This window comes from Rattus norvegicus, chromosome 8 (genome assembly GCF_036323735.1).
Source record: "Rattus norvegicus strain BN/NHsdMcwi chromosome 8, GRCr8, whole genome shotgun sequence".
NCBI lineage: Eukaryota > Metazoa > Chordata > Mammalia > Rodentia > Muridae > Rattus > Rattus norvegicus.
The window spans coordinates 20,171,659-20,315,837 of record NC_086026.1 but is presented as its reverse complement, the minus strand read 5'-3'; the positions used below and the strand labels follow the sequence as shown (position 1 = coordinate 20,315,837).

The window sequence follows — 144,179 nt, the reverse complement described above, 5'->3', positions numbered from 1 at the left end:
TTGGTAATCCTGGCATATAGGAGGCTGCGACAGGAGGATTTGAGTTCTAAACCAGGCAGAGGTATAAAGAAATCTTACCTCAAGAAAAAAAAATCAAAACAACCAGGAAGGCTAATTTAGCTTGTCAACTTTATTGTCAGGATATGTCTGGGCGGGTCTGCAGGGAAGAGTGACAAGGTGGGTGGTGCCTTCCTGTAAGTAGCACTGGGAAGGAAGAGCAGGAACTCCCCAGGAATCTTGGAGGCTTTCATCACCAAATTAGTGCTGCTGAGGCCTCTAGCTTTGTGGACTTAATGGCTATGGGCCCTCAAGCTCTTTAGCATGAAGACAGCCATTGTCAGAGTACTGAGGCCTGAGTGTGAGCCACCATAGTAAAGTCTCCTTATAATACCTACATTCTATTGGCCTTTTGCCTCTGAGAAACTGGCTAATAAACCAACTGAGCCTGCTGGATTGTCTTCAGAACAATGGAGACAATACAACGATGGAGAAGCAAGACTTCACGAATAGCCGTTCTTTTGTTTGAGATTTCAAGCACAGATTACACACCTGCTTTTCATGAGCTGTGCAGTCAAGTAGGACATGAAGACTGTGACTTCATAAGGACAGAGGGACAGTTCTCTCCAGCTTGCCCATGAGCCTTTTGTCTACTTTCTTCCTGCTGGGACTAAGCTGGGTACGTTGTGTAGAGGAATCTGATGGTCAAGTGCGTTAGGGCTAGACGAGCAGTTCTTCCGACTCCAGGGTGCCAGGGCCTTAATGCTTCTTTGTAACTCAGCTGCTCTTCTGGATCGGGTATGAAGATTACATCACCTCAGCCTTTCTAACAAGGGCTCTGAAGTCACATGTCCACTGGATGTAAACTTTATTTTCAGGTTGGGAAATGACTCAACTGATAATGGAGAGCTGGGTTCAATTTCTTGGGCAAATGCTTTTTGCTTTAAAGGATGGGGATGGTGTGTACTGATAATCCCAGGACTGGGGAGGAGGAGCCAAGAGAACAGCTGATGCTCAAGGACCTAGCCTAGCCTAACTGGTGAGGTGCAGCCCAGTGACCGCTCCTGCTTCAAGAAAGATGGTTGCTTCCTAAAGAGACTCCAGAGGTTGTCCTTTGATCTTCATGTGCACACCTGCCACACACATGAACATGTGCATGAGCACATACATGCATGGACGTATACACACACACACACACACACACACACACACACACACACACACACACTTTAATTTGTCTTCTTTTCCAAAGATAGAGAGGAATTTGAATGCTCATTGCCTTTTTAAGCTCTGGTTTCCACAAAGTAAAAGGAGTATGGTCTGAGAGGTTCTGTCCTGTTAGGTGGACCCCACCAGACTTCTAGGTAGTTATAAGGAATGCATTCACAACCAAATATGACCATTAGAGGGAGCCTGGGTCTTGTGCAAACCATGGAAAGCCAGGGGTAGGGGTGGAGCAGAGCAACAGAGTACAGATTCTTACTTAATTGAAAATTTTGCTAATGATAGCCATGTCTGGGAAACTCCATTTCTCTTTCCAGAGAGCTCACGGTTGAATCCACTACCTTGCAGGGGTTCTTAAGAAACTATTACTACAGTTTAGACTCAGCTTGGGCATAGGAATTATACTTATCACTAATAATAATACCAATCAAACATGTCTAGGCATGTATAGAGGAATGTGTAACAGTCTGGGGAGACCCAGAGAGTTTGGATATGCCTTGAAGTGTTGATGTATGTATAGAAAGCCAATTCTGGGATGAGTCGCTGGTCTACAAGGCAGTGGTAGCTCTGGAATGAGTGGCTCCAGCATGGAGAAAGGAGTCTGTTTGCACACCAGCCGGCCCTCAGCAGGACCCAGGGTTGCTGCACTGATGATGGATTTCCCAGCTCTCACACCAGCCCCGCACAGGCTAGGTGAGCGCTGCACTCCACAGATCCCCCAGGTCAAGTGAGCTCTGGTCCCTGCATGCTTCTTAAAGTGTTGGTTTTATTGAGCTAAATCAGGAGTATTTAGCTGGGTGTTGTACTTGGAGGAGGAAAAATACATGGGGAGGAAAAATAAAAGAAGGCTCTCTCCCAAACATCCTTCTGATCACAGAAAAAGATGCTTGGTGTTTATGAGCCCTCCATGTGCCAGGATGCAGAGATTTGTGTCTGGAGCTGGCCCTTTAGTTCCGGTTCATGGTAAGGGCTTCCAGCTCTGTTTGTGGTGCAATGGGACTTGTTCGGGAGGCATCTAGCATGCTCACATCCTGCTAGAGCAAAGATGAAAGAAATTGTAAGAAGCCTCAAACCAAAGAGCAAGCAAATCAACAACCCCCAGAATGACGGCTAATGCATGGCCGGATGCAGCACGAAGACGACACTGAAACCCAGGACAGCGGAACTGTGTAAGACAGAAACAGGACAAAAAGCAGGAGACTTGCTGAGCTGAGGGAGGAAATAGTGTGATTCTGATGACCCTCGCTGGTCAGATAACTGCAGACACACCTATGGTTCCTGGCTCTAACAGAATGCCACCCTTCTCTTGTTTAGATCTTACATAATGGAAGAGCTCTCCCGAACTGCAACTGCCAACTGGAGCAGGCCTGCTCCTGACCATCGCCACTCAGTCGCACTGGATTGCAGCCCTAGTCAGTGCCTCCTGATTAGGATCACAGGACCCTGACTGTCATTTTTGTTTTGTTAAAGTCCAGGAAAATAAATAGCAGTCTTTAGAATTCTCAGGGATGAAGATTATTTGCTCTTCCTACAATAACATGACTTGTTTATTTTATCACTATGATTTATTTATCGTTTGCATTTTAACTGGCCTCAAGATGTAGTATGTAGCCAGTGAGAACCACAAACTCCCGATTCTTCTGCTACCTCATGGCTAGTGTTAGTCACTGGGTTTGACTCAACTTATGTTTAGTTTTTAAGTTGGATTTTAAAACTCCGGGAGCCTCTCAGCAAACAGTTGAGGCACTTCTTATGAGCACATTGTGGTTTTATAGTTTTTAATTGAAATTTAGTACTTTCTATTTCATTTACAGTTAAGTTTTTATCTTCCAGTGCAAACTCTTTTTCTTAACGTTCAGTGCCACTTGCCTCATTTGTACTCAAGTATTTTAGAAGTGACAGAGAAGCATTAATTCCTTTATGAGTGATAGAGATACTGTCTTAGTCAGGGTTTCTATTCCTTCACAAACATCACGACCAAAAAGCAAGTTGGAGAGGAAAGTTTTAATTCAGTTCACACTTCCACTTCACTGTTCATCACTAAAAGAAGCCAGGACTGGAACTCAAGCAGGTCAGGAAGCAGGAGCTAATGCAGAGGCCATGGAGGGATGCTACTTACTGGCTTGTTTTCCCTGGCTTGCTCAGCTTACTTTCTTATAGAATTCAAGACTACAAGCCCAGGAATGGCACCACCCACAATGGGCTGGGCCCTCCCCCTTGATCACTAATTGGGAAAATGTCTTTTTTTTTTCTGGAGCTCGGGACCGAACCCAGGGCCTTGTGCTTGCTAGGCAAGCGCTCTACCACTGAGCTAAATCCCCAACCCCTGGGAAAATGTCTTACAGCTGGATCTCATGGAGGCATTTCCTCAAGGGAGGCTCCTTAATCTGTGATAACTAGCCAATACAATTGACCCCTTGTCAACCTGACACACAAATACATTATTATTAAACCTCAACTCTTGTTGGGACAGGACACTACCAGTCTCCATCTGCAGCCAGAGCTAAGGCTGTCGTACAGTCCTCTGGACTCTGAGCTTGTCCTGACAGAGCTGGTCTCCCAGGAGTGCTCTCACTCCTAAGATCACAGGCCCACAGAACCACAGAAGGGACAAGGTCTAGTCAGAGACAGCAAGACCAAATAACATTAGAGATAACCAGATGGAGACAGGCAAGTGCAAAAACCCAAGCTACAGAAACAAAGACTACTTGACATCATCAGAACCCAGATCCTGGATGCCCTACCACACCAGAAAAGCAAGACTTGGATTTAAAAGCACATCTCATGATGATGATAGAGGACATCAAGAGGGATATAAGTAACTCATTTAAGAAATATAGGAGGACACAGGTAAACAAGTAGAAGCCCTTAAAGAGCAAATAGAAAAATTCCTTAAAGAATTAGGAAAACACAACCAAACAGGTGAAGGAATTGAAAAAAACCTGGAGATCCTGTTAGATCCTGGAGATCTAAAAACAAATATAGAAACAATAAAGAAATTGCAAAGGGAAACAACATTGGAGATAGAAGACCTAGGAAAGAGATCAGGAGTCATAGATTTAAGCATCACCAACAGAATACAAGAGATAGAAGAGAGAATCTCAGGGGCAGAAGATACCTTAGAAAACATTGACACAGCCATCAAAGAAAATGCAAAAATGAAAAAAACTCATAACTCAAAACATCTAGGAAATCCAGAACACAGGTTTGAGAAGACTGAACTTAAGGATAATAGGTATAGAAGAGAGCAAAGATTCCCAACTTAAAGAGCCAGTAAAGATCTTCACAAAATTATAGAAGAAAACATCCTTAACCTAAAGAAAGAGATGCCCAAAAACATTCAAGAAGTCTACAGAACTCCAAATAGATTGGACCAGAAAAGAAATTCCTCCAATCACATAATAGTCAAAACACCAATGCACAAAACAAAGAAAGAATATTAAAAGCACTAAGGGAAAAAAGGTTAAGTAACATATAAAGGCAGACCTATCAGAATTACAAGAGACTTCTTAACAGAGACTATGAAAGCCAGAAGATCCTGGGCAGATGCCATACAGACTCTAAGAGAACCCAAATGCCAGCCCAGGGCTACTATATCCAGCAAAACTCTCAATTACCATAGATGGAGAAACCAAGATATTTCATGATAAAACCAAATTTACATACTATCTTTCCACAAATCCAGCCCTAAAAAGGATAATAGATGGAAAATTCCAACACACCCTAGAAAAAGCAAGAAAGTAATCTTTTTTCAACAATCCCAAAGGAAGATAGCTACACAGACATAATTCCACCTTTAACAACAAAAATAATAGGAAACAATCACTATTTCTTATATCTCTTAACACCAATGAACTCAATTCCCCAATAAGAAGACACAGACTAACAGAGGAATTTGCAAAGAGGACCCAGCATTTTGCTGCATACAGGAAACTCACCACTGTGGCAAAGACAAACACTACCTCAGAGTAAAAGGCTGGAAAAAAATTTCCAAAGCAAATGGTCCCAAGCCAGAGTAGCAATTCTAATATCAAATAAAATTGACTTTCAACCAAAACTTATCAAAAAAAAAAAAATAAGGAAGGACACTTCATACTCATCCAAGGAAAAATCTACCAAGATAAAAATCTCAGTTCTGAACACTTATATTCCAAATGCAAGGGCACCCAGATTCATAAAAGAAATTTACTAAAGCTCAAAGCATATATTCTACCTCACACAATAGTGGGAGACTTCAACACCCCACTCTTAGCAATGGACAGATCATGGAAACAGAAACTAAACAGAGACACAGTGAAACTAACAGAAGTTATGAACCAAATGGATTTAACAGATATGTATAGAACACTTCATCCTAAAACAAAAGAATATACCTTCTTCTCAGCATCTCATGGTACCTTCTTCAAATTGACCATATAAATGTGTTGGGAGCGATGTCCTTGAAGCCCTCCATTGTTGATGTTATTATTATGGTTAGAATTAGGTATGACTGGGTTCATGGAAAATCCCCAGACAGCTGCAGAAGACTAATACAAATCTGGTAGTCGGGATGAATGATATGATAAAGTTGTCCTGCTGACTAATAATATGACAAACCTGTGACCTTACTAACAACCTGTCAACATCAGCCTACTCCCTGACCACACGAATATTGTGTCCTTGGCCTGCGTAAATGTTTCTTACTTCCCCCCTCCCTCTGTTATCCATGTTATGGTATAAATTCAGCCTTGGGGAAAAATAAAGTTGTCACCTTGATCAGCCTCTTGTCTTGGTGTCCTTCTTCGTGTCTCTTGTCCCCCATTCTCTTCCAGGTAACCTTCAGACCCTTCGCTTACATAGATGGTCACAAAACAGGCATCAACAGATACAAGAAGATTGAAATAATCCCATGCATCCTATCAAATCACCATAGACTAAGGCTGGTCTTCAATAATGACAAAAACAAGAGAAAGCCCACATACACATGGACGTTGAACAACACTTTACTCAATGATAACCTGGTCAAGGAAGAAATAAAGAAAGAAATTAAAGACTTTTTAGAATTTAATGAAAATAAAGTCACAACATACTCAAACTTATGGGACACAATGGAAGCTGTGCTAAGAGGAAAACTCATAGCTCTGAGTGCCTCCAAAAAGAAACTGGAGAGAGCACACACTAGCAGCTTGACAGCACATCTGAAAGCTGTAGAACAAAAAGAAGCAAATACACCCAAGAAGAGTAAACTGCAGAAAATAATCCAACCCAGGGATGAATTCAACCAAGTAGGAAAAAAAAAGGACTCTACAAAGAATCAACAAAACCAGGAGCTGGTTCTTTGAGAAAAATCAACAAGATAGATAAACCCTGAGCCAGACTAACCAGAGGACACAGAGACAGTATCCAAATTAACAAAATCAGAAATGAAAAGGGAGACATAACAACAGAATCTGAGAAAATTCAAAAAATTCTCAGATTTTATTACAAAAGCCTATACTTAACAAAACTGGAAAGTCTGTATGAAATTGACAATTTTATAGACAGATACCAGGTACCAAAGTTAAATCAGGATTACATAAACCTTCTAAACAGTCCCATAACCCCTAAAAAAATAGAAGCAGTCATTAAATGTTTCTCACCCCCAAAAAAAGCCCAGGACCAGATGAGTTTAGTGCAGAATTCTATTACACCTCAAAGAAGATGTAATATCAATACTCAAACTATTCCTCAAAATAGAAACAGAAGGAACACTACTCATTTCATTCTTTGAAGTCACAATTATGCTTATACCTGAACCACACAAAGACCCTACAAAGAAAGAGAATTTCAGATCAATTTCTCTCATGAATATCGATGCCAAAATACTCAATAAAATTCTCACAAACAGAATCCAAGAACACATCAAAGTGATTATTCACCATGATCAAGTAGGCTTCATCCCAGGGAAATCCATCAATGTTGTCTACTATATAAACAAACTCAAGCAAAGAAACCACATGATCATCTCATTAGATGCTGAGATAGCACTTGACAAAATTCAGCACCCCTTCATGTTAAAAGTCCTGGAAAGATCAGGAATTCAAGGCTCATATTTAAACATAGTAAAAGCAATATACAACAAACCAGTAGCCAACATCAAACTAAATATCGAGAAACTTGAAGCAATCCCACTAAAATCAGGGACTAGAGAAGGCTGTCCACTTTCTCCTTACCTGTTCAATATAGTACTTGAAGTCCTAGCCAGAGCAGTTAGACAACAAAAGTAGGTCAAAGGGATACAAATTGGAAAGGAAGAATCAAAATATCACTATTTCCAGATAATATGATTGTATGTTTAAATAGCCCCAAAATTCTACCAGAGAACTCCTAAGCCTGATAAACAATGTCAGCAAAATGGTTGGATATAAAATTAATTCAAACAAATCAGTAGCCTTCCTCTACTCACAGGATAAACAGGCTGAGAAAGAAATTAGGGAAAAGACACCCTTCACAATAGTCATAAATAATATAAAATACCTTGGTGTGATTCTAAACAAGTAAGTGAAAGATCTGTATGGCAAGAACTTCAAGTCTCTGAAGAAAGAAATGGAAGATCTCAGAAAGTGGAAAGATCTCACATGTTCATGGATTGGCAGGATTGATGTAGTGAAAATGGTCATTTTGCCGAAAGCAACCTACAGATTCAATGCAATCCCCATCAAAATTCCAACTCAGTTTTTCATAGAGTTAGAAAGAGCAATTTGCAAATTCATTTGGAATAACAAAAAACCTGATAGAGGGCTAATATCTTATATATACAAAGAACTCAAGACGTTAGACTTCAGAAAACCAAATAATCCTATTACAAAACGGGGCACAGAGCAAAACAAAGAATTCTCAATTGAGGACTATCAAATGGCCAAGAAGCACCTAAAGAAATATTCAACATCCTTAGGCATCAGGGAAGTGCAAATCAAAACAACTCTGAGATTCTACCTCAAACCAGTCAGAATGGCTAAGATAAAAAACTCAGGTGACAGCAGATGCTGGTGAGGATGTGAAGAAAGAGGAACACTCCTCCATTGTTGGTGGGATTGCAGACTGGTACAACCATTCTGGAAATCAGTCTGGTGGTTCCTTAGAGAATTGGACATAGTACTACCTGAGGACCCAGCTATACCACTCCTGGGAATACACCCAGAAGACGCTCCAACATATAACAAGGACACATGCTCCATATGTTCATAGTAGCCTTATTTATAATAGCCAGAAGTTGTCCTTCAACAGAGGAATGGATACAGAAAATGTGGTACATTTATACAATCCAGTAGTATTCAGGTATTAAAAACAACGACTTCATGAAGTTCTTAGGCAAATGGATGGAACTAGAAATATCATCGTGAGGGAGGCAATGCTGTCACAAAAGAACAACATGGTATGCACTCACTGATAAGTGGATATTAGCCCCAAAGCTTGGAATACCCAAGAAACAATTCACAGACCATATGAAGCTCAAGAAGAAGGAAGACAAAAATGTGGATGCTTCATTCCTTCTTAGAAGTGGGAACAAAATTCTCACAGGTAGAAATTCAGGGACAAAGAGTGGAGCAGGGACTGAAGGAAAGGTCATCCACAGGCTGCCCCACCTGGGGATCCATCCCATATGTAGCCACCAATCCCAGTCATTATTGATGATGCCAAGAAGTTCTTGCTGACAGGAACCTGATATGGACGTCTCCTGAGAGGCTCTGCCAGAACCTAACTGATACAGATGAGGATGCTTGCACCTAACCATCCGACTGAGCTTAGGGACCCCAATGGAGGAGTTAGAGAAAGGACTAAAGGAGCTGAAGAGCTCTGCAATTCCACAGGAAGAACAACAATATCAACCAACCAGATCCCCCAGAGTTCCTGGGGACTAAACTACCAACCAAAGAGTACACATGGTGAGACCCATGGCTCCAATCGCATATGTAGCAGTGTATCTGTCATGGAAGGAGAAGCCCTTGGTCCTGTGAAGGCTCATTTCCCCAGTGTAGGGGAATGCCAGGGTGTTGAGGTGGGAGTGGGTGGGTGCAAGTGGGAGCATCTTCACAGAAGCAGGTGGAGGGGGGAGGAGTGATAGGAGAGGGGGAAGGGGATTACATTTGTATTGTAAATACATAAAATATCCAATAAAAAATGAATCTTATCAGGAGACCACCAAAAAAAAGCCTTAACCCTTACTTTCTTATTCACCCTCAAGATTTAAATAACTTTAAAGTTCCACAGTCTGTACAAGTTCCTACATATTAAAAATTCAATCCCTTTAGAATATATGATCTCTTTTAAATTCGACGTCTTTTTACAATTCAAAGTCTATTAACTCTGGGCTCCACTAAAATACTTTCTTCCTTCAAGAGGGAAAATTATCAGGGTATCAAAAAGCACTATCAAACTCTAACTGTCCTATGTCTGTGATCCACTCATGATATTCTGGACTCCTCCCAGGGCTTGGGTCACTTCTCCAGCTCTGCCCTTTGTAGCACACACCTTGTCTTCTAGGCTCCAGCTGCCTGTACCCACTGTTGCTACTGTTCTTGGTGGTCATCTCATGGTACTGGCATCTTCAAAACATTGCTGTCTTCCACCGGAACTAGGCTTCACCAATAGCCTCTCACAGGCTCTCTTCATGGTGCCAAGCCTCTACTCCTTTGCATGACCCCTTCAGTCTTGGGCCATCAATTGCAACTGAGACTGCACCTTCACCAGTGGCCTTCTATGGCCTCTTATGGTGCCAAGCTTCAGTTGCTGTTCATGACCCCTTCATTCCTTCAAAATCAGTACCACCTGGGTGACTCTTACACATTACCAAGTCCAGCTGCATAAGGTACAGCCTTGGCTATCTCTGGAACACAGCCTCTTTGTGCTCTTAGAAAACACTTCGCAGAAGATTTAACCTCAGTGATGCTGGTCTCTTCTTAATCACTGCTAATTTCTTAGCTCCAGCTGAACAACATCAATAGACCCAGTAATACAAAGTTCTGCTATCTGGTTAATTACAACTGATTCTTCAGCCCTAGCTAACCAAAACCACAGATTCTTCACAATCAAAACAGCAATGGTCCTGATAAGAGTCTTTAATCTTCCCTCTGAAATTTCACAAGCCAGGCCTCTATCGTTTGCACTGTTCTCAACGTTATCTTCCAAACTCCTACAGAACATTCCACAGAACTCTTAATACCCAATGGCTCTTCTAGCTCAAAGTTCCAAAGTCCTTCCACCAGTCCTACCCAAAACATGGTCAAGTTGTCACAGGAATACCCCACTCCTGGTACCACTTTGTCTTAGTCAGAGTTTCTATTCCTGTACAAACATCATGACCAAGAAGCAAGTTGGGAAGGAAAGGGTTTATTCAGTTTTCATTTTCCACATTGCTGTTCATCACCAAAGAACATCAGGACTGGAACTTAAGCAGGTCAGGAAGCAGAAGCTGACGCAGAGGCCATGGAAGGATGTTATTTACTGGCTTGCTCTGCTTGCTTTCTTATAGAACCCAAGACTACCAGCCCAGGGACAGCACCACCCACAATGGGTTGGACCCTCCCCCTTGATCATTAATTGAGAAAATGCCTTCCCGCTGGATCTCATGGAGGCATTTTCTCAAGGGAGGCTCCTTTCTCTGTGATAACTCCAGCTTGTGTCAAGTTGACACAAAACCAGCCAGTACAGACATATTAACTCTATGCTTCATGAATTCTCCTTGACATGGAGCACAGGCCTGCAAAATCCAAAGAAGACTGTGGTGGTTTGAATCTGCGTGACCCAGGGAGTAGCACTATTAGGAAGTGTGGCTTTGTTGGAGTAGGTTTGTCCTTGTTGGAGGAAGTGTGAGCATGGGCAATGAGACCCTCCTTCTAATACATCAGAGCCAGTCTTCTCTTAGCTGCCTTTGGAACAAGATATTGAACTCTCAGCTTCTACTGCACCCTGCCTGCCTGGATGCTGCCATGCTTCCAGCCATAAAAATAATGGACTGAACCTCTGAACCTGTAAGCCAGCCCCAATTAAATGCTGTCCTTTATAAGAGTTGCCTTGGTCATGGTGTCTGTTCACAGCAATGAAACTCTAATTAGACAAAGGCTTTCCAAACACTTACTTTTTTTTTTTTTTTTTTTTTTTCGGAACTGGGGACCGAACCCAGGGCCTTGCGCTTCCTAGGTAAGCGCTCTACCACTGAGCTAAATCCCCAGCCCCCAAACACTTACTTTTTAACGTGTTATATATATATATCACATAAGTGTACACACTGTGCGGAGGTCTGAAAACAATTTGCAAAAGTCTGCTCTCTATTTCCACTACGTGGGTTTTGGGATTGTACATGGGTCATCAGGTCTTTAGGCTTGAGTGACAAACACCTTCACCCATGAGCCATTCCTCAGCTCCCACTTTCTGATCTAATTAGTAAAGGGACCTTAGTGAGTGGGCTAACCACTACCCACAACTATTGTGACATTCTTTCTCCTCCCTGACCCCACCTTCCCTCTGTGACCATCCTCTTCTCATCTTGGATTCTGGGCCACTCAATAGAAGAGGAGGAAGACCGATGTTCACTCCATGTCTGAAGAAAGAGGTCCTTTTCAGGAAGCAAACAAGGTTAACTCTCCCAGGAGCCCTCAGAAGGTTCATGAGGCTGCAGTTGCATCTTCAGTCTGAGTGACAGAACCAACTTAACAGGTTGGTTGTAAGAGCTCCTGGCCTCAGTTTCCCCATGTGTGCAATGGGGTTAATAGCATCTGCCTCCCACAGGAACAAGGTGGAGTGATGTTGGGGCATGTACCAGGTCTTCAGATGAAAGCTTCCATATAAACATTAGTTGTTACTGTAGACTGTGACCTGTGAGGACCATGGAAGCCATGGTGTTGAGACATACAAGGGTATCCCAGGGACTTCTTGGCATCAGAACCTGAAAACAATCCATGAGAATTAAGATCTGTGCTCAAAACAAAGGACTTTTAAAAAAGAAAATTGGCAGTGGCCCCAGTGAAAACGTTAGAATCCTTTGAAAAATTAAAAATAAATGTATAGCAACTTTCCTTGATTTTTGTGTTTTGTCTTTTTTTTTTTTAGTTTTTGTTTTTCAGTTAAAATAGTACAGAACTCTTGAGATCAAATGCCAGGTTTCTTACCTCACCATGTCCTAATTCCTGTCCCACCCTCAAGGCAGGCACTTTCAAACTTGTATCCTTTGATGCTAATTGCCATGCCTCTACAGACACGTTTCTGTGGGTACTTTCTTGAATGATCCATTTTAGATAGTAGCTGTTGAATCTCTGCCCTTGTTTAGTAAGCATTTTAACCCTGTTTTTTAACCTGTCCTCTCAGCTGTTTACTTTGATTAGATAACTTCCACTATTTTTTATTGGATATTTTTATTTACATTTCAAATGTTACCCCTTTCCCATCCATAAAACCCCTAACCCATCCTCCCTCCCCCTTCTTCTATGAGAGTGTTCCCTCACCCGTCCACCCACCCCTTCCCATCCTCGCTGCTCTGAAATTCCCCTACACTGGGGGTTACAGCCCTGGCAGGACAAAGGGCTTCTCCACCCACGGGTGTCCAACAATGCCATCCTCTGCTACATATGCAGCTGGAACCATGGGTCTGTCCATGTGTACTCTTTGGGTAGTGGTTTAGTCCCTGGGAGCTCTGGTTTGTTGGTATTGTTGTTCTTAGGGATTGCAGATCCCTTCAGCTCCTTCAATCCTTTCTCTAACTCCTCCAATGAGGACCCCATTCTTTGTTCAATGGTTGACTGCCACCATCCACCTCTGTATTTGTCATGCTCTGGCAGAGCCTCTCAGGAGACAGCTATATCAGGCTTCTGTAAGCAAGCACTTCCTGGCATCAGCAATATTGTCTGGATTTGGTGGCTGTATGTATATGGGCTGGATCCCCAGATGGGGCAGTCTCTGGATGGCCATTCCTTCAGTCTGTGCTCCAAACTTGGTCTCCATATCTCCTCCTACGGATACTTTTGTTCCTCCTTCTAAGAAGGACTGAAGAATCTGCACTTTGGTCATCCTTCTTCTTGAGCTTCATGTAGTCTATGGATTGTATCTTGGGTAATCCAAGATTTTGGGCTAATATCCACTTAACAGTGAAAGCACACCATGTGTGGGTTTTTTCTTTTTTCTTTTTTTTCTTTTGAGATTGAGTTATCTTACTCAAGATGATATTTTCTATTACCATCCATTTGCCTAAGAATTTTATGAAGTCAATGTTTTTGATAGCTGAATAGTACTCCACTGTGTAGATATATCACATTTTTTGAATCCATTCCTCTGTTGAGGGCATCTAGGTTCTTTCCAGCTTCTGGCTATTATAAATAAGGCTGCTATAAACATAGTGGAGCATGTGTCCTTGTTATATGTTGGAGCATCTTTTGGGTATATGCCCAGGAGGGGTATTGCTGGGTCCTCAGGTAGTGCAATGTCCAATTTCTGAGGAACCTCCAGACTGATTTCCAGAATCCACCAACAATGGAGGAGTGTTCCTCTTTCTCCACATCCTTGCCAGCATCTGCTGTCACCTGAGTTTTTTATCTTAGCCATTCTGACTGGTGTGAGGTAGAATCTCAGGGTTGTTTTGATTTGCATTTCCCTAATGATTAAGGATGTGGAACATTTCTTTAGGTGCTTCTCAGCCATTCGATATTCCTCAGCTGAGAATTCTGTGTTTAGCACAGTGCCCCATTTTTTAATAGGGTTATTTGATTCTCTGGAGTCTAACTTCTTGAGTTCTTTGTATAGATTGGATATTAGCCTTCTATCAGATGCAGGATTGGTAAAGATCTCTTTCCAATCTGTTGGTTGTTTTGTCCTAACAACAGTGTCCTTTGCCTTACAGAAGCTTTGCAATTTTATGAGCTCCCATTTGTTGATTCTTGATCTTAGAGCATAAGCCATTGGTGCCCTGTCCAGTGCCCATGTGTTTGAGGCTCTTCCCCACTTTTTCTTCTATTAGTTTGAATTTAGTTGAATTAGTTTGGTTTTCTGTGGAGGTCCTTGATTCATTTGGACTTGGGTTTTGTACAGGGATATAAGGATGGATTGATTTGCATTATTCTACATGCTGACCACTAGTTGAACCAGCACCATTTGTTGAAAATGCTATCTTTTTTCCACTGGAAGGTTTTAGTTCCTTTGTCAAAGATCAAGTGACCATAAGTATATAGGTTCATTTATGGGTCTTCAATTCTTCTTTTTTCAAGGTCTGATTATTTATTTGTTACTCTTAAAGACTTATTTTTGACTGGACTCAGATTTAGAAGTAGAAGCTCTCAGCGAGGACAGCCTATGTCTCTTGGCAATCTGTTCCTGGCACTTTCTTTGGCTTCCTTCATTCTCTTGGCCAAAAGTTTAGCGTATTCTGCAGCCTCCTCCTTGTTTTTCTTAGTGCGTTGCTTCTTCAGAGCAATATGTCAGCGTTTGTGTTGCAGGACACGGGGAGTAACAAGATGCTGAATCTTGGGCGCTTTGGTCCTGGGCTTCTTACCTTGTTTAAGGGCTTTCTGACAACATACTGGCGGACATCATCTTCTTTGGAGAGATTAAAAAGCTTTCGGATTCTACTAGCTCTTTTAGGCCCCAACCGACGAGGCACAGTAGTATCTGTCAGTCTTAGAATATTCTTCTCTCCTTTATTTGATTTTATTATTTTATTTTACAATAACCAAGTTGAGAACACTCAGGTTGGCACCCACAATGCACTCACAAACAGACTTGCGCTTCCTCTCTCCAGTTCTCCTTGGTCTATAACAAGAATGCCCTTTACTCAACAGCAGGCGCACTCTGCCATGGGTCAAAAAGCCTTGCTTCATGGGAAAACCTTGTTTGTCATTCACACCACTGATCGGGACCACAAAACCCTTCCCTCTTCACCAGGCGTATCAGCAGCCACTTCTGTGGCCATGCGCTTCTCATAGAACACACGAAGCTTGTGTTCGTCATCCACTTCTCTGAGTTTCTGACAGCCAGTGGCAGGGAAGGAAATGTTCAGCTTCGTCTTGACACCAGGGTCTTCAATTCTACTCCACTGATCTACCTGCCTCTCCCTGTACCAATGCAATATTGTTTTTATCACTATTGCTCTGTAACACAGCTTGAGGTCAAGAATGGTGATTCCCTCAGAAGTTCTTTTTTGTTGAGTATAGTTTCCATTATCTGGGTTTTTTGTTATTCCAAATAAATTTGCAAATTTCTCTTTCTAACTCTATGAAGAACTGAGTTGGAATTTTGATGGGAATCACATTGAATCTGTAGATTGCTTTTGGCAAGATGGCCATTTTTACTATATTAATGCTGCCAATCCATGAGCATGGGAGATCTTTCCATCTTCTGAGATCTTCAATTTCTTTCTTCAGAGACTTGAAGTTCTTGACATACAGACCTTTCATTTGCTTGGTTAAGTCAATATAGAGGTATTTTATATTGTTCATGACTATTATGAAGGGTGTCATTTCCCTAATTTCTTTCTCAGCCTGTTTAGGCTTTGAGTAGAGGAAGGCTACTGATTTGTTTGAGTTAATTTTACACCCAGCCACTTTGCTGAAGTTGTTTATCAGGCTTAGGAGTTCTTTGGTGAAACTTTTGGAGTCGCTTATGTATACTATCATATCATCTACACATAGTTAGATTTTGACTTCTTCCTTTCTAATTTGTATCCCTTTGACCTCCTTTTATTGTCTGATTGCTCTGGCTAGGACTTCAAGTACTATATTGAATAAGTAGGGAGAAAGTGGGCAGACTTCTCTAGTCCCTGATTTTAGTGGGATTGCTTCAAGTTTCTTGACATTTAGTTTGATGTTGGCTAGTGGTTTGCTATATATTGTTTTCACTATATTTAGGTACGGGCCTTGAATTCCTGATCTTTCCAAGACAGTTAACATGAAGGGATATTGAATATTGTCAAATGCTTTCTCAGCATCTAATGAGATGATCACATGGATTTTTTTCTTTGAGTATGTTTAGTAGTGGATTGCGTTGATGGATTTCCATATATTGAACCATCCCTGTATCCCTGGGATGCAGCCTTCTTGATCATAGTGAATGATTACTTTGATGTGTTCTTGGATTCAGTTTGTGAGAATTTTATTGAGTATTTTTGCATTGATATTCATAAGGGAAATTGGTCTGAAGTTCTCTTTTTTTGTTTGGTCTTTGTGTGGTTTAGGTATAAGTTTAGTTGTGGCTTCATAGGAGGAATTGGGTAGTGTTCCTTCTCTTTCTATTTTGTGGAATAGTTTGGACAGTATTGGTATGAGGTCTTCTATGAAGGTCTGATAGAATTCTGCACTAAACCCATCTGATCCTGGGGTTTTTTTTTTTTTTTTTTGGTTGGGAGACTTTTAATAACTGCTTCTATTTCTTTAGGAGTTATGGGAGTCTTTAGATGGCTTATCTGATCCTGATTTAACTTTGGTACCTGGTATCTGTCTAGAAAATTGTCTGTTTCCTCCAGATTTTCCAGTTTTGTTGAATATGGACTTTTGTAGTAGAATCTGATAATTTTTGAATATCCTCAGATTCTGTTGTTATGTCTCCATTTTCATTTCTGATTTTGTTAATTTGAATACTCTCTCTATGCTTTCTGGTTAGTTTGGCTAAGAGTTTTTCTAGCTTGTTGATTTTCTCAAAGAACCAGTTCCTTATTTTGCTGATTCTTTGTTTAGTTCTTTTTGTTTCTACTTGGTTGATTTCAGTCCCGAGTTTGATTATTTTTTGCAGTCTACTCCTCTTGGGTGTATTTGCTTCTTTTTGTTCTAGAGCTTTTAGGTGTGCTGTCAAGCTGCTAGTGTGTGCTCTCTCCAGTTTCCTTTTGGAGGCACTCAGAGCTATGAGTTTTCCTCTTAGCACTGTTTCCTTGTGTCCCATAAGTTTGGGTATGTTGTGCCTTCATCTTCATTAAATTCTAAAAAGTCTTTAATTTGTTTCTTTATTTCTTCCTTGACTGAATTATTATTGTGTAGAATGTTGTTCAATTTCCATGTGTATGCATGCTTTCTGTTGTTTTTGTTGTTATTAAAGACCAGTCTGTAGTATTCTGATAGGATGCAAGGGATTATTTCAATGTTCTTTAATCTGTTGAGGCCTGTTTTGAGACCCATTATATGGTCAGTTTTGGAGAAGGTACCATGAGGTGCTGAGAAGAATGTATATCCTTTTGTTTTAGGATGGAATGTCTATAAATATCTGTTAAATTCATTTGGTTCATAACTTCTGTTAGTTTCTCTATGTCTCTGTTTAGTTTCTGTTTCCATGATCTGTCCATTGATGAGAGTGGGGTGTTGAAGTCTCTCATTATTATTGTGTGAGATGCAATGTGTCCTTTGAGATTTGATGTTTCTTTTATGATTGTAGTTTTTTCCCCCTTATATTTGGAGCATAGAAATTCAGAATTGAGAGTTCAACTTGATGGATTTTTCCTTTGATGAATGTGAAATGCCCTTCCTTATCTTTTTTGATAATTTTTAGTTGAAAGTTTATTTTATTTGATATTAGAATGGCTACTGCGGCTTGTTTCTTGGGACCATTTGCTTGGAAAATGTTTTCCAGCCTTTTATTCTGAGGTAGTGTCTGTCTTTGTCACTGAGGTGTGGTTCCTGTGTGTAGCAAAATGCTGGGTCCTGTTTACTTATGCAGTCTTTCAGTCTATGTCTTTTTTTTTTTTTGGTTCTTTTTTTTTGGAGCTGGGGACCGAACCCAGGGCCTTGCGCTTACTAGGCAAGCGTTCTACTAGTCTATGTCTTTTCATTGGAGAATTGAGTCCATTGATGTTAAGAGGTATAAAGGAATAGCAATCTTTTTCCTGTTATTTTTTGTTTTTAGAGGTGGAATTATGTCTGTGTGGCTATCTTATTTTGGGATTGTTGAAAGAAGATTACTTTCTTGCTTTTTTCTAGGGTGTAGTTTCCCTCCTTGTGTTGGAATTTTCCATCTGTTATCCTTCATAGGGCTGGATTTGTTTGAAGATATTGTGTCAATTTGGTCTTATCATGGACTATCTTGGAATCTCCACATACAGTGATTGAGAGTTTTGCTGGATATAGTAGCCTGGGCTGGCATTTGTGTTCTCTTAGGGTCTGTATGACATCTCCCCAGGATCTTCTGGCTTTCATAGTCTCTGTTAAGAAGTCTGGTGTAATTCTGATAGGTCTGCCTTCATATGTTATTTGATATTTCCCCCTTACTGCTTTTAATCTTCTTTTTTTGATTTTTGCATTTGGTGTTTTGACTATTATGTGATGGCAGAAATTTCTTTTCTGGTCCAATCTATTTGGAGTTCTGTAGGTTCTTATATGTTTATGGGCATCTCTTTCTTTAGATTAGGGAAGATTTCTTCTATAATTTTGTTGAAGGTATTTACTGACTCTTTAAGTTGGGAATCTCTGCTCTCCTCTATAGCTATTATTGTTAGATTTGATCTTCTCATTGATTCCTAGATATTTTGGATTAGGAGCTTTTTCTGTTTTACATTTTCTTTGATGGTTGTGTCAATGTTATCTTCTGCCCCTGAAATTCTCTCTTCTATCTCTTGTAATCTGTTGGTGATGCTTGCATCTATGATTCCTGATCTCTTTCCTAGGTTTTCTATCTCCAGGGTTGTCTCCCTTTGTGATTTCTTTATTGTTCCTATTGCCATTTTTAGATCCTAGATAGTTTTTTCAATTCCTTTGATTGTGTTTTCCTGTAATTCTTGAGGTGATTTTTGTGTTTGCTCTTTAAGGGCTTCTACTTGTTTAACTGTGCTGTTCTGTTCTTTCCTCAGGGAGTTATTTATGTCCTTCTTAAAGTCCTCTATCATCATTGTAAGATGTGATTTTAGATCCAAGTCTTGCTTTTCCAGTGTGTTGGGATATACACTATTAACTTTGGTCTGAGAACTGGGCTCTGATGATGCCAAGTAGTCTTGTTTTCTGTTCTTTGGTTTCCTGTGCTTGCCTCTCGACATGTGGTTATCTCTGGTGTTAGCTGGTCTTGCTCTCTCTGACAGTGGCTTGAGCCTCCTGTAAGCCTGTGTGTCAGCACTCCTAGAGACTGGCTTTCTCCCACTGGGATTGGGTACAAAGAGCTGTGTCACAGGTTCAGCTCCGGGCACAAGTGGAAACCAGAAAGGTCTAGTCTCAGACTGCTCCTGGTTCCTGTGTCCTGATGACTCCAGGCAGGTCCCTTGGAGTATAATTGGTGGTCTTACCTCTGCTTTCAGGTGTGTCAGAGCTCCTGGAGACTCAGCTCTGGGGGCAGGCAGAGACAGGAAAGATCCTGTCCCTGAGTGCTCCTAGGTTCCTGTGTTCAGAGGGCTCCAGGCAGGTTCCTCTTGGGCCAGGAATGTGAGCAGAAGTGGTGGCCTCCCTGAGTTCTCAGGATACTCCACACTTGTCAACTTTCACTTTTTTAATCAACTTCTTTGAAGTTTTAAGTCGTTTCTTGTTTGACAGTCAGCAGTTGTTTTGACCTCTGGGTGGAATAATTTTGACTTATGGGAGGAGAGCATGTTGATCCAGACTTGCTCTCAGCACTCCTAGCTCTCTGCCTCCAGTCATCTTTCACTTGGACTGCTATATTGTCAAGGCTCTTGACATTCACAGTCTGTTTTTCTGCCCTTTGACTAGGGGATTGAACATTTTTTTCCATCTTGGACGTTTTTTCTTTTCATTTATTCTTTACTCATACAATGCATCTTGACCATAGCCTCTCCCCCTCCACTCCTCCCATTTCTGTTCCACAAAGTTCCCTCTCCCCCAGATCCACTCCTACTCTTTTCTCTTCATAAAAATGCAGGCTACAGAAGGACAATTCTTTTTCTTGGATTCTTTTTTTAATTTACACTTCAAATGTTATTCCCTTTCCCAGTTTCCCATCCATAACCCCCCTATCCCATCCCCCTTTCCCCTTCTTCTGTGACAGCATTCCCCCTCCCCAACCACCTTCCTGCCTCCCCAACCTGACATTTCCCTACACTGGGAGATCTAGCCTTGGCAAGACCAAGGGCTTCTTCTCCCATTGATGCCCAACAGGGCCATCCTCTGCTGCATATGCAGCTGGAGTCATGGGTCTGACTGTCCATGTGTCCTCTTTGGGTAGTGCTTTAGTCTCTGGGAGTTCTGGTCTGTTGGTATTGTTGTTCTTATGAGGTTGCAAGCTCCCAGAAGGACATTTTTAAGAATTGAGCCAGTGGTAGAGCGCTTACCTAGGAAGCGCAAGGCCCTGGGTTCGGTCCCCAGCTCCGAAAAAAAGAACCAAAAAAAAAAAAAAAAAGAATTGAGCAAGGTCTGGCTTTGTCCCATAATCATTTTTTTCATTTTTGCAGTTTTCCCACAGTCTCAAATTTCCTTTTAATTCTGGCACTCAAATTGATGATGATGTGATGGTGATGATGATGGTGATGGTGACGGTGGTGATGGTTGTGTGGGGCATAGATGTTCATACACAATAATGTATGTGTAGACATCAGAGGATGATTTAAGGAGTTGATTATCTCCTTCTGTCTCACGTGGGCTCCAGGAATTGTACCCAGTTTCTTATCAGGGCTGGCTCAGCAAGTGCCTTCTCTAGGCATTCTGTTAGGGCCTGGCGTTGGTTGTTTTTATTATAACCTTAGCTATTTTGAAGGCTAGGGCTAGATAGGCTTTCTCTAAATGGTCTTCATTTTCTCTGATGGTGTGGCAGAAGCTGTAGTCATCTGGAATTTTCTCACCACTTCAGTATTTTAGAATCTATACTTTTCTCATTCTTGGTTTGTTTCCTCTTCCGTGGCTTAAAAAGTTTATAGTAAAGAACATTCTGAGTTTTGAATCTTTAAATTTAATGTCCAACTTTTGTGATAATTTGTAAAGGTGAATTCATATTTGTAGAGTCCTCCTCCAGATGCATAAGGCTTTGTAGAACCCCCTCCAGATGTTGAGGCTCTTTTTGTGTGTGAACTTTTTTATTTCTATTTTTGGTACAACATGTTGGCCCCTCATGGCCACTGCATCAGTTCCTGCCTCCAGGCTCCTGCCTTGCTTGAGTTCCTGCCCTGACTTCCTTCAGGGATGAACAGCAATGTGGAAGTGTAAGTCAAATAACAACCCTCCACCCACCCCAACTGTTTTTGTTCATGGTGTTTCAACACAGCAATAGAAACCCTGACTAGGACACCCCTATAACTGAGAGATAAGGGTGGGAAGAGCTGACGCCACAGCTGAAGTTAGTGTCCAGCGTCAACAGGACAGTTTCCTTCCTTAAAGCTCTTGGCTCTGCGGTCCACTTTCCATCCATATTCACAGGATCCAAGTTAGTAACTTTTCTCATTGCTGTGACAAAGTGCCTGACAGAAAAAAACCAGCTCAGGAAGAAAGGGCTTCTTATAGCTCACTGTGTAAGCGGGCACAGCCCATCGAGGCTAGGAAGGCATGGAGACATATGGGCTGTTATCTGCTGCCAGGAGGAGGAAGCAGACTGGAAGTGGGGGTGGGCCATAACACTAAAGTCCCACTCCCAGCATCCAGTTCCAGCAGGACTCCATCTCCTAACAGTTCCACAAGTTTTTGACATAGCCACACCAGCTTTGGACCAAGAAGTCAAACTCAGAGGTTTCATATTGAAATTACAACAGGTTGGTCACGTGCTCCAAAGTCTAGGCTGAGTGGAAAAGAGACTCCAATTCTTCCTTAAATTTAGGAATAATAAAAACAAAAAGGCTCTTTTTTGTTTTGTTTTGTTTTGGTTTGGTTTGGTTTAGTTTGGTTATTTTTGGGGGGTGGGGTACTTCATTTCAGTCAGGTTTGGATCTAGTGACTGAGACAAGAATGTACACTCTGTCGGTCAGTCTTGTGTGCTATTCTCTGTGTGTATAGGGTCAACACCACCCAGACTGGAGTATGAGCGGGAGGAGGAGGAATGTCACCCAAGGGAGTAGCTGCAAAGGTTTACACATGCAAGGTTGAAATTATAATTTTTATTTTTAAACTAACAGGAGCATGGAGGCATTTAATTAACATAAACCCAGGGATAAAGATTTAATCAAATTAGCACTCAATGGGTGCGTACGATCTATGGTAAAGGTCAGTTAGGATGAGGACTGGGCATAAGTTTTGTAATCTTCAGTGAGTGTGAGGTCAGTGACATTGCAGGGTTTCCCTGGATGATCAACTCGATCATCGTACAACCTGTGCCTGTGATCCCTGCCTTTGAGTGTGATGGGGGGCCAGGTGTAACTGTGTACTTCTGTTATTATTGATTACGTGTTCTTGGTGCTAGTGTGGCCTGTACCACTGAAGGCTTGGTTCAACATTCTAAGGCTCACGAAAGTGATTAGGAAGAGAAGTGTGATGCAGGGAATTTACCATCATGACCCTGTCTCTTTCTAGCATGATCTGTGAGCTCACCCAGGTGCCTTTCTTTGCCTGATGCCCTCAATCTGAGGCCGGAGTGCACAAACCAGGATGTTCTCCCATGAGGACACCCCGTGAGGCTTGATGAGATTTGAGTAGCCTCTGGGACTCTCCCTAGAACCTCCATCTCTGGGCTTGCTTCCAGGTGCTTTCACTGACTCACCAGGTGGCCTTTGTTTGGCAATTCCACAGCTCATTGCCTCAGTTTCCCCATTAGAAAACAAGCCCCAGTCAGACCTGCTTTATGTCTTGCTGATTGTGGTCTATGTTTCAAGTTTACTTTTTCTCCTTTCCTGAATATGGTTAACAAAGGTAACAGGAGTCTAAGGACAGCGACTGTGACCTCTGCCCTTGCATGCTTCCTACTCACCCGGAACTCTGCTAAGGGGTCATTTCAACACTACAGCTATGCTCACTGGGATTACCTTTATTTAACATATAAGGAGACTGGAGCCCAGAGAGGTTGGCCTGAGTTGGGTTGACTGGACCGTCATACTCTGAGAACATTTTAGTGTATTTTGGTAATACTTATCCCTCCCTCTTCCCCAACTTCTACCAAATCCAATCCCTACCCATCTAATTTTCTGTCCTCATTAAGATTCCAACACAATTCTTCACGGAAATCGTAAACAATCTTCAACTTCATATGAAGACTCAGAAAGCTCAGGGTATCTAAATAATTCTGAACAATAAGAGAACTGCTGGAGGGATCGCCATCTCCACTTCCGGCTATACAACAGAGCTACAGCAAGGAAAACAGCATGGCATTGGCTGTCAGCCAGACGTGCTGATCAATAGAACTGAATAGAAGACCTAGACATGATTTCACATACCTATGGACACTTGATTTTTGAAAAAAAAAAAGCCAACAATACACACCTCAGAAAAGATGACATCTTTAAGGAATGATGCTGGTCAATCTGGTTAGCTTGCACGTAGAAGAATAAAACTATAGCCACGTTTTCCACCCTGTACAAAACTGTTTTGTTTTAAACCCACCAAGTACAGTTTGTCCTGTGTATTATTTCAGATATATACTCCACTGGGATGCCCTTGGCCTAGCAGGAGCCACACCGTTAAAGAAAACCCACTCTCCCTCTCCCAGCAGTTAATTGCCAACAGTCCCTCAGCTAAGGGTAGGACTTTAGCCTCCCTTCACTTTCCCTGCTGGGATTTGATCTGGCTTGAGCTTGCACAGGTCTGTGCTGTTCCAGCCATGTGTGTTCCTATGTGCAGCCACCTCGCTGTGTCCAGAAAGCACTGTTTCCTTAAAGCCACCCACTGCCTCTGGTGCCCGAAGTCTTCCCTCCCCTTCTTCCACAGTGATCCCTGAGCTTCAGGAGGAAGAGGTGGGTTACAGTTGTCACACTTAGGGGTGAGCATTCTTCAGCCATTTTCTCTGCATCTTGACTACTTGTGGGACTCTGCATCAGTCACCATCTACTGGAACAGAGGCTTCTCTGATGAGGGTTGAGAGGTGCCTTAGTAATGAGTCCTTAGTAATGATTAAATCAGTTTAATATTGTGCTCATATCAAATGTAAGGTTCAACTGTGGTGGTACACTCCTTTAATCTCAGCACTTGGTAGGCTGAAGCAGGTAGATCTCTGAGTTCGCGGCCAGTCTGGTCTACAGAGGGAGTTCTGGGGCAGCCAAGGCTACACAAAGATACCCTGCTTCATCCCCCTCTTCCCTAAAAAAAACTCTAGCAAGAAAGTTGTTAGTTTCTCCTGTGATGCTCATGCCCATCAGCGGACATATTCTGACAGGCCAGTTTGGAGCAAAAAATTTTAATTGCCACGTCCCTGAATAACGTGAAGTCAAGGATGCCATACACTGTCTTTGCCCAGGGCTTCCCAGTTCTGATAGCTGGAAATCTAAACGCTATGGGGAATTAGAAGCACTGTGGTCTCAGGGCCTAATCCTTGGTTCACAGGTAAGAAAACTGAGCTAAGAGTCAGTGCCTTTAAGGTTATGGGTATTTTCCACGTTAAGAACAGATCTCTGGTTAAGTCCCTGCCCTTTGCACACACCGCCCGTCGCTACTACCGATTGGATGGTTTAGTGAGGCCCTTGGATCGCCAGCCGGGTGGTCCCACCTCCCTGGCGGAGCGCTGAGAAGACAGTCAAACTTGACTGACTAGAGGAAGTAAAAGTCCTAACAAGGTTTCCGTAACAAGGTTTCCGTAGTGAACCTGCGGAAGGACCATTAACGGAGAGACCGAGAGGACCGGAGCTCGCTCCGTCCGTCCTCTAGGGTCTGTGTGAGTCCCTCCTCTCCCCCGGAGGTGCGTCCCGCGGGGTGGTACGTGATCCGGTCCGGGGTGGTAGCCGGGGCGCGCTCGCTCTCCCGTGACCTCCCCACCCTCCGCCGCGGCTCTCCGGCTCTGATGGTGCCGGGGTGGCTTTGTCGCGTGCGGGCGGTGTCGGTGCCGCGGTGGGCTCGCGCATCCCGCCCCGCTTTCTGGGCCTCGCGTGTCCGACCCGCTCCTGTCCGGGTACCTAGCTGTCGCGTTCCGGCGCGGAGGTTTAAAGACCCCTGAGGGTGTTGCCCTTCTGCCCCCGGGGTCGCGGGGACGGTGGGGCCCGTAGGGACGTCGGTCGTCCGCCGGAGGGCTTCCCGGTTCCTACCTGCCCGCTCTCCCTCATACTCAGCGGGCCCCTCTGGCGGGGGCGGCGGGGGCGTGTCGCGAGCCCCTTCTGGGCGGGAAAAAAAAAGGAAAAACAAACAAACAAACAAACAAACAAACAAACAAACAAAAGAACAGACATCCGTTCTCTCTTTATCTGCATCCGACCTACCAACAAAGCCTCAGCAGAAATACCTGCACACACGGAAATTCAATTCTTACCGTTCTTAAACGTTACTCAAAGTTTTTCTTAAAAACTTCATCTTCGTTAAATATGATTAGGAAAACCTTATAGATAACGTTTTAGCTGTAACCAGCCTAAGTACTTACAATCATTTATCGTGAGATTTATTCCCTGTAAGCTACATTGGAACTAGATCAAACTCACATAATTCATCTGGATTTGTTTTTGAAACAAAATCCTATACCGTCAGTGCCTCTGACATGATTCATGTTTCTTTTACAAAGTTTTGGGTTGAAGGAAGAAAAAGAAATAGCCTACAATTAGATCCTCTGAGTTTAAGAATCCTTTTTTAAAATTAAATTAATTGTTTTGAGAAAAGGTTTATTGTATAGCTGGATCTTGCTGTGTAGACCAGACTGGCCTTGAGCTTACAAAGATGTGTCTGCATCCTGAGTGCTAGGATGAAAGGCGTGTGTCTCTGAACCCAGACAAGTTCAGGATTCTGATGTTTTCTTTCAAGTGGCCGCTATAAAACTCTTTATAATTTTAGCTCGTGCCCAAACTTGGTGTGGAGCATCATTTAATATTGGCTGGCTATTAATATTCTTATAAACATGTCTATACCCCAGACAAATTATGGGTATTATTTATGGATATGATCCCTGTGTCTTTATTTACAAAGGCAACATATTGGCAGATTTGAAAAGTCTGTTTTCTGTTTTTTTTAACATCCAAATCTTTTCACCTACTGCTATCTGACAATATGCAGATTTGTGTCACTCCAGGAATTATGTGTTTGTATACAAATATATGGAAAACTACGCAAAGAATAAAAAATTTAAAGACATTTACATTGTGTTTCATCTCTCAGGGAGTCACCGCAATGTCTATATATTATGTAATATTATGCAATGTGTATAACACAGGGGTTTGTGGCATTATAATACTTACATGTATTTATAAGTCATAAAATATTTCTTTGTACATTAGAACATAAAATTAAATCTAGTGATTGAATGAGCCTAGAGACTCTAAACTTAATGTATTTTTGTGCATACTAGATTTTTCTTTTATTGGATATTTTCTTTATTTACATTTCAAATGTTATCCCTTTTCCCAGTTTCCCCTCCAGAAACCCCCCATCCCATCTGTCCACCCCCTGCTTCCAGGGGCACCCACCCGCTCCCTCCCTCCCACCTCCCTGCCCTGTCATTCCCCTACACTGGGGCACTGAGCCTTCACAGGGCCAATGGCCTCTCCTTCCACTGATGCCTGACAAGACCCTTCCTCTGCTACATATGCAGATGGAGCCATGGATCTCTCCATGTGTACTCATTGGTTGGTGGTTTAGTCCCGGGGAGCTCTGGGGTATCTGGTTGGTTGATATTGTTGTTCTTTCTATGGGATTACAAACCCCTTCAGTTACCTCAGTCCTTTCTCTAACTCCTCCATTGGGGTCCCCACGCTCAGTCCAACAGTTAGCTGGGAGCATCCTCCTCTGAATTTGTCATGCTCTGGCTGAACCTCTCAGGAGACAGCTATATCAGGCTCCTGTCAGCATGCGCTTCTTGGCATCTGCAGTATTGTCTGGGTTTGGTGTCTGCATATCCGATGGATCCCTCTGCTCCACACTTTGTATTTCCTCCTGTGAATATTTTTGTTTCCCCTTCTAAAGAGGACTGAAGCATCCACACTCTGGTCTTTCTTCTTCTTGAGCTCCATGTGGTCTATAATTGTATCTTGGGTATTCCGAGCTTTTGGGATAATATCCACTTATCAATGAGTACATATCATGGGTGTTCTTTTCTGATTGGGTTACCTCCTCAGAATGGTATTTTCTAGTTCCATCCATTTGCCTAAGAATTTCATGAAGTCATTGTTTTTAATAGCTGACTAGTACTCCATTGTGTAGATGTACCACATTTTCTGTATCCATTCCTCTGTTGAAGGGCATCTGGGTTCTTTCCAGCTTCTGGCTATTATAAATAAGGCTGCTATGAACATAGTGGAGCACGTGTCTTTGTTATATGTTGGAGCATCTTTTGGGTATATGCCCAAGAGAGGTATAGCTGGATCCTCAGGCAGTTCAATGTTCAATTTTCTGAGGAACCTCCAGACTGATTTCCAGAGTGGTTGTACCAGTTTGCAATCCCACCAACGATGGAGGAGTGTTCCTCTTTCTCCGCATCCTCACCAGCATCTGCTGTCATTGGAGTTTTTAATCTTAGCCATTCTCTCTGGTGTGAGGTGGAATCTCAGGGTTGTTTTGATTTGCATTTCCCTTATGACTAAAGATGTTGAACATTTCTTTAGGTGTTTCTCAGCCATTCGATATTCCTCAACTGAGAATTCTTTAGCTTTGTACCCTGTTTTGTTAATAGGGTTATTTGATTCTCTGGAATCTAACTTCTTGAGTTCTTTGTATATATTGGATATTAGCCCTCTATCAGATGTATGGTTGGCAAAGACCTTTTCCCAATCTGTTGGTTGCCGTTTTGTCCTATTGACAGTGTCCTTTGCTTACAATTGCCTTAAAATTTACCTTAAAATTTGCCTTTGCAATTTTATGAGGTCCCATATTCTTGATGTTAGAGCATAAGACATTGGTGTTCTGTTCAGGAAATTTTTCCCCTGTGCCCATGTGTTTGAGGCTCTTCTCCATTTTCTCTTCTGAGTTTGAGTGTATCTGGTTTTCTTTTTCTTTTTCTTTTTTTTTTCATTAATATCTCTTTTTTTTCTCCATCTCTATCAAATTGGGTGTTTCTTATTTACATTTCAATTGTTTTCCTGGTTTCCAGGCAAACACCCCCCTAACCCCCTTCTATATAGATGTTCCCCTCCCCATCCTCCTCCCATTACCGCCCTCCCCCCAACAATCCTGTTCACTGGGGGTTCAGTCTTGGCAGGACCCCTTTCACTGGTGCCCTTACTAGGTTATTCATTGCTACCTATGCAGTTGGAGCCCAGGGTCAGTCCATGTATAGTTTTTGGGTAGTGGCTTAGTCCCTGGAAACTCTGGTTAGTTGGCGTTGTTGTTCATATGGGGTCTCAAGCCCCTTCAAGCTCTTCCAGTCCTTTCTCTGATTCCTTCAACGGGGGTCCCGTTCTCAGTTCAGTGGTTTGCTGCTGGCATTGGCCTATGTATTTGCCATATTCTGGCTGTGTCTCTCAGGAGAGATCTACATCCGGTTCCTGTCAGCTTTCACTTCTTTGTTTTATCCATCTTATCTAGTTTGGTGGCTGTATATGTATGGGCCACATGTGGGGCAGCCTCTGTTCTAAACTTTGCCTCCCTATTCCCTCCCAAGGGTGTTTTTGTTACCCTTTTAAGGAAGGAGTGAAGCATTTGCATTTTGGTCATCCTTCTTGAGTTTCATGTGTTCTGTGCATCTAGGGTAATTCGAGCATTTGGGCTAATATCCACTTATCAATGAGTGCATACCATGGGTGTTTTTCTGTGATTGGGTTACCTCACTCAGGATGATAGTGTATGTGGTTTTCTGTGGGGGTCCTTGATCCACTTGAGTGTGAGCTTTGTACAGGGATATAAGAATGGATTGATCTGCATTCTTCTACATGCTGACCTCCAGTTGAACCAGCACCATTTGTTGAAAATGCTACCTCTTTTCCATTGGATGGTTTTAGCTCCTTTGTTAAAGATCAAATGACCATAGGTATGTGGGTTCATTTCTGGGTCAGTTCTATTCCATTGATCTACCTGCCTGTCTCTGTGCCAATACCATACAGTTTTTATCCCATTGCTCTGTAATACTGCTTGAAGTCAGCAATGGTGATTCCCCCAGAAGTTCTTTTATTGTTGAGGATAGATTTTGCTGTCCTGGGTTTTTGTTATCCAAAATGAATTTGCAAATTGTTCTTTCTAACTCTGTGAAGAATTGACTTGGGATTTTGATGGGGATTGTACCAAATCTGTAGATTGCTTTTGGTACAATGGCCATTTTTACTATATTAATCCTGCCAATTCACAAGCGTGGGAGATCTTTCCATCTTCTGAGGTCTTCCATTTCTTTCTTCAGAGACTTGAAGGGCTTGTCATATAGATCTTTCATTTGCTTGGTTAGAGTCACACCAAGTATTTTATATAATTTGTAACTATTGTAAATGGTGTTGTTTCCCTAATTTCTTTCTCAGCCTCTTTATCCTTTGAGTAGAGGAAAGCTACTGATTTTTTTTTTTTTAGTTAATTTTATATCCAGCCACTTTGGTGAACTTTTTTTAAATCAGGTTTAGGAGTTCTCTGGTGGAATTTTTGGGGTCACTTAAGTTTACTATCATATCATCTGCAAATAGCCATATTTTGACTTCTTTTCCAGTTGTATCCCTTTGATCTCCTTTTGTTGTCTAATTGCTCTGGCTAGGACTTCAAGTACTACATTGTATAGGTAGGGAGAGAGTGGGCAGCCTTGTCTAGTCCCTGATTTTACTGGGATTGCTTCAAGTTTCTCTCCCTTTAGTTTGATGTTGGCTACTGATTGGTTGTATATTGCTTTTAGTATGTTTAGATATGGGCCTTGAATTCCTGATCTTTCCAAGACTTTTACCATGAAGGGGTGTTGAATTTTGTCAAATGCTTTCTCAGCATCTGATAAGAAGATCATGTGTTTTTTTTCTTTGAGTTTGTTTATATATTTGATAATTTTGTTGGATTTCTGTATTTTGAACCATCCCTGCATCCCTGGATTGAAGCCTACTTGATCATAGTCAATGATCATTTTGATGTGTTCTTGGTTTGTGAGAATTTTATTGAGTATTTTTTCATTGATATGCATAAGGGAAATTGGTCTGAAGTTCTCTTTCTTTGTTGGCTCTTTGTGTAGTTCATGTATAATCGTAACTGTGGCTTCATCAAACGAATGGGGTAGAGTTCTTTCTGTTTCTATTTTGTGTAATAGTTTGAAGAGTTGGTTTTAGGTCTTCTTTGAAGTTCTGATAGAATTCTGCACTAAACCTGCCTGGTCCTGGGCTTTTTTTGGTTGGAAGACTTTCAATGACTGCTTTTATTTCTTTAGGGGTTATGGGACTGTTTAGATGGTTTATATGATCCTGATTTAACTTTGGTACCTGGTATCTGTTTAGAAAATTGTCCATTTCCTCCAGATTTTCCAGTTTTGTTGAGTATAGGCTTTTGTAGTAGGGTTTGAGAATTTTTTGAATTTCCTCATTTTCAGTTGTTATGTCTCACTTTTCATTTCTAATTTTTGTTAGTTTGGATACTATGTCTGTGCCATCTGATTAGTCTGGCTCAGGGTTTATCTATCTTGTTGATTTTCTCAAAGAACCAGCTCCTGGTTTTGTTGGTTCTTTATATATATATTCTACTTGGTTGATTTCAGCCCTGAGTTTGATTATTTCCTGCAGTCTACTCCTTCTGGGTGTATTTACTTCTTTTTGTTCTAGAGCTTTCAGGTGTGTTGTCAAGCTGCTAGTGTGTGCTCTTTCCTGTTTCTTTTTGGAGGCACTCAGAGCTAGGAGTTTTCCTCTTAGCACAGATTTCATTGTATCCCATAAATTTGAGTATGTTTCCCTTCATTTTCATTAGTTTCTAAAAAGTCTTTCTTTTTTTCTTTTATTTCTCCCTTGGCCAATTTATCATTGAGTAGAATATTGTTTAGCTTTCATGTGTATGTGGGTTTCTGTTGTTTTTTATCTTATTGCATGCCAGCCTTGGTCCATGGTGATCTGATAGGGTGCAAGGGATTATTTCAATCTTCTTTTATCTGTTGAGGCCTGTTTTGTTGCCAATTATATGGTCAGTTTTGGAGAAGGTACCATGAGGTGCTGAGAAGAAGTTATATCCTTTTGTTTTAGGATGAAATGTTCTATAGATATCTGTTAAATCCGTTTGGTTCATAACTTCTGTTAGTTTCTCTATGTCTCTTTTTAGTTTTCGTTTCCATGATCTATCCACTGATGAGAATGAGATGTTGAAGTCTCCCACTATTATTGTGTGAGGTGCAATGTGTGCTTTGAGCTTTAGTAAGGTTTCTTTTATGAATGTGGGTGCCCTTGCATTTGGAGCATAGATATTCAGAATTGAGAGTTCATCTTGGTGGATTTTTCCTTTGATGAATATGAAATGTCCTTCCTTATCTTTTTAGATAACTTTTGGTTGAAAGTCAATTTTATTCAATATTAGAATTGCTACCCCAGCTGGTTTCTTGGGACCATTTGCTTGGAAACAATTTTTCCAGCCTTTTACTCTGAGGTAGTGTCTGTCTTTGTCACTGAGGTGAGTTTCCTGTATGCAGCCAAATGCTGGGTCCTCTTTATGTATCCAGTCTGTTAGTCTATGTCTCTTTATTGTGGAATTGAGTCCATTGATATTAAGGAAAAGTGATTGTTGATTCCTGTTATTTTTGTTGTTAGAGGTGGGATTATGTTTGTGTGGCTATCCTCTTTTGGGATTGTTGAAAGAAGATTACTTTCTTGCTTTTTCTAGGGTGTAGTTTCCCTCCTTGTGTTGGATTTTTATATCTGTTATTCTTTGTAGGCCTGGATTTGTTTGAAGACATTGTGTAAATTGGTTTTATCATGAATATCTTGGTTTCTCTATCTATGTTAATTGAGACTTTTGCTGGGTATAGTAGCCTGGGCTGGCATTTGTGTTCTCTTAGGGTGTGTATGACATCTGCCCAGGATCTTCTGGCTTTCATAGCCTCTGTTAGGCCATCTGGTGTAATTCTGACAGGTCTGCCTTTATATGTTACTTGACCTTTTTTTCCCTTAGTGCTCTTAATATTCTTTCTTTGTTTTGTGCATTTGGTGTTTTGATTATTATGTGACTGGAGAAATTTCTTTTCTGGTCCAATCTATTTGGAGTTCTGTAGGCTTCTTTTATGGGCATCTCTTTCTTTAGGTTAGGGATGTTTTCTTCTATAATTTTGTTGAAGATATTTACTGGCCCTTTACGTTGGAAATCTTTACTCTCTTCTATACCTACTACCCTTAGCTTTGGTCTTCTCATTGTGCTTTGGATTTCTTGGATGTTTTGAGTTATGAGATTTTTGCATTTTGCATTTTCTTTGACAGTTGTGTCAATGTTTTGTATGGTATCTTCTGCACTTGGATTCTCTCTTCTATCACTTTTACTCTGTTGGTGATGCTTGCATCTATGACTCCTGATCTCTTTCTTAGGTTTTTCTATCTCCAAGGTTGTCTCCCTTTGTGATTTTTCTATTGTTTCTATTTCCATTTTTAGATCCTGGATGGTTTTATTCAATTCCTTCACCTGTTTGGTTGTGTTTTCTTGTAACTCTTCAAGGAATTTTTGTATTTCCTCTTTAAGGGCTTCTACTTGTTTACCTGTGTTGTTCTGTATTTCTTTAAGGGAGTTACTTATGTCCTTCTTGCAGTCCTTCATCATCATGGGATGTGCCCTTGAATCCAAATCTTGCTTTTCTGGTGTGATGGGGAGTATCAGCAAGTATCCAGGACTTGCTGTAGTGGGAGAACTGGGTTTTGAGGATGCCAAGTAGCCTTGGTTTCTGTTGCTTATGTTCTTGTGCTTGCCCCTGCCATGTGGATATCTCTAGTGTTACCTGCCCTTGCTGTCTTTGACTGCAACCTATCTCTCCTGTGGTCCTGGTTGTGTCAGAACTCCTCAGAGTCCAGCTGTCTCTGTGATCCTATGATTCTGGGATCCTGTGATCCTGAGATCCTCATTGTGTTTGATCTCCAGGGAGTCGAGCCTCTGTGATCCAGCGGTCATGTGATCCTGGGCATTTTAGAACACCTGGAAGTCCAACTTCCACTGGGTGTTTTGGTACTTGGTGCAGAACCAGTGCCCAAGGTCTGCTCATGGTACTGGTTCAGACCAGAAGGAACCTGTCCCCTGGCTGGGTGGGGGTTCCTAGGCCCCTGGATCATGGGGGTCCCAGTTATTCTCAGTGTTGGGGCAGTCGTGACCTCCTCACCTCTGATCCTGGGTGTGATAGACAACTGGGAGTTGAACTTCCTCTAGGTGTTATGGGAGTGGTGTTGTGGAGCCAGTGCCCAAGGTCTGCTCAGGGCACTGGTTTAGAGTGCCCCTGGTTGGGCAGTGATTCCTGTGCCCTTGGATCCTGGGGGACCCTGTTCTTCCAGGTGTTGGGGCAGATGTTGTGACCCCCTCACCTCTGATCCTGGGCGTGTTAGAGCCCCTGGGAGTCAGGCTTCCTCTGGGTATTGTGGGACTAGGTGTGGAGCCAGCGCCCAATGTCTGCTCAGGGCACAGGTTTAGACCAGAAGGGTGTGGATACTAGTTTTACCTTAATGATTTATAATAAACATATTTCAAATTAGACATTAAAATGTCTAATGACAAATCATTGTGACAAGCTGTATCAATCTGTCGGCAATGAATTAATAATGACACAGACTGTGTGAAACTAAGCTTCTTACAGGGTAGACTTCCTGGATTAGGTGGATGCCATTGATCTTAGCAAGGTCTGGAACACTCTTTCCAAACTTCTTGACTTGCTATCGCTCTGTCACTTCCTCAGACAGCTCACATGGGTCCCTGACATATCTGTGAAGCCTTACTCTGCATACAGATTTCATGCTCTGTGAGGAGGAGTCCCAGTGGTTTGTACACCAGTTTGTTTTGTAAGGATCCTTAAGCATCTGTCTCCTGGGTGCCTAGTGTCAGGCTCTAGCCAAAGTTAATGCTCAGGGCTTTGTGCCTGTGACTGAGTGTACCAGATGTATTGTCTTTGTGTGACCTTCACATATCTCATCTCTATGCCGAGCAAATACAGGTGATAAGGCTAATTCTTGTTTGCTCATTTAAAATAGTTCTCTCCTGGGCTGTGAGCTTCCTTAGCAGAGAACGGGACACGTGTGTGTGTGTGTGTGTGTGTGTGTGTGTGTGTGTGTGTGTGTGTGTGTGTGTGTGTTCAGCACCTCTTCTTTAAAAATAAATTAATAATAAAGCTCTGTATATGTATTAGAGGCTGAAAATAATATTTCAGAAATTTATCATTCCTGGTTTATGTGGTGGTGGAGATCAATCCCAGGGGTTTATACGTGCCAGGCATGCACTCTACCAACTGAGTTGCACCCCTAGCCCTTGGCCTGAAATTTGTAAGAAACCTCTTTTCAAAGCCACATAAGTTTAACTCTTCCATTAAGAACCAATCTGCAAAAATCTCCTACAGGGCAAAGCAATGATGGTACCCAGTGAAGGGCTGCTTCTGACCTGGATGGATGCTGGTAGCTTTGTCTGGACAAGTGGCTGCTTTCAAACCCAGGGGCCCTTATTATAAAATGCTTGGGTAAATGAAGCCTTTGATGGAAGTGTCTTTCCACAAATGACATGAAAGATGCCAGGCCAGATGTGGTCTCACACCACAAGAAAAGCGTCTGTAGGAAGAAGTATCAGTGTATGGAAACCTCACTCTCCAGCTATGCATCGCTTTCATTAGGGTTTATTGTAGTATCGCTCATTCCAAGCCTTCATGAAGCACAGCAGAGGTGCCAACGGGGGACATAAAACACAGCAGACTCCTGGCTGTGCAGGGGCTGGCTGCATAGATGACCCAAGTCTTGGCACACGGAGACTCAGTAATGCAGGAGCACAGCCATCAGACACATCAGTGTACGCACCAGCAGGGATCTGAGGTTATTATGGGAAGAGCTGGTTTGAATAGACAGGTGGAGGCAGGAGAGTAGAAAAATGGCAAGTTCTAAGGAAGGGAAAGTTTTAGTGAATAAAATCACATGGCACCAAAATGCAATTGGCAAAAATGGTTGGCTAGGGGATTGGGGATTTAGCTCAGTGGTAGAGCGCTTGCCTAGCAAGTGCAAGGCCCTGGGTTTGGTCCCCAGCTCCGAAAAAAAAAAAAATAGTTGGTTAGCACTTGGGCAGGATGGTAGGATGTAAACAAGAGACAACAGAGCTGTGGGCTCTGGGGAGATGCAGGCTGTGTGCGGCTGGAATGGGTGGCGAATCCTGACCATACTGGACAGTTTAGATCAGAAAGGACAGGTCACTTGGGAAACACTGAGTACAAACCTCACGTGGGAAACAGTTTGAGAAGAGACTCTGACAGCAATGGTGGTGATGTGAAATTGCTGACAGTTAAAGACCACCGTGGGAGCCACAGTGATTTCTGAGGAGTATGTCCAATAGAGTAAAACACAAGACATATGTAGTTTTGTAAGTCCTACTAAAAAAAGAAAGAAATTAAGAAATGTATTTATGATTAAATTTCAGTTACATTCAGGTGTATAGACTTATGACAAGCAAGCATTGGATCCATATAGAAATAATTAATAAAATGTTTAATTAACTCTTTGGATTCCAGTGTCTTGATACTTAGGATCCTTATTTATTTATTATTTATTTATTTATTTATTTATTTATTTACTTATTTAGACGGAGTCCAGCCCAAGCTGCCTGGAACTCTATGTAGCCAAAAGTGACCATGAACTGATACTACGACCTCCACCTTTGCGGTGCACCAGCACAGTTGGGTGGTTTGTGTGGACTGGGGAATAAAAGTCAGGGCTGGATGCATGTGAGGCAAGCTGTCTGTCAACTGAGCTACATCCTCAACCTTGATCCTCATTTAAATGTTAAGTTCTCACCGGAAGTACTTTGTGCCTGGATGTTATACCATCCATAGCTGAACAGTCTATCCACACGGTTCACTCTTACTGAACCTTACTGAACTAAAGTGAACTCTTAATCACCCACTAAGTTTAATACCACAATCAAAATGTAGAACTACATCTCCATTATGCCAACCACTCCATAAGAGCTCAAGAGCCTCCCGTGCTGGTGGCAGCCATGTTGGATGGCTCGGGTTTAGAAACTTATCCTGGGGAGATAGCATGGGAAGACGAAGATAAATGACAAGATGTTTTATTTACTTCGTGGGAAAATAGGAAGATGGGGTCTCACTCTGTCACCCCCAAACTCCTGGCAACCTTCCTGCTTCATCCTCCCAAATGCTGCTCTATGAGAGGACAGTGATGAAACCACAGCCTTCAGGAGGTCCCTCCATCCTTTTTAGTACCTACACAGTGTGCCTGGGCACCCTCCACCCCTACTACTTAGGCCATTTCAATCACCATTAGGCCTAATCACATGACCATATTACCTGGATCCTAACTTACTAACTGGCTCCCAAAGCAAGCTTCAGGTTTGGGTTTTACACTATATATATATGCCTGCAGGTGCATCTGTATACCTTTCATATGTTTGATGCCCACAGTGCTAGGAATGGAGTCCAGTTCCTTTGCAAGAGCAACAAGAATTCTTAATTGCAGAGCTGCCTCTCCAGTCTCCATTTTTGTTTGAAACACAGTCTCATTACATAGCTGAAACAAATTCAAACTTGTGATCCTCCAGCCTCAAACTGGGGCAGGGGCATGAATTGCCAACCTAGCTTTTACACTTTCTGAAGACTCATCTTTTAGAGCAGAGCTTTGGATTGACAAGCTAGTTGAGCAGGGTGTGTGCACAGTTGTATGTGCTTACCTCTTCCACACACACCCAGCATTTTCACTGTTAACGTCTTGCATTGGTCTGACACATTTGCTAAAACCAATGCACCGATATTGATCTATTTCTATTTGCTGAAGTCCATAGTTTGTGTTGTTGCTCACTGAGCAGCCCTGAGAGTTTTCTAAGTGTATGTGGTGATGATGACCACTACCCTAGTCTTGTGAGGAACAAGTGAACCACTCCCTATCCCCCACTCCCCATCCATCTCACAAGCTTGATTTAATCAAGAAATTGAAAGACAGTATGCATAAGTACAGTTTTGTTAGAACTTGGTTCCCCTTGTCTGTGGTGGCTATCACTCCAAAACAGAATAGAGTATCGCCATGGGACCCTTTGGTCTGCCAAACAAAAAGCATTTACTATCTAACTCTGCAGGAAAAGTTTGGGGTTCTTTGAAACCCTGGTGCCAGCCGTTTTGTGCTCACTCATACCCAGGATGCCCAGGTCAGCCATGCTTCATACTGGATAGCATAATGGACATCTGTATCACTGCCATGTTGTCTAAGCCTAAAGTGGCCTCGTGGCCTTCTGTTCCTAATGGGGTGACCCATACCTGAATTTCTGACAGTTCTGGACCATCTGTCACCTGCCTGCATTGGGTTGTTAGTTTTACTTTAATCACAGGACATTAGTAACACTATGAGATGCTCTGAAGGAGATCACCTCTGATGTGTAGAAGCATTCTGGATTAACCAGGTGGATTAACTCTTAGCCCTTTCCTAGCTTGACTCAGGGGCATCAGGAGCCCAAGTGGCCTTGGTTTAGTGGTTTCCTGCTTTTGCCTCTTCAGCATAACCTACCAGGGTATGCCACCATCTGGATTAATTGTCTGGATCAGTTGTCAGTCAAGATGACCTATCACAGAGATTTATTTCTTGTTACTTGAAGTCTAATTAAGCACTGTCTACGCTCCCTCCATTCAAGCCAGGGCCTAGGGCTACTCTTCCTTTGGACTCTGCCGTTCTCTTGAACCCCATGCTGGGATTTTCAACAGAAAGAGAATGTCAGAATCGCCTGTGGGAGAACTTCAGGAGCTAATCTCGGGAGTACTGCATAGCACTTCTGCCCACAGGCCATTTGTCAGAGCTTGCATGGGGGCTGATAAATGCAGTGGGAATGAGAAGATACAGATTTCGTGATCGGCTTGTACTGGAGTGCCAAGAAGACTGAGCATCTGGTCACGTTGCCCCGTGTGTGTGGTCTGTTCTCCACTCTTCATCCGGCTCTCTGCATGCCTCGCCTGGCCCTGGTACACAGCTTGTTTGAAAGACACTAATCTCACACAAGGTGACATCTGCTCTCTGTAGGGCCGTGGATATGAAGGTATTCAGAAAACACCATGGGGGGCCAGGACATGCCTCTTGAGGTCAGAAAAGTCGATATCAAGAAATAGTGTGAGCAGTCTGGTGACCCCTAAAGCTTTCTTTGACAGCCTCCACCCCAGAGGGGAAGAATTGCCCTCCTGTGTTAGGGAAGTGCATGCTCGCTCCTTAGCCAAGATCCTGTCACTCACACTAGTAATCCTTGGGCGCTTCTTAGAAATGCAGGATTTCAGGCTTCTTCCTGTGTTGAATCAGAATTTAATGGGATCCTCAGATGATTTGCATGCACACTGAAGTTCAGGAAGCAGAGCTGTACTTCCCTGAGTGAAGACTTACTTCATCTGGAATCACAAGCTTTCTGCATGAAACTTGCGCATGTGAGGCATGCCTTGTCCTCGTGTAGGTATGTGTACCTGGAGGCAAGCGCTTAGGGAGGCCAGAGGTGACCAAGCTCCCTGGAGCTGGAATTATAGGTAGTTGTGAGCCACCCGACATAGTTTCTGGGAACCAAACTTCTCTCCTCTCCAAGTACATGCTTTAATCACAGAGCCATCATTCTAGCCCATCTCTTGACTATTAAACAAACTCAGAAATTGGCCATCTGGTTTTTGACTTTGGTATTTCTAATTACAGCAGATGGAGGGAGGGGAGGAGGAGGGATGGGGAGAGGGAAAGTAGTAGAGATGTGTGTGTGTGTGTGTGTGTGTGTGTGTGTGTGTGTGTGTGTAGAACAGAAGGGAAGAGGCAGGTCAAGCTCCTTCATTTCTAGATCTTCCCAGGCTGTTCTCAGACAGGGGTTACCAGCCCTGTTGAGCATTGGAGGGAAATGTTGCCACATAGCCAGACTACGCTCTGTGCTCTGTGCATCAAATTGCCTGTCTTGGCTATCACATTTAGGATGTGGGCAAAGGATTAATAATTAGTTTCTGAAACGACCAAACTCTGATTTTTAACTGCTTCCCATCACTTTGCCTGTATACAGATTCCTATTTGGCTCAAAAGCAAACTCTCCTTCTTCTCCTTCTCCTCCTTCTCCTTCTTCTTCTCCTCCTCCTCCTCCTCCTTCTTTTCTTTTTGGTGAGAAGCAGTAATGGGGACTGAACCTAGGGCCTGACATATGTCAGGCACTCTGCCACTGAGATTTAAGCCCAGTCCTTTGAATACTTGAGCTCAGAGCTCACCCAGACTTTCTCTTCCACTGTCTGTCGCCCTTGCACCATTTATAACCCAGATTGGCTTCACACCCTCTATGTCCTTCACAGAGAGAAAGGTGCCAACTTGATCAGACTAAATGTGAATGCTGTGGGGATCCTATGCATGTCCAGGGACTGACACCTGAGACCTCTGGGTTCTGATGAGTCCAGGAAGAATCTCATTGCAGAAGTTCTGCTTAGGTAGCGATGTCACATAGCAGGAGGAATGCAGGATGTCATTCCTGATTGCTGGTGGCCATAGTTTCTATGGTGGTTTCAATATTCTTGGCCCAGGGAATGGCACTATTAAGAGGCGTGGCCTTGTTAGAGTAGGTGTGGCCTTGTTGGAGGAAGACCATCACTGTGGGGGTAGGCTTTGAGACCTCCTTCTAGCTACCCGGAAATAGTCTTCTCCTGGCTGCCTTCTGATCAAGATATAAAACTCTCAGCTCCTCTAGTGCCATGTCCGTCTGGGCACAGCCATGCTTTCTGCCTTGATGATAATGGGCTGAACCCCAGAACCTGTAAGCCAGCCTCAGTAAATTGTTGTCCTTTATAGGAGTTGTCTTGGTCTGGGTGTCTCTTCACAGCAGTAAAACCCTAACTAAGACAGAAGGTGGTACCAGGAATGGGGTGTTATGCTGCAGCTGTCTATTTCTGGGCGATGCCTGTATAATGTGCAGAACCATCAGTAAACCAGGTCCTAGTCTTCTTTTCTTCAGTCAACTGATTATAGGGAACGCTTCATGAAGATATAGGTGCATGCTTGGCAGCAGATGGCATTGTAACAGGAATAGAAACCACAGGCATTTGGGCAACTTTTTCATGTAACTTGCCTTCATGTGCCTTCAGGACCTGATCCAGCCAGATCGGGTATATACCACTTCCGTGTGATAATAGACAGTTGGCTGCTGTACATGTCCTACTTTATGACTTGGTGGGTCCAATAGCACCCAGCTCATGATGGGCAGTTCAGGTCCCATGGTAATTGGTGTCCTATTGGCAAACATTCAGTTTCTACTAAGGACCAACAGCAAGCCAAGAGCTGTTTTCCAAAGGGAGAATAGTTGTTTACAGATGATGGTAGAGCTTTGCTCCAAAATTTCAAAGGTCTCTTGTGTGATTCACCTACAGGGGCCTCCAGAGGCTCCAAACAGCATCTCTGTCTGCCACCGACACTTCAAGCATCATGGGGTCTGCTGGATCATATGGTCCAAGTGGTAGAGCAGCTGCACAGCAGCCTGGACCTGATGAAGAGCCTTCTCCTGTTCCAGGCCCCGCACAAAGCTAGCAGCTTTTCAAGTCACTTGGTAAATGGCCTAAGTAACAAACCCAAGTGAGGAATGTGCTGTCTCCAGAATTCAACTAGTTCCACTAAATGTTGTGCTTCTTTCTTGGTAGTGGGAGGGGCCAGGTGCAATAACTTATCTTTCACCTTAAAGGGGTATCTGCATCTTCCGTATCACTGAACTGCTAAGAATTTCACTGATGTAGATGGGTCTTCAGTTTTGGTTGGATTTATTTCCCATCCTCGTTTAGCTGATATACATATGTGTTACCAGTGAGTCCAGAGTGGTTGCTGTCTCCTGCTCACTTGGTCCATTCAGTATAATGTCATCAATACAGTGCACCAATGCGATATTTTGTGGAAGAGACAGATGATCAAGGTCCCTCTCACTAAGTTATGACACAGGCAGGAGAGTTAATATATCCCTGAGGCAAAACTATAAAGGTATCTGCTGGCCATGCCAACTGAAGGCAAATTGCTTCTGGTGGTCCCTATGGACAGGTACTGAGAAGAAGGCATTCACTATATCAATAGCTGCTTACCGGGTACTGGGAGATGTGCTAATCTGCTCAAGCAATGAAACTACATCTGGAACAGCAGCTGCAATCGGAGTCACTACCTGATTTAGTTTTCAATAGTCATTCTCCATGATCCACCTGTCCTCTGCACTGGCCAAATAGGAGAGTTAAAGGGAGATGTGGTGGGAACCACTGTCCCTTCATCTTTCAAGTCCTCGATAGTGGCAGTAATTTCTGCAATTCCTCCAGGGATATGACACTGGTTTTGATTCACCTTTTTCTTTTGTAGAGGCAACTCTAAAGGCTTCCTTTTAGCCTCTCCTAACATAATAGCCCTCCCTCCACAGGTCAGGGAACCAATGTGAAAAATCTGCCAATTTTTAAGTATATCTATCCCAATTATACATTCTGGAACTGGGAAATAACCACAGGTTGAGTTTGAGCTCCTACTGAACCTATGAGTTGGGCATCAGCCAAAACTCCATTAATCCCAACCCCCCATTCCCCAGTCTCCATAAACTGCTACTTTAGCTGGAGGGCCACAATGTTTCTTGGGATCTCCCAGAATCAATGTCAGTTCAGAACCAGTATCCAATAGACCCCAGAAAATCTGATTATTTCCTTTCTCTCAGTGCACAGTTACCTTGTAAAAGGCCGTAGGTCCCTTTGGGGGAAGAACTGGAGAAAGGCTAACAGCAAAACTTTTAGGTGTCTTATCAAGGTCCTTCCTCAGGGGAATCTGGCCACCCCTTCATTCAAAGGGTTCTGGGTCTGCGAACTGGCTCAAGTCTGGAAATGGATTCACTGGCCAAGATTGCCTTTTGCCACGATCCATTGTAGCCTTTCTTTCATTTGTTTGAGAATTTCTGCTTATACAGATCAAACAGAAATGCAGAAGGCTTCTTATCTATTTCATGCCTGGAAACACCATGACTAATTTAGCCAGTACCAAAGGTCCAGACGAGTTATTATACATTATACAATTCACCTTGTCCACGCTGACCATTATGAACTAGGTCATTATGAGTGTTGTTTTGTCTAGGCTTCCCATTATAATAACTATGATCACTCTGGGGATTCAATGCTGCCACCTGACCCCTGCTACCTTGGGACCCAATTAAACTCACTGCATTTAATTCATCCAGTTGAGCAGCAGCAGCTCCCACCCTAAGGTCTGGCACAAGGAAAAGGGCAAGAACAAAACTCTTCAAGTGTGCTGGTGCCCCTCTCACCAATTTGTGTCTTATAGGATTCATGGAGGGCATAGCTTCTGGGCCTTTCCATTGTGGAGGATTAAGTTTTATACATCCTATCCACTCTAGCATTGCAATTTCCCCGAGTCTTAAAATCCCTACATCAACTAAGCCAAGGGATATCAGGCATCTCCAATTCCTTTTCAGTAGGCCATCATTTGATAGACGCTTCAACCAACCATTCAAACAAACGTCTGATACCTTTTTAACTGTGCAAGTTCCCATATTAAACCTAGAATCTCCACTCAGAGGGCCCATGTCAATAAACACAGCCAGATCTAGTTGTATGTTCCTTCCACCATTATCCCACACCCTTAAAATCCATCCCACACATATTCCCCAGACTTCTGCTTGAATGAATCAACAAACTCATTAAACTCCTTAGTAGTATAGTGCATTTCTTCATGGACTACACTTTCTACCTCCCCTCTAGGGGCCTGCTTTGCCTTGAGTCTGGTTATGGGTCTAGAGAAAACTATTGGTGGGCCTCGAGGAGCATTAGTATTGTCTTGCCTGGCATTTTCTTCAGAGAAAGTCACCGGAGGAGCTGAGAGCTTTACATCTTGATCAGAAGGCAGCCAGAAGAAGACTGTTTCCAGGCAGCTAGGAAGAGGGTCTCAAAGCCCTCCCCCACAGTGACACTCTTCCTCCAACAAGGACACACCTACTTCAACAAGGCCACACCTTCTAATAGGGCCACTCTCTGGCTACTCTCTGTGGACCAGTTTTTGTTACATACAAAATCAAATTGGTGGTGGCTTGGGTCTCTCTCAAACATCATAAGTCAATTACCCTATAGTGTCTACATCAACAAGACACCTGAGGATCTGATGAAGTTGGCCGTGTGTAAATTCCACCCCATCTGTCTCTCCCATGTGCCTGTCTTACCTTGCCTTGTTTGTAAAGAGCTCAATTAAAAGTCACTAATTGAAATCTGGTGGCACCTGCTTTCTGGCAGTGGGAGGGAGTGTTGACGTATACAGGAATATTTTCTGAACCATCCAGGGTGGCCAGAAAATGCCTCCCGAGGTCAGAGAAATTGGTACCGGGAAGCGAGCAGTAATGGGTAGGCAATTCCTAAGCCATCCTTTCGAGAACTCCACCCCTGAGAGGAAGAGCCTCTCCCATGGCCTCTGAGCAGTGTGTGTGCTCTGGGCTCACTTCAGCTCTCCACCCAGGGGAAGCAGAGAACATCTGTGTTTGCGTTCACACACATGCATGCATGTGTAGTTGGTGTGTGTGTGTGTGTGTGTGTGTGTGTGTGTGTGTGTGTGTGTGTGTGTGTGTACACAAACTCAGCTCTATGTTCTAAGTCTTCGCAGGAAGACCCATGGCTTATGTAGTTTTGAGAATATTCCTCATTTTGTCTAACTCGCTTGTCTGCTGGGTTAGAATACAACACAGTCAGTTCCGTTTATGTTTTGATCTCTTTATCTCTCACTCAGCTTGCTAAGAGATGGCGACTGCTACACACATCCAGAGGCTGATAAGCAGTCCCTACTTGGTTTACTTCAGGAATTTATAAATTCGTTCCACTCTTGCCTGCCTGGATTCTTTCCTACTCTCACCATAGGAAGGATTGAATCTCATTCCCTTTCAGTTTTTCACTAAACAGAAAGTGGGTAGTGGGTGGATAGGCAGGGGAAGAGCCAACTTCCTGCTAACATTTTCCCATTTTTTAAAAAAAAAAAAATAAAGTGTATCTGTTGCTTCTTCGTTGAAGACTGCCTCCATGTTTACAACATATTTTGATCACATCCATCTCCCATTTCCCTTTCCACTTTCCACCCAAGCCCCTCAACACCTCCCGACCCCCTCAACACTTCCCGACCCCCTCAACACCTCCCGACCCCCTCAACACCTCCCGACCCCCTCCCACCTTTGTGTTGTGCGATTGCATACATGCATGCATGGGTGAGCGGCACACATGCGTACATGTACATACATAAGTCTAATTGGTGCTGCCTACCAGGGAGCTCAGTGATCTTTTTGCCACCTTGAGTTGTGCAATTGTGTGGTGCCTTTATTGCAAGTGATAATATGTCAGGGTAGGTTAGAAACTCACTCAAGTCCAGGGCTCACAGTGGGATTCCCGTGTTCTTGTCCTACATGCAGTGTCCCCAACTCTCATGGGGTTCAAAGACTGCCTCTCTGTCCAGACACTCTATTCAGCCTTCACCTGTTTTGGGGTTCATTTGGTTTTTAAATTGTCATACAAAACAATGGGTTTGCCGTGGCGTTTTCACGTACATGCAGCACTGTACTTTGTGTGTATCCCCCTCTCTTGTTCTTTCTTCTCTCCCCGTTAGTCGTCTCTCTCCCATGTCATGTATACATTTATATCCTAAGTCCGGACTCTGCATCTTAGAGAACACACTGATTGATGCTTAACCTTCAGAATCTTGGGCTTTTTGCTTCAGTTTTATTCATTTTCCTGCAAATCACATAGCTTCGTCACTCGTGGATTACTAAAACAGCATGTTGTGTCTGCACCTCTTCTTTCTTTTAAATCTACTCATCTGTTGACAGGCTCTGAGCTGGCTCTATCTTGGGTGCTGTGAATAGAGCCACAGTTAGCATGGGTGTGCAAACATCTGTTCCAATGCAGGCTGGTCCCACAGCCAGGAGTGGGGCAGCTGTGGCTCTGTCTGTTGTGGGTTTCTCAGGGAGCTATCACAGTCATGTCCTGCTGTTTGGGACTCTACTTCTGCCTCCTAAACCCAGGCAGCACTGAAGTGAGGTCATGTGCACTAGGCTACAGACAAAATGGGGTGGGATTTAGGTTACCACACCCCACCCCTGGCCAATCTATCACCCATACTTGAAATCTATCCTGCCTGTCCTATGGAAAGGGGTTGTGTCTCTAGATCCAGAGTTACAAGGAATTCAGGCCACAGAGCAAGTGGATACCTGACTGAGCTGCCTTAGGGAATTTGTCAAGAAATGCCAGGTTTTAAAAGAGATTTTTCTTTAATGTGTGTGACTCATCCTCTTGGACGAGCCAGAGTTCTTTAATGGAGCATTTTGTGGATATAATTTTAGTAGTGTGACTGTGCACCTAATGAAGTGATAATTTATGGATGCACTGGGTGTATGAGGCAATATGGGGTCCAGTTTGGTGAACCCAGAAGCAAGCTGAGACATCTGTTTGATTTAGAAGCTGCCTGTTCCTAGGTCTTATTCCAACACCCTGGGTTCTCTGTGGTTAGGAAGGACCCTAAAAATGCCTTTTGTCCTTTTGAAGGAAGTTCTCAGGACAGAGAGATAGTAGTCATTCCAGCTGCCAAGTCTACACCTGATCATAGACAGGTTCCTGGGAACTCTGAGGCTCCTCCTTAGGTGTATTGGCCATCATAAGCAAGGACACAATCCGATTCTCTTAGGCTGAGGGGCTACTGCAGACAACAGCCAAGAAAGCCCAGTGTACCCTTGGCAGTTTTCCAGTAGCTCTCTGATGCTGCTACCCCCTAACTGCAGAGCCTTGTGAGCTGTGAGAGTTTGGGATAACGTTCTATCCCAGATGCACACACCATTCTGGTGCCTCGCTCCCTTGCCTGCTGTCCCCTGTAGCTCCTCTCACTGAGCTCTCAGCCCCTGCAGTACCCGGAGAAGCCACAAGGGAGGTGAACAGACAATGAACTGTTAGTGCAGCATTTCTCCCTTCCTCTCTCCTCAGTCCTGTGCCGTCCATGTCATTACTATTATTTCTGACTCTACAATGTTTGTGGGATCCTGTCCATGTCTTTGCTGTTGCTAGGCCAAGGCTCTGAGAGTGTCTCTTCTCAGGAGTGATGATAAAGACACCTACGTACATTTTAGTTTCACAAAAACAAATTAACTTCTCCGTGTACAAGCACCCCAGATATCACACGGGCCATATTTACCTGAATTTAAGGTGTAGTTGGATGGTCTCCCATTATGTATTTTTTGGCTTCCTTGAGCCCCTTCCTACTGGTTAGTCCCCCTTTAAATGCATTTAATGTGGTAAAATATATGTAACATAGCAATTTCTATTTTATTTACTTCTTGAGAAACAAATTATATTTATTCATTTATTCATTATATTATGTGTGGGATGTGTGTGAACCAGGGTGGGTGAACACCTTGCAGGGCTCAGAGGGTCACACTTGGTAGCGAGTGCTTTTTCCCACTGAACCGTCACACTGGTCTGAAAAGTGGCTGTTTTAATAAAGTTCTGATGTACAATTCAGTGACAGTACGTGTATTGTTACACAACCCCCAGCTCTGTTTCCAGATCTCTTCTGTCATCTCAGACAGAAACTGCATGTCCCTTAAAAAAATATCTCCTCGACTGCACTCTGTGCACATCCAGACGCCAGAGGAAAACACCAAACGCCATCTGGAACCCTGGTGCACGGAGGCTCCTGGAAAGAGCGGCGCAGATCTTCCCGGTTGCTGCCGCCACGGAGAGGACTTAGGCAGTACCCCACGAGCAAACTTGAGCCTTGGAACCACAGGTAGGACCAACTTTTCCCCTGCAAGAAACCTGCCTGGTGAACTCAAGACACAGGCCCACAGGAACAGCTGAAGACCTGTAGAGAGGAAAAACTACACGCCCGAAAGCAGAACACTCTGTCCCCATAACTGGCTGAAAGAAAACAGGAAAACAGGTCTACAGCACTCCTGACACACAGGCTTATAGGACAGTCTAGCCACGGTCAGAAATAGCAGAACAAAATAACACTAGAGATAATCTGATGGCGAGAGGCAAGCGCAGGAACCCAAGCAACAGAAACCAAGACTACATGGCATCATCGGAGCCCAATTCTCCCACCAAAGCAAACACGGAATATCCAAACACACCAGAAAAGCAAGATCTAGTTTCAAAATCATATTTGATCATGATGCTGGAGGACTTCAAGAAAGACATAAAGAACTCCCTTAGAGAACAAGTAGAAGCCTACAGAGAGGAATCGCAAAAATCCCTGAAAGAATTCCAGGAAAACACAATCAAACAGTTGAAGGAATTAAAAATGGAAATAGAAGCAATCAAGAAAGAACACATGGAAACAACCCTGGACATAGAAAATCAAAAGAAAAGACAAGGAGCTGTAGATACAAGCTTCACCAACAGAATACAAGAGATGGAAGAGAGAATCTCGGGAGCAGAAGATTCCATAGAAATCATTGACACAACTGTCAAAGATAATGTAAAGCAGAAAAAGCTACTGGTCCAAAACATACAGGAAATCCAGGACTCAATGAGAAGATCAAACCTAAGGATAATAGGTATAGAAGAGAGTGAAGACTCCCAGCTCAAAGGACCAGTAAATATCTTCAACAAAATCATAGAAGAAAACTTCCCTAACCTAAAAAAAGAGATACCCATAGGCATACAAGAAGCCTACAGAACTCCAAATAGATTGGACCAGAAAAGAAACACCTCCCGTCACATAATTGTCAAAACACCAAACGCACAAAATAAAGAAAGATTATTAAAAGCAGTAAGGGAAAAAGGTCAAGTAACATATAAAGGCAGACCTATCAGAATCACACCAGACTTTTCACCAGAAACTATGAAGGCCAGAAGATCCTGGACAGATGTCATACAGACCCTAAGAGAACACAAATGCCAGCCCAGGTTACTGTATCCTGCAAAACTCTCAATTAACATAGATGGAGAAACCAAGATATTCCATGACAAAACCAAATTTGCACAATATCTTTCTACAAATCCAGCACTACAAAGGATAATAAAGGGTAAAGCCCAACATAAGGAGGCAAGCTATACCCTAGAAGAAGCAAGAAACTAATCGTCTTGGCAACAAAACAAAGAGAATGAAAGCACACAAACATAACCTCACATCCAAATATGAATATAACAGGAAGCAATAATCACTATTCCTTAATATCTCTCAACATCAATGGCCTCAACTCCCCAATAAAAAGACATAGATTAACAAACTGGATACGCAATGAGGACCCTGCATTCTGCTGCCTACAGGAAACACACCTCAGAGACAAAGACAGACACTACCTCAGAGTGAAAGGCTGGAAAACAACTTTCCAAGCAAATGGTCAGAAGAAGCAAGCTGGAGTAGCCATTCTAATATCAAATAAAATCAATTTTCAATTAAAAGTCATCAAAAAAGATAAGGAAGGACACTTCATATTCATCAAAGGAAAAATCCACCAAGATGAACTCTCAATCCTCATCTTCGATTGGTTTATATACAAGTGTGCAATTTCTAGGCTTGAAAGTAAAATGATGCTATCTGGTGCTGGATAGAGGAGCCTTATTTTTTATTATGGCAGCTTGCTATTTTTGTAACATGGTGATTTGGTTGAACACAATAAAGTACAGTAGTAACTGATCTCCCCCTCTTCCTGGATGAGTGAGGAGATGATTAAATGTTGATGTCAGCATCCATGAGCATATTCAGATGAGCTTCTGCTTCTGTTGAAAAGGATGCTGTGTTTGATTGTGGTCCGAAGCTTTGAAGCACTACTTGGCATCTCCTTCCTTGGAGGTCTCACTGTTTAAACATAACAGATTTGATAGCTTGTTGGTAAGGTGAGGTCCAGCTTGTCTCCACTAGGTCATCTTCATGTGAATCCGGTGGTTATACGGTTTTGTTCTAGGGATATTTCATTTTTTTAATAACGGTTTTAGCTGACATTCATGGAGAGAATGAATCCTTAGAACTGTGCCACTAGTGAAAGGAAATCCTGTCTAGAGTATGTTTCTTTACAAAGCTGGGTCACACCATCCTTTGGGCCCTCTGCTGGAAAAGTAGAATCAAGTCTCAAATAATGCCTTTTAAATTGTATCCTCTAGTATTATAGATGTAGGACAGTACTGTATCATACCTCTGTGGATGTAAAATAGCTTGTACCTGCTTTATGATACGTAGTAGTGACCGTGCTTTATCAGAGCTGTTTTTAATGATGTTGCTCAGAATGTTTTCTTTCCAGATGATGATTGAGAAGCTAATTTAAAAAAAAATGGTGCCAGGTACCACAAGAGTAACAGAACTGTGCTGTTTTCTCGGGTTTTGTTTTTTTACTTTTTTTTTTTAATGGAGTATGCTGGATGTCTCTACAGTTTTGTTCAGATGACTGCAGAACCTGGAAAAGCTGTTGCTGCTGTTGATGCATAACACTGCTATTATTGGTCTTTTTATATAGATATAAATATATATATACAGATATATAATTTGAATTTTTTGAAACTTTACCTGTGCTGTCAACTTTGGAAAAAAGTATCCCCGTTTACTGTGTTGAGTTGGCACTGTACAGAAATTAACAGCCATATTGGTCTAGAAATGTTGAACTTAAGTTTTTTCCATTTGTACAGGGGTAACACACTGTATTAAATATGTAAGGTCTTATATACGTGGGTTTGATTACAAAAACTAATAAAGTATTCTCTAAATTAAAAAAAAATATCTCCTCTCTTCCCAGCGCCTGAGTCCCCTCAGGAAATCTCCCTGTATTAAGTGATGTGGCAGCATTAAGGTTATATAGTGTTTATGTTGTTTTCCTATGTTAATGCATGTGTCAGGGTTTTAATCCTTTTGTGTGGCTGCCTACCATTGTATCCTACATGTGTAGCACATCTGTTCACTCACTGATCTTGTTCGCAGATATATAGATGCGTCTTCACTCTTTCCTGTACACACCACTGATGTTGTTAGACCATCCATTCCGTTTTCAGACAATTGTAGTGGGTACAACGTATACACTTAAAGACTAGTCCTCTTATTCACAGTGGATATCTTCTTGGACTCCTAGAGAATATCCCAAGGCAAGAACTGTACTTAAACTATGTTCTTTTTCTATTCACATGTACTTGAGTTTAAATTATAAGTTACATATAACAGGAAATTAGCAATAACCAATAAAGAGAGACACATACTTTAATAAAAGCCATAGGAATGCGGTCTCTCAAGTTATCCTTGCCAGCACTCGGGAGGCAGAGACAGGTGGACTTCTGTGAGCTTCAGGCTGGCCCACATAGTGAGTTCCAGGATAGCCAGACTTAACACACATAGAAGAGATGTCCTATCATACTATGTCCACCCTGCCATGTGACACCGTGAGATTACTGACGTGAGTGGTGTCCTCCAGAATCGTGGCTACCGTGATTTTCTTACTCGATCTAAGTACTTGCTCCCATTTCCTTCCCATCTGGTAAGATGAGACAGTGCAGACTAACAGGCGAGCAGCCTATCTGCTACGGCTACTCCGGCTGAAGGGATCATCAGGATGGTGTGAGCTTTAATCACACTACTCAGAGCTCGAAGCTAACACACTGCTTTATACTAATTACTCGTTTCATTGCAACAAAATACTCAGTGAAAGCAACTTAGGGAAGGAAAAGTTTATTGTGGCTTACACTTCTAGGGGATACAGTCAGTCATGGCAGGTGGGGGCAGAGCAGGAGCAGGAGCAGGAGACTGGTCGTGTTGCATCCACAGTCAGGAAACAGAGCAGTGAACACTTAGGTTTGTTTTTCCCCTTTCTGCTAGTCAGGACCCCAGCCCATGGAACGGTACCACCCACATTTAGGGTGAGTCCTTCTATTTTGATTAACCTAATTTAGATAATCGCTTAGACAGATTTCTTTCCACAGTGATCCTAAATCTCATCAAGTTGACAATCAAGATCAGTCAGAGCACATTTGTTTCTGTAAGTTTTTATTTAACATGGCCGACGGGGAAAGCTGAAACTGCAGATGGCGGGATATGGCTGACTGTACGTTGGCAATTCCTGTCTGTTGGCCCACTTCTTCACGCTGGAGCTAGTCAGAATGAAAGTTCACTCCCTCGAGTCTTGGCTTCTCATCTTCTTCCACTCAACTGAGGTCAACCTAAAAAAAAAAAGCCCAGAAAAGCTGATCTCTATGTTTTTTGCCTCTAACTTTCGTGTAATCTCATATTCTCAACATGGGAAAGAATCTTAGTGACACCGAATATCCTTTATGGATGATGAACAGGGCCTCAATAACCAAGTTCACTTCGGATCCCAGAATATGTCTCCTAAACTAAAGGTCGTTGCTTAACTAATTTTGGGGGTCTCTGCCAACACCAGGGTAGGCAATGGTCTGTGTGAGGCAAGAAGGAAATCCGGTTTAGTATGACTTGGTAAACGGGTGCTGGAGTCTGACACCTCACAGCTCATTTCAGACACATGTAAGTGCAGCACAACTTGGGAAAGCATTTCCTGGTGCTATGACTACAGCTCGATTGCAAGCTACATTTGACCTCTTTCACAGAGTGATACAGAGCCAGACAGGTGTAGGAGGAAGAGCCTGGGATACACAATAGTCCAAGGACTCAGCCGTGGCCTGGCCTATACTTCCAGAGCACCCGACCATTAACTCCACCCATTCCCAGCTTTCTGGGAGAAAAACATCTCCGCCACTGAGGAGACAAGCCTGCATGTGTAACACTTCTGGTTTCTTTAGTGCTTATCCGTGAGCACAAGGACTTCATGCCCCTGACAACTGTTGAGACACTTAACTTCACCGAGATAGTCTCACAAGCCCCAAAATCCTCACATTTAAAGTGTACCACTAGTCAATCCTTCTTGTCCTCATATACATTTTTAATTTCTTATTTGCAGTTTCCTTCCCCTAGACTCCCCCCAGTTGTCTGCCCCCATCGCCAATTTCCCTCCCATCTGGATACACACCCTCTCTATGCCTCATTAGAAAAGAACAGGCTTCTGAGAGACAGCAACACAACAGGACAAAACATAATAAGATAAACAGGAACCATCGCATCGAGGTTGGACAAGCAAGCCAACAGAATGGAAAGAGCTCAAGGGAAGGCACAAGAATCAGAGACCCAGTCACTCATATACTCAGGATTCCCACGGAAATACTGAACTGGAAGCCATGATATGTGTACAGAGAACCTGGTGCACCTCCTGGGCTTGCTTCTTCAGACTCTGAGTTCACTTGAGCTTTGCTTAGTTGACTGAGAGAGCTCTGTTTGCCTCTATCCTCTCAGCTCTTATACCTTTTCTGCCCCCCTTTCAATGGGATTTCCCGAGTTCTGAGGGGAAGTATTTGGTAGAGATGGGTGTTGCATATTCTCTCTCTCTCTTTCTCTCTCTCTCTTTCTCTCTCTCTCTCTCATTCTCTCTCTCTCTCTCTCTCTCTCTCTCTCTCTCTCTCTCTCTCTCTCTCCCTCCCTCCCCCTCCCTCCCCTCCCCTGTGTCTGTCTGCATAATGGCTGTGGGTCTCCATATTGGTTCCCATCTACTGCAGGAGGAAGCTTTTCTATGAGGTATGAACAAGGCACTGATCTATGAGTGTAGCAGATTACCATCAGGATTTTATTATTACTCTTTTAAAAGACCGGTCACACTTGGTTTAACCCTAGGTTTCTGGGCTATCCAGTCTCTTGTTTTCGGTCACCCAAGCAGGGCTGGGTATGAGTCCCAGCTCCTGGAGTGAGCTTTAAGTGAAATTAGGTGTTGGTTGGTTCCTCCCACAAGCTCAGTGCTACTCGCCCTAGCATATTTTGCTGGCAGGAAACATTGTAGGTCAAAGGTTTGTGGCTGGGTCGTCTATGCTTCTCTTTTGGAAGCCTGAAGAGTGCCTTTCTGTACCAAAGACACTAGAACACGGGGGTGGAGGTTCTATGTATGTGCCTCCTCAACCTCTCCGTCTTCAGTGAGTCGTGTGGGTGTTGTCTTCAGCAATAGGTTTTTGCTGTCAGTTTGTGGAGGGCAACCTATTGTCTTGGCAACAGCCTTGGTTGTTTGAGGATTTCCATGGGAAACCCTTGGTCAGCAATTCCATTGAGTATAACCTAGTCCTCTACTGGAAGCTTCAATTGGTGCCAAGAGATGGCCAGTTACGATTCTGCCTCCCAGTACTTCTTTAGGAGAACCTTCATATATCTTAGGAAGTTTCTACTGCACTAGGTTTCCACACCACCCAACAAATGCCCCTCAAGTCTAGCCTTCTTTTCCCATATTCCTTCCTTCAACCTGTCCCCTACCAACTTGGCTCTTCCATTCTGCTCCTCTCCCCTAGTTTACCCATGAATCTATTTTATTTCCTCTTGCCAGGGAGATCTATGTGTTCCCCTCTAGAATCTTCTGTTTAACTTCTCTGGTTCTACAGATTGTAGCTTGTTTTTCATTGGCTTACTAGCTAATATCCACACATAAGTAAATACATACTATATTTGTCTTTCTGGATCTGGGTTATCTCATGTAGGATGAATTTTTTCTAGTTCTATCCATTTGCCTGCAAATTTCATGATGTCATTTTTTTTAAGCAGCTGAGTAATACTCCATTGTGTAAAAGTACCACGTTGTCTTTAGCCATTCTTCTGTTGAGGGCATCCAGGTTGTTTCCAGCTTTGGAATTTGTGAGTAAAGCATCATTGAACATGGTCATTGTGGTAAGATGAAGCCTCCTTTGGGTATGTGCCCAAGAGTTGTATAGCTGGATCTTAAGGTAGATCAATTCCTATCTTTCTGAGGAACATCCACACTGATTTCCATAGTGGTTGTACAAGTTTGCATTCCCACAAGCAATGGATGAGTGTTCCTCTTATTCCACATCATCACCAGCATGAGCTGTCATTTGTGTTTTGATCTTAACCATCCTGACAGGTGTTAAATGGAATCTCACAGTAGTTTTGATTTGCATTTCCCTAATACCTAAAGATGTTGGACATTTTGTTAACTGTCTCTTAGCCATTTGAGTTTCCTCTACTGGTAATTCTCTGTTTAGAACTATACCCTATTTCTTAATTGAAATATTTGTTTTTTTATATCTAGTTCTTCATATTTTTTAATATTAGTCCCCTATAGGATGTGTAGTTGGTTAAAAAAAACTTTTCCCATTCTGTGGGCTGCTATTTTGTCTAAATGATGCCATCCTTTGGATTACAGAAGCTTGTCAGTTTCATGAGGTCCCCAAATTAACTGTTGATTTTAGTGCCTGTGCTATTGGGGTTTGGTTCAGAAAGTCATCTGTGCCAGGGAGTTCAAGGCCATTCCTTATTTTTCCTTCTGTCAGCTTCAGTGTATCTAGTTTTATGATGAGATCTTTGGTCTGCTTGGATTTGAGTTTTGTGCAGGGTTATACATTTAGATCTATTTGCATTCTTCTGTAAGCAACTGCCCAGTTTGACAAGCTGCTTTTTGAAGTTGCTCTCTTTTTCCCAATATGTATTTCTGGCTTCTTTTTCCAAAATCAGATGTCCACAGGTGTGTGGATTTATGCTTCAGCGTTCAGTTCAATTTCATTGATCAATATGTCTGTGTTGGTGCCCATGCCATGCTGTTTTATTTCTATAGCTCTGCAGTACAGTTGGAGGTCAGGGATGATGACACATCCAGCAATTCTTTCATTACTCGGGATTGCTTTAGCCATTCTAGGTTTTGTGTTACCGTATGAAAGTGAAAGCTGTCTTTTCAAGATCTGTAAAGAATGGTGTTGAAATTTTCATAGAGATTGCATTGTGTCTGTAGAATGCTTTTGATAGGATGCCATTTTTTCTGTTAATCCTACTGATTCATCAGCATGGGGGATCTGATATCTTCTTCAATTTCTTTCTTCCATGTCTTAATTTTTTTTTAATCACACAAGTCTTATCAATCACACTTGCTCGGTTAGAATTACCCCACGATATTTTATATTATTTGAGGCTATTGTGAAAGGTGTTGTTTCCCTGATTTCTTTCTCAGTCCATTTGTCATTTGATATAAAAGCCTACTGATTTTTTTTTTCGGAGCTGGGGACCGAACCCAGGGCCTTGCACTTGCTAGGCAAGCGCTCTACCACTGAGCTAAATCCCCAACCCCAAGCCTACTGATTTTTATGAGTTAATTTTATATCCTGGTATTTTGCTAAAAGTATCCATCAGTTGTAGGTGTTTCTTGGTGGAATTTTTGGTGTCACTTATGTATGCTATCATAGTATTTTTAAATAAAGATATTTTGAATGTATCCTTTCCAGTTTGTATCCCTTCGATCTCCTTTAGTGTTCTTATTGCTCTAGCTAAGACTTCAAGTACTATATTAAATAGGTATGGAGAGAGCGGACAGCCTTGTCTTGTTCCTTGCTTTTTGAATTTTTCTTCAGTTAATTTGATGTTGGCTATAGGCTTGCTGTAAACTACCATGTTAAATTATCATGGTAAAGCTGTTCCTTGTATCCCTGATCTTTCCAGGACTTTTATCACAAAGGATGTTATATTTGCCAAAGATCTTTTCTGTGTCTAATGAGATGTGTTTTTTTTCTTCCAGTTTGTTTATTATTTATTAAATTTATATCACTGCTATAGATTTACATATGTTGGACCATCCCTGCATGCTGGCTTGGATGAAGCCTACTTGATTGTGGTGGATGATCTTTTTGACATGTTCTTAGATTTGGTTTGCAAGTATTTTATAGAGAATTTTTGCATCTACGTTCATAAGGGAAATTGGCCTGCAGTTCTCTTTGTTTGTTGGGTTTTATGTGGTTTGTTTATCAGGATAACTGTGGCCTCATAAAATGAGTTGCACAATGTTCTTTCTGTTTCTATTTTGTAGAATAATTTGAGGAGTATTTTCATTAACTCTTCTTTGAAAGTCTGGTAGAATTCTAAGCTAAAAAACCATCTGGCCCTGAGATATTTTGATCTGTAGATGTTTAATGACTGGTTCTAATTCCCTAGGGGTTGTAGGTCTGTTTAAATTACTTAACTGATCTTAATTTAACTTTGATAAAAGTTATGTATCCAGAAAATTATTCTTTTCATTTAGATTTTCCAATTCAGTGGAATACAGGTTTTAAAGTATGTCCTCATTATTCTTTGGATTTCCTCTGTGTCTGTTGTTTATGTCCCTCTTTTCATCTCTAATTTTGTTAATTTGGATATTCTCTTTCCACCTTTTAATTTGGCTAATTTTCTCAAAGAACTAACTCTTTGTTTCATCGATTCTTTGTATTCATGTTTGTTTCATTTCAGCCCTGAGTTTAATTATCCCTTGTTATCTACTTCTTTCGGGTATGATTTATTTATTTATTTGTCTGTTTTAGATCTTTCAGGAACACTGTTATTAGTAAGAGCTCTCTCCATTTTTTTCTTTTAAAATAGGCACTTAGGGCTTATGAACTTGCCTCTTAGATTCACCTCCATTGTGTCCCATAGGTTTGGGTATGTTGTATTTTCCTTTTCTTTCAATTCTAGAAAGCCTTTAATTGTTCTCTTAATTTCTGTCTTGGCCCATCTTTCGCTCATTAGTGAGTTGTTCAGTTTCTATGAGCTCATAAGCTTTGGGTTGTTTCTGTTGTATTGATATACAACCTTAATTCCTGGTAGTCAAATAGGATGCAGGGTGTTATTTCAATTTTCTGGTATTTATCGAAACGTGCTTTGTGTCTGAGTATATGGTCAGATTAGGAGAAAGTTCTATGAGGTGCTGAGAAGACGATATATTCTTTTGGGTTTGGATGAAATATTCTGTCAGTATCTGTTAGCTCCATTTGGTTTAACTTGTCAGTTAGCTCCAGCATTTCTCTGTTTAGTTTTTGTTTGGATGGTCTGTCTATTAGAGAGAGTGGGATATCTAGTCTCCCACTATCAATGTGTGAGGGTCAACATGTGATTTAAGCTGCAGGAGTGTTTTCTTTTTCTTTTTCTTTTTTTTTTTCTATTCTTTTTTTTTTTTTTTTCGGAGCTGGGGACCGAACCCAGGGCCTTGCGCTTGCTAGGTAAGCGCTCTACCACCGAGCTAAATCCCCAACCCCAAGTGTTTTCTTTTTAAATGAGCTTGGGTGCCCTTGTGTTTGGTGCATACACGTTAAGAATTACAATGTCCATCTGGTGGATTTTTCCTTTGATGAATATGAAGTGTCCTTCCCTATCTCTTCAGATTGGTTTTGTTATAAAGTCTATTTTTTATTTTTTAAAAGATTTATTTATTTTATTTATATGAGTACACTGTAGCTGTCTTCCGACACATCAGAAGAGGGCATCAGATTCCATTATAGATGGTTATGAGCCACCATATTGTTGCTGGGAATTGAACTCAGGACCTCTGAAAGAGCAGTCACTGCTCTTAACCACTGAGCCATCTCTCCAGCCCTAACGTCTATTTTATCAGATATTAATATGCTATATGAGCTCACTTCTTAAGTCTATTTGCTTAGGACATCTTTTTCCATCCTTTTACTCTGAAGTGCTCTTTTTCCTTGGTGTTAAGGAGCATTTTTTGGATGTAGCAGAAGGATGGATTCTGTTTTCCCATCCATTCTGTTGGCGTGTATCTTCTTACTGGGGAATTGAGCCCATGATATTGAGAGATATTAATAAGCAGTGTTTGTTGATTCTGTTATTTTGTTGTTGTGTCAGTAAGTATGCATGTGCGCCCCCCCGTGTGTGTGCTCGCACATGTGCATGTATGTGTATGTGTGTGAGTACGAGTGTGCACATCATGTGTTTTCTCTCTTTTGATTTGATAGCTTGAGAGTATTTATTACTTGGGTGTTCTAATTAACCTTTTTAGGTTGTAATTTTCCTTCTAGTGTCTTCAGTAGGGCTGGATTTGTAGATATTCCTTAAATTTAGTTTTACCAGGAAACATCTTATTTTCTCCATTTATTGTGATGGAATGTTTTGCTGGGTATAGTAGTCTGGGCAGGCATCTGTGGTCTCTTAGATTCTGTGGCACATCTGTCTAGGCCCTTTTGACTTTTAGAGTCTCTACTGAGAAGTTGGGTGTTATTCTGGTAGGTCTACCTTTATATGTTACTCAGTCTTTCCCCCTTGCAGCCTTTAATCTTCTTTCTTTGTTCTGTACATTTAATGCTTTGATTATTGTATGTCAAAAAAATTATTTTCTAGTCCAGTTTATTTTGTGTCCTATATACTTCTTGTACCTTGATAGGCATCTCCTTTGTTGGGTTAGGGAAACTTTCTTCTATGATTTTGTGGAGAATATTTTCTGTGCCTTTGACCTCGGTTTCTTCTCCTTCCTCTCTCTATACTATTCTTTGATTTGTCCTTTTCATAGTGTCTTAAATTTCCTGGAAGTTTTCTGCTAGGAGCTTTTTAGACTTAACATTTTCTTCTATTTTTTCTTCAATGCCTGAGATTCTCCTCTTCCTCTCTCTTATCTGTTCGTGAGGCTTGCCTCTGAGGTTCCTGTTTGAGCTCCTAAATTTCGGTTCCAGCTTTCTCTCAGTACAGTTTCCTTTACTGATTCTATTTCCACTTTCAAGTCTTGAGCTGTTTTATGAATTCGTCCCACTGTTTGTGTTCCATAGATTTCTTTAGGACATTTATTCATTTCCTCTTTAAGGACCTCTATAAAGACTATTTTAGTCTTCTGTTTCGGCTGTATTGCATTTCCTGGGTCCTGATGTGGTCGGGCTGTTCTGGTAGAGACATGGTCCTGGCTCTTATTGGTGATGTCTTACTTTGGTGTCTTGGCCTCTGGGTAGGGAAGATTATAATTCTGGCTACTGGTTTCTGATCTTGTCTTTGTTGACTGTTTTGTTCCTTGGTTTCTGTCACCTTCTTTTGTTCTTAGGAGAGTGAGGAGGCTGCTGCCTGGCAGGAACTTCTGGGATGCTGCTAGATTTGACCACTGGGGCTTCTGGGTAAAATGTTTTTCTAGGTCTTAGAGGCTGACATTTAGAAATGGGATTGATCTAGGTGTGCATATTTGGGAGTGCCTGGGAGGATCCACAGAAGGGAGAAGAGCAGGATATTCCACCAGAATCTTAGAGGTCAGAACAGGTAGTCTGCTACAGAGCCAGGGATAAGACTGGACCATTCAATATGGAGAAGAGGAAGGAGAGTTAAAGTTCACAGTTATGTTAGGTGGAGGCGATATATGCCTTTAATCCCAATACTTGGAAGGTAAGTGGATATACCAGAAAATATTTAAAGGTCTGCCCTAAACTCCCATGTGCACGCAGCCCTGCACCGAATCAAGAGCTCTGGATTCACGAATAAAAGACTTGTACGCATAGCGTTATTTTTAATATGTCTTACTTTGCTCAATGGTTGAGCACTTCCAAACCTTCCCACAGCTAGCACACACTCCCCTCCAGTATTCCTGAGTTAACATTTTCCAAATCTATATTTTATCTTTACTGCTCTGTTTCCTTCTGGGCAGCCCTCCCACGGGGCCACTTTCCCTTTGTACCTACATTTCAGCCATCTCATCTCCTGCTCCTTGACGGTGTGGTCCATCCTGTGTTCCTCTCATGGTGGTATCCCCTTTTCTCCTCCCCGGCATTTTTGTGCCTAAGAGTCCCAACTCTGTCACCCTGCCCAGCTATTGGCCGCTGGCTCTTTATTGACCTGTCAAAATACCAACTGTCGGCAGGGACCTGCAGTGGAATTCGGATTCCCATGTAAGCACAAATCAAATCCCCAACAGGTGGATATCTGAGTTCCAGACCAGCCTTGTCTACAGAGCAAGTGACAGGATGGCCAGAGCTACACAGAGAATCTCCAACTCTCAAAACCAAAATAGATAGATAGATAGATAGATAGATAGATAGATAGATAGATAGATAGACAGACAGACAGATAAAAGATCCATAGTCCATTGTTAGGCTTCTTGCTTCCCTGCCTCCCTGACTGGAGTGGCCTGTGGGTTCCCAGGGAATGCCTCCTAGTGTTGGAGACCGGGATAAAGTGATGACAGGCAGGGAGAGAGTTTGCAGAGCAAGGTCTGTGTTATCCACTGGAAATGGAAGCAGGGGAGGAGGGGAGGCTGCAGCAGGTGGTTTGCTACAGAGCTGGGGGTGAGATTAGGAGGTTGCATTTGGAGGAGACTGCGAAAGGTGAAGAACTGCAGTCAGCCATCTCCTTCCTTGTGCAGAGTCTCAGGATGCACTTCGTGAGGAGTGTATGAGTGAGTTAATGGGTAAGTAGAGGATGATGGTATTGAAACAAATGAAGCTCAGGACTCACATGAGCTAGTGATGCAGACTAATACAAGAGGGACATTATAGGATCTGCGATGAGCTGGAAGACTCATGCTCTCGGAGGCAATGAAGTACAGATTCTTTAGTGGATACTATTTTAGTCCAGTAGAATATTTTGAAGTCAGCCTGTGAGCTGATGGTGTGTCTTCTGACCTAGATGTATTCTTGGGTTCCCTCTGGTTTGAAGCTGTCTTAATGTGTGTCTCACTCTCTCAGCTCCTCCTCTCAATCTAATCCTATTCATGGGAAAAGGCCTAATAAACTCATCCATTCGCAGCAGCCACACCAGTGAGATCAATACCGTGAGATACTTAAAATTTTTACAAGGTTCATCTTATTGCAAAGAAAGAGTTCTCTGATGGTAGAATTTAAGCCTCAGTGGTGAGGCCAGGCAGAGTCTTGGCTGTGTTCCAGAATCCGTGCTACATGTGTCTACCTGCCCATACTTGGGAGCTGGGAGATGAATCCCTACAATAAAACTCTTCTCTCCAGAACAGCTGGTGCTTTGATGGCCAGAAGTGCCTCTCCAGGGGATCTGTGTCCCTGGGAGACCTCAGTTCAGACAGCTTACACTTGCTGCTAGAGCCCTCACTTTTAAAGAATATTTCCAGTGTATATGTATGTGTATGTGTTCATTTGTACATGCATATGTGAGCATACACATGTAGACCGGAGACTGAACTGTGGCTACATAAAGCTTATACATTTGGCTAGACTGGCTGGCCCTCAAACCCAGGGATCTTCCTGTCTCTGCTTTTCTCTCGTCAATAAGAAAACAAACCTAAACTCTGACTCAAGAGGGGAGTGGAAGGCATGATCCTTGTATTATCCTTAGATCCAGATGGTGAGAGCCTGTGCTAAACTGAAGTCCTGGGCGTCCCTTGTTCTGAGCACTTTCCTTAAGATGGCTTCTGTCTGGTTTCTGGATCTGGCTGTGCCATTGGAGCCAGCCATTCTGAGCCCAGGCAGGAACTCAAATGGCCCTTGGGATCTGGTTTCCATGTTCCTCTTTGGAATACTTGTGCCCCAGGACTGGTAGATCAGCCGGGCACTCAGGGACTAGTGTCGCAGGCTTGTTCCAGAGTCCTGTGGCTTGCTCTGGCTCTAGCTGCAGGAGGTGGTCTCAAGGACCAGCTCCCTCCTTACGGTGGGGATGATGTGTCTTTGTGGCACCGTGACACTGGATTACTAGAACAGTAACTGCAAACTGTGGTGATACTCAGTGACTTATGCAAGGCTGCTCTGACCCACACCCAAGGACAGCTCTGCCCAAATTCCTCAGGATCACTCATCCCAGAGTGCTGGGGTGCGAAGCTTCCTGTGGAGAGGAGTTGCAGAGATGGAAGGGCCAGTTCTACGCTCTTCCTTTTTGGAAGCTAGTGTTCTTTAGTCTCTTGCAGGGTGGTTTGCCTCAGGCTTATAGGATATGAGGCATCTCCAGGCCCTTTCCCAGTGTGAGGAACCCTTACTTCATAATTAAAGTCCTGGTGACTCCACATAGAGGTATTGAGTCAGCTTAGTTTGCAAAGTCAGGTATGAGCCCTGAAGGACGAGCTGTATGACTGAAAATAGAGAACAATCGTTTGTTTGTTTGTTTGTTTGTTTATTTATTTATTTATTGTACTTTATATGTATCTGTGAATACACAGAACAATTATCTTTTTAAAATATTTATTTACTGTATTTTATGTGTATCCGTGGGCCTGCTTGATGATATTTGTACCACTTGAGTGGCAGTGCCCATGGACCCAGCAAAAGGGCATTAGTTTCCCTAGACCTGGAGGTACAGCTAGATGGGAACTGTCCAAGGTGGGTGCTGAGAGCAGGTCCAGGTCTTCGCAAGAGCAGCAAGCGCTTGGCATTGCTGAGCCACGGCTCCAAGTCCAAAGCTAGATTTAAAGCCCTAAAAGCACGACCCTTGCCCTCCTCTTCTTACTGAGTAAGCAGCAGGGTCTGATGTCACATGGCCTCTAGGTCCCTTGACCCCCTGAGATTGGCTTACTTTCTTCTTTTCTGTCTACACATCCCGTCTGTGTATACTCTGGGGGTTTGTTTGTTTATTTGTTTATTTGTTTGAACAGAGTAGCTCTGGCTGTCCTGTAACTCATGTAGACCAGGCTGGCTTCAACTCACAGAGAGCCACCTGCCTCAGCCCCCCAAGTGCTGATTAAAGGCATTGGTATTTTTCTTTTTAAAGTGATGTTAATAGGTTAGGGTTTCTAGGAGAGAGACTTCTACATGTTTTATTCCACCCTATAAAATGTGTGCTTCAGAGCAAGCTGCTGGGTCACCACCCGAAGCTCTCGAGCACTCCACAGACACTGCCCAAGGTTCTCTTTGTACATGCTCAATTTGGGATCGACTTCAGTCAACTCTGCATTTTTAGACTCTGAGATAGGGACTGTGTGGGCCTCATCCTTCACTGAACAGAAGAATGGCTCCGGTGGTTGCTTAGCTCGATGGCTTCCTGGCGGCGGGGGGGGGGGGGGGGGAGGGGGGGGCGGCTCCAGCTGCTGGGCAGTTTCATCCTGTGCTTAGTAGCTCTGTTCCTTTAAACAGCCTGGTCCTTGCTTACGCTGGAGAAGACCTCATATAATTTTACTGTTTCCTTCCATGAGAGGGCAGCCTGGACATGGCTTGCAGGATAACACAGAACTATTATGTACTGACGGCCAGGGTTGGGGTCTGTGGTGTGAGCTTCCGAGTTGAATCCTGACTCACCTATTTTCACTGTGTGTGAGACCCTCCCTGAGGTTCGATGTGTCATGTCTCCCTCACATTTTCAGAGGATAAACGAGAGGAGACATAAGAACTTACTAAAAGTGCTACTCCATCAATACTGCTGTTTCCTTGGGGTTCGCTGCAGGCCTGCCTCTGCGCTAGTTGCCCAGCACTCAGAGACGGGTGCTTAATCTCCTCATCCCGACAATACCAACTCTGAGTGTGAAGATGGGGCAAGGCTGGCTCTTCAAACCCAAGCCTGGAGAAGCGGCACGTGAACGACAGCAACACAGGGTCAGGCCGAGGAAATTAGCTCCCCCACCCTCACCCCCCAGGGGAGTTGGGGTGAAGGTTGGAGAAATGACACTTAGTTAGCCCAAGAGTCTAGACACGGGGGTGGGGGTGGGGTGGGGATGTGGCAGAGGCTGACAGGAGACTGGGTGGTTCCGGAGCTGAATTTGCATTTGAATTAAACTGAGACCTCTGGCTCAGGAGGGTGGATGCTGGAGAACTCCGGGAGATGCTGTTTCCAAGGAGACGCCAGTGTGCAAGGGAGAGTGGTACTTAAGCCATCAAGGGAATAGACAGGGAGAGCAAGCCAGCCGCCCACTGCAGAGGAAGTCAGAGGAAGGAGTGATTAAACTGGGGGCGGAGGCTGGTGTGCTGGGCGTGGCCGGAACTTGAGGAAGCACCCAGGAGTGTTGGAGAAGAAGGGAAGGAATTTCCTGGGGGTGGAGGGTGGGGTGGGAGGAGGCTGGGAGTAAAATGGAGGCTAGGGCAGAATGGTATGTTTGTGGAGAGTTTGTGGTTTTCTGTGACACTTTATCTGGACCATCCGGAGTGGATGGTACCCAAGAAGCCATTTTGGCATTCTTCTACAGCGGATAGGTGTATAGCCCCGGCCCATTTTTTTTTTTTTTTTTTTTTTTTTTTTTTTTTTTATAGAGAGTGGATTTCCATTAGTGGTCCGAAGCGGGCATCTGTATGTTCTCTCTGTTACCCTGTTCTTCTCTTTACTGGACACCTACCTATGTGGCTTTGGAGATGAAAGGGACTCTATCATTTCTGGATGTGAGGTACTCAGTGAGAAAATCAGCTGACCATTCTAAGCCTTAGCATCCCCTCTTGTCAGACAAAGGCAAAAAATGTTTGCCCTAAGCGTAGTATAATAAGCAAATGAGAGCACGCATATGAACGTTGCCAGACTCAAAATGGAGTTAATTATGTCACTTTAGAGAATGAAGCCTGGAGACTGAGGCAAGGCCTGTGTACGTTTGCCTGAAACAAGAACCCTATAACTCATTGTACTTCCGCTGAGACATCAGCCCGGCAATGGCCCATTCTACTTGGGGCTGAAGCCACTTCTTGTGGGATGCTAGTGTTTCCTCCCAGGAAAGGATATGAGCTAAGTCACTCCAGTTGACTTACTGTCTCTTTTTTTATCCTGTCTATGCTGGCTTGAATGAGAAGGTGCCCAGAGGCTCAGATGTTTGAATATTTGGTCCCCAGTGAATGGAACTGTTTGGAAAGCGCGCGCGCGCGCGTGTGTGTGTGTGTGTGTGTGTGTCCTCCTCACTTTGTGATTGTGGATCAAATGGAAGCTTTCAGCTACTCCTTGTTTTTGTTCCTGTTGCCATTTTCCCTACCACCATGGTCCTGGCCTTTAACCCTCTGGAAGTGTGAGCCCCAAATTCAATGCTTTCTTTTATAAGTTGTCTTGGTCATAGTATGCTGTCACACCAATAGAAAAGTAGCTAAGATACTGTGCAAACTTAATACCCTGTGAGGGAGATAATACTCACTAAATGGGAGGGAGGTGAATAACTACGTAAGCCTTCAGGAAGATCCTATATGCAGAAAACAGCTGAGTCAGGATTCAAATCTAAGCCCACCCTACACCACCACACTCAGAACATAGTAGAACTGGGCTGAACGGAAAGCCAAGGCCAGGGCCAAGCTTCCCTGTCATGGGAGGAAACAGTAACGTCACAAGACGTGGCATCAAGCTGAGGGAGATTAGACCCCGGCTAGGCAGATGTCCCTGCAGAAGTATTCTGTGCCAGGGCGTGGTCCTGGCAGTCTCCTGTCACCTGTTCTTGTTATCAAGCAAATATGCATGTGGCGGTTCCCTCATAGTCTCCAGATTTTATTTATTTTTCTGTGGTTTTTTTCCCCCCTGTGGTTTTTATAGAATGCAAGTAACTGCATTTCACATACCTTGGGATGAATTTATGTTTGTGATTAAAATTATTTTGCAAGTCTCCTTTTTTTATTATTTAAAGGGATCCTCTTAGTTATCTAGACAACACATACTTAGCATGTATAGGCTCTAGGTTCGATCCCCAGCATTACCAGGAATAAGCAGAAGGGGGAAAGGAGGGAGAAAAAGAGGGAGGGATGGAGGGCGTGTCCTTTTGATTCAACCCTAACTTCAATCTCATGCAGGAGCTGATAAGACCTGTATGTGACCTGACATGACAGCACACAGACTTGTTCCAGTTTGCTCTTTAATTTCATTTCTGTTTGTTGTCTAGGCTGGCTCCTATAAAGTGATATATAGCATGCAGTCGAATTTCTGTAATGACCCAGTGTCTGTTCATTCACACATGCATGCTTCTACCATGTTACCAGTGTCTACAGGTCAGACTCTAGAGACACAGGGATGAACAACACTTTGTCTTTGCCCATAAGAAGTCTGTGCTTTGTGTTTGGGAAGGGAGATGAATAGATTATGGTGATTACTGTGCCCGCATGCCTAATAGCCTCTGCTCTGATTGGAGCACAATGAAGGGCACAGTGGTTGCCAGCATAGTGGAGTAAGAATGAGAAGTAATCCTTTTGTTTCTGAGAACCATGTCAGGATCAGCTGAGGACTCAAGTCAAGGCCTTTAGTCCTTGTCCTGAAGGCCACAGGAGCCACCGAAAACTCTCAGGTAGTGGAGAATCCCGGTTCTGTCCACATTGGCAAGCTGACTCCGACACCGGTAAGAGAAGCTAGGAATTTGGGGCTCCACATGGGAAATAGAAAGGCTCTACCAAGTGAGCCAGGGTCTTGTGAGGCTGGATCTCCACTGTCTTCTATAGCAGTGAGAAGGCTGGGCCAATGGATGCTCACGGTCAGGATCTGGGATGGTAGGAGTCTCCGAAGGAGAATTAACCTATTTCTTTTAAAAATGCAGATAGTATTAAGACAGGCTATTATAATGATACCTCAGACTGAGCATGTGGTAGGAAAAGAGTTAGAAGCCAATCTGGTCTACGTAGTAAGTTCCATGCCACCCAAGGCTACATCATGACCACTCCACCTTTCTCAATCAATCAATCAATCAATCAATCAATCAACCAATCAATGTAAAAAGGACACCTTGGCTAAGGTTACCTAGAACATGATTGGTCTGATTTGGCTGTTCTTGAGCCAAATATGATATTTAAACACCTTAAGCTTTAGGATTATACCTGTCAGTCAACTGTCAATCATGGTAGGGGAAGCAGAGGCTCCACCCATTCCTGAGGAACCAGTTAATGGCTACTGGAGGAGGAGAAGTCATTTTCTTTGATGGTGTAGCCATGAGTTAGTTGCCCGCATTCCAGCAAATCACTTACCATTCCTGCTCATGGAGGCAACCCTAACTAAACCCAGGGGCTCACATTCAGCCTTGAAAGTAGGAGGTGGACTTGCCAGGAAGAAAGGTTCAAGAAGGACTGAGGATAGCAAGGGGGCAATCGGGCAAATAAGATCAAGATCCCTTCTATACTGGGTAAAGTGTTAATGAATAGATAAAATACTCGTGTTCTACCTCAGAGAGGTGTGTGGTATCATGTCACTGTAGATAACCCCAGTGAGTTTACTGAGGAGAACAGGGGGCTACTCCATCCATTCGAGGATCAATAGTCGTGTTTATGCCCAGTGGAGCTGAGAGTCAATGTTATTCACAGTCTTCCTAATTGGATTCTTTACATCCTTTGTAACCATATCTTGTCCTGTCAATCACACTATGTGTTGTTTTCTGTGCTGTGGTAGCAGGGAATCCTTTGGGGCCAGGTTCCTATTTTTAGGACGCACAGATACCATTTGACCAGAATATCATTGCCTTGAGGTGAAAAGCTTTCAAACTGTTTTCCAGGAATCCTGATTTGTCGTTTGAAACAGACACTTTTCTTGTCATTTGTTCTTCAGTGACTGCGTTCTGTTCTATAAGGGGCTCAGTATGTTATGTTGACTGCATGTTGCTGTAGCAACTCTGGTCTATCCTTGTCTAGCTCCCCCGACCCTCCCTTTTTTCCTTTTTTCTTTTTAAATGCAGGCTGGCCTCGAATTATCTGTGTAGCTAGAGTAGTTGGCCTTGAGCTCTGGGACCTCCTGCCTCTTGGATGCTGGGACTGGGACATGGGACATGATTTGTTTGGGGGAAAATTTGTGGTAGCTTCCAAGTAGCCTGATCTTCTGGGTTATAAATAAGAATTTGTTTGACCAGGGACAGTTCCATATCCCAAAGATGTCCACCTCTTTGTCAAAGTGCTATTCACAGCTACGCTGGGAGTACTCTAGAGTGGCTGTAACTGTCCTAACTCCATGGAAACTTCCAGAATCATAGAGTCAAAAGTAGATTAGAGTAAAAAAAATATGCTGTGGGAATTATTCTACTGAGGGGTGCTGTTAATAAATCCAAGGCAGTGAAGCACTTTGCTGTGAGACAGTACAAGCAATGTACACTTTATTGGGAGAGATAATATATAAAACCCATGCTGTGGAATCTCTATGGTGCTCACTTGCTTTATAGAAGGCATGGTGGGCAGAACTTTGGCAGGAAAAGTAGAAAGAAAAGAATTTTGGGAGAAACAAAAGTAAAGTAAGATCTAGGGCAGTACTGTATGGTTACTATGGGCGTGGGGACTTCAACAGCTAGAGAGCACTTTCTACTGTGCTGGGGATGGAGGCGGGCACCTTGCAGACACCGTCCTCTTAAATCTTCTGGAGAGTTCCTCCATTTTGTCTCACAGACAGAGCCTTGGAGCAATCAGTTGATTCCCTAGTGCTGTGAAGTTGGCTAGCAGTGGAGCTTGGGTTCAGATCCAAGCCTGTCCAGCTTCAGAGCCCCGGAGGCTCTTCACTTCACACTGAAACGATGGCTCAGGAACAGCTCTGTGCATGATCCGACTGCTTCCAAGGCTGGACAAGGTCTCTCTCTCTTTCAACACTGAGATTCTAGGTCATCGCTCAAGGCGTATGGAGAAGCACTCTCATTACCTTTTGATTCAAAGTTCTGCTGCTGAAATTTATCTTTGTGGTCTGGAGGGCACCTCCTCCTCTGACATTGTCTTTCACCCCGAGGAAAATGATTGATTTAGGGGTGTCAAAGTCTAAGCTCTTGGTTGACGAGGGCAGCCAAGCCCCTCAGCTTTGCTGGTGGGGTCTGAGAGTATTTTGGGGAGACGAGAAAGTTGACGGGTAGGTAGTGGGGTTTATGGTGCTGTTAGAGCTTTATGCGTTGACATGAGTGTTTCCTGTAGCCTCATAAAACAAGCCGGAAGGTATTACATCATCCCCTCTGCCATCCCAACAGAGATCAGACCTTATTTTATGCCTGGACTATTTCCTGATGGCCCACCTCTGGCCAGCTCACTTTTCCAACTGTACAAAGTTCTGAAGTATGTGTGGAAAAAAGGAGGGTGGGGGAGAACCCATCTCTCAGGTGGTTTCCCTGCTGTTCCCGGGAAAGACAAATGACTCATATAGAACAGAGTACCCAAAACTCTCAGAAACAGGCCTGTGTAGCTTGGCAGTGAATGAATAAGCCAGTCATGCATCTCTTGGGTTACTGGCAAGTTTGTTGTCATAGCAACTCTCCCATTGAGGGAGGTCTGCTTGCATAAGTTGTCAGCCCATGTCCCAACCCCAAGCTACCTGAGGAGGAGGGGCCAGGCCAGTCCATTCCTTATTTATAACTCGCTCTAAGTGAGGGGGAGGGATCACCAGGTTGACTCCCTTGCAGACTGCCTGCCGGAGTTACATTCACAAATGTTTCTGAAGCAGCCAGGTGGCTGCATCCTTCTTGAGTTCCTGGGTCTGCTTGGACTGGTTGGTGCAGTCACCAGAACATACTACATTGGGATTGTGGAAGAATACTGGAACTATGTGCCTCAAGGGAAGGATGTTATTACTGGGAAGAGCTTCTCGGAAGACAAGTGAGTGAACTTGGGGTCCTCACAGACTCCCCAGTTTGACCTCTTTGCAGCTCTGGGTCAGGGAGGTTGTGTTCATTAGGTGGCTATGATGGAGGCGAACTGACCCAGGTGGAAAGGCAGGTTTCACTTCTGCCTGAGGATCCCTAACCCAGGTGCATCTGTAACCTGTGAGAGAAATTCCCATCTCTCTCTATTCCCTGAGCCACCTGCTCTTCTTGACTGTGAAGGGACATCTACAACCAGTGTTTGAATAGCAGGTTCTCCTTGGCAGCTTCTGGAGGATTTGGGGACTCTGTGAATAAGAAAAACAAAGGCAAATAAGTGTCAGAGCTGTTTTCTCAGTTGTGTTTTGGGAAGGTGGTGTATTTACCAGGCTGTATGCTGTCTTGCTTCCCTTTTGTGACGCAAGATGTAAAACAGGGGTGGTTATAACAGAGGTGGTCATATTTGAAGAGTTTCCTGTGAATCTACTTAGAAGTGGGTCTTCCTCTGTTGAGCCATTTGATTCACTGATCCATTTGGTCCCTTCATCCCAAAGACCAACGCCTTCTCAATGCTGGAACTCATGACACCTTTGGTGGAGATGGTGCTGGACATCTCTGGCTTTTAAAGTTTAGCCGAGAGCATTCCTCCCCTTCAGGGCTCAGGGTTTCCGCCATCTTTGTTGTTCCTTGATCTCCCTCTGAAGCCACCTGCTGGCTCTGGAAACTGTGACAGTGTGCTTTCCACTTGGTGATTCTGTGTTTTAGATCTGGCAACTAAATGTATACCCTTTCTCAATATCCAGAGCCCATTATATTCAACATCTACTTTCTGTTTCCTAAAGATGAGCTTAAATTCAGGAATGGCCTGGGGTCTGCCAGTAAATCTTCTAGAGCCAGCTCTCTCTGACTAGAGGAAAGACGTAAGTTCCAGTTGGCTTTGATATTCAACTTCCCACTTGTCTAACACAGTGGTGGGAGTCATGTTCTGTCTTCTAAAAAAAAATATTGAGGATTCTGCCAATTTGGTGTACAAAGAGGATTTTTCCTTGAGCTTCGTATTGAAAGTTTTTGTTGGATTATTTCCAAAGAAAGAATTTGATACACTCTTGTTCTCTGACTTCTATCATAAAAAAAAGGTCTTTAACACATGAACAAGACATTAAAAAGTTTCCTATCTTTGAAATTAGAGCTTTGCTACTAGAGAGAGAAGTCACTGGAAAATGGCCAGTGTGAACAGCTATAGGACATGAGACTACTCAGAATGTGTACATGGAACATAATGTGGCCAGTAGAGTTGTGGGTTTGTTTGTTTGTTTGTTTTTTGACCCAATTTGTATTAGGGACTCTTAAGTCTGCCCATGAATGTTATTATTCCCATTATTTCAACAAGGAAGGAGGCTCCAAGGTCGAACCTTGCTGTGGTTTAGTAAGCATATGGCTTCACCGAAGCTCCTGGCTCGGGTGCCAGGACCCACGCTCCTCTTTCCATGCAACCTACTTCTTGGAAATGTTGACCAGTCCTTCCTGAACTAAACCAAACTTTAATGGAAGGGAGAGATCTTAGTGGCATGAACTTTCTAGAAAAGTCTTCAAGAGTGCATTTCATCTCACCTGACGCCCTCTCAGAGAAAAGTAGAAAATGGTCCCGAATGGTCAGTGGCCACAGTGACTTCCTGCATTTATTTAAAACCTTCAGATAATGTAGATGCTCAAGACTAAATTTCCACAAAACTGTGTACGAGAAGAAAAGTGGGGGTGGGGTATCTTTGGGAATCTCTTCAATAAGAAGAAGGTGCTTTCAATAAAGGGCAATGCCATGGATGAGATTTCTTAGGTGAAAGGAAACTAGACAAGTAGAAGCCATTTCTGGGGATCTGGATGCCAGATCTGAGTGGGGCAGCCTCACCCAGTTTTAGCTCAATAGAAGTCATTGCCTGGCTTTGGCTGGCACATGCTGATGTCACATTGATGATAGCTGGTTTTCAAGGCTTTTCTTAAGAACTCTGGTTATCTTTTGAAAGGGGGATTCAGTTTAACCCCTGGTGCTTAGGAAAGAGTTATGAGTTACGGGCCACGGCAGGCGGCTCAGGGACAGTCACTAAGGAGTATCTTTGCAGTTGGCAGACATGACCGTAGTCTCCAGGTCATACCCAGGCCATGACGGAGGGACATCATTCACACTCTGGACTCACTCAAGCACCATGGCAGCAGAGGAGAATGCCCATCCATGTACATAGAATAACCTTTCTTTCCGCAGAACCATGTCAGTGGCAATGTCTTATTGTCTCATTAAAGCGAAAACAAGTCCTTTATCAGGATGGACAGGCTCCATCCAGGCAGGCCATCATTTGGGGCACTCAGACAAATGTTCAGCATTTAGAGACCCAGGGAGCCATGTGCCCAGTGTTCTGCCACAGTGGAGCAGTCTTGAAAAGCCATCTAGAGTTGACTCCTAGTTTTTGCTGCCTCAGAATTGCTGAACACACCACACTATGTTTTTCTAAATATGGCTAAGGAAGGAACTTAAATGAATCCCTACAACACTTGAACATCACATTTTATTTTTGAAACCAAATGAAAAAAATTCTACCCAGTTTCCCAGTTCTAGATGGGTTCCCACCAGCCTTGAAAGAAAAGGCTTAGAAGACCTAGGAATGAGTGTGTGCCTATGTGATTGTTTTGGGAGGGTTCTGTATTTTGTTTGTCCCCCATGTATTTTCGAAAATAGATTTTCAAAATTGTGTATCTGCGAGTGAGCACGTACATGCACTGGTGCCCGTCAGAGGCCCTGGGCATTGGATTCTTTGGAACTAGAGTTACAGCCAGTAGTGAGCCACCCATGTGGGTGCTGGGAACTAACTCAGATCCTCTGTAAGAGCAATATATACTCTTAACTGCTGACCCATTTCTCAGGCTCCCCACCATATTTTGCAACTGCCAACTTTTCATTTATAAAGGTCTGTCCTATAGTCCTGTGTGGATCTAGTCTGTTCCCTTTCAACCCGACTGGGGTCCTCCTCATACACATAGATGGGCTGTTCTTCTCTCTAACACTGTGTGCTTGTCTGAAGTTCACCACTTACCTCTAAAGCCAAAGTCAGAGCTCCAGGAGGACGGAGGGAAACAGCCCAAACTATTAACCCCTCTCACTACACAGAGCTGTGCTGGTGGCCATACTGTGTGTGGCAGTCCAAAAGCCAGATGCTCCACGTCTCTGGAGTCAAAAGAAGTTGCTCTATCTATGTAGTTATCTTTGCTGCTCTCCCTTCAGAGAAGAAAAATTGGAAAGGAAAAAAATAGGAGAAAAGAGAGTGAACATCAAGGTTTCAAGTCAAGCCTGTGCTCGGTCACAGTGTTCAAAAATACAGGTTGGAGTGTCAATCACTACTGTTTTCTAGAATATACAGGATTTCAGAAGTGTGTTTTGTTTAGAAACATTGTCTTTGTGTGCTCCTCTCCCTCGTCGCTGGGTGGAATGGGGACACCGGCTCCTTTGATTTGCTTGGCATCACTGTCAGCATTTTGATCCATCTATGCCAGGCCTGCTGGGGCTCATAAAGAACTTAATTAAGGCGTGACTGTGCTTCAGTGGTAAAGCCTGGTCTTTAATGGAGCTGAGTGGGTCATCTTAGTTAAAGCCAGAGTTTTTACCACAGACCTCATTAGGCAAGCACTGTGCGTGCAGCTTCTTCCCAGTGGAATGCAGGGCTGCCTGTGAGTGTGAGGTGCACTTGATCATGACGCTGGCTGGTCTCTGTCAAAGCCTCAGCACTGGGTGGGGGGGTACTAGAGAAAGCTCGCCTTACCATCGCCACAGCAGCCCATTGGTAGGGCAGAGTTTAAATAGTCTCTAGGTGGAGGGCCTATGATTTTCATCTGTCTGAAAGAAAGGCTGATAGAGGGAACAGGAGGGTAGCAGAGAGGAGTTCATAGAACTAAGGGAAGGGCTGCGTTTCATTAGTGCTTGGTCTTGGATGAACAACAACTTTCAAGTTTCTTTCCAACTGGCATCAGTTGTGAACTCGAACAGGAGAGATGGTTCTGTGGGGAGAATACTTCACTTGTAAGCATAAAGACCTGAGGTTAGATCCCCAGAACTCACATAAAGCCAGATGTCATTATGGTGGTGTGCGTCTGAAATCCCAGCACTCCTACTGTGAGATGGGAAGTAGAGACAGGAGAATTCCTGGGAACTTAAAGGCCAGCTAGCCTTCTGTATGCCATGGCAAACAAAAGGGAGATATTATCTCAAACCAAGTGGAAGTTCAAGATGGTTGTCCTTCATGTGTACACTGTGGTCCTCTCTCTCTCTCTCTCTCTCTCTCTCTCTCTCTCATCCTCTCTCTCTCTCTCTCACACACATACACACACACACACACACACACACACACACACACACACACACACACCCTACTACCATCACCACCACCACCACCACCACAACAACAACAGCATCAACACAAGATTTCTAAAACCGAGCTGCTGTCGTATCTTATACTGAGACGTGGTCGGTTTCACCTCTCCAAAAAGAACAGGTTGAACAAATTAGGATTTTGTATTTGCTACAAGGCAGCCCAAGTATGAGCAGCCTAAAATTTGTAGATGGATTGGGGATTTAGGGACAGTCTGTATTTTTGGCCCAACTATCCTTAACACGAAGCTTCCTTCTTCAAGAATATTCATGTTGCATCAGCCTTTAAAGGACTGTCACGAAGACCTCACTCAACTGTCTGGGAGTGTAGATCAGTGGTAGGGTGCGTCTCTATATGTGAGGCCCCAAGTTCAATCTCCAGTACAAAGAAAAAAGAGGAAATCTCACTGAGCTGACTGGAAGATAACGTCATTTAGTATGTGCTTCTAGATGGAATTCAACTCTGCCATGAAGAACATGGGGGACCATTGACACTGTGAGGACCTGGGGTTCCTGTCTCCTCTACTCCCAGCAGTCAGGGGCGTCTTCCTAGTTCCTTCCTCAGTTCCTGCCTCCACAGCAGAGCCCCTGGGATCTAAAGCACACACAGTGTGGCAGTTAAGGGTCTCAGCATCCTTCCTATACTCTGAGTTATGTATGTTACACAGAGACCCACCTGATCCTGAGCAAGGGGACCATAAGCCTAGGTAGACCTTCCCCAGCGTGACTTCATTTTTCTCTTCATAAAAGTAGGCCAAACAATACTTGGGAGTATATTGGTTTCCCATGCCTATGACCAAATGGCTACAAACTAGGTGAATTCAAACACCAGCTACTTATTCTCACCCAGTTTTGGAGGCTACAAGTGTGAAATAAAAGTCACACTTTTTGCTGGTCCTCAGGGACAGTGTTCCTTGTCTCTTGGACTTTTGAAGGTGCCTAGTGTTCCTTAGCTTGAGACCAATTACCTACAATCTAGACCACTTTCAGAAGGAATGGTTACCACTCTTTTATCTCAAGGACTTCTAGAGACTAGGAAAGAGAAAGACTGAAGTGGCTACATATCTCTTTTAATCTAAGAAAGCTGTACCAGAAATGAATCACTGTGTGAGCTCTGTTGTACTAGACACACTCTTCGTCTAGGTCACAAAGCTTTGAGGAATTTTTAAAAACACAAGCTCTGTGTACTCCGAGGGGCTTCTGTGAAAATCAAATAAGACAAGGTAGGACCCAAGCCTCAGGCAGAACTACAGGAATCATAATGAAGGGATTATATGAGAGCACATAAGCCAGAGCACATAACCCAGATGGCTTTAACGATTACCCATCTAATTGGGGGAAGGCGTGGCTTCCGAGTTTTAATGTAGAATCTGCCACCACCCTTCAATCTTGCCCAGTGTTGGTTGTCCTGATACGGTCCTGTTTTCATTTTTGTTACTATAAGAGCTTCATTCACATCTGCCCTGGTCACATATTCTTCTGACATTAGCTTCATCTTTACCCATATCCACACTCCTCTATCGCTCCGGCGCTGTATAGCATAGCTGGCATCGATACCAAAACCATGTGGCTTTGCCATTTACCAGTGTGTAGGTTTCCCAGGCAAATGTAACTCTCTTGAGTACAGGGTTCTGAGAGCAATATTCCCTTGCCTCCATTTATAGTTCCAAACCTCAGTTACTTCAGGATAAGTGATGGGAAAATGAACCCCTCATCTGCAGGGGATGACTCCGGTGGGGTGCACACAGTTTGTGAGCCACAGACGACTCCTCAGATCCTAGCCTGGAAGCCTACCTCAGCACGGCTGGACAGTTTCTGACCACTGCCAATCTTACTGGCCTCTGAAGGTCTGTTTCCATCATGGTGTGGCCCCTCAGTTTTGGCAATGGCAGTTGAATTCCCCACCTTGGCTTTTAAACAGCTGTTAGCTAGGGAACATCTGGCCCACGGTGGCTTCTTCACAGGAAAACCCGATACCTCTCTCTGAGTCAGCAGCTGTTCCTGTGTTCCACTCCCATGAGCCTCTGCTTCTTGGAAGGATTGCCTTCTAGAATTCACAGCAGTAGGACTTCTGTCCTAAGACTTCTGCACACACTGGATACTCACAGACATTTGCTACACAGATGCTCAGAGAAACTCTTGCTTCAAGTACCTTGCTTTCTTTTCTTCTTTCTTTTTTCTCCCCCACCATTTTGAGTGTCTTTTTTTTTTAAATACTATTTTAAAATTTATTCTTGCTTTTTGATATGGTCTCATTTGTCTTTCACTTTCAGTATTTTTCAGTCAAATAAAAACCCAAGCTTCACTACAATCCAGGCAGCACTCGGAAGCCGAGGCAGGGGATCTGAGTTCCAGGACAGCCTGGTATAAAGAGTGAGTTCCAGGACAGCCAGGGCTACATAGTGAGACCTTGTCTCAAAAAACAAACAACCCAAACAAAACAGAACAAAGCGAAACCCGGGTCATTACAGATTTTGTTGTATGCCAGGATGACAACAGGGATGATTTGTGACTCTGGCTACACACCAGGTTACAAGGTCAGTGACAACCTTCATGTTTCAAGGGCTTGTTCACAGAGGGCCATGGGCTCTGGGGACAGCCTTTGTCCCGGAACCTGGAAGTCCTGGCTGCTTTGATCTTGAGCTATCACTTCTCACAGAAGCCCTCCTGTCAGAGGAGGAGCAGAGGGTCTTACAGTGACACATGACCTGGCCCGGAAATGCTCTGTGTCACTTCCACTGACACCCTGTGTATTGAGAGCCTAGTGTTTCCACTTAGTGCAGGAATAGGACCTTTACACCAAGAGGCAGACAGGAAAGTTCTACCCAAAGAATGATTTGATAAGAGTGGGGACAATATGGAAGCCATTTCTTTGCCAGGAAGTCTGATTTGGTGGCCCTGAAATGAGACAAATGTCCCTAGTGATTCCAATGAGACAGCGCCTGGTGACATCAGAGAACAGGTGCCACAGAAACCCCAATCATGATCAGACACTGAGGGACAGGACTGACACCTGTCTAAGCACATACAAAACAAGTCACTGTGTCACTCAGGGATTAGCTATGTTAATCCTGCCGTGGGAAGTTAGCCACACTTTCCTTCCCCTGGTGCTCTGTCCCCTCTCTTGTTTGATGGGTAGATCCAGAGGGTGATGGAGAAGACTCTGGTGAGATGTGGGGTTTGGGTCAGGACCTTCTAGAAACTGCAGTGTGTGAGTGGGCATTCCTGCTTAGCTCACGTGATCTCCTGTGTGGGCCAGGAGACAGGGTGGAGAAGTATGGAAGATCCTCCACTAAAGCCTGCTGGAGTGGCCAGGATCGTTGCACAACCTCTTACCCATCAGTCTGAGTGCAAAGGCATAGCAGGGCGGTTGACACTGCCCTGCTGGGTGACCCAGTGTCTGTCACCTGTTATCAGGCAACTCTGCCCACGCTGGAGCTTGGTAGCTCGTGGGTGACTCACTCTGTCCTCTAAGCCTGTTCAATTAGGGGCTCTACTGACTTGCTGCTTACCAGGAGTTCTCCCCATCCCCAAAGAAAAAGCAAAACACCACACCCTCAAAACAATGCTTTAAGTTGACATTTTCTCTATACAAATCTAAAGTGTGGCCATGGGAATCCAAGGTTCCTTCTTGGTTTAAACTGTACCAACCCTAGGGTGTAGCCATACAGCCTAGACCCTCTATTCTAAGTAGTGGTTCTACATTTTATAGTTATTTTGTAAACGGTAAAAGTGAGTTCATATGTACAAAATAAACAACCCCATAATAAAATGGATAAGCAATCCCACCCCCGCACTCTTGCCTGTGGTCTCTGTCAGGCATCCGGTGGCTTTGAGATAATTTCTTTGTATGTTCTCACATGAATATTGTTAAAACATTTCAGGCAGATGGGCTGCACTTCATAGTTTGGTCTGTAATGTTGGTATTTTGGTGACAATACAGCACTGACAACCCCCTGCCATGTGATATGGATTTGTCACCCTCTTGCATGGCACCCGCTAAGGAACATGTCTGCCCCTCTAGATGTTCTCTATTTCAGTCACTCTCTACTTTTCAAACAAGATGCCCACCTTGTTGGTCCTGTTGTGTAGATGGAAGCTAGACCCAGGTTGCTGCTTCTGGGGTTCTGGCCCATGGCTCCAGGGATACTTCTCTGGTCAGGCTCCTCTCCCTCCTGAAGGTCCCATTGCTTCTGCCATCACGGCAACTTTCCTGACTGGTGTAGTTAGCATTAACGGTGGGCAGGGTTGGCACATCCTAGTGTCCAGGGAAGAATGGTGAGGCAGTGCCTGGGCAGGTGAGTGATTTGGGGCTCAACCAACTGACATCTGCAAAGCTCTGTGTTCAGCTCTCACTGTGTTCAGGCTGACCACTGAGCAGAGAGGGCAGGGAGGTGGTGGAAATGCTCAACTTTCCTTTGACTGAGCCAATGGAGCTTACTCTGAGGTCTACAGACCAATCAATCTTCCTTGGAGTCGGTTTTAGTGGCCACCTGTTTTAAAGACACAACCCTTGGGGTCTCCCAGACCTGTCTGCTAACTCCATCAGAGGAAACTAATGAAAGCCTTTCTCTCAGCTCCAAGCAATCCTCAGCCTGAAGAAGTTTTGCAAAGAGAATTCCCTCTTCCTTCCAAGTCATTTCCAAGTGTTATCTTCATGTGCACATGTGGTATATGTTTGTGACAGTATTCATCTGAAGGTCAGAGGACAACTTGAGGGAATCAGTTCTACATTTCTAGCACTTGGGTTCTAGGGATCAAGCCCTAGTCTTCAGGCTTGGTGTCACCTTTTCTTGCTAACTGTCTTATTGTCCCCTTGCTTTAGCTTGCCTTTAGTGTCATGTTATACTCTGCTTAGATGCTTTTGTTTTGAACTTGTTACTGTTTATTAAGGAAAGATAGGCCAGGTGGCTGTAAGAGGCCATCAGGCATTGACAGGCAGACCCAGAAAACTAAAGCCAATAAAAGCACATATTGGATTTCTGAGATATGATGGCTACACCCTGTACCTTGGAGCTGAGCATCATGGGATGATGCCTGTGTCATTTGATTAGCAGGGACAACTAGTAAACGAACAAGGAAGGAGTCTTCCCCTAGACATAGCTCGCCAGGAGAACAACGCAATTGAGTGCCAGGCATTACGTCATCCTGTGTAGACTTGCCTCTCAAGATCTTGAAGCATAATGCTGCCTCCTGTCTGGTTGAGCACAGGCAAAGATCAAGTCCAGAGCAGACAGCTGTGCGACCTCCCTCAGTTTCCCACATGATACACCTCAGCCATGGTTCCTTTTCTAAGCAGTTATCACCGGAGATGAAGCAAAAGACAAAAAGATTATGCCTCCATTCTTAGATATCTGGAGGTGTTTACGCTCAAGCACGACAGCCCAAGCTCTTCTGCAAACATACCTTGCAACACTCTCCTGCCTCTAACTTGCCAAGTTATGGGCAATTCAGAGGGCCTTGGTTTGCTAGTTCGCTTTAGGTTTCAAAGCAAGCAGCAATGCTTCTAAAAATTTGCAATAGAAAATAGGGCTTTAGGAAATTAGTGGGAGTAGGAATAGAAAAGTTGTTTATCTTTGATAAGCATACCTGCCAAGGACAGACAGAATACGTTTTGGAAAGTGCTGTTGCTGGTATCTTCACAGGACACTGAGTATAGGGAGAAAGGGGGAGAGGAAGACTCTGGGGCTAGAGTGATGGCTCAGTGGATAAGAGCACTTGCTGCTCTTGCAGAAGACCTGGGTTGGGTTCCCAGCACCCACATCATGGTTCAGAACCTTCCATAGCTCCAATTCCAGGTATCCAATGCCCTCTTCTGATCTCTGTTGGCACCAAACATGCATGTGGTCTACATACATACAGGCAAAATACTCTCACATAGAATAAAACATATACATCTAATTTTCTAAAAAGGGAAAAAGTTGAACTGACTCTAAAAGATACTTGAAAAATTAGACACACAAAAACAAAGCAAAACAACCAAACAAACAAACAATCAAAAACAGAATAGAGAAGGACAAATTATCTGGATAAACCATCTAAGGGATACTTTGCATTGGTACAGGGACGAGATAAAGGCAGGACCTGGATGTGACCTGTCACATCTTGCTGAGCCAGAAAACAACCCTGGTCCCCAAGGTCCGATGTCGCTAGATAAGCCCCACCTCCAAGAGGTTCATCAGTCTCCAAATGGTACCACTATCTGGGGACTGAATGTAGGGCACATCTGCTCGTGGGGAGTTTCACACACAGACAGATGCGCTCAGGGTCAAGAGCATGAAGAAGATGAGAACTTGGAGCAGAAAGAAACGAAACCAGGCAGGGACAGAAATGAGGCTTCCTAGAGGAGGACTTTAGCCTCCCAGACCGAACCTCTGGGTCTTTGGCTTCACTCATATGTCTTCTTCTTGGTCTGTCTGAATGCTTCTGCCTTCTAGAAGGTTCCCATCTTTTGCTCGCCAGAGGACGAGTTCCTGGTTACTGGACATGTTGGCCTATAACGCCATCACTCTTGAGACACCTGTAAGGTTAGGAAAGTCACTGTTTAGACTCAAGACCTCTGGGAGATTGCAGCTCCTTGGTGCTGTACTAACATTTAATAACCTGGAGGAGGGTTGGGGATTTAGCTCAGTGGTAGAGCGCTTGCCTAGCAAGCGCAAGGCCCTGGGTTCAGTCCCCAGCTCTGGGGGAAAAAAAAAAGAATAACCCGGAGGGCTCCTGTTGAATCTAGTTCTAGAATTTTGGTATCTCCTTTTCCTCCTTCCTTTCTCCTAACAGCCTCACCACCCCCTCATTGTGGTCTTTCCTTTGCCTGCCTCCTCTAAAATTTCCCTATCACAGCCATCAGAAGAGTCCTTAAGACCTGATTACCCTGTCAGGAGTGTTGTGCAAACCCCAGGAGTCATCAGGGTTTTCCAGGGAAATTGGAAGTTCTTCAAACTGGAATTGAAGTTTTCAGCACCCACCACCCAAAAGCACACATGTAGCCACACCTCTCCCTCCTCATTGCTTGCTCTGTCTACAGCTTGTGGGTATCTTCCTATGTTTCCTTTCTTTCCTCATACACATGAGATTTCTTTGAACTATTCATATTTCTAGAAAAGAGAAAAGTTTTGCCTGAGCTGTCAGATCTTATAAGAGAAGCTCCAGTGTGCAATGCTGGTGGCTAATGGAGAAACTCACTAGTGACCAAAGTGCAGACAGTGAGTGTCTGTGGGGTGCTCAGCTATAAACAGAACATCTGTGTCACCTACACACATACACACACCTACACACTCACACACATATGCATGCACACACAGACAGACAGACATACACACAGATGCACACAGGCACAGACAGATACACAGGCACATATACACATGCACATACACACATGCACGTACACACAGACACACAGACATACATACTCATACTCATGCACACACACACAGGTACACATTCACACAGCTCTGGAAGATCACTGAGGAGGGAATAGAAAGTCTGTGAAACCCATGAGTTGGAAGGACCAGTGTTATACTGTGGGTATGACAAAGTGCTGACTATGACCTCATACAGCTGTGGTTGCCTGTACAAGACTTGCACACAATCAAGACAGTTGCTTGTATAATAAGGCTTGCACATGATCAAGCTAGTTGTCTGCACAAGATGTGTACAAGATCAAGACAGTTGCCTGTATAAGACATGCACACGATCAAGACAGTTACCATTCTAGCAGAAGTGGGAAGGGCTCATGAGCCCTCACCCACGACTGAAGTGCTGTTAGTAGCTGCAGAGGGAGTGAGAGTTTTTCTTTAAGGGTTGTGGCTTCTTGTAGTCAGCCATGTTCCAGTGGATGCTCCCACACCCAGGAGTGTACAGGAACACAATATAGACTTGACAATTATAACATTTTTTTAAAAAGAGGACACAAATTTGGGAAGTGGACTAGTGGTTAGATCGGGATCAGGGAGGAGCTAGGAGCGTGTGTGTAGGGGTGGATATGAGCAAAATACATTGAACACACAACCAAATTCTCAAAGAATTAATAAAGCTACTATATAAAAAAGAAAAAGTTTGCCTTCCAGTCTCCATCTGCACCTAGAGCTAAGGCTGTCCCACAGCCCACTGGACCCAAAGCCTGCCTGGAGAGAGCTGGTGTCCCAGGAGTGCTCTCACTCCTAAGCCCACAGGTGAGATCACACTTTTGCTCCAATAACTGTCCAAACAGGGACCTGCCAGGAGCACACAGGGCACAGGAACCTCAGAGAAGCCTGGGACAGGATCCTTCCACTCTCCATCTGAGCCCAGAGCTAAGGCTATCCCACAGCCCTCAGGACCCAAAGCCTGCCTGAAAAGAGCCAGTCTCCCAGGAGTGCTTTCACTCCTAAGAACACAGGTTCACAGGACCACAGGAGGGACAAGCTCCAGTCAGAGTCATTAAGACCAACTAACATCAGAGAAAACCAGATGGCAAGAGGCAAGTGCAAGAACCTAAGAAACCAAGAATACTTGGCATTATCAAAACCCAGTTCTCCCACCACAGCAAGTACTGGATACCCCATCACACTGGAAAAGCAAGATTTGGATTTAAAATCACATCTCATGATGATGATAGAGGACTTTAAGGACATAAATAACTCCCTTAAAGAAATACAGGACAATACAGGTAAACAAGTGGAAGCCCTTAAAGAGAACAAGATCCTCTTTAAAGCACAAAAATCCTTTAAAGAGTTACAGGAAAACACAACCAAACAGGTGAGGGAATTGAAAAATACCTTCCAGGATTTAAAAACGAAAATAGAAACAATAAAGAAATCACAAAAGGAAACAACCTTGGAGATAGAAAACCTAGGAAAGAGATCAGGAGTCATAGATGCAAGCATCACCAACAGAATACAAGAGATAGAAATAAAAATCACAGGGGCAGAAGATACCATAGAAAACATTGACACGATAGTCAAAGAAAATGCAAAATGCGAAAAGATCCTAACCCAAAGCATCCAGGAAATCCAGGACACAATGAGAAGACCAAACCTAAGGATAATAGGTATAGAAGAGAGCAAAGATTCCCAACTTAAAGGGCCAAGAAATACCTTCAATAAAATCATAGAAGAAAACTTCCCTAACCTAAAGAAAGAGATGCCCATAAACATACAAGAAGCTACAGAACTCCAAATAGATTGGACCAGAAAAGAAATTCCTCCCATCACATAATAGTCAAAACACCAAATGCACCAAACAAAAAAAGAATATTGAAAGCAGTAAGGGAAAAAGATCAAGTACCATATAAAGGCAGACCTACACCAGACTTCTTACCAGATTATGAAAGCCAGAAGATCCTAGGCAGATGTCATACAGACCCTAAGAGAACACAAATGCCAGCCCAGGTTACTGTATCCAGCAAAACTCTCAATTACTGTATAGGGAGAAACCAAGATATTCCATGACAAAACCACATTTACACAATACCTTTTCACAAATCCAGCCCTACCAAGGATAACAGATGGAAAACTCCAACACAAGGAAGGAAACTACACCCTAGAAAAAGCAAGAAGGTAATCTTCTTTCAATAATCCCAAAAGAAGATAGCCACACAAACATAATTTCACCTCTAAAAACAAAAACAGCAGGAAGCAACAATCACTTTTCTTAATATTTCTTAATATCAATGGATTCAATTCCACAATAAAAAGACACAGACTGGATTCGTAAAGAGGACCCAGCATTTGGCTGCATACAGGAAACACACCTCAGAGACAAAGACAGACACTACCTCAGAGTAAAAGGCTGGAAAAAAAAATTTCCCAAGCAAATGCTCCCAAGAAACAAGCTGGAGTTGCCATTCTAATATCAAATAAAATAGACTTTCAACCAAAAGTTATCAAAAAAGGTAAGGAAGGGCACTTCATATTCATCAAAGGAAAAATCCACCAAGATGATTTCTCAGTTATGAACATCTGTGCTCCAAATGCAAGGGCACCCACATTCATAAAAGAAACCTTACTAAAGCTCAAAGCACACATTGTACCTCACACAATGATAGTGAGAGACTTCAACACCCCACTCTCACCAATGGACAGATCATGGAAACAGAAACTAAACAGAGACACAGAGAAACTAACAGAAGTTATGAACCAAATGGATTTAACGGATATCTATAGAACACTACCTTGTTTTTATTTTAATCATAGTTACTTTCTAAAGATTCTTTAGATACTATTACTTTTAAGTTGTTGGAATATTTTGTAACTGAATTTCTTGTGACACTGTCATCCCTTTATATCAGGACTTTGCTCTTCTGCTATCCTCCTCTCTTCTTGCTGTTCCCTTTCCTTCCCCATTTCCTCTCATATGATCCTTCCCCACTCAACGATCTGTGTTCTACATAGAACATGAAACATATGTTTGTCTTCCTGACTCTAGCTTAGTTCTTTTGACACGGAGTCCTCTGTTCCATCCATTTTCCTGTATATTATGTGGAACTACATGACATCCATTTACTACTTTTTCTGTAATGGCTCATCCAGGAATGACATCTTGGCTATCAGGCACTGTGCTGCAGTGAACCTAGATGTGCAGAATTTCTTCGCTGGTTCCAGTCTCTTTGGTTAATTTTCAGGAGCTGTAGAACAGATCCAACAGCGTTACAGTTTTCTTTTCTGAGGAAATTCCAACAATACTTGGGACAGTTTGTATTTTGCTGCAGTTTGTATTTTGGTTGTAGACTCTTCCTTCTGCTATTGTGTCTAGCATTTACTACTCTTTATCCTTGATGATAGCCAGCTTGACTGAAGCGATATAGAATCCCGATGTAATTCTCAGTTGCACTCAGCTCATTTGGTGGTGAGAATTTTTCATTTATTTATTGGATGTTTCCCTTTCTTCCTTTGAGGACCATGTATGTAATCCACTCTTCTATTTACTGACTAGATGGATTTCCTACGTTTAAATTTTGAATTCTTTATAATTTTAGGTTTCAATCCTTTCTTGGATATATAGCTGGCCAATTTTTTTCTATTCTGTAGTCTATATTTTCATCCTGCTGATTATCTCGTTTGCTGCATAGCAACATTTCAATTCCATGTGTTTCTACTGAGTAAGCCCTGTGATAATCACCTGGGTCCTACAGTGCTTTTAGGAGAGCCATTGATGCACCTATAAAACTATAGGTTCCTCATGGTTTGTGTTCTGAGTCTAACAATCACGTCTTTAATTCATTTTCCATTGATTGCTGTGCAGCACACAAAGTAAGGATCCAGCTTCATCTCCTGCATGAGGACTGACAAGATTTCCTAGCATTACTTGTTGAAGAGGTTGTCTCTGTTTCTATGTATGGCTTCCATACCTTTGTCCAAATTCAGTGCATGTGGCCGTGAAGGTTTATAACTTGCTGCTCCGTTCTTCTCTACTCTTAACCCTCCCTGACTTTGTGTCCATACCATGCCTTCTCGGTCACTGTGACTCTCTCAGATAATTGGAAATCTGGTGCTGTAATATTTAACGTTGTTCTTTCTGCCTAGCATTGCTTTGGGTATTTGTGATCTTTCATGTTTTAATGTGAATTTTATGAACTATTTTTCATCATTACAAAGAACATCTCTGTGGTTTTGATGGGGGTTGTGTTGAATTAGTACATCTCTTAACAATGAAACAATTTAACATTTTAAAGTTTGCTGATTAGTGAGCATTATTTACTACAAAATAAAGGAGAAAAGGTTTGCCTGTGTTTGTTTAATCAGTCACTCAGTTAACACTGGCCTCCCACGGCTTTGTCCAGCATGTGATTTTTCCTCAGTTAGAGTCCTATTGGACCTACACAGTACTAGGAAGACATCGAGGGCACAGTTAGTGTGAGTTGAGTGAAAGCTGAAGGGGGTGATGGCTCAATTACTAAGTTCTCATCACTCTGGTGGGCTGTATTTGAACTTCTAGTCCTGGGGTGTGGAGACTGGCAGGTCACCAGGGCTCACTGCGGGGCAACCTACTTGAATCACCAAGTTTTAGGTTAAAGCAAGAGATCTTGTCTCAGAAGACAAAGTGACTGAGGAAACTACCTGAGGATTTGACTCTGGCTTCCACACAAATGTGTACAAATGAGTATATACCAGTACACACACACATGCAACATACACACACGCATACACACACACACATACACACACATGCACACACACATGAACACACACATATACACACATGCACACATGCACACACATGCAGTCGCGTACAGGTACACATACATGTACACACACACACATCCCCCCACATGCACATATATCACACACACATACACGCACGCACGCATGCACACAAGCACACACACATGCACTCTCATACAGGTACACATATATGTACACACACACACATCCCCCCACATGCACACACACCACATACACATATGCACACATGCATGCATACACACTCACTTTGTATGGGGGTCCTGTGGCCTGTAAGGGGTTAGGGGACAGTGTGACTTCAGAGCACTTTGCTCTTCTGTGAGTACTGTTCACGCCTGTTGACTTGACCTTTCCACATTGGCAAATTAAAAGTAATTTTGGTGAGTCTGCAGAGGCCACACCGATTATGGTGAACACCAAATTAGAAATGCTATCCAGCATTTGATGACCCCTTAAGGACTAGCTGTACAGGATTTTCCTTGAATTGCAACTGAAAATGTTTTCCTTCTTGCTTCCAGACTTGCGACCTTATTTCTGGAGCGAGGGCCCAACAGGATAGGTGGCATCTACAAGAAGGCGGTTTATAGACACTTCACAGATGGGAGCTACTCCACCGAGATCCCTAAGCCCCCCTGGCTGGGGTTCCTGGGTCCCATCCTGAGGGCAGAAGTGGGCGACGTGATCGTTATCCACTTGAAGAACTTTGCTTCCAGACCTTACTCATTGCACCCTCACGGTGTTTTCTACAACAAGGATTCCGAAGGTGATTCTCCCTCTCTGTCACTGGCTCTTGCTTCTGCTTGGTCACACAGATAACTTACGGACATTGTCAGGGTCAGAGAGCACATTGGTCCTAAAACTCACTCACTGTCTCCCTCTGCGCTCTCTCTCTCTCTCTCTCTCTCTCTCTCTCTCTCTCTCTCTCTCTCTCTCCCTCCCTCCCTCCCTCCCTCCCTCCCTCCCTCCCCCATTCCTTCTCTTCTTTATTTTCCTCTCTTGCTATTTTTTCTATTTTCTTTTCTTTTTTTTTTTTTTTTTTTTTTTTTTTTTTTTTTTTTTGAGACAGGCTCTCAAGTAGCGGAGGCTGGCCTTGGACTTTGGGACCGGTCGCCTCTGCTCCCACGTGCTGGGATTACAAGCGTACAACATCCCTCCTGGTTTCATGTGATGCTCAGGACTGAACTCAAAGCGTCACGTGTGCCAGAGGAGGGCTCGAGCAACTGAGCTGCAGCCCCGGCTTCCTTTTTCTTCTTTACGTACAATGAACAGGGTTCTGAGCTCCCGCGCCCCCAGAAGCTGACTGGCTTTCTGACACGCCCTCCCGGAGTGTCAGGGAAACGCTGGCTGAAGGCAGCTTGCTCCTATCCCAAGTCCCAGCCTGGGCTACAGGATGGCTACCTCAGTGCTGCCTGTCTCCCTGCTGTTTCTGGGGCTTCTTTTGTCCATGTTTCTCTCTTTCTTCTCAGCCCTCAGGAGTTTCTTGATTTAAATGATGGAGCAGTTTTGTGCTAGACTTTGTTTTTTCGTAGAAGCTTGTTAGTTTATTTTCTCCTCTCAGTAATTTGCATATCACAGCAGAACATCGAGTCACCGCAGAGCTACTCCTTTGGCTTTTTCCAAGCACCAACATCGGCCTTTGCAGTCCCCCTGACCTTCTTCATTCTGTCCTTGCGTTCCTTTCGCTGTTTGCAGGAGGTCTTTTTCTTCTCATAAAGGCCGTGTCTTGCAAGTCTGTGTTGAGGCTCATTCTTCTTTGCATAATCTAAAGAATCATAAATCATGCCAGAGCCAGCTGTCGTGCCACCACCGAAGTGGGTTCTGAATCTAAACACAAAGATGACGTCTGGTGTGCTTTTGTACATCATGGCCAGCTTTTCCCGAATTTCTGTCTTTGGTACTGTGGCCTTCCCAGGATGAAGGACATCAGTGACCATCTGTTTCCTCTGAGGCAGACGGTTTGTCATGAACTTCCTGGTCTGGATGGTTACCGTGTCATTCATGATGGCTTCGGTGCTGGAGCTCTAGAGGAGGAAATGTGCTAGACTTTTGATATGAAGATTTTCCAGCAAGTATATATTTTTGTAACTCATGGTAACAAATATCTAAGATGAACCAACCCCTAAAAAGAAAAAGAGATTTATTTTGGCTCCTGGTTTGGGAGGTTCCATTATATCTATTGACTTACAGCTGTTGGCCCATAGGGAGGCTGCACATCCTGGTGTGGAATCCATGGCCTGATAAAACCACTTGCTTCATGGGTGAGAGGGAGAAAGGGGACAGGAGGAAAGAATTGGGTTCATTGTCCCCTCTGTGACCTGAAAAGCTTCCTTTAGACTCTACCTCTTAGCTTCACCAGAGGAACATCACCTTTCCCCAGGAGAACAAGCCTTTGACATTTGAAAAGCCTCTAGGGCATTTCAGGTCCACCATGAAATGGTGTCACCCATTTTTAAATACCTCAGTTACAGTTAAGACAGTCTCTAACAGGGATGTCCACAAACACATCTCCCTAAATTCTGTCAAGCTGACAGTGAACATTGGCCATCACACATACCACACCATATGAGCAGACACAAAGCACTGTTGACAGGAACTTACCTAGCCCACACTCAGAACTGTTTGATTTCCAGCATCTCATAAAGATGGTGTACACTGTGATCCTAGCACCTTGGGGATGGAAGCAGGAGGACCATCTTTAGATAAGTGGTGAATCTGATCTAGGCTACATGTGATAAATATATAAATATATATATTTCATAAAATATAAGTATATTTATTTATATCACTAACCCTTAGAACACCTGTGAAGATCATGAGACCTGGCCTCAGAAAATTGATTTATTTGAACTTAGTTCAGGAGATTACTAGAACCAACGAAATCATCTAAAGGGCCTTCTCATTTTTTTAAAGATTTATTTATTTATTATATATAAGTACACTGTAGCTGTCTTCAGACACACCAGAAGAGGGCCTCAGCTCTCATTACAGATGGTTGTGAGCCACCATGTGGTTGCTGGGATTTGAACTCAGTACCTCTGAAAGAGCAGTCAATGCTCTTAACCACTGAGCTATACCTCCAGTCCCGGTCCTTCTCATTTTTAGGAAGTATTCTCTGGCCCTGTCTTATATGTGTATCGCCTATGTTGGGTCATTGGCTTATTCCATAGTATTTGCCAAGCTGGTACAGTAAAAGAGACCATTTTGTTTTTACTTACTGTTTGTACCTGTCTGTACCTTAGAACATAGGTTTTCCTGGAAAGAGAGACCAATCTGAATTGTTCTGGGCACCATTCCCAAATCCTAACACAGGACTTGGTAACTATTCTCTCAAAACTTCAATCACTTTCCCGTCACTGCTCAGTATCAACATTGTATAAATAAGGCAGGATCCATAGGGAAAAGTGCACGGCAGAGTTTGTCCAGTTGTGTTTGATGCAGAAGAGAGAATGATGGAATCCGGGGACACAAAGTCAGATGGAATTTGTGTAACCCAAAGGCAGAGGGAACATAGTGGAAGGAGGAAGAGACAAGTAGGAGACAGGGTTGGGGGTGGAGGAATAGAGAAGGGCTAATAAGAACAATGTGTGTATCAAATGTCATATGAATCCCATGACATTGTATGCTGATTTAAAAATAAATAAATGCATAAGTAAAAAGAGCCACACAAAATGAAAAGTCATGGCTTGACATGTTGACGATACCCAGAACAGGAGTTTGGAGCCTCATCAACTCCCGGCAGCGCCTTCAACTTGGCGTCCACACTGTGAGTTTGTTTTGTCTTATTCCTCACAGAAAGCAGCTTTCTTGGTTTCTCTCGGATGGTTTGTTGGTAGTGTAAAGCCAGAGTTGATGTTGTGCATTGGTCTTGTGTCTTCCTGCCTGGGTGAACTTGTTCATTAGTAACCAGTAGGCCCCCTGTAATTTGACACTGTAGCATCATCATGAATAAAGATGAATTAACCCTTATTTTACTTATTAAACTGGCAAACCTTCAGGAAAATAGTAGTGGCAAAGGTGGGCATTCTTGTCTTGTTCTCCATTTTGAAAGAAAGCAGTTGGTTTCCCTTTTAATTACGCATGATGTTTGCTGTGGGGTTTCCTTAGTGGCCTTTTGTTGAGTTAAGGAAGAAGTCTTCTATTCCTAGGTGGCTGAGTGTTTCATGGGAGTCCTGGATGTCATTGATGCGTTTCTGCTTCTTTTGAGGTGACTGCAATATTTGCCCTTGAATCCGTTTATATGTTGCATTAATTAATTTGCAACTTTGATGTCATGAGGGTAAATCTTATTTGACCCTGAAATACTAAATGTCTAAATATTGATGGGTTTGATCTGCTAAAACTTTGCTAACAATTTTTGTGTCTATGTGCACATAGAATACTTTGTTTTCTTGTGATGTCATCATGGACTTTGATATGTATGGCTTCAAAGAGGCAGCCTTCAGAATCATTACCACACATTTTCATTCTCTTGAGTGCTTGTCTGTGAAATCTCCAATGCTTAGATTTGTGCTAAAAGTTTGAATAGACGCCAACGATGCCTCCTTAAAAACTAAATCATGGGGCTGGGGATTTAGCTCAGTGGTAGAGCGCTTACCTAGGAAGCACAAGGCCCTGGGTTCGGTCCCCAGCTCCGAAAAAAAGAACAAAAAAACCAAAAAAACCAAAAAAAACCTAAATCATTATATATATATATATATATATATATACATATATATATATGTATTGCCAGCATGATATATATTATTTTGCCAGCATGTATGTCTGTGCACTATATGCTTACCTGGTGCTAGCAAAGGCCGGAAGAGGGCATTAGATTCCTTGGAACTGGAATTACAGGCAGTGGTAAACCACCATGTCAGTTCTGGGAACAGAACCTAGGTGCTTGGGAAGAGCAGCCAGTGCCTTTAACTGCTGAGCCATGTCTCCAGCCTCAGTGTAGTGATTTTAATACCAATGTTATTTATTCCTTCGACACCCGGTGTTTTAACAGAATTAAGGTTAAAATAACTTTCAAATACTACCTATATCATCACCTGGATATTAATTAACCCTTGTAGTATTAAATCTAATATGCAAAGAAAATCGTATCCGTCTGAGATGTTGACTAAGTAATGGCGTAAGTATTCCTACACACCATTATAATGTTGATTTCTTCACCTTTCTGAGTTAAGAACTCTGTATACAGAACAGTTAAACAGCAAGTGCAGCTACCCAGGGACCATGTGAGTAGCCCGTGGTGTGCAGGAGCCAGGTGGGCTGTCTCTAGGATCGATTCCCCTCTAGCTTCGTACTGGTTTCCAGCAGGATTTCCTCAGTGCTGCCATTAGGGTTAGAAACAGAGACCCAAGAGCAGGTCTCCCCAGGAGGTCTCCCCTGCATGTCCTCTCTACAGCTTCTACCCGACCTGAAAGATTGTAACCAAGCCTGTGCGGTGGTACAGAGGGGTACGTATTGCTGTAAGCCATTTGACATTTCTCTACGGAAAACTGGACAGTCCAAAAACCATTCACAGGCCTGGGTTGTGAGCTTCCCCATGTTGTTGCTTGTTTTTATCTTTCTTTGTTTAGCGAGGCGCCGGACCCAGTCTGCGGAACTGTTTTCCGGAGAAAGTTTCTCATTATGCCTCATTCAGTTTGGGGTTTTACTTTCAAGACTAGACTCGTGTCTGCGGAGCTTAGGGACGTGCAAGTCACTGGACAGAGGCTGTGCTTCGGCATCTTGAGCAGGGGTCTGGTTCTGTCAGTGGATTGGACAATGCCCTCTAGATTCCAGCTACGCCCCTGCCCCACATGCCTCCAGCCCCGCCCCCGCCTCCACCCGCCCCTGCTTTCACTTTCCCTTAGCCTCTTGTCTCTTCTCTTTTTAAGGTTCCTCTTAAAACATCTCTCTCTCTCTCTCTCTCTCTCTCTCTCTCTCTCTCTCTCTCTCTCTCTCTCTCTCTCTCTTTCTCTCTCTCTGCCTCTCTCTCTCTCTCTCTCTCTCTCTCTCTCTCTCTCTCTCTCTCTCTCTCTCTCTGCCTCTCTCTCTCTCTCTCTGCCCTTAAACACTGAGCGTCCTTCCCTGTGTTTTCTCTTTGTATATAGACATCTCCCTGTTAGCCGGCCAGGGCTCTGTTTGCTCCAGGCATCGCTATGACTTCAGGCTAGGAAAGAAATCTTCCCCCTTTCCTCTTGCTGCCCGAATCATTCCTCCTCAATAACATCGACATTTATGTAGCAATGCCCACCTTTCTAGGAAAAAAAAAAGCTTCTGTTTACCATGGCTGCAACAGCTGGACCTCATCTGTGACCATTTGGATCCAACTACCTCTCTGTGCCCTGGGGGAGGAGGAAAAGTGAGACTGGAGCTCTTGGCCAGTGCTCAGCAGCTGCTCAAACACCAACAGTGCTAGGCTCCTTTATTCAGTTTCCAGAGAACTGAAACACATTTTACAGTTTTCTTTAATAGGTGCCTCCAACTTCCCAACCCTATCCCCATCCTGGGAGTAAACAAGACCCAGTGTACTCCAGCAGCCCTTGCTCCTCCAGCCTTGGAGTCATCTGGGTTTGCTGACCTCCTCCTTCCCCTATGATCAGTTTCTATCGGGTTCTGGGAACAAGCTAGTGTCACTGTGAACAGACATTGCTGGGTGCGTAGTAGGACTGCAACGATGAGTGGCCACACGGTCAGCACCTCCCAGACATCCTCCCAGGGGAAGAGCAGAGAAAGGGATTTGGAAGCCAAGCAGCATGTGGGACCAGCATCGCTTTCCTACTTTATCTTCACACTCAGTTATGGATCTCAAATGATATTTGTCCTCTTGAAAACTGGCACCATGCCTTTCTGTGGGGCTCCGGTCCCTCCATTTCAGTGGCAGTCACCAGAAGTTCCCCCTGAGAACAAAGCTCACGCAGTGAATTTCGAATCAAAGAATTGTGATTCATACCCATACGCATTTCATAATCAAAGCAAGAACAGGGGTCCCACTTGAAGTTCAGGACAAGGCCCACACCTGACGATTAACTCCCCTTGTGTCTGTCTCGTGTCTGTCTGTCCATGTGCAAACCCATCCATACATCACACTTACAGGGCTTTGGAGAGGGACACCGTAAGGCAATAGCATGGAGTTGTTCTTTCTTCAACAGACATGTATCTAGCAACCCTCACAGCAGGCACTGGTATAGATAGTGAGGAGAAATAAACCCTAGTCCGTGGTTTTTACAGACTAATATGAAAACTATACATAAATCAAACGCTTCCATGCATTCGTCACCGTTTATACATATATGTTAAATGTGAGCAATGTTATGACTGAGCAATAGGCAGTGGCTCTTTGAATAGTTACCATATGCCGGGCACAGTGACAGGCCTTTTAAATGTCATGTCACATAAGCTCCCGTGACTTTACGTGATAGGTATTATAATTTTCATATTTTACGTTCTGAAATTCTTTTTTTTTTAAAGGAGATTTCCAGGCCTTCTAGCGATGACGTGATCAAGAGAAGGTTTGGTTCTAGGCTGTCTAATCTCAGTGGGTTTGCTGTCCTTGCTCTGAAGGCACTTGGAGAACAGACTTAGCTCATGGGTTGCTTGAGCTAGCCCATGCTGACTATGGGGAGCCACACAGAACACATTTGACCTTCGTCCTGTACTCAGGAAAGATTGTGAGACGACTAAGCAGGGAGTGAAAGCACTGGAGCTGGGATGAGAAAGAGAACTCTTACCACAGAGGTGAAAGATTCAGGAAAGCCAGCTAGGAAATGAGCGTGGCTTGCAATCTGGGTGAGCTCTGTGACAGCACACGGGGGCAGAGTGGAAGACTGAGAACCAGGCAAGGGGCAAAGAAGGGGAGACAGGGGAGAGAGGTGCTTTTGCTTCAGACCTGTGGCTTTCGGTGCACAGGGCTGGAGAAGAGCAGGCTGGGAAAATTTATACTGGCTGCCTAGAAAGGTGTCAGCACAAGTTCAGGCATGGAGTTCAGGCATCTTAAAGTCAAGGCGACCTGTGCGTCTAGTGGATGGCATTGTGGCGAGGGGTACAGTCATGCAGGGTGGCTGCGCTGGGCACAGGGAGATGGAGCCAGCGTTGTATTTTATTTTGAGCCTTCACTTGTGATGAGCGGCAGGCAGAGATGAGAGATCCAGAAATGCAGACCGAGAGGAAAGGTCAAGAAGGTCACTGCAGGAGTCACCTAGGGATTCTTTGAGGGGCTTTGGGGGTTGGGTGATGGAGAGTAGCCTTCTGGAGTTTATCTTTATTTCTCTGTAAAATTAAATCCTTTATCAAGTTAAAAGTAATAAGTCACAGTGGTCTAACTCTGAGTAAAAATAGCCTTCCTTAAATATCCTCACCTCTTATTGAAAGACAATACAGAACTTGTGTTTAAAAGACAGAAAATGTAATGTATTTCATATGCAATGTATTATATATAACACCCTCCTACATGATTTTCTCTCAGAACCTCTCACTAGCAATTGTTAAGTTTCCTTTTGCAGAAGGAAGAAATAATATAACTTATTCATATTACGCTGATATACTCTAGGTCTATATCTAACAGTATAACCTAAATACGACCTTATTCCTGACAGGATCCAACTACTCTAATTTACATCTTGCTTTTTTTATGGAAAATTCCTCTGGCTTTATCACCAGTTATCTCCGGCTTTACCTTTAAGTGTTGTATAGCATATAGTTATTGAAAGTTGGTGTCAAAAAGAAATCCAGTTGAATGAGTGAGTGTCAAAGAGGTCCGCAGACTCTCTCCTCGATAGTCTCGATAGAAAGTCCGGCATAAATTGTTTCAGATCTCACTCCCTGTGTGGGAAGGTGTTAGCGTATGAAATAGATACCAGTATGCACTGGATTGGGCTGCACAGAAGAACAGATGTGGTCCGTCTGAGGCGTGGCTCAGCGGTAGAGCACTTGCCTAGAACGCTTGAGGTCCTGGTTTCGGTCCTCAGGACCATGACCCCTGATGTGCAGTAGGCTTGACTATTGTTTTCCTCTCATAGCCTTCGCTAAACACCAAGTACACTTTTACGGTAAAATTTATTAAGAGAATAACATTAGGTTTGGACCATATCTCTCCTTAGGGCTGCCATCTTATTTGAATTGGATTTGTAATATGAACCCCATTCGTTAGCATATAGTATATTGAATTCATTGTTGATGGATGGACAGTTGGACGCACGAGTGATGGCAGTGGACCTGGAGCAGGTCCATTGTGTTCTCTGTCCCTAAGAGTCCTCTGTCCTTTTCAGTAATAGGGAAAGTCCTTTTCAGGGAAAGACCTGAAATTCCTGGTCCTTCAGGGCCCCTTAAATCCATCTCATTATGAAGCTGATACACTGTCATCTAATGATGATACTGTGCCTTGATTGGTCACTTGCCTTCTGCATACTATTGCCACACTATGTGCACTGAACTTTCCTTAACTGAAAAATTCCATGCAGGAATCTTAGTGATAAAATGTAGCACAGGGCGACTTTCCACACTTTACCTGCTGTGTGACTGATTACACACCTCACCTACTGTGTGATTACACACCTCACCTATTGTGTGATTACACACCTCACCTATTGTGTGATTACACACCTCACCTACTGTGTGATTACACACCTCACCTACTGTGTGATTACATACCTCACCTATTGTGTGATTACACACCTTACCTACTGTGTGATTACACACCTCACCTATTGTGTGATTACACACCTCACCTACTGTGTGATTACACACCTCACCTATTGTGTGATTACACACCTTACCTACTGTGTGATTACACACCTCACCTATTGTGTGATTACACACCTTACCTACTGTGTGATTACACACCTTACCTACTGTGTGATTACACACCTCACCTACTGTGTGATTACATACCTCATATACTGTGTGGTTACACACCTCACCTACTGTGTGGTTACACACCTCACCTACTGTGTGAATACACACCTCACCTATTGTGTGATTACACACCTCATCTACTGTGCAGTTAACACTCCTAGGTCTCTGCCCGGGTATTCTGATTTCAAATTACACTCTTCCCATTGCTTTGTTTTAGTCCCCAGCTGTCCATGTGTCCCTAATACCTAGTCCAGTCTTTCTCTCAGGGTGGTAATGTCTCTGGAAGCTGGGAGAAACCCCTTGTCACCTCTTGTGAAACGAGATGAGTCTGTACTAGGCCCCCAAATAGAACCTACTGTTTCCTCTGTCCCATCTCAAGACAGTGACAAGTGAGGAGAACTGAAAGCCTCCAGACTGGTACAGCAGATCACCAGTATCTTTATTAGGAAGACTGTTTCTGGGAGAAGCACTCTGTGCGCTTCTCCTCACTGAGTTCTCCAATCTTTGCAGGGGACGTCTCAGCCTTCCAGCTTTCCAGTGAAAACCAGGCTACTAAGAGTTCAGTGAGCTTCAAGTTCTACAGCAAATGCACTTAAATTCATTTCCGTTTGATTTCAAAGCTCTGCTTTCTCTACTGTAGCATAAAAATCTCTGGGTTTTAATGTCAGCTTTCCTTTTCTTTTGACTAAAAGGAGCCTTATATCCAGATGGGACGTCTGGAAAGAACAAGGAGGATGACATGGTCCCCCCTGGCAAAAACTACACCTATGTCTGGCCGGTGAGAGAAGAATATGCACCCGCTCCGGCAGATGCCAACTGCCTGACCTGGGTGTACCACTCACACATTGATGCCCCCAAGGATATCTGCTCTGGGCTAATTGGACCCTTGCTGGTGTGTAAGGAAGGTAGGCAGGCAGTCCCCAGCCCCAAAAGCTTCTTCCTAGGTGTGTCGATTTTAGGGAGTATCTAGGCCTCTGTGTTCTCAGTGCTCAAGACTTCTGCTTCGTGACTTTTCTACAGTCCTGTCATTTGCACCAGAGCTGGCTTCTGCTTGCACGTTATGGGATGCAAGTTACCCTTGATTATCCTTGTCACGTTTACTGAACACGGCTGGCAGGAGAGGGGCCTGCCTTGAGGTTTAGCTTACCTCTAACTGCTTTTTTTTTTTTTTTCCTTTTCTTTGTTTTTCGGAGCTGGGAACTGAACCCAGGGCCTTGTGCTTGCTAGGCAAGTGCTCTACCACTGAGCTAAATCCCCAACCCTGCTCTTGGTGTTCCTTAAAGGTGTACTGAACAGACACTCAGGGGCGAGGACTGACGTGGACCGAGAGTTTGTCATCATGTTCACTCTGGTGGATGAGAACCAGAGCTGGTACCTGGATGACAACATCAGGCAGTTCTGCACTAATCCCAGTTCTGTTGACAAAAGCGACGCTGTTTTCCAGAGGAGCAACAAGATGCATGGTGAGTGTGTACCGTGGTACATAACAGGGCTTTCTGCATGAAGAGTACTTCAGGGAAGCAAGACACACGGAAACCCTAGACCTCATTGCGTAAGATGTGTGACTTTGGATGACAGTGATTCGATATAAGACACAGCACACACACTCTGAATCCCAATAGTCTGAGAAAGAAAGGAAAGGCCATATACACAAGTTACATTAGTGGGACGGACAAGACGGTGGTATAGAAAACAGAGAGGAAACAACGTTTTGGGAACATGTTTAAAGTGTGTGCCCAAGGAGGCCGGAAGGATTGGATTCCCTGGAACCAGAGTGAGCCACATTTGTGGGGGCTGGGTATCAAATCGGGTCTTCTTTAAGAACAGCGAGTGCTCCTAAGTACTGAACCATTTCTCTGGCCCCAAGATAATCTTTTGATTTATTCTGTACATAGTGTATCTTGGTCATATCCACTCTACTTCTTTCTCCAAGGATCTCCATCATATTTCTGTCCCAACCTCATATGTTCCTTTTAAAATTTGTCTATACTTACTGAGCCTGATTAATGCTTCCCATAATTGCAGGAGCATGGCATGGCCACCTACTGGGCCATGGGCCACCTATCAATGACCGTCCTCCTAGAGCAAAGGGGCTCTTCCTTCCTTAGTATCCACCAACTGCCAGATACACACCTGACACTCCTGACTGCCTACCCTTATCTATGCTGGGATGGTGAAGTGTTAATTCTGCACAAGGACCACGGATGCTATGCACACACCTCTGACACACCCCATCCAGAAGGGAGCATTTCACAGTGACCGCCCTCCCATCCTGTCACTCCATCACAGTGTTTTCTGAGCCTACCCGGGGGAGGGTTAGTAAAGATGTCCCATTTAGGACTCAGATCTCAGAGTCCCTCATCATTAGCACTTTAAATAGTGGGATTCATTTGGATTGGGGAAATTGCTGCCAGAGAGCATTATAGGAATGACCCCCCACACAGATCGCCCAGCTTTGGTCCTGCTTGCATCTGTAGGGGCGTGTCTTTCACTGGTGCATTTGTGTTTGCAGCCCTCAATGGATTCCTTTTTGGAAACTTGCCCGAGCCTGAGATGTGTGTTGGTGAATCTGTGTCCTGGCACCTGTTTGGGATGGGGAATGAGATAGACATCCATTCCATCTATTTTTATGGTAACACCTTCATCACCAGAGGGCACCGGGCGGATGTTGTCAACCTGTTTCCAGCCACGTTCCTCACAACAGAAATGATAGTGGAGAATCCTGGGAAATGGATGATAACTTGCCAAGTTAGTGACCACCTGCAAGGTAAACTGGATGGAGGCTGCTGTGGAGGGGCTCGAGATGGGGCCTGTCATCCTGGACTACCAGCCCAGGACTGGGTTCCTCCACCGTAGAGTTCCACATGCGTCACTTTTACTTACATATTTAGCATCTGCGAAACAGTGTGCATTCAGCATTCTCTATCTGTGTTTATTGTGATGTTCTTAAGATCAGTTTGAAGCCTTAAAGGAACTTAGAAACAAGTACTTAGACATTTACAAGGTTCACAAAGTGCGAGATGTACATTCCCCATAGGTGTGTCACTCACTTCTGCAGAGAAGTCCACAGGGCTCCCGGGGAGTCAGCCTCTGATGAGCCGAGATGTGTGTGGGGAGGACCTGGATGGAAGAAGGGACAAAAGGCCACACGAACTGAAAAAGTCCGTGTTCTCTTCCAGTGACTGGAAATGAAACAATTACATTTGACACTGGAAAAGTCCTTGCTAAGAACAGGCATTGATTCCCCACCCAATCCTTAAATTTCCCTTCGTTAATCTTTAACTCTTTGTGTCAGTTCCGCTCAGCTCCAAAACTTCTCTGTTGGAACATTCTTTCTATTGAGACAAAAGTCCATTGGCAAATTCTGTGCTTGGGAGGTGGGCTTTACAAAGAAAGAAAGAAAAAGCTGACTTATTCGCCTGCTGGATATCTCAGTCTTGATTATTTGGGACAACCCAAAATAACTCTGAAGGAAGAGCGATGGGGGAGACTAGGAAGGTAGAGGGCCCTGCAGGAAGGGGTTTCAATGGCCAGGCTGAGGTGATGGGGCATCTGCAGGCAGGTGTGGTTTCTGCACCCTGGGATACACTGCTGCTGTACTGTGGTCAGCGCAGTGGCTTGGGAAGATTGACATCAACACATACATGCAGAACGTACCCCATGCGGGGAGCTCTGGGCCCTGTGCACCAGCTGAGGGGCAGCAGCAGAGTTACACTGTACAGGGAGGTCTGTTCTTAGATGGTAAAAACAGGAAGAGAAAACAGTGACAGAGATCCAGAAGGATAACGTCTGGTTAAATGTGGATGTTACTACCACACACAGATGCTAACAGGTAGAGTCCTGACATTCAGGGCATGCTGATAATATTTTCTTGTTTCTATTACTCTTCTGCAGTTAATCCTGGTGTCAGTCTTCTGGATTATCCCAACTAAACTCAGCCTCGTTAATACAGCCTGGATACTAGCACTAGTATGGAAAGACCAAATTCTTTTTAGACTTATTTATTTTATTTTCATGAACTTGAGTGTTTGCATTCTATCTATGCAAACACAACACACACACACACACACACACACACACACACACACACACACACACACCCTCTGGGATGGGAGTTATATATGGTTGTGAGCCACCATGGTGTTGAGAATTGAAGCTGAGTCCTCTGTAAGAGCAGCTGGCACTGTTAACCGTTGAGCCATCTCTCCAATCCCCGTGTTCCTCTTCTTGATGTAGAACTCTTAAATTTGGGAAGAAACTCTCTGATATAGAAATTCAAAATCCAGATTTAAATCAAGACAATAGCAACCATTTGAAGCAAACATGGTAGCTTGGTTTGGCCAGTATTTGTAGCCATAAGTGGATATTTATACACTGACCAATATAAAATATTGAATGGCCCATACTCTGATAAATATTATAAAACTACAAAGTTATGCAATTTTATTTTTTAAAAGATTTAATCATATTTTATGTGTAGGAGTAGTTGCTTACATGTATGTCCCTGAATCATGTGCATAAAACATTCATGGAGGTCAGAAGAGGTAGTTGGATCCCTCACAACTGTAGTTACAGACAGATGTGAGCTACCTACCAGGTGGGGCTGGGAACCCAACCTAGATCTTCTACAAGAGCAGCAAGTGCTCTTCACCACTGAGACATCTCTCTCCAGCCCTATAATTTGCTTTTGTAAAACCAACAGTCCCATCTAGAGATCTCGCTATTCTTTGTGAGACGCCGCTGCTCTGTTTCTGGTTCCCTGTAGCTCATTTTCCCACGCACTGATGTATTTCAGTAGTGTTTCCTTGTGAGTGAGCAGAGGGACTTTATCCATGTTGGTGCCTTCAATGTCACAGCAAGATGACCACCGATGCCCCTGTACTGCTCAGCACTTCTCCTCGCTCTCCCGTTTGTTATAACAGTTTACAGATATGTCTTCTCAAACCCCTGGATTTGGAATGCCTGTGCCAGAGTTGGATCTGGTTTTTTTTTTTTTTTTTTTTTTTTTTTTTAAGTTTCAGACCCACACTGCTTGATTCCCTACCATCACTGTTACTCATCCACCCACAGTGTGTGAGCACGTCTGCCCTCCATCTGCCTGACAGCCCTGGGAATTATGACGCTTAGATTGTGTCTCTGCCATCAGTGAACAATGGCGCTACATAATTGTGATTAAGACAGACTTTTCTGTCTTACTGGCTGGTGTCATTTCTTTTCTGAACAACCCGTTTCTGCCCATTTCCTATGGGGGATTTTTTTTATGTTTAAAATGATTAACTTTTAACTTTTAAATATTTACTGCATGCAAATATATTGACTGCCCCGTATTTATCCTTTCTTGCTAACTTTGTTTATCATCCAATTTTCTGTATAAACGTTTCAATGCTGATGAGGTCAAGCCTGTTCCCTTTCTCCTGGGCATCTTATCCATGCCGTGTTTGGCGTGTGTGTTTCCTCCTTCTGCAGCTGGCATGCTGGGACAGTACAATGTGGGTAACTGCAGGGGTAATGCTCCTCACCCGAAGATGCGGGGCCAACAGAGGCGCTACTTCATAGCGGCTGAAAAAGTCCTCTGGGATTACAGTCCCCAGGGCTACGATAAGTTCACTGGATTTCCCCTGAATACATCTGGCAGGTAAGGACTCTGTTGGTGTTTCTAAGTCCCTCTCCAGGGCAGGGTGCAGCACGCTCTTCCCTGTGATCTCACTGTGTCTCCGATGGCAGACATCATGATGTCAGAGCTGCTACAATTCTTATCGTGGACACTGCTGAGAACTGGGAGAACGATTGTTTGTGATTGTTGGCTAGATCAGAACTCAAGAAAAATACATTCACTCACTCATTGTTTATTAACTCAGCCATCACTCATTAAATTAATTTATTCCTTCACTTACAGACTCACTTGTCCACCCATTAGCTAGCCATTCATTCACTCCCTCTTTCTCATTCATTCACAGATCCACTAACTTATTCATTCACTCATTCCTCACTCACTTGCTTTTTGGTTTGTTTTGTTTTTTAATCAAACATTTCCTTAGCACCTCCTATGTGCAAATGGCCGTCAGGGCCATTTGAAACACGGAGCTACAGAATGCCCATGGAGAACAGTATCAGAGAGGGGACAAGGCAGGACTCTGTATAGAGAGGAGCTGCTGTGGTCTGAAGGCCTTCTTGTGTAAGCTCCACAGCCTCTGGGCCTTTGCCTCCTTGTCCAGTTAAATGCTCTGAAACCCAAGTCCAGTGTTGCCTCTTAGTGGAAATCTCCACCTCCCCAGTCTTGAGTCTCTTGGCTTCCATAGTACATAGCATTTTTCAAGTTGACATAAAAATAATTTTGTTTTATGCATATAGGTAGTTGTCCTTTATGTATGCCTGATGCCTTTGGAGGACAGAAGATGCTGTCAGATCCCCTGGAACTGGAGTTGCAGATAGTTGAGAGCCACCATGTGGGTGGTGGGAACCAAACTTGAGTCTTCTGGGAGAGCGGCCAGTGCTCCTAGCCTCTTTTCAAGATGATTTTTCAGAAAGTGGCTGTGAACTTGTGACTTACAGTCTTGGGTAGTGACAGCTTGGATACCTTAAGAGGCACAGAGAGGTAGCATGAATCACAGGCAATATCATTGTGCTTCAGAATTTAGAAATTAGGCATTTCAGGCATATAATTTATAGACACTTCTCCGTGGGTTAAACCATTTAATTAACTAGACATCGTGCCTCGGTCTCCATTTCTCAATCACGTCAGGTGTAAAAGAGTTTCTTACATACAAAGCCTGTTCATTGGCTTTATCGAGAACTACAGGGATGTTTGCTCTGCAGAGAAACCAGGCAGCTCCTTACTACTTTTTAGGACACTGTTCTGGAACCCCACTGTTCGTAAATGAGGGTTTTGCTGTGACTTCTCTGATTGTGGGGCCTCTGGGGAAAGAGGTGCAAAGGTGAGGAGGGAAATGGGCTTGAGAACCAGCCCCAGGGTTGTCAGTGTCGGAGGCTGAGCTGTCAGTGACCCCAGGGCTGTGTTGTGCTGAGGCCTGCGCAGGCTTTGCTGGGCAGGGGTGGTGCCTAGGAGAGATGTAGAGTGAGGTCTGTGAGGACTGCCTGGAGAGATGAGTCTGGATGTCTTCTCAGAGTCCCATGTCTTTCCCCAGTGACTCTGCAGTGTACTTCACACAAGCTGACAACAGAATAGGAGGAAAATATTGGAAGGCTCGGTACACGGAGTACGTGGATGCCACTTTCAGTAGAAGAAAGATGCCCTCAGATTCAGAAGCCCATCTTGGAATCCTCGGTATGTGCATCCTGATATTTTGAGGGGGGTGCGCTCACCTGGGAGCAGACATCTTTGCAGAGCGACTCTTCTGCTCACTCTGATTTACTTCATCTTTTCGTCCTCTCCTCTGGCTTCCCAGGTCCAGTCATCAAGGCAGAGGTGGGTGACATCCTGCTAGTGACCTTTGCCAACAAAGCTGACAAGGTCTACAGCATTTTACCCCATGGTGTGTTCTATGACAAGGCATCGGATGCAGGGCCGAATGTTGATGGTAAGTCTCAAGCCAGCTTCCCAAGGACATAGTGTGAGTGAGGAACGGATTACGAAAGAGACAGGGGCACTGGGATGATGTCTCAGAAGGTAGATGCTTGCTGTGCAAGCATGAAGGCCTAAGGTTGGATTCCCAGTGCCCACACTGCTGAGAGCAAACGGAGCATGTGTATGACTCCAATGTTGGTGTGTATGTGTGTGTGTGTGTGTGTGTGCGCGCACTCCAGTGTGTAAAAAGGAAGATCCTTAAAGCTCATTGGGTGGTCATTGTAGAAACCAGTGAGCTACATGTTCAATGACCCTGTCTGAAAAACTAAGGTAGAGAGTGATCGAGAAAGATGTTCAAAGTTGACCTCTGACCTCTCAATGAATGCACCCACATGTTGATCCCCCCATATGAACAGCTATATCCACTATACACACAAGAAGGAGCAAGTTTGGTTCAAGTCTCTGGTCTCTTCTCTTCCCAACTCTGAGCAAGTCTTTAAATTATGTGGATGTGCTTCTTGCCTGTCAATTCCAGATTATAACAGCACCCTCACAGGGCTTTGGACAGGACTGAGTGCATTCAGGCCTAGGCTAAACCTACAGTTATCTCTTAGGAAAGTTTAGTTTCTTACCTTTCCCTCAGTGCCAAAAAGATTGATTACACAATCTTGTCCAGTTCTCCAACATGGAAAACTGCAGGAGATTCTGCTGGTGAGAGGAGGCATGAGGATCATAATCTGATCTCAGCGTTTAGTTGACAAAAACGTGTACCATGTATGTATCCACCAGCAGATACTTATTGAAAACATTCAGTATTGTTGGCTGATATCTACAGCCTCTGTCCCTCACCGGGCAGGGAGCACAGGCTCTTTGTGCACACAAGGGGTGGCAGGAACTACCCTTACATTGCTGGTACTTCTTACGGGAGACTCCAGGTGTGTGGCGCATGTCCTACCTCTGCACCAGACAACATGACCACTGGAGATAACGCCTTGTGATCTAGAATAGAGCCAGGCCCAGGGGAGAGCAAGCTTTACGGTGATGCTGATGGTTGAAGCAGAACAGAGGGTGGAGATGCTCCCTCAGACTCACCCTGCCTTCTGTGCTCACTGCACCCCTGCCTGCCTTCCTCACCCCCAATTCAGGGTAACTGGAACAGGAGGGACATTCACAGTTCACATGGGCGACAGCAGAGACAGCAGTGATCTTTACATTTTCCATTTTGTTGCCTGTTTGCAGCTCTGAACCCCGGGCACTCGCTCACACACTCGCTTCTGTTGTTTGGTTTAATCGCTGTACTTGCACACTGCCCCCTCACGTTGTAAGCTTGTTAAAGATAGTGCTCTGGTTTAACAATTTGCTTTTTAATTCTTATTTATGTATGTCTGTGCATGTATACATGCAGTACATGCATTCCTACTGAGAACAGAAGAGGTCATGGGTCTCCTGCAGCTCGACTGGGCAGTGTGAACCACCTGATACTCAAGTGTTGGGACTTGAACTCAGGTCCTCTGCAAGAGCAGTACACGCCCTTAACTGCTGAGCCTTCTTTCCAGCCCCCAAAGATCGGATTCTTGCTTAACTCTTCAGGGTATCTTCTGCAGGACTGAGTTTGATATATTTCACATAGAAGATATTTGGTGGTATCTTACAGAGTTGTATTTAATTGTGTGAATGGAATACTATAATTCTCTTAGTACCAGCTGAACATGGCATGGATACAATATAGGAAATTATCTGTGAAGAAGAAAACACTTCAATTTCAACTTCTATCACATAAAATAGCATCTGAGGTCCAAAGATCTCAGGGTAGAAATTTGTACCTTTGCTTTGTGGCAAACAACATTCTTGGCTGTGTGAAACTGTTCCATTTGCATCCTCAGGATTTCTGAAACCAGGGGCTCATGTCAAGCCCGGTGAAACCTTCACCTACCGGTGGACAGTGCCAGAAAGCGTCAGCCCGACAGATGACGACCCCCCGTGCCTGACCTATCTTTATTTCTCAGCGGTACAGCCGATCAAGGACACTAGTGCTGGGCTTGTGGGGCCTTTGTTGGTCTGCAAAAAGGGCACGCTCAATGCCGATGGGACACAGGTAGGCCGACAGTGTCACCACGCTCTTCCCACGGTTGTAGGTGGGAGGGACCAGCAGCCTGGCTGGAGACCAAGCAGCAACAGCCAGTAACAAAACAGGGTCCCTTCCTTCTGCAACTGACTTCCATGGTTCTTTTTGAGATTCTGACCCATACCTTATCCTTTCTGCTTGTGGTGTCGCTGGTATTTGGTTGCCTTCCTTACCTGTATGTTGCCTGATTCTGGAACCTTCAGAGATCTATATGGGTATGTGATTGGATCTTTCTTGCTGGGTGAGGTTTCTCAGACTTGAGCACATCCGTGAACATTTTCAGCATCTTTTATCCAAATGCTGCAGACCAGTCCAATCAGAATCTCCCGGTGATTCCAGTCTGCGCCTGCGCCAAGGCTGAGGGTTGCTGTAGGAAACTGGAAATGAATCATGGTGGCCGAGGAAGAGAGGGCGCGTAGATAGCTAATGTCCAAGTCCCAACTCTGAAACAGTACAGAGGGTGCTGTGGAGGCCCACATGTTAGAGCCAGGTGGTTGCAGTGATGGATGGACAAAGGCAGGATCTCACGCTGCCTCTTCACAGCCGGAGCTAATGGATGAATTGTGGAAAATCTGCTCACTCAACAGCTCACCTCGCCAATTACCTCCTAGTCAGAGAGAGCAGGGCAATTTACTTAAACGCTGTATCTCAGGGTATCTGGCATTGCACAAGGCCGTTGTGTGGACTCAAGGACTGTCTAACTGGGCTTTAAGGGCAGAAGACATCCTGATCTATCTTGGACTGTCAGCTATCCCTGAGAGGGAGCAACCGTGGGAAGTCTACACGTGTAATGCATTGAACATGTGTCCTGGGCCTCAACGGCAAGAGAAGGAAGTAGAGGGTGTTTGTATTTTAAAGGTGGAGAAACTGAGACTCAGAGACACTGAATGAGACTCCAGGAACTATTCCTAGTAAGTTTGAAGGTCATCAGAACATAGGACTTGGCCTCTAACCCTTCTTCTCCCCAGTATACTAACCTGCTCCTCACTTTGTTGACAAGTCCTGAGCCTAAAGGGCTAAGGGCCAGAAGTACAGGTGAAGAGTCCTCGCTTTCACTTCTCACACCGCACCTACTCAATGGAGACAGAGTGAAAATTAAAAATGAAAAACTCAGTGACAAATTGGAGTTTGCAGAGGACGTTGCTACGCCAAATACCATTCATAGTGAGACTGCTTATTCAAAATTCACGAAAATAGACCAAAAAAAAAAAAAACCCCCAAATGAACAAACAAAAGCCTACAGTTAAAAACCTGATATTTGGTTGAGAGAGAAAAAGCATTTGGCCCCAAATAGAGCCATTAGTGTAAAACGTGCCTTAGAATGTATGTCAGTCTCTCTGTAGACCGAAACCTGCTCACAATTCTTCTGGGTAGGTAGAGAGAAGGAGGGGTTTAGAGAAGAGTGTTTCTTTCCAGTCAGTTGTCACTCTCTCCCAGAGGTGAAGGGGTGTCATAGGGTATGGTCAGGTGACATAAGGTTGATTTCTGAATTATTGCCCTCCACACAACCACTCAATTAAACCCCCAAATTCCAGGTTGTCTCATCCCTTCTTCCCTCCTTTCTTTCCTATTTCCCTTCCTCCACTTCTTCCTTCTTCCTCTCCTGACTCTCTCTGTTTTTTCCCACACACAATGACAGAAACGTGTAGAATACAGGTGGGTAGGGAGGGGCCACTGAGCCTACATCATGTCACTGAGAGAAGCACATGTCACAGTTTCGAAAGCATTGCTAAGGAGCCCTGTGAGGCGAGCAACAGCATAGAGAGTGAGAGACAGCACAGAGGGTGGCAGGCATGTTAGAGACAGGCGGGCGAGGGACAGGCGGACAAGGGACAGGCGGACAAGGGACAGGCCGCACTCAGCGTCCTGATTTATGAAATGATGGGTAAATCTATAGCTAACATTGACAATCCATTTCGGTGAATTTTAGAACAAATTCAAGCTGTGTGATGTATGTCTTTGGTTCTTCATCCCCTTTAGAAAGGAATAGACAAGGAGTTTTACCTACTGTTCACAGTCTTTGATGAGAATTTCAGCAGCTATCTTGATGAAAACATCCAGAAGTTTACTTGGCATCCCTTCAGTGTCGACAAAGAAGACAAGGAGTTCGTGAAATCCAACCGGATGCATGGTGAGAGACTGACCTGAGGCTGGGGAATGCTACTGAGCCTGCCTCATTTTGGTGCCTTTGCTATCGCTCCTGGTCAGGAGGTAAACCATTTCACTCTTTCAGATTCATGAGCTCCCAGAGATACTGTGGGTCTGACAATTCTAAAACATCGACACAGAGCCAAAGCAAAGTAGCGAAGAACATAGAAGAGCCAAAGTATAGAAAGTGACTGGCAAAGTCCCACATCCAGTCTGATAACAGGAGATCATGGGGAATGATCTCTCTCTCTTTCTCTCTCTCTCTCTCTCTCTCTCTCTCTCTCTCTCTCTCTCTCACACACACACACACACACACACACACACACACACACACTCCCCTAAGTGTAACGAATCAATTACAATGAGCACCTGCTGCAAGGATTACTTTGCCAAACACAAGCGGCTTACACGGCACCTTAACTTGGGATTAATGACATCATGGCATAATGGCAAGCCACCCAGTGATTGTCTGTGACTAGTATTGGTTTCAGCCATGTTGCCTAATGCAGCCAGGGAGCAAGCCAGAGGCCAGACTCCAGAACACAAGGAGCAAGCGGTTGTCCAACTTGCTAACACACTGTAACATTTCAGTGCATGCATGTGAGGTGCCGAGGCCTCCCATTTCACTTCCAAGCAAAATACTGGTTTATTACCCTTAAACACAATATAGAAGAATGCATACTCCCAAGACCCTCCCACTTCAGGAAGTTCCCAAAGTCCAAGGCCACAATAGCCCTCAGTAACCAGGTCACAGACTTCCATGATTCCCAGTATTGAGGTCCACTAGTAACAGAGCCCCACTAGGACCTGTGGGAGTCGGGGAGCAATGAGCTTCAGTAACAGCTTCCAGGAGAGCTCTGCTGTAGCTAAACTAGGTTTTAGTTCCAAACTCGTTTGTATGGCATGGAAGGGAGAAAAACCAAAGACTGAGGATAAAGGGCTTCCTAAGTTGCTCTGCCGTGGGCTGTGTGTATTCAAATGGTATTCATGAGTGAGTGAGTGAGTGAGTGAAAGGTCTGGAAATAGAAGCAGTAAATGCATGCTTAGAGTCAGAGAAGATTCTCTTTGACCTCGGCCAAGTGCGGCAGCACTATTTCCAACTCTGTAGACAAGATTTAGTTAAAAAAATTATCATTATCTCTTTAAAAATATAGGTTTCCTTAGACACCCCAGGGCTTTCTACTAATAACCCTAAAGTTAAGTACACTTGGTGAGTACCACAGATTTAATGGACAGACACAGAAATGAAAGGAAATGTTATTCACAAGAAGGTCATATGAGAAGACCATTGGTGTGTGTGGAAGCTAGTCTTCCCCACTTATGCATTAGCCGGGACACCAAGTGTGAGTTATAGTTACACGAACTCTCCAGTTAAACACTCAGTCATAACATTCATCCATACTGAATCGGAGGTAACGTTTCAAAACCATTCTCAAAAGGCACTGTCCTAGAGAGCTACCACTGATGGACTGGGATCCATAGACAAGGCAACATTAACTGATTACCCTGAAAGCATGGGTTTGTTCATTTTATTAGCTATTTCCTTGATGCTGGGTGGGGTCTTCCTTTTTTTTTTTTTCTTTCCTGCTGACAAAAATGCCTGGCAAAAGCAACTTAAGGGAGGAAGGGTTTATTCTGGCTCCATCCTTCATGGAGAGGAAAACATGGTACCAGGAGCAAGAGGCAGCTGCTCACATTGTACTCAGAAAGGTGGGAGGTAGAAGGAGGAGGGAAAGGGAGGGAGAAAGGGAGGGGAAGAGGGATAGAGAGGGGTGGGCAGAGGGAAGGAGGGGGAGAAGGGGGTGAGGAAGAGCAAGAGAGGGAGAAGGGGGAAAAAGAGGGTGAGAGGAAAAGGGGAAAGAGAAAAGAGAGAAGGAGAAAAGGAGACTGAGAAAGAGAAGGGGAGAGAGGGAGAGGTAGAGTGAGATTGGGAAACAGAAAGTAATGTTGTCATACTGGCAATCAGTGTGCTTTCTCCATTTTACTCTGTCCAGGGTGGGCATTTTCTCCCTCAGAAAACCTCTCTGGAGATGTCCTCACAGGTACACCTAGAGGTGTGTCTCCTAGGTGATCCCCAGTCTGGTCAAGTCATCAGTGAAAATTACCATCACAGTCCTCATGCTCGCACAACCCACAGACCTCTCGGTTGTCTCAGGGGGTAAGGCAGTGAGCGTTACCATACACCAGGCTTATTTATGTTACACTCTAACCTTCCGAACACACACGGCTTCCTGATCAACCCCAATCTGTGTCCACTGGTCACATCAGCAAATGCGATGCCTGTTTTCTGAAGCACTTCCTAATGACTCAGCAGCTATGAACTCTGCAAATGAGCGCCTGATAGCTTTGAGAAGCGAATGCAAAGCCACTCGCAAATGAGAGTCTGTGTGAATCAAAGGATTGACCTCAGTGAGTTAACTCAGGAAGTCGCCTGACAAGGAGATAACAGGACGAGAACCTCAAAGAAAATTATTTTATATCAAGAACTTTCCAGACATATGGGGAGATAATGAAGTCAATGGACAATAGTTTTTGAGAATTATCTTAATTACTTTATTATGTGATCGGCATTTTGCCTGCATATTTGCTCATGCATCATGTGGCCCACAGAAGCCAGAAGAGAGATTTGGATCCCTGGGTCTAGAGTTAGAAATGGTTGTGCCAGATTAGTTCTCAGCCATGGGGGTCCTCTGGAAGAGGAGCCAGTGCCCTCAACCACGAAGCCATTTCTCCAGTCCCCTCCAATGACATTCTTTATAAAGACGGTGCTCTTGTGACATGCCAATGTGTTAAAAAAATGCAAAAACCAACCTGGTTTGTTCTTTAGAGAGTCTTAGAATTCCAGTCTTAGAACATGTGTTGCTAATTTTAATGTGTTTTACAATTTTAGTATATTTTCTTATTTCTTGTTAGTTCTAGTCACCTTGTAGCATGTTTTCTAGTAGTAGTCATTCTCTAATAGCAAGGATCTTATGTCCAGCTCACATGCTTGAGATTCTCTCACCCTGATAAGTACGCTATGAGACGGTGTTTGCCGTACAACTGGAATTACAGTGGACACTCACTCTCTTCTCCCTTCTTCTTAGCTATTAATGGCTACATGTATGGCAACCAGCCAGGCCTAAGCATGTGCAAGAAGGACAGAGTTTCCTGGCACTTAATTGGAATGGGCACCGACACAGACATGCATGGAGTTTATTTCCAAGGCAACACCATCCACCTACGAGGGACTCATCGGGACTCCTTGGCTCTGTTTCCCCATATGTCCACAACGGCATTCATGCAGCCAGACCATTCAGGTAAACTTGCAGGGCCATCTCAGGTGGGCATATTCCAATGTGTCGCCATAAAATCCTCCTCCAAGAAAAACCGGCAGGCCTTGGCACTTCGAAGGCTCTAGAAACAGATGTAGTTTGAATGGAGTCAGATGTCTGGCTATTTCAGTGCAAACATAGAGTGTAAAAGATAGAGGAGTTGCTAATGAAGAACCAGAGTTGAGAGTCCTTTGCATGACTTTGTTCACAAATCCTAGGTGAGCTGCATAAACCTTAGGCAAATTAGCATGAATCTAGTGGAACCCACACGAACCCTAGTTCAGTCCATGTGAATGTTGGGTTAATGCACATGAACCCTGGGGAGTCCAGTGAATCCAGGTGAACCCAGGTGAACCCCTGGTGAATTCATGTGAACCCCAGCTGAATTCCCATGAATCTGAGGTAAATCCTTGTGAACACTAGGCAAATACGTTAATTCATATTCATGAGAGAAATCCCTGTTAGATAGAAACCAGAACTTCATGCTCTCATTAAGCACAAACATGGCTGAGGTTATCCCCTGAAGCATCTACCTGACATGGACAGCCTAGTGGACGCTGTAGGCTACGAAGCCATGGATGTAGCTTTCACAGTAGCCTGGTATCCTTCCCCTGGGGATGGACTGTGGTTTGGGGATGAGTTATTGAAGACTGATTTTCCCCTCATTCTGTTGAGCATCCTTGCTTTCCCTAGAAGCAAAGCTGCCTTGGGTTTAGAGTCCGTGTTGTTTCTGGAACCTCTCCCTTCCCTCAGAGATTCCAAATTAAAGGGGCCATTAGGACAGTTTTAGAAAAGATACTGCGCTTACCTAGGAAGTGCAAGGCCCTGGGTTCGGTCCCCAGCTCCGAAAAAAAAGAACCAAAAAAAAAAAAAAAAGAAAAGATACTGAGGAACACATAAGAGCATCCTACTTACCAATGAGGATGACTACTGTGCGGGGCATTTGACCTGTTCCCTTCTCAACGTCTCCATCTATGTTAGCAAGAGCCCATGGTGATCCTCTCTGAGAGGAGCGCCTGATAGACACCTCATGTAACAATGAACCTTCCACTTCCTGACTTCATTCTAGACTTGGCTATGTGGTCAGTTAAGAAGTTGAGATTGGTCCTTCAAAACCTTTGCCCAAGAGCTTTCTGCAAACGGAAGCTCTGGGTTCTTTGTCTTGGAATGCTCGCTCGCTCCTACAGTGCTCCACCCGTCTGCATTCATGCACCCTATTGGTTGTAAATCACCTAACCCAAGGGCCGCATTGAGCACATCCTGTTTTCAAGCACACACTAAAAACGAGCAGGGATGGGGAACAGTCAAACTCTTCCAATCCATAGGAACAGGGACCAAGTCAAACAGGGACTTGGAGCCAGTGGTGTACACGCAGCAATCTGGTATCTTACTCCAATCAGAGCTTGGATCATTACCCATAAGCCTCATGGGCCTCTAAGGACCTTCATCCTAGTGATGACTTCTGGCTTGTGCTGGTGGTGAGCATAAATCTGTGACTGAAAAAAAAACTCTGGCTATTTCAATAATTCCCGTCCCTTATATGTGAGTTACAGAGAATAATCAGGAAGTAGGTAGAGGGCTGAGGAGATGGCTCAGCTAGTAAGGGGCTTGCTGTCTAAGCATTAGGACCTGAGTTCAATCCCCAGCCCCTGCGTGAAGAATCTATGTGCATCTTGTTTCACATTGCCTCGTCCGGACATTATTCTTATTCTTTCTTACTTGTTTGTTTGTTTACTTATTATCCCTAAAGCCATTTTGCATATACATTGTTCCCAGTTTTTTATGGGACTTCTGTGTCTGTAAATATATGTGTCACTACATCAATATGTGGGCCTTATGCTTTTTCTTTGCCTCTTTTTCTTCTGTTAGTTTGTTTCATCCTATCCTGGTTTTGTTGTTGTTGTTATTATTTTTCTTCTTATTTTTTTAGACGTCTGTATGCTAATGAAAGAAAGGGTGTGGATTTGGGTGGGAAGGTAGTTGGAAAGGACTTGGGAGGAGCTTTAGGAGGAGAAACTGTAACCAGAATATATTATATGATTATATTATCATATATGATATGATTATATTATATATACACAATCAGTCTATATTATATATATTTCAATTTAAAAATAAAATACTGCATACCTGCTTTAATAGATAATTAAAGACCATCCAGTATATGCTGACACATACTTGTAACCCTGTAGCTGAGGGAACAGGGAGAGCCCTGAGGTCCACTGCCCAGCCAGCCTAGCCTAATGGGTCTCAGGCCAAAGACTATCTCAAAATATGTTTGTGTTCCTGAGGAAAGGCATCCCAAGTTATCCTTTGGCCTCCACATGCACATACACACATACACCCACATGCACATGCACACACACACACACACACACACACACACACACACACACACACACTCACACAGGGAAAGAGAGACAGAGACAGAGATAGAGACAGAGGAAGGGAGGGAAGTAGGGAGGAAGGAGAGAGAGGAGGAGAGGGAGAGAGGGAGGGGGAGGGACAGGGGGAGGGGGAGGGAGAGAGAGGGGGAGGGAGAGGGGGAGAGAGTGGGAGAGGGAGAGGGAGAGGGAGAGGGAGAGGGAGAGAGAGAGAGAGAGGGAGAGGGAGAGGGAGAGGGAGAGGGAGAGGGAGAGGGAGCAAGCTCAGATGGCAGGCAGAAAGACACTGCTTCCCTTTGCTCCTAGAGAAGATAATGGCTCTGCTGTTAGGAGCTACGGAGAACTCTTGACTGTGTTCTGTCTGGTAGAGCCTGTGTAGAGAGAGGTCTTTCCCAGGTGTCTTCTCTGAGGTCTCACAAAGATCTTCCTAGGTCTGTAATACTAATAATACACTTGTATTTACCATGCTTTATTGGGATTCTTTTCAGAATGGGCTGAATGGACACACTGAACTAACTGGCTTTGCTCATCCAGAAATGATGTCACTATCTAGACGACATGAGTCAAAGTGACGCTCCCTGCACCTACGGGTGGCTATGGACAAGCTTGTTAATCACTTGCCTCTAGGAACAGTCTGTCAGAGAATGGGGAGATTGATCCAATAGTTTCACTGACAGTTGATATCCTCAGTGAGTTCACATAATGTTCTGGTGAAAAATGCCAACACATTTAGAAATGTAGTTTTTGAGTTGCACGATTTTCTGTCAGACGTCACTGTTGGTACTCCAGGAGAAAGGCAGCTGATCTTGATCTTTTTTTGCTTCCTCTTTATCTAGACCATGATCCTCAGGACCTTCCCTGGCTTGAGGCTGTAGTGACATAATCGATTTGACTCTCTTGCATACATACTGCTTTATAATTTACGAAATCCTTCAGGGCAGAATCCCTAGCCGTGGCCTAATTTGAATGTTGTCTAGATCTTTCATCTCATAGATAATTAGTTCCCTGTAAGCTGGGCAGGGCTGAGAGAGTCATTAGGATCAGTAATTTTCCAGGAGTGACTATAGGCAGGGGTGTGTTGACAGGGATGAGCCAGAGAAATCTTTTCTTGGTAATTTTTCCCCTACTACAAATGAATTTTATGTAGTAGCTTTCCCTCCAAAATTATTAGAGTCAAAAACAAAAAAGTAACTTATTCCTCATAAGCTCCGTTTTATACCTATCAGGAGGTCAACATTGTAAAAGTCCATCTTACTGGTTTCTGAGCGTTGGAATAAAATATGTAAGATATTAGTAAGATTACTACTACCGGAATTATCAAGTCGTGGTCACAATGTCAAGCCTTTTCTCCTCAGGTATTTTCAAGGTGTTCTGCTCCACCTTGCACCACTTCACGAGAGGCATGGGTCAGATCTATGAGGTCAGCAGCTGTGGCAACAGGGACCCTTCTGAGCCGCCCTACGGGATGCTAAGAACCTTTTACATCGCCGCTGAAGAGGTAGAATGGGATTATGCCCCTAACAAAAACTGGGAGTTCGAAAAGCAGCACTTGGACGCAGGAGGGGAAAGGTACCATGGGCGGAGCTACGGCTCTTCGGTGGGAATGCGCATGCTCTGTGGGCCTTAGCACCGGTGGAAACCAAGCGGCCGGACTTTAATGTGCATAGTTCCACAGGCAGAGACTTTTCCTTATGAGCACAGAAAATGAGAGACGCTTCTGTCTCCTCGACCTGGAAGTAGGTCAGAGGTCATCCTGAGGGCCCCAAAGTGGAGTCCCATACCTCTAGTTCCCTATCTGTGGCTGTGGCCGGTCTACTTCATGGCTGTGGGGATAGATGATGGATGGATGGATGGATGGATGGATGGATGGATGGATGGATGGATGGATGGACGGATGGACGGACGGACTTTTTAATGAGAATGCAGGTGGAGGTGTTTAGAGGAAGAGTGGAGCGTACAACAACGGTGGGGCTGGGAAGAAAAATGAAGCAGATGAGGCAGAGAAGGTATGTGGATCTGGGTGAGAGGATGGGCTGCTGTAGACTCAGTGGTGCAGGGAAAGGGAGCAGGGGAAACGGTGCGGTCAAACATGGCCCCGTGGGGACATTCAAAGATAAACTGAGGCTATTGCGTTGGAGAGATTCCTGAATCAGGGCAGGATGAGCCAATCTCCAAGCTTCCTAGCAAATCTGAAAGACTTGACGCTTTCATGAAGTGATGCCAGCCAAGATCACATGTTGAAACACTGGCCATGCTCAGGCCGCACAAAGGTCTCTCAGTCCTGGTCCTTCCTCTACTGTCCTAGTTTGGAGTCTAGGAACCAAGCTTCCCGGGGCACAAGGAAGGCTTCAGGCACAGACTGCCGACTAAGTTAACACCGTCTGCTTTACAACTCCCTGCTGCTTGGATATAACTGCCCTGATAAGCAGATGGGACCTCCATTGGAGGAGTGAGGGCATTCGACTAGTCTGTGGGAGAACAGGAGCGGAACATTGAACTTCCCAGGAAAAGTCTGTGCTCTTTCCAGCACAGCACACTGTCCTTTGACCTTGCACTCTCCATTTCCCCTAACACCTATGCCAAGTTCTCCTTACAACCCCACCATGTCTGATTCCGGTAAACTCAACACATCGGTTCCTTCCCTTACTTACCAGCCATCGTTTTAAGGAAGGTGACGCTGCCACCTTAAAAGATAAGTGAGGAGAAAGAAAAAGTTAAGTAACTAAAGAGATGGTTTGCTCCCAGGACGAGGGCATTTAAAACCCATTCAATTATTCACTAATTGTTTGTTAATCTAGACACGCTTTTTGGGGACACTCCTGTTGCCAGTCCCAGTTAAACACTGATGCTTTCTCTGTTAAAAATGGAGACTAACTTGGCCTTCTTTAAAACAGTGATTTCGCTAAGTGGCCGCTGTCACCACAGAAACAGTTGTATAATTGTTCTTTTCTGAGTAGCCCTGACTTAGGGTACATAAAGTGCACAGGCTTCTCCTTAACTTACGCTAAAGCTCTCATCCCCATCTATCTGAACAAGCGGGAAGCTGTACTTCTGGCTCTGGGGCTCTGGGCTAAACAGCCCCGAAACACAGGAGGGTGCTGGTAGGAAAGAGGGCTAAAGTGAATTAATTCCCCACTGTTCTGGTTGGTAACCATTAGCTAACAAAAGCGAGGGAGGATAAGGACGCAGCATATGTCTGAAGTGTACCAACTTCTGTCATTTTGACAGCTTTATATGAAGCATAGGGGACAGCAAAATGGCTCAGTAGGTAAGCTTGCTTGCTGCTTGGGCCTGACCACCGGTGTGTTCAACTTCTATGTCCCACAGTGGAGGGAGAAAACCAACTCCCAAAAGTTGTCCTTTGACACCAGCCGTAGCCCCCCACACAAGGCACGTGCATGCCCCGTGCTGCCCATCCAGTCTCTCCACTGACAGGAGCAGAAGGACCAATGCTCTCTCCACACCAGCTTTTGTGCCCATGATGTTTTTCAGTACTGAGGATCAAACTGAGGCCTCCTACATCTGAATAAGCACTCCACCACAGACAGCCCCAGCTGCTTGTTTAAAACAGGATCTCATTAAGTTGCCCAGGTTGGAACTCACTTTCTGGTCCCCCTGCTTCAGCCTCTGGAGAAGTTTGCAGGTGTATAGACCACACCTCTGGCTTGTGCATTCGATTCTGCCCCAGGGCTATTAGTTTGACCCACTTCCTGATACAAGCCACCTCTGAGCCTCTGAGACACTCATTGTCCTGACCAGCACAGACCTTCTGCACCACCTCCATGTCTGAATTTCTTTAGAGTATGCTGGGAAGACATCAGGATTCGTGAAAGGCAACACACGGACACACTGGTACAACGTCAGTATCAGATTTGTGCAATGAAAGTAAACCTGAAAAAGTAGATCAACTGGCTAAAGAAGAATGAAGTTATGGTGCTAACACGCTTGAGCTTGAAGGCCAGTATGCATTTAATTTAGAAATCCCAGGGGTCACTATAATGCATCTGCCGAGCAGCAATTATACACCAGGCATCTGCTAAGACTTTTATAAACAGTGTGTCATAGTGGCCTCACAGCACACGTGACTCATTCGGTCAGCATCTTCCCAGCATCGGATGTGATCAAGTTCACACACAGCAATTGCTCTGTTCCTTGTGCATGGAGGAGAGCTGGGAAATGCCAAACAGAACACAGCTTTGGTCTGTGCCGGCCACAAGCACAGCTGAGACCCACAGATTGTGTAGAATATAGTCTTTCTTCCCGCCACGAGTGTAGTCAGGTCAGAGGTGCGCATGTTGATGTCTGTTGAACGTCCACTGGACAGAGTGCTGATGGGACTGTGTGGGGCACAGAGCAGGGCTTCCCCACACTGAATACATGGCCCCAAGGGTACTGCTGGACCTGGTGGGAAGGGAAGCCATCTTTAACAGAGGAGAGGTTCAGTGATAACTCACAGCCCCATCTGGGGGTGGGGGTGGGGGGAGGGGCATACTTAAAGCAGGCTCTTAGAGGAAGCAGTCTTTGGGGTGAAGTGTGAAGTGTAAGCCGGTGGTGAAAGAAGGGGGTGATAGCTCTTCACAAAGCGATGAACAGGTCGAAAGATAGGATGGGGTGAGGGCTCACCATGCTAAAGAGAGCAAACGCTTAGAATGACCCTCGTGTCTGGGAGCTGCAGGGACAGCCAGTCTAAGTCAGGACTTAGGAAAAACAGAAAATGCAGAGTCTGAGCGAGACTGAGAAGGTCTGCGAGAGAAGCACTAAAAGGTTTCCCACAAGGAAGAGAGGGTCAGACTTGGAGCAGACGACCAGAGTGGAAAGCAGGAAGGAAGTTGTGTAGGGGGCAGAGAGAGCCACGCAGAAATGTGCTTAGATTAGAACACAGGTGGTTGATTTGGGAGGGGTGGAAGGACATTAGACCCACCCTACTTTAGAAAAGAAAGTGATTTTTTTTCTTGGAGATGATATCTCACTGTGTAGCCTAGTCAGGTCTTCAACTAGTCATCCTTCTGTGTCAGCAGCTGGGGTTATATGCCGGCCACTGTGCCAGCTCTTTGTGAGTTTTCTTCTCCATCGTTTGTGACCTACTCTGGTGACAGACACAGAGCCTCTCCTTACTTTTCACAAACTTCACAATTTACAAGTGTACCTACTTGTTAAAATCTGTTTGTGGCACTCTACTCCCAGAGAGTGGCGTGAGAGGCCGGCCCTCCAGGAAGGCCCTGGGGACACACAGGAAGGGAGCACTATCCCAGAGTATCTCCAAATCACTCAGAAACACTCGAGGTTCCCGTGACAATTTGAAGATATCTGAAGAGCTGACTGACAACGTCAGTGGCCTGGCGCGACACTCGTTAAAGCGATCAGAGCCCTGTTTCAGCTCTTCTGTTGTGAGTGTTCTTGGCCTGTTTGATGCCACGGCTTTTGCATTTGTGTGCCTTACATAGTCCACTGTCAGAAAGAAGACGGGTGCCTGTCCCCTAGCACAGCAGTGCTGGGATGTGCTTATGGGAAATGGAGAAGCTCCACTCAGGCTGAGGATAGCGCTGTGGACTGAGGTCAGTGTTAACACAGCACAGACATCTGTTAGCCCGTCTTTGAACAGCTACACATACAACACACTCTAGGTCTCTAGGACATAAACATAACAAGAATTACTCATCTGTACACGGCTACATTCGTATCATATTCCCTACAGCCTTGCAGTGGGTGGTGGCAGCCATGGGGCTGGAGGAGTGCCTGCAAGGGGTATAGAATGTGGTCATGAAATGTGTGGAGAGAGAGAGAGAGAGAGAGAGAGAGAGAGAGAGAGAGAGAGAGAGAGAGAGTGTTCACTTAGTGCCAGCCAGAGAAGCACAGCCTCTGTTAGGATTCTCTGAGGTTAGCCCAGTTTAGAGCCCTGCAGCAGGTGACGGTAATGGGTTCCAAGGGTGGCCGTGTGTCTGAGCTGGGTTCCTCTCATGAGGATTCAGGGAGCTCTGAGGTGCTGACTTCTAGTCCTGCTCTCAGAGGTGGTGCAAAGGCCAACTCTCTGGGGAGACCCTGATCCCAGCTGGGGGAGAATCACCCCAGATAAGATACCCACAATCGTCCTGTCTTCCGACAACCTTGATTCCTAATGCCCCTTCTTTACAGACATGGAGATATATTTATGAACCACACTGAAAACTGGATTGGCTCTCAGTACAGGAAGGTGGTTTATAGGGAATACACAAACGGAGAATTTGTGGAGATTAAAGCCCGGCCACCTCAAGAGGAGCACCTTCAACTCCTGGGTATGTCGAATTTCAGCCTGTCAGCCCCAAGTGTGGGGATCTCTCTGTCTCCCCTCCCCTCTACATCCTTACCTCTCACACACACCATGGGATCCTTGTCATCACAGTAGTCTACCTGGTGTCTCATACTCTTTTCTGCCTCTCTATTGAGCTGAGAAATTTTCCTTTTAAAAAGTTTGATGACTCAGGACATCAGGCTGAGTGTCTGTGAGACCTACTTAAGGTCCTGGCTCATGTGCACCGTGCCATGGAACACACTATACAACTGAGTAAGAACAAAAAGAGGCCTCTGGTGGGTGCTGACGGGGACAGGTCCTGACCTGACCCCCGGGGCCTCAGACCTGACTAGGCGTATGATATGCATGGACTCTGGGCTGGCTGGTGCCTCAGTGTGGCTGGCCATCAACAATGCCTGTCCTGCCTTCCTTCTTCACCTCCTCTTCACCTGGGAGCCACTAGACCCGCCCCACTTGAAGGAGTTTAGAAATGCTTTCTACACCACAGGGAACTTTTTGAGTGCGGTTTACAGGAGCCATCAGCCTCACAGTGATTATGCGCCCCCCCCCCCCCCCCCCCCCCCGCCGCTCCTGCCCTGTTCTGTTGACTTGTCAGTCCCTGTGAGCAATTCATGAGTCACACATTGGAGCTATGAGTGTGCACTGAGCTCTAAAGAAAAGGGTTGGGCTAGCTGAGGGGGCGGGGTTGGGCTAGTTGAGGGAGACAAGCAAGCTCCCCAAGAGCACAACTTAATCAGTAACAGAGAAATGAGTGGCTTACATTGGGGCAAGTTAGCAGCCCCAGTCTCTCCTGTGGAGAGTGAGGTCCTTTCTGTCATCTGCAGCTTAGAGTTTTATGGAATCCCAGAAACTCAATGGGCACACACAGGCCTACATCTGTCCACCACTGCTCTGTGTCCCATCACAAAGCACTGTCAGCTGGAAGGCATCATTTTTTTGGGGGGGGGGCTGGGGACCGAACCCAGGACCTTGCGCTTCCTAGGCAAGCGCTCTACCACTGAGCCAAATCCCCAACCCCCGTTTGTTTTGTTTTTTTTTTTTTTTAAACCAGTCCAGCAAGGCTTGCGCAGTGGAATCGTGAACGGCAATGACTTGATGTGTGCAAATAGTCTGAACTATGTCCACACACTTACATAGCAGTTTCTTTTTTACTTCTGGGGATAACAATAGTTCAACAAAATTTTTAAATGTATCGAGGACTTTAGCCACATCTCTTCAAACCAAAGCTGGGCTTGCTTCAGTGCCAAACGATTGGGTGGTGACCCACCACTTACTATCTAAGGGTTTATCTCTGAATGATTGTAGAACATGCCAAACGCTGAGGGGGAACCCTCAGGGATCAGGTGAGACATTCTTCTACAAAGGGAGTCTGCACCACAAAGCTGCACCCCGTGAAGATGATTGTGAGCCCCATACTCGATCTTGTTAGAGTGTTTCCCTAGCACTGCAGAGCAAGAGGCACTTGGCATAACCTCCTTCCCTCCCTCCAGCCACCACAGGGGCTCACCCGCACAGACACACAGAGGCCAGTTGCTAGCAACAGGAAAGTGAGCATGCGCAGCGTGCTTGAGGCGTCTGACGTTAGTTTCGTTTTGATTGCTGAGATAAAAAGCAAAACCAAAACCACCCTGACAACAGGCAGCCTAGAGGAGAAAGCCTGTAATTTAGTTCACAGGTCCAGACTTCAGTCTCTGAAGATGGAGAAGTCACAGCAGCCCCAGCCTGAGACAGCTTGGTTACATCACATCCACAGCCAAGAGCAGAGAGGAAGGAATACATGCTTAGTGCTCAGCTAGCTTTCTCTACTCTCAGACAGTCCAAGGCCCCAAACCTGTCAACCTTCAGGCTGTCTCCTCATATCAGTTAAGGCGATCAAAACCGTGCCTCGCAGACAGGAGCACAGGTCAGCCTGATTTAGGCAATTCCTCATTAAGACTCTTCTCAGGTGGGTCAAGTTGCAGTTAAACTAAGCCTCACAATATTTGCATAATGAGAGTCAATACTAGACATGTATGAGCGATGACTGTGTTGCCATAAATTCCTTTACCACCTACCCATCATTCCACCAGAGCCTCCTTATTAGTAACAAATCCATTTACCAGATCATATGCAATTTTAGGTTCCTTAAGGTTTGGTATAGGTATTAGCAATAGTTATTTTTCTGTTGCTGTGAAAAAATAAAATAAAACCACCATGACCAAGGCAACTTATATAAGGAAGGGTTTATCTGGACTTACAGTTCCAGAGAGCTAAGAGTCTGTCAGGGCAGGGAGGCATGGCAACAGGCTGCAGGCATGGCAACTGGAGCAGGAAGCTGAGAGCTCACATCGTTTAGGGCAAACTGAAAACAGTATGAAGAGGTTAATCATAAAGTCCATCCCTATTGACATACTTCATCAATAAAGCTACCACCTATACCTTCCAAACAGCGCTAACCAACTGGTGACCAAGCATTCAAATGCCCAAGACTGTGGGGGACGCTTCCCATCCAACTGACCATAGATTACAACCGAAGCCCCACTGCTGGTTAGCGGTGAGAAGAATTAACTGAATACTTGGTTTTGTTGGACAGAAATAAACTCTATGATACACAAACACACACGCACCCACGCACGCACGCACACACACAAACACACACATACACACACCACGCACACACACATGCACACATACACATACATACACACACGCACACATGCACACACACATACACACAAATACATACACACACGCATACACACGCACACACACACATACACACGCATGAACACACACATCCACACACGCACACACATGCACACATACACACACGCACACACACATACACATGTATACACATGCATACACACACATCCACACATGCATACACACACATACACACAGATACACACGCACACACACGCATACACACATACACACAAATACACACGCACACACATACACACACATGCACACATACACACACGCACACACACATACACATGTATACACATGCATACACACACATCCACACACGCATACACACACATACACACAGATACACACGCACACACACGCATACACACATACACACAAATACACACGCACACACATACACACACATACACACGCATACACATGCATATACACGCATACACACACGCATACACACACACACACACACACAGTGCTATTTAATAGTCCTATGGGAAGAGTCTTAGTGAACCCAGTCTGTAGATAAGGAAACCGAGATTCTCCATGACTCACCCAAGGCCTTCTGTTAAGGGAAGGAAGAAGGATTTAAACTCAGGCTGGTCAGACAGCTAAGTGTCTTTGTGATGTACATGGTTGCACTTTCCCCTTTAGGACCAATGATCCATGCTGAGGTGGGGGACTCCATTCTCATTATCTTTAAGAACAAAGCCAGCCGGCCCTACTCCATCACAGCCCAGGGTGTGGAGGACTCAGACAGTGGAAAATTCCTTGACGTGCCAGTCACAAAGCCAGGTAAGTCACACAAAGTCTGTTCTATCTTGATGAGACCTGGGGATCTCCTCTTCTGGTCTCCGAGGGCCTGGGAGAGCTGCTTCTATGTCTCTCTGCCGAGTCTCAGGCTCTACGCAATGGCCCTGTCACAGACCTCACAGTCAGTCAGAAATATCCATGGCAAGTGCACACTGAGTGCTACCTTCTGTCAGAGATCGAGTTCTACATTTGAAATTAAAAATAAAAACAAACTCCCCTTAATCGTCCATCCATACAACAACCCAGCAATGCAGACCGGATCTCACTGAAGGCATGAGCTGCAGGCCATTGCTGTGTAATCTGTTACTGAAACAAGAAGACGCACCGTTCATCGAACTGTATCATGTTACAAATCCAGTTCTGCATCCTAACCAGATATGTTCAATGTGAACGTTTTACCCTTAGAGCTGATGAAGCTGGTCTGTCACTCAACAGCAGATGACCTGGCAGGGCCCTGGAGAATGGTGACAGAAACCCTGTTTATTTGACTCCAGGGCCCGACCTCTTCATCACCCATTTCTCTGAAGTGACTATGATGCCTTGAGGCAGGAGAAGGGAGTCCAGATGAACAATTTTGGTAGTGACATAGGTTATACATGAGAAGTTCTAGATGGTGGCCAGGTTTTCTTTAAATATTCACGTGAAGGTTTTTGAATGGTCATAAATATTCAACTCCTTTGAGTACATACTAAGGAACCCAATCACTGGATTGTGTGGTGAGAATATGGGAGTTCTTAAAGAAACTGCCAACTGTCGTCAGAAGCGGCTGTGCTATTTTATGTTCCCACCTTGAGTGAGAGGGCCTCCTTGTGCCATATCCTCACCAATATTTTCTGTTTTAGATTTTGGTCGTTGCTTTAATTTGCAGTGCCCCGACAACATATGATGTTGAGCATTTTTCATTACATAGGATAATGTGGGAGGCAGAGACGGGAGAATCAGCCAGAAATTCATAGGCTGGTTAGCCTCAAGTATGCCCCACAGTAGAGACAACAGAGCCACGGCCTCCATAAAGTGGAAGGCGAGAGCTGACTCCTGAGTGTTCTCTTCTGACCCTCAGACACCGTGACACACAGCACCTGCACTCTCACAATAGATACACTTTAGAAATGAAAAGTAAGCGACCCTAGCAATAAAAAAAACATTATATTAGTTACGTTTTCTTCCTGTGATCAAACACTATGCCCAGGGCAATTTACAGAAGGCAGAGTTTATTTGGGCTCACAGTTCCAGAGGGACAAGATCTATAAGACTGGAGGAGGCATGACATCAAGCAAAGGAAGTGGGAAGCTGAGAACTTGCATGTTCAAATGCAGACAGAGCAGACAGAGCAGACTGAAATTGGGACAAAGTTAGAGACTCTAAAAAGCCACCTTGAGTGAATACTTCTCCAGCATGGCTCCACCTCCTAAAAGGTCCATAACCTCCCCAAACAGTGTCACCAACTAAGGAGCAAGTGTTTAACTGCAGGAGTGTGTGGGAGCCTTCTCATTCAGTGCACCACAGCCATCCATCCACTCAACAAACATTTACAGAGCATTTTTACATCGCCACCAGGCAAACAGCAGATTATTCCGACTTAAATAACACCTGCAGCCACTTGCCTCTGTTAAATGTGGAATTAAACACCACCTGTTTGTCTCACCATGCACAAGGCAAAGGGTCGTCAAGGAGACATAACAGAGATCACACCCAAAGTTGTATGATTACCCATGGTTGAGCATCAGAAAAGAAAAATGAAGTTACAGCATAGCATCACTTCTGCTTTCTGCAGAAAAGCTTGAAGGCAAAGGTCTACTGTTCTTATTGGACAGGGATGGGATGCACATAGTTCAAAGGAACTAATGACTTAAAACAAGCTTTGAGTTGGGTCTTCTGCAATGTGGCTATCATGGTAGTTAATATTGACTCAAGGCAAGATATGGAGCCTACTCATAAGGGTGTGTACATTTGTTATTAAAGCACGAAAAGCCAACTGGGTGTGGTGGTGTGTGCCTATGATATAAGTACTCAGGAGGATCCCGTGAGCGTGCTCAAGTCTGAGGCCAATGTAGTCTGTCAGCAATAGTGGGAGATGAACCCTGTCAACTGACCTCTTACCCCTACATGACATTGTTACCTATGCCACTTAAGGAGCCCTTTCTAGAAGCCTCCATGTGGGTGTAGCAGAGATCATGACTTCTTGATAAAAAAGAATTTCATGATCAGCATGAAGCAAAATTGGAGTTCATTAAGAAGAGGACAAAACACACCCAAGGACTCGGGGGTGGCTTCTCCAGAGATAGATTTGTGCTCCAAGTGTCACAACCATAGCCACATAGATGGTTTTGTAGCTTCTGATGTCACATTGTTCAAATGATGTAATTTTCAACCAGGTTCAAAAGTTAAGCCAAGTTTAAAGATTCAGTGTAAAATTATCTATTTTGTTTAGATCTCTTGCTGTAAAGAATTTCTCATTTTGTTTTATAGATGAAACTGAAAGGAGTTTGTGGTTTGCTGTTTGTGTTTATGGAGGGGTGCTGATAAGGCTAAAGTCAAAGGTCACAGGGTGTAAGACATTCTGAAGCCTGGGTTAAGGCTCTTGTTTGAGTTATCGCTCAGTACTGATCCACTGAGGTGGCCTATACAGTGGCTGAGGGGTTTTATTCCCTCTGTGTCCCATTTATCTGTGTTCAATGCTACATAAGAAAAATTTGCTTCAGAAAACAAAAACACAAGCAAAAAGTTAACATTTACTGACTAGCTGGAGTGTAGTATTATCCCCGTGTAACTTACATTATATAATTTCAATTCACCCTTACAAAAGTCCTAAAGCATGGGCACTAAGCTAGTTTACCATAAGGAAATTGTAGATCAAGGAAGCTAAGTACTTTGTCAAATAGCAGTTAAACAGAAAGTTCCAGCCTCCTCCCTCCCCCCAAACCATTGCATAGGGTAGGGATTTGGAATTAGTTCTCTCTTACCCTGGTACTAGCTGCATTGCACAGTCCTGCATAAGAAGCTTTCAAAACGTTGGTGCTTCAGTCCCAGCCTCATTCTGACTCCCTTGATCTGTAGGGAGGACTGAGGAAGGAGGACTGAGGAAAGACCACTCCAAGATCCCTAGCAACTCTCATCTGTTTAAATGTTAATTTTAACATAAACGTATACTGTAAATTACTACAGCAGCTCTTTTTATTTATCCTAGATAATTCCCCAATAATAAAACAGAGAGACTAAGATTTATTTAATCAAGCTTTACTGTAATATCTGCACAGTTAGTGATGTATTTTGATCTTCTAAACTAATATGGCTACCCTCAGCCAAAATCCTCATAATACTTGCATTTAGGGCCTTTCATGCTTCAGCTGAACGCCCATGATGTCACCTCTCCTCCCCCCTCATAGCTCCATCTGTCTTCCTCTCTTCTCTTATCCCCTCCCCTGGCTGGTGGAAGTCCCAGCCTATTCTCTCTTCTGCCCAGCCATTGGCTGATCAGGTTTTATTGACAAGGCAGAGAATAAATGATAAGCATTGTGTACACAAACTTGAGACAGGAGATTCTTGATGTAAACATTGCAATGCCACATCCGGATTGAAGCAAGACATGGGGTCAGAGAAATCAGCATTTGAATAACATGAGGATAATCTTTACTCAGTGTGCAAAAACATTATGCCTACACACCTGGCCTCCCTTTTCCTATCTCTTGGTAAGATATTCTGGCAAAGCAACTTACAGAAGGAAGGGTGAATTCTGGTTCACAGTTGCAGGTTTCAGGTCATTTCTGGGAGGTCACGGTGGCAGAAACATGAGGTGACAGGCGACGTTGCACCAACGGTCAGGAAGCAGAGAGAAAGGGATGCTGTTCATAGCTTTCCTTCTCCTTTTCCACCTGTCTAGGATCCCAGGCCATGAGATGGTGCTGCCCTAAGTTACGGTGGGTCTTCTCACCCCAGTCAGACTAAGCGAGGTGTTCCCTCACGGACAAGCTCAAAGGTTAACCTCTCTAGATAATCCCCCACAGGTGTGCCTGGCAGCCTGTCTCCTAGGTAACTCAGGGTCCTCTCAGGTTGGCAGAGTTAGTCATTATGGCGCCAGAGGCTAAGACTGAGACCCCTGAAGACAAATACCAAAGGATAGATTGGGAAGAAGACACAGAATTCAAGCAGAATGAACAGTGCACTGTGAAATACATCTTTACATCCTGGATGCTCACTGACAACCAAACAGGCAGAGTAAGGGAAGGCTGGAGCCCGAGGTCACAGAGACAAGCTCTATCAGTCGGAAACTGTAGGAATCCAGGCGTAGGTTTTCTCAGGCCCTATCTGGCACATGAGAAATTATCTCTACCTAATATTTAAAGGCTTGTTTGTAATTCGTCAGGTAAATCTAAGAGCCAATTTTATTTTTTTCTCTTTAACTTCAGGGGAAATAAAAACGTACAGATGGAATGTCCCAAAGAGATCAGGTCCTGGGCCCTCTGATCCCAACTGTATCCCGTGGGTGTACTTTTCAACAGCAAACTTTGTGAAGGTAAGGTGGAGAGAGGAGCCAGGGTTGTTGCAAGGTGACTGTTGGAATCACCCCTATTCTGGTGGGCATTGTGAGAGGGGTGTGACTCAGAACAGAGCTCTCAAACTATAGTCCGCTGGCCAAATCCAGCTGCATACATCCGTGGACACCATCCATGGGTGTAACAGAGGCAGCAGGACCCACAGAGAAACAAAAACAACACAGACCTAGTGTAAACAAGGCTTTATAACTGTTTTAAGTTTGCTAACTGCGGGTATAAGAGTATAAAAATGAAGCTATTTAATTTCCATGCATAGAACTTTCAAGACAATTTGAATCCCATGAGAATATGCCAGTCTGAAAGGAAACAGGTGTCCTGCAATAGAATTTGCTCATGATTTTTGGGAAGTGGAAAATCTTTTCCTTTCAATTACGTTTGTGTGTGTGTGTGTGTGTGTGTGTGTGTGTGTGTGTGTGTGTGTGCATAAACACAAATGCATGTCCCAGCACACATGTAAAGGTCAGAGGTCAGCGAAGAAGTCAGTTCTCCCCTTCCACTATGTGGGTCCCAGCAGTACATCTTGGGTCGTTAGGCCTGGCTGAGCCATCTCATCTCACTGGGCCCTCTGGTCAGGTTGAAGGACACCCAGGGCTCAAAAGCACATCCCAAACTTCACTAAAACTATGGAATCTTTGGGTCATAAATAGTCTGAGAAATAAAAAGCAAAGACTCAGAGGTGGCTCTGATTCAGGTACCTGTTGTACACAAAACTAAGGTGGTGTTTAATCATACATCAGAAACCAAAGTTCACACCGGAATCGCAGCCTATGTAAGATGTAGTCGTTTTTAAAGTGAAGGGCTATCTTCACTTTCCCTTAGTAGCACATTAGATATTATGAATTAAAGTCCTGGAGTTTATAAGCACACAGAGCATTTGGAAAAGTATATTTGTATCTGAGAAATGTGGAAAGCTTGTTTATCCAGTTGTGCATCTCGAACATATCGAGCCTTTGAGACATTCAGATTACAACTGACGGTGGAGTGAGCCAGGCCGGAGAAGAGAGTGTCTACATTAGGATGGCGACACGTGGGACGGGATGGCGCATTAGCCGCTCACTGAACTTGGTTACTTTTTCTGTCCAGGATACGTACAGTGGGTTGATGGGGCCTCTGATCACATGCCGAGAGGGGGTGCTAAACGAGAAGGGGAGAAGAAGTGACGTTGACTACGAGTTTGCGCTGCTCTTCCTGGTCTTCAATGAGAACGAGTCGTGGTATCTGGATGACAACATCAAGAAGTACCTCAACAAAGATCCACGGGATTTCAGGCACACCGATGACTTTGAAGAGAGCAACAGAATGCACGGTGAGGAGAAGACGGTTGGAGAAATGCCCTGGATGGGACCCCAGCCCCTCCTCTGGGCTCCTGTCTTCCCTCAGGGATGTCTGGAGAAAGCCCTCGGAAGCCCTTTCCAGACCAAAGCAGCTCTGTGGCTCTGATTAGGGACAGCTATTGCTGAATGCTGAGACCTTAAAGCTGTGAACAGGAAATGTTTTAAAAGGTCAAACTGTCACTTATTGATAAGTTTTAATATGAATCCATTACAGCTTCTGTGTGGTCAAACTTAAGGGTTTGGCACAATTCTCTGGAAATCGAAGTATCACTCAAGAATTTCATTTTAATGTGTATGTTACAGAATTGGGTCCTGCTTAAGGACGCTTGCCCTTCATAGCTTGAGCAGGAGTGGTGTGTTTGCACAGACATGCACACACTCTCTCACCAAGAGCTACTTGTACAGATGAGCCTTGATCCAGGTCACTAAGCTGTTGATGTGGGTAAAAACATGGTGGCCAGCTCGCCATTCAGACGCACTTCCTTACCTGTCTCAGGAGTTTCTTAGTACGTTCTCGGTTCTCAGCAAATGGACCTCACATGGTTGAGTCATGATGCACAGAGTGTAAAGTTAGTAGGAGGTGGAGTGAGGTCACCACTGTATAACCCGCTTGCTTTGGTTATAATGAGGCCCGTTCAGCCTGCATGATGTGCCTTTTAGAGACTCAGATAAACTTATTCTATTCTTAGAAAGTGAAACAGACACAGATCCAGGTAGGCTCAGCATGTGTGTGTATGTATATAAGTAGACATAATATATACATACATATACATTTGATTTATCCATTACATGTACATAGGCTTTACACACACTTACATGTGCTAGATACTCTGTGTCTTCGTCTACTCATGAATAGCATGGAGTAAATCTCGATGTGAATTCTCAGCAGCACACTGTCTACTTCCCAAAGAGGCATGTGGAATAAAACATGAATAAACACCCTGTTACTGGAGATATAACTCTCACAGACAGACTCGGATGTTTCTTTCCCCAATCCCTACATTTGAAGATTCCTTGGTTATCTGGATTTTGGGTCTAGAGTGGTGGTGCCATTGGCCAGTGTGAGTGGCTGGAACCTATCTCTTCAGGCAGTTAAGAATGCTAGTGGCCCTGACCTTGAACCATGCTACCACTGGGTGAGCGCTACTGACCTCCTCTGACCGAGGGTATCTGTCTTCATCTCCTTAGCCATTAATGGAAAGATTTTTGGAAACCTCCCTGGCCTCATAATGACTGAAGACTCAATGACCAACTGGTATTTGCTGGGCATCGGAAGCGAAGTGGACATACACACGATCCATTACCATGCAGAGAGCTTTCTGTTCAAAGTAAGTACGGGAAGGGGCCCAGAAGGACTTTGAAGGGACGCTCAATGCGTCTGTGACAGGAAGGGACTAAGTTGGCTATAAGTCCTATGGGAGCCTCATATTAGAGAACAGACCAGGTGGCCACACCTTCTCCTGGTATTTTTAATGTAGGTTTCATTTCTTGTAACCTACCAGCCTTTCTGAGTTTCACGTGAGTTTTGCCATCAGTGGTCTGGTCATACTTGTGGCCACCCTGGAGTATGCGGTTCACACTTTATATGAACTCCCATAGGCTTTGGGTATTCTCCCGCTCCTTTCTCCCACCCCTCCCTCCCCTTCTCCCCCTCCCCTCCTATTGTTTGCTTCTTCCTTTCCCTGCCCCACCAATATCTCTTTCTTTTTCTCCCTGACTAGTTCACAAAACAGCCCTATCTGGTAAAGGAGATCTTTTGAGCTCCAGCTTCTTCTTGACTCTTGCCCCAGAGATCTGGGATGCACCATGGGTGACCTTCTGCTGTGTGGGCAGTGCCAGTGGCAGGGCAGAATCTCCTTGTGAGCTGTTTAAAACGCACACGTCATATATGTTCATCAAGGATAAAGTCCACACAGTCAGTCACCTCAGGTTCTGGTGCTCTTTACAAGGAAGTGGAGAATATAGCCAAGCCTGGCCTGTGAGGAAGCAGGAGCAGTCCATGCTATTATACCGGGCCAACACCAATCTCCTGAAACACTGTTTCAAAGACATCCACTGTTAGCCAACAGCAGTGAGGGTAATATGCAGTAAATGGTTTTCACAATGCCAACACACATTGTAAATGTTAGATAATAAAACTGTAAAATTATAAAAAGTTCACCACACATATATGTAAAATGAAGATTTAATTCACTCTGCACAAAATCCCACTTATTGTAAGATTCTGGGTTGTTTGTAAACACAAGCAGAGGTCTAACCAGCACTCGAAGCAGAGGCTCTCCCTCATCGCCTTCCCAGACACAGCTTCCCGTCACCCCTGTAGGTCACTCCAGTAGGCCAGTCGAACATTTGGTTAGTCCTGCTCTATTTCTGTCTCGGCTGTGATCTGAATGTGTTTCCCAAAGCCACAAGTTGGAGCCTCGGATCTCCAGTCCTAGCAGGTGGCTGGGGGGTGGGACTTGATGGCAAGTGATCAGTTTCAGGATAAAGTCCTCACGAACAGAGAGATGTCAGTCATATTACTGAGGCCGCAAACTTGCTGTCCACACTGTATCCTTGTGCCTTTAGCCATGGGACAGTGCAGCAAAAGAGCACCCACTAGGTCAGGCCCCTTCCCCTTGGACTTCCAGCCTCTCAAACTGCACCATGACTCATTAGGCAAAGGCACTTGCCCTGCAAGGCTGATGACTTGAGTTTGTTCCCCAGAACCCACAATTCCCTAGAGCTGCTCTCTGATCTCCACACAAGGACTATGGCATCCATATGTGGGGACACACACTAAAATACTAAATTTTAAAAACAAATTAAGCATAACAAACCTCACAGATCATGATTATCTCTAGAGTTTCAATATTGTGAATATCTTGTAGAAAGAAGCCATGCAGCTTGCAGAATCTCCAGTCCAGTAGAGGAGTTCGGCTGCATGCCTCTCCTATGTGTGACAAGTTTGTTTTATGTGACGGCTAAGTTGTAGTCCGTCATATGGACACAGTGTGGTTTATTATTTTTTCCAATAAGAAATATGAGAGGGTTTCCAAGGAGGGTCTAAGTCATTATAAACAGACACATATTTTTGCATGAATCTGTTTTTATTTCCTTAACAAATGTGCAGAATTTCGAAGCCATGCGGCAACTGTCTGTTGGTCAGACCCTGCCCAGCCGTTGTGATGCGGTGGTACACTTTCTCAGTCCCCATGGAAATACACAACAGCTCCCATGCTCCGGGTCATACCTGTGCTTGGGCTCTTGTTTCTCTTTTTCCTGTTGGCCAGTTTACTCTGAACTAGTTGTCTCTTACACTGAGCATCGTCTTGAGTTTCCACCTGCCGTCTCTACATATTCTTTGGTGAAGTATGTAAGTTTTGTGTCTCTCTGTGCTTTCTTTTAACTGATACATGAAAGTGTAATTTGTGCACGTTTCTGGGAGACAGTGCGGTGTCCCCACTCATGTACACACTGCATAACATGCAAATCAGAATGGAACCATCCGGTTCTCCTCTAACATCACAGTCCTGTCCTAGCTTTTTAAGTGTGCAGTACTTGGTGATTATCTGTAATGAGTCTGTCAAATAAGACAACGACAAGGCTTCCTGCTTCTGACTGTACCTTCTGGTCAGCTCTCTCCATTCCTGCCTCCCTGCACTTTCAGCCTCTGAAAACAACCACTGTACCCTCAGTGATTACTTCTGAGATCAGCGTTTTTACAGATTACTAAGAAGCTTTTTTTTTTAATTTAAATCATCACAAAGTCAGTTCATACAGAGACTTTGAAAGCACTCCTTGGCCTCTAGTTTCTACAAGAGTCTGTCTAAGATTTCTATTACTTCTTTAGATACGTGATAGAAGTTTGCCAAAGAAGCCATTTGGTCTTCTCGGAAAGAATTAATATGATTCATAATTATTTTTAAGAATCAATACTATTCATGCTGCCCACTTCTTTTTCTTTTCCAAAGGTTTATTTTATGGGTGTATGCATCTTTAATCCCAACATTCCAGAGGTAGAAGCAGAACGATTTCTATGAGTTCAAGGCCATTTTGGGCTTACAAAGTGAGTTCTATGGCAGCCAGGACTATATAAAGAGATACTGTCTCAGGCTGGAGAGATGGCTCAGCGGTTAAGAGCACTGACTGCTCTTCCAGAGGTCCTGAGTTCAAATCCCAGCAACCACATGGTGGCTCACAACCATCTATAATGAGATCTGATGACCTCTTCTGGTGTGTCTGAAGACAGCTACAGTGTACTTATATATAATAAATAAATAAATGTTTAAAAAAAAAAGAGATACTGTCTCAAAAAGCACATAGATAGATAGATAGATAGATATAGATAGATGATAGAAGATAGATGATAGACAGATGATAGATAGATAGATAGATAAATGATAGATGGATAGATAGATGATAGATAGATAAATGATAGATGGATAGATAGATGATAGATAGATAAATGATAGATGGATAGATAGATGATAGATAAATGATAGACAGATGATAGATGATATTTAGATGATAGATAGATGATAGATGGATAGATAGATGATAGATGATAGAATAATAGATAGATGATAGATGATAGAATAATAGATAGATGATAGATAGATGATAGATAGATGATAGATAGATACATAGATAGATAGATAGATAGATAGATAGATAGATAACAAATAATATATATGTATGAGCTTTTGCCTGTATTTATGTTTGTAGACATATGGCTGTGCCTGGGGGCCACAAAGTCAGAAGAGGGCACTAGATCTCCTGTGCTATGTTTATAAAAAGATAAAGAAAGAGGGAATGTGTTTTGTGGAGGTGTAGTCAGGTGCAGGGAAAGGAGATGCCCAAGCTGATCCATGCTGAAAGGCTTCTCTTCCCCAGAGGGACAGCCACTGGACAGTATAGGATAGAATACATGGGGAGGGTTGAGAGGGTAGTAGAGACAGAGAAAAGCAGAGAGAGAGAGAGAGAGAGAGAGAGAGAGAGAGAGAGAGAGAGAGAACGAATCGAGAAGTAGAGGCCAGCCATGAGCATGTGGAGAGAGAGTAGGAAGGGAAAGGAAGGAAATGGGGGGAGAGGAAGGAAGGGAATAGGGAGGGGAGAAGGTTCGAGAGGACAGAGCAGGAATAGGAAAGCGAGAGAGAGCGGAGAGGGCAAGCAGCCCCTTTTACAGTGAGTCAGGTATTCCTGTTGCAGTGTAGCTGTGGGGCGGAGCTTAGACAAAATGCTAACACCCTGGGACTGGGGTTACAGATGGTTAGATGTACCACGGATGTGCTGGAGCTTGAGTGCAGGTCTTCTGCAAGAGCAGGTGGCCTTAACCACAGAGCCACCTTTCCAGTCTCCACCCACTTCTTTTTGAACGGTCTTTCATGGTTGTGTCCTTTCTAATTGCAGTCTGTGAATGCAAGCTGTTTGTTTGCAATATTTGCTTTGCACAGCAGATCTTAGTGGTGCTCCTTCTCCATGTCTGTGGTTTCTGTCTCTCCCTCCCATTGGTCAGTCCGACAGAGATGTGTGTAGTTCCGCTGCTTTATTGCCGCATGGCGAGTCACTCTATAACTCAGTGACTCCAAACCGTAAGCACTTACCTTCTCCTTCTTTCTGGGCCAAAAGTCTGGAGGAGTGGGCTAGTTGGCGTCAGTGTCTCTCATGGGGCCTAATCAAGATATCTGGGTGTGTGGTTGTTAAGAGTTTGACTGGAGCCATGGGATCCATCTTCCGGCTCACTTGGGTGTCTGTGACTGAAGACTTAATTTCCTCATCTCATGGGTATGATGAGGGAGCCAGCTTCACCCAGACTGACCTAAAAGGGAAGAACTATAGCTTTCTTATCCAAACAATGCTTCCTCTACCCCTACCTTATTCCGCACACAGGCTAACCTCATATAACCTAGGAGGGACGCCTGGAGGGTATGAGTATCAGGGTAGGAGGGCTGTTGAGGCCATTGGAGACACTGGTCACTACAAGTTTATCGGAGTGATCTGTTGTTTAAACAAAACAAAACAAAACAAAAACAGCTTTCCTCCCTACATTTTTTCTCTTCTGACGTTCGCAGATTGATAAGTCCTACCGAGAAGATGTGTATGATCTCTTTCCTGGGACATTTCAAACCATCGAGCTGTTTGCTGATCACCCGGGGACGTGGCTCCTTCACTGCCACGTGTCCGACCACATCCATGCTGGCATGGAGACCACGTACACTGTCCTCAGGAACATAGGTACTGTTTGTCAGTGACGCCAGCTCATGGCACCAATCTTCCTGTAGACCTGGAAATCAGGAGGCATGAGAAAAACACAGGTACAAACCCCAGCAAGCTCAGAGTCAAGTGAGAGAGACGAGTACGTGGATATGTGATCACGACTGAGACAGCCAGAAACAGTGCAGGGTATGGGGGTCCAGAGGCAGTCGGAGGATGTGTGATAGTCTGGGTCATGAGCTCAAGATGCCGTGATCTAAAGAGAGATCTCAGTGGATGAGCAGAGATAGGGCAGCTGAGGGGGTGGTACTCGACCCTGGCGTGAAATAGCTCAGTTAGGATTCAAGAAAGATGGCAGACTTGGAGGAGGAAAGTTCTTACTGGTAAAAGATGCATTGGTGGGTTTTCTTTTAGAAACAGTTACCTTTCTTTTTCTTTTTTTGTGCAGACAACAGGATTCCATATTCTACCAAGTCCCCTTCTGGAGCAGGACCCCATGCAGTCACAGTGCCCTCCCAGGGTAATGACATCTATGAATCCTGTGGTTGTGCCCCAGCCTTTTACTCCCGGGGAGAGGCAGGTACCTGATGCCTCACTTTTCTTTCTCACAGAACAACCTGGACAGGAAGACCTCTACTTCTTTGGCAAGAGTCTGCGTCCAAGAGGAGCCAAGGCAGCGCTGGTCATCCTTTTCATCCTGGGACTCCTCCTCCTGGTGGCCACCGTGATTCTCGCCCTCAGACTCCGCTCTTCAAGGAGGCAGATGGCTTACAGGGAGGTCCAGTCCTGTGCACTCCCCACAGATGCTCTGTGAATGCTCTGACCTTCCTCGGCAGGAATGGGTCAGGTTCCACAACTGGACACACACTAGCTAACAGGGAAACTGGACCGATGCATTGTTCACCAAGGAACTCGGACACTGTATCCTAGATCAGGCTTCTTCGGAGCCTCGGAATGGGTCATCCAAAGCAATGTGCTTTTATTTATTTATTTTTTTTAACTGGCTGTGAATGATTCTCAGGTGTAAAACACATGAACAGGGAGAATGCACTGGATTGAGAGCTGCTGACCCTCAGTCTGTTTTGTGAACAGCTCACCCAGGGGGTTACCCTCTGAAAGATGTTTTCACTGATTTAAGTCAAACAACGCTGCCTCACCTACCCCAAGGTTTCTAGATGAGTAGCTTCTAGAAAACGTTACGGTGCCTTGGACATCTGTCCGTCTGGAGTCACACTGGTGCTAAACACTGTCACATGAAATTGCGCCCTCAGTTGTTTCAGGGTTAGCAAGCTTCCGAGGAGTTTGTGGGAACGTCCAAGTCAGTATGTGCTGATGGAAATGGATCTCCTGAATCTTCTGGAGGCTTCCAGCAGTTCTCCTGATCTTTCCCCTTTAACATAGAGAGCCCATGCATTGTTTGTTATACAAGTCAAAGCTATATGGTTATTTATTTCATTGCTGCTGATTTTAACTCAACCTGTTGGGATACTTGAATGTTTACAATTCACCTCACGCTACATTTTTTTTTTACCATGTGTCTCCTTGGCAACTTCTGTACTTTCAAAAAAAATCAACTAGGGCATTTTTTATTTCAGGATGTGGGAGGGCTAGAATCAGTCAAGGAGCAGGCTTGACTTCCTCCTCATAAGCTAGAGACTCCCTGTCTCTGCCGGAACCTCGAGTCTCACTTTTCATTCATTTAGGGGCATTTCTTCATCTTCTATGAAAGTTCGTCATCTGAGGGGTGGCAGGAGGCATACATCAATGCAGCGGATTGACTAGGAGAAAGGTCTCTCAAAATCCTGCATTCATGCTTGTTAAAGACATGACCCCGAGAGGAGGGGGGCAGCTAGAAAATAGTAGTCCTGGTGGTTTTTAAACTGTTAAATCAGTGTTAGAAATTAGTGCTATAGCTGCTAAGACTCACACACAAATACAAAATGCCCAGCAAGAAAGCTGAGCCTATAAGGACACAATGCACCCTCTCTTTCAGCTCCCTAGACATTAGATGTAAGATTGATAAAAGCAACATTGTTTATTATAGACTGGGAATTCTACCTTAGCTCAGGGCATGCTGCCCTGGGATGCTGTTGCCAGACACGTGATGTTAGACCACTGCCTTTGCGGTGGGTCACTTGAATGTCCAGGTGAACGAGTAGGACCTAATAAACACTCTGGTGAAGGGATCTTTTGTGCCTTTTTAAAATTATTATTACTGTTGGTGAGGGGAAATTGACAGAAGCCATAGTCTTAGATAAAAATGACACAACCACTAATAGTTGTTTGTAGTTCGCTTGACTGCGTCGACAAACAGGGTACCCAAGTGATTCTGAACTCCAGCCTGCTGACTGCCGACAAGGTGATTGCGTAGTTTATCGAACCACCTGCTCTGTGGAGTTCGTTCCTAGTAGGTTGTACAACAAGAACAAGAAGTATGGCAAGCATCTATGACTGATCTTCAATATGTCAAAATCTGTTTAGTTGTAAAAGTTTTTTCCTCCCTTTTTCACTTATTTTTTTTTTTAAGGACAACAAACCACAAAGTAGTTTTGTTTCGCTATTTCTCTTTTTAATAAAGTTTCACAGATGGCAATTTCTATGTGTTTGTTTTCACTCAAAGTTACCTGTTGTTATGGGGGGTGTGTGTGTGTGGAGTGGTTTAAAAAGAGTCATCTTAGATATCTATCTATGATGACTATGTCACTTGTATCAAAGGAACAGAATGACATGTCACCACACATATTATGACTCCTCCTGGCTCCTCCCGTGTGGTCCCTTCTGTAATCAGCCTCACTCTGATTACAGAAATAGCCACCATTTCCTTGGCTCACTGTGGAGGAGGTGTCCTCGCTCCTGGCAGGGCCAGGCTCTTTCCCTCTCAGTCTGCCTTCTCAGACTGTCCCATTCCTCTTCCATCAGCGTCTGCCTTCCACAGCATTCTGCGAGGTAAGACACCAGCCAGGTCCACCATTGACAGTGGAGAGCAAGGAGCAGTCTTCCTCCACTCATACCGCAGCGTCTCCCCAGCGTAGGATGTGAAGAGCCGCCCACACCCGTGCGGTCTGACACCAGTGCTCTTTATGCTGCACCAATGGCTTGGAATCATCCAACCTGTCAGTAAGCTGAGCACTGTGCCCCGCCAGGGGTCATCACGAGGGTCTTCACAATAGCTTTCCCACAGGCATCTCCACCTCTCAGCCTTTGGACACCCTTCCAAGTCTCGGGCTCTGCAGACTCGCAGGCAACTTGCCTTCTTCCATTTTTTATTTCTTCTCATTCTTTGGCTAGCTTGTCTCCTGACGTCTAAATGCTGGCAGCCCCCAGAACTTGACCGTGGGCCTGTTTTGCTCCTTTATCCTTTAAAGAATTTCAAATTTATTCTCCTTGTTATTATGTGCCAGTGAGGAGGCAGAGGAAGGGTGTGGCTGTGCCATGGCGCACGGAGATCAGAGGACAGCTCTCAGCAATCCGTCCTCTGCTTTGACCCCGGAGCTGCGCTCAGGTTTTCAGGCTTGCGACCAAGCTCTCCACTGAGCCTTCTCACTGACCCTCTGTTACTTCGCAGTAAGCAAGGCTCCCAAAGATTCCATACCCTCATCTTGAAGATCTGATTGCGATCTCAGGAAGTGTATTTGAAGGCGTGTGATAAGCTAAGGTTCTTGTGATGACGGACAGTCTATCTCAGATTATCCTTAAATGCGTCCCTATACAAGAAAGGCAATTGTTGGGTATGTGGCTCAGTGGAAGAGCTCCTGCCCAGACTGTACAAGGCCCCAAGTTCAATCCCCAGCCTTACAACAAAGATAAGTGAATAATGATAATATATAAAATGATAAACAGGGTATGGTGACTCATAACTTTAATCGGAGCACCTGAGAGTCAGAGGCAGGAGAATCTTTGTGAGTGTGTGAGGGCAGCTTGGTCTATATAGTGAGTTTCAGAACAGTCAGGACTACACAGAAAGACTGAGTCTCAAAAATAAAATAAATTTAAATATAAGATAGATAAGGTAGGGGTGTGTGTGTGTGTGTGTGTGTGTGTGTGTGTGTGTGACTACAGATAGGCATTTTCTCTCCCTGGTGACACAGATGTGGGCCAGATTAGACCAGATTAAAAGTAGAGAGAGGCAGGTTTATTAAGAGGCAATTCTCACCGATCTCATAGCTGGAGGTCAGTGAAGTCGCACATGCAGCCTAAAGCAAGGGGGTTTATAGAGTTTAGGTGAGAAATGATGATGTGTTCGGCTAGGAGCTGGGATTGTATCCATGCACGGTCAAAAGCTGAGCACCTTGGTTGGTTTCCTTTGGTGGGTTGTGGGAAATGTAGAGACAAGAAGTGGTGACTTGTTAACCTGGAGGAGTCTTCTCTAAGTGGGTGGGGAAGATGGGGGTGGGGAAGGAGGGAACAGTTTCCTAGCTTGGGTAGGGCTTCCAGTTTAACAAAGACCACTGAAGTGAGGCACTGCACTCCTGGCCTCAGGGGTTGGAGGAGGGGCCAAGAAATGCAAGGCACACAGCTGGGAAAACTGGAAAGGGCCCAGATGTGCCATCTCGTAGGGTCTCCTGAGATGACTGACCTCACCATCACCTGGACATTGATTTCAAACTTGACAGTTCCAGAGCAGTGGAAGAAACAGGGGTCACTGAGTTTGCTGTGTTCTCTTGCATCCCTTTATACATCCATCCTCACACGTCTGAGCCTGTATTCTAATAAATTCAAAATGGCTTCTCCAACCTTGGCTTTGATTGCAGGCTCACAGGTCCCTGTTTGGCAGGGTCATTGCAAGAGCTCCCTGCACAAAGCCATTCTTGTCCCTTCCATCCACTGTCTGTCCACAAAACTGTCTGCTGCTATGCTCCCCCAAATCTGATTAGGTCATTTCCTAACATCTTCCTGTTACACTCCAGTGCTTTTCCCCTGGGTAGGTGAGGCCCAGCTTGGTGAGGCCTATGCTTACCTCTGCAGCTTCTCCTCCGCTCAGGACCTCCTGGGGTTCTTGCCTCACTCAGGCCTTTGCACATGCTCCTCTCTGTGGCCTGTAGTCTGTTCCCTTTGCCCTCTCTGCATCCTACTCCTCTCTCTTAGTTTTCCTCCTTTGGACAGCCCCTCTTCTGTAATGTCCCATGTCCAGTGTTTGCTTTTGTAGCGTTAATCATGGGATGTAATCTTTGAGCTTTGTCTGTATCATGGCCGGCATGAAAGTTCCCGGGAAGTGAGCACTTCTGACCTGGACCGCTTCCTGCTGCACCCACAGATCACACACACGGTCACACAGTGCACAGCAGTCGCTCAGCAAGTATCAGGCCAGTGAGCACTTGAGTGTTCACGCAGCGCAGGTAGTCTGCCAAGCACGTGAGCAAGCGAAACCGATTCTGGGTGGCTGGCTGTAAGGGCGCACCCCACCAGGGATCACTCTGTGGCCAGGATGAGATGAGGGCAGGGAAGACTTGATGTCCCTAGTGCTCCTTATAATTATCAGGCAATGTCATCAAAAAATCAAAGGACATGAGAAATGTGCCCCCTGCCCATGCACAAATGTTTCTGTAGTGGTTGTAAAAAAAATATATATATATATATATATGTATGTATATATATATATATATATATATATATATATATATAAAACTTAGTCTTTTTCTCCCACTAGGTCCGTCACCGCAGTGCCCCAAGATATCTGATTGATGTCTTCATCTCAGTGCAAAGCGTCTCACCTGCTCTGCCCCATCCCATATCACACTGCCGAAGGCCTCTCTCTGAGCCTGGCAGCGTCTCTCTACCTACCTAGTTCCCAAGGCAGGTTTCCATGTCAGAAACACACGTCCCAACTCCATGACGGCCCAGTGTCCCAGCCAACAAACACTTTCTTACACTTAAATCGCTACATGAAAGAAGCACAACACAATAATCTTTGATCCAATTGGTAAGATATAATTGCCCACCTAAACATGCAAAGTCCTGTACACATCCATCCCTTAAGAAAATTTATAACAACCTGCAAAGATACAGCCTGGAGCCTCAACGGCAGCTTCCATGTTGCCTCAAGGCTACTCTGCTGTCTGTCTCTTCCTCCTTTCTGTTCTAATCTCTTCCTCTTCCTTCAAACTTTTCTCCCGCCCATCCTTCCTTCTTGTCCAATGACAGGCCTCCTGTTATCCTGTACCTGCTCTCACCTGTATTTTACAAATTAAATGGGAGAAGGTTCTGAGGAAGTCACCTGAGTGGAGAGTCCTAGACTAGGCAGCGGTGCTTGGGGCAGTGGAATTAGCATCAAAATACAGATAACTCCAGGGCAAACCACAACATTCATTTTTTTGGAACCGATGCACAATTCTGTTGCAAGATGACGCTAGAAGAACTTGAAGAGAAGAGTGTGGGTATATGAGAACTCTGACTCATTTGCCCGCATTTTCTGAAGATCTGAAGATAAAGTAAAGCCTAACTGAAATCTGGAGGTGGGGAGCTGGTTCAATTGGCAGAGTGATGGCCACACAAATGTGAGGGTCTGTGTGCGTCTCCCCAGAAGCGATGAAAGGAACCAGGTGCGGTGGCATGTGGTGGCAGTGATGGCAGTGCTGGAGAGGCAGAGGCAAGAGAAACCTGCCACTTACTGGCCAGCTTGTCTTGTCCACCAAACTGATGGGCTCCAGCTTCAGAGAGGGAGAGTCCTCATCTCAAAAATAAAATGAAGTAAAATAAAGTAAGCTGGGGAGTGACAGGGGAACTTCCCTGACACAGACCTCTGCTTTCCACACAGAGATAAACTTTATATTAAAACCTAAGGGCTATTCTGAAAATTAAAATAAAACACCACGTTGGCCGTGCTTTCATTTGACTTGTTAGAGTCCTGAGATTATTAATGCCAAGGGTGTACAATTCAGGGGAAGTTGTTTGTTTGTTGTTTGTTTGTTTGTTTTAAAAACAAAACAGCACTCCCTTATTTGGATGGTCTCGTGTAGCCCAGGCTGCCCAGAATTCAGTGTGTAGTCATGGATGACCTTGAACTGTGGCTCTCATGTCTTCACCTCTCAAGTTCTGGGACTGCAAGTGTGCGTCACTTCATTCCTCTGGTACCCCATGGATTCTAAGGACAATCTGAGGGGAGCCTATCTGACCATCCTTATTTGGGTGACAGACCAGGCTTAAGAATCTTTAGAGAAAGATTCTGGTCACACAGTAAGTAAGAAACAAACCTAGGCTCATGGCTTTTACCTTCTGGTTTCCTCCCAGGAATGTTGGCCCAGGACAGAGATTTTTTTTTCTCTGATTTTTTTTGTTTTGTTTTGTTTTGTTTTTGGAGTAAAAAAAATGGTTCCCTCAACTCTCGTGCCCTTGGGTACCATTTGTTTGTACCACCTGTCCCACCTGTCTGAAGCTTTCTTTACTTCTCATGCACACCTTGGAAGCCTCCTCACTTCAACCCTCCTTCCAATCCACTCCACACACTGTTGAGGAGGAAGTGCTTTAAAGCATAACTCTATACAGCAGTCCCTCCACCACTCCCTGCTGCCCATTGACAAAAGTTCAGACTGTGCTCCATCCCCACCTTTCACCTTTGATCCTATACCAGTGCCAGGTGTCTCTTCTTCCCAGTTCCCAACAATGTCTCTTTGTTATCTCTTAAGTTCATCAATCTTTGATTGATGTCTTAACGAACGCACAGAATTGCCAGGGTGGGGGGAGTTTATAAACCAGCACAGACCCAACCGAGAACCTCAGAAGTTCAAATGTGATTACTGAGTAGACAAGCAAGACACTATCGGTCCAGAGTGAGCTGGGTGTTAGAGGGTTGGGGGCTGTCTTAGTCAGGGTCTCTCTTCCTGCACAAACATCATGACCAAGAAGCAAGTTGAGGAGGAAAGGGTTTATTCAGCTTACACTTCCACATTGCTGTTCATCACCAAAGGAAGCCAGGACTGGAACTCAAGCAGTCAGGAATCAGGAGCTGATGCAGAGGCCATGGAGGGATGTTACTTATTGGCTTGCTTCCCCTGGCTTGCTCAGCTTGCTTTCTTATAGAACCCAAGACCACCAGCCCAGGGATGGCACCACCCACAATGGGCCAAGATTGACTCAATCAAGAGGAGAAATGGCCACTTTGGGAAGCTTCTCATGACTCCTCCCCTAGTTGGGATGAGTCAGGCACTCTCTTGGTGCCCCTATACTGGCTAGTCCCACCCTTGATCACTAACTGAGAAAATGCCTTACAGCTGGATCTCATGGAAAACAGTTTATCAAGGGAGGTTCCTTTCTCTGTGATAATCCCAGCTTGTGTCAAACACAAGTTGATAAAACTAGCCAGTATAGGAGCACCAAGAGAGTGCCTGACTCATCCCAACTGGGGGAGGAGTCATGAGAAGCTTCCCACAGGGGCCATTTCTCCTCTTGGTTGAGTTGATCTTGGCAGAAAGAGAAGGGAAAGTGTGTTTGTGATTTACTGGTTCCTAGAAAACACTCAGCACAGTTCTGCCCGCCCTAAACAGACTCATCCTCCAGGCCACATTGCCCTGCTCATCCCAATCCCAATCCATGCCACATGCCTCGAGAAGAACAGACAGGAGTGGGAACTGGGCTACTTAAAATCCACTCAAGGTGGAAGAGATTCATTTATGGACCATTTGAATAAAATTAACTAAAGATGTGCATACCACTTTTTATCTCCCCACACTTCATAGCCACTTGGAGAACGGTTTGGATGATCTGGAGGATGCCTTCTGTAAGCAGTTAAGTGATGGAAGGGGAAACTGGGTGCTGGTTGCTGGCTGTGCAGGTGACGAGCTGTCAAGTCTACTATATTTAGAAAAAAGAAGCACATCAGTTCAGAATTAGTTGACACAGCTGTCAAGTGTGATGGAAACTCTAAAAATGGATTCTACCTTGGGCACCAGAGCCAACAGCTATGGTTAAGGAGATGTAGAAGACAGTAGTTGAGGTTTGAGACAAGGATTTGAGTGTGAGCTTTGCCAGAGCCAGGCTGTGAAGGTCTCTGATGGTCTTTAGAGGATTAGTCCAGTAGACAGGTATGTGGGCCTTGGGGTTACCTCCTTAGACCCCGCTGATGCACACAGCCCAGCAAAGGCATCTATGCTGGGCACTTCACCTTCCAAGGCCA

At 44.3% G+C, this 144,179-nt stretch overlaps 2 protein-coding genes and 1 pseudogene across 2 annotated transcripts; 1 reads left to right on the top strand and 2 right to left on the bottom strand.

Moving 5' to 3' along the window:
• Positions 1 to 14,450: 14,450 nt before the first annotated feature.
• On the bottom strand, positions 14,451 to 37,370 carry LOC108351808 (40S ribosomal protein S6 pseudogene; annotated as a pseudogene).
• A 31,769-nt stretch (positions 37,371 to 69,139) lies between these two features.
• On the top strand, positions 69,140 to 137,648 carry Hephl1 (hephaestin-like 1). The gene is made up of 20 exons (NM_001191993.2): positions 69,140 to 69,321; positions 86,393 to 86,637; positions 96,392 to 96,604; positions 96,983 to 97,162; positions 98,212 to 98,466; positions 101,166 to 101,334; positions 102,845 to 102,984; positions 103,106 to 103,237; positions 105,108 to 105,319; positions 107,330 to 107,480; positions 110,584 to 110,796; positions 114,551 to 114,764; positions 119,328 to 119,467; positions 122,830 to 122,970; positions 127,395 to 127,501; positions 128,625 to 128,847; positions 130,064 to 130,203; positions 134,929 to 135,091; positions 135,519 to 135,590; positions 135,682 to 137,648. Exons 1-20 carry the CDS (start codon positions 69,155 to 69,157, stop codon positions 135,882 to 135,884), a joined length of 3,480 nt encoding a protein of 1,159 aa, NP_001178922.2. The 5' UTR covers positions 69,140 to 69,154; the 3' UTR covers positions 135,885 to 137,648.
• Positions 87,458 to 87,892, bottom strand: Rps24-ps16 (ribosomal protein S24, pseudogene 16). Its single transcript, XM_039082235.2, has one exon. It carries the CDS (start codon positions 87,872 to 87,874, stop codon positions 87,473 to 87,475), a length of 402 nt encoding a protein of 133 aa, XP_038938163.1. The 5' UTR covers positions 87,875 to 87,892; the 3' UTR covers positions 87,458 to 87,472.
• Positions 137,649 to 144,179: the final 6,531 nt, after the last annotated feature.

Coding starts and splice junctions, on each gene's coding strand:
- Rps24-ps16 (XM_039082235.2), bottom strand. CDS start 87,874: ATGAATGACACGGTAACCATCCAGACCAGGAAGTTCATGACAAACCGT.
- Hephl1 (NM_001191993.2), top strand. CDS start 69,155: ATGTTTCTGAAGCAGCCAGGTGGCTGCATCCTTCTTGAGTTCCTGGGT. Junction 86,638..96,391: donor CTACAACAAGGATTCCGAAG/GTGATTCTCCCT, acceptor TTTGACTAAAAG/GAGCCTTATATCCAGATGGG. Junction 122,971..127,394: donor CGTGCCAGTCACAAAGCCAG/GTAAGTCACACA, acceptor CTTTAACTTCAG/GGGAAATAAAAACGTACAGA.